This window comes from Ranitomeya variabilis, chromosome 1, assembly GCF_051348905.1.
Source record: "Ranitomeya variabilis isolate aRanVar5 chromosome 1, aRanVar5.hap1, whole genome shotgun sequence".
Lineage (NCBI taxonomy): Eukaryota > Metazoa > Chordata > Amphibia > Anura > Dendrobatidae > Ranitomeya > Ranitomeya variabilis.
In genome coordinates, this window is record NC_135232.1 from 1,090,077,271 (window position 1) to 1,090,201,826 (window position 124,556).

The 124,556-nt window shown below is 43.7% G+C and overlaps 1 protein-coding gene and 1 pseudogene across 2 annotated transcripts; both read left to right on the forward strand.

The window, feature by feature from the left end:
• The first annotated feature begins 955 nt into the window (after positions 1-955).
• LOC143797512 (18S ribosomal RNA) lies at positions 956-1,366 on the forward strand (annotated as a pseudogene).
• A 5,760-nt stretch (positions 1,367-7,126) lies between these two features.
• FAM184B (family with sequence similarity 184 member B) lies at positions 7,127-120,323 on the forward strand. 2 transcript variants are annotated; one of them, XM_077280002.1, is made up of 14 exons: positions 7,127-7,422; positions 68,767-69,531; positions 76,221-76,356; positions 76,446-76,594; positions 80,421-80,612; positions 84,958-85,068; positions 86,574-86,671; positions 88,817-88,895; positions 106,897-107,072; positions 110,429-110,572; positions 111,327-111,441; positions 116,803-116,910; positions 117,637-117,836; positions 120,097-120,323. In XM_077280002.1, exons 1-14 carry the CDS (start codon positions 7,300-7,302, stop codon positions 120,185-120,187), a joined length of 2,487 nt encoding a protein of 828 aa, XP_077136117.1. In that variant the 5' UTR covers positions 7,127-7,299; the 3' UTR covers positions 120,188-120,323. The 2 variants fall into 2 exon arrangements, with proteins under 2 accessions (XP_077136117.1, XP_077136118.1); XM_077280003.1 differs by lacking the exon at positions 117,637-117,836 and having other exon boundaries at positions 120,097-120,321.
• The last annotated feature ends 4,233 nt before the right edge of the window (positions 120,324-124,556 follow it).

The window sequence follows — 124,556 nt, forward strand, 5'->3', positions numbered from 1 at the left end:
GTACTTTTCCATCATGTTGTTAAAATGCTGCCTCTTGTTAACAAGGACCATATTAGATGTTGGTGCCGGAAGTTTTGGTGTGCTAAGGAAGGCTTTCCGCATTTCAGCCATGCTAACTCTCCCTTCCGAGGTGGTGCCAGTACCCCAGCTGCGTTTGTGACTTCCTCCTCCAACTCTGCCTTGTGCTTTCACTAAGCCCTCACTGTCAGGTGGAAACCCATCCGTAGTGCATCTACCAGCTTGTACTTGTATTCCCGAATTAACAATCCTGCTCCAGTGATGGAAGTAAGGATAGTACTTTGTCCTTGTAGCAGGGATCCAGCAGGGTGGCCACCCAGTAATCAGCATTGGTAAAATTCAGGCTACTTGGCGGTCGTTGCTCAGGCACAGCAGCATGTTTTGGCTCATGTGTGCCAGGCTGCCCAGAAGCAAGAACAAGCTGTCCTAGATGTATCGTCTGGGTCCTCTGTTTTCCTCTTGCCACGCTTATGATGCTCGTGAGCTGCTTTGAGTTCCACCCTGCTGTGAATATGTTTCCTCCTCATCCTTGAAAACTGTTCCCTGGCTGTTGGTACAGGAACCCACCCATGTGTGGACGACTAGCCTGATAATGATGTGAATGGTCCCTATTCCTCCTCTTCCTTCTGTGCCACCACCTCATCCATCATCACTTGAAGGTTTTTTTTCAAAGAAGCATAGAATTAGGATAGTAACAGTGATAATGGGTGTTATCAGCGCTTGCCATGTCCGTGGAGTCCTCAAAGCTGCGCAGCACGGCACACACGTCAATACTGGTAGGACATGCTCCAAAATGCTTTCCACATCAGGCCCAGCTGCTACTACATGCCCCCTTTCCCAGTCCTGAGCCTGTCCGCTGGTGGGTTGAGGACCCCCCATGGAGGAGGCAGATCTAAGTCTGACAGAGGCACTGCATAGACCCCCACACCCTCACCCCTCTCTCGAGCCACCCTGTGCATCGCCTTGGGTGCAGTAGATGATGAGGCAGGGCTGCTGAGGTGTCTTCTGGAGGCCAGTCACTTCACCTCACCATGCAAGGGGTGTTTTCCATACGCCCGCTGCTTCGGGACCTGCCTGTACACCGGCTCACTTCCATGGTGATCATGAGTAACGGAGAATCAGGTTTTTATTCCAGAGAGGGAGCCTGAGAAACGGCTACCACATCCAAGGAAGGCAGCAGTCGCGCAAATTAACCACTCCTGAGCAGATGATGTAGCAAGAGGAAATAACCATCCATGACTCTTTGTAGGCTCTGTAATTGGAATGAGTACTTTAAATCCTTTAACGACAATACAGTATATTGGAGGGCAAATATGGTGCCAGCAGCCGCGATTATTCCAGCTCCAGTCATACACTAAAGTCTCACATGGCTACCACGTTCACACTATTTGCCTTTTATGGTTCGGTTTTACTGTACATTTTAATAAATTTTGATTTCATATTTTCTGTTTGCCTGTTTACGAAGTTTTTCTTTTTGGTGTTTCCAGACTGTACCGTTAAACTGCACCAGGCTGTATTACGGGCACACTACACCAGTAGCACCACATCTACATCCGCCATTTGATGTTCTCCTTATTTTTAAAGTGGTTTTTAGGCACATTACTCCCACAGACACAGATGCAAATTAGAAAAAAATGTTTTTACGCACACTACTCCCACAGACACAGTTGCCGAGTATAAAAGTTTTTTCTTTACACACAGTACTATCACAGACACGGGAGCTGAGTAGAAAAATTTGTTTTTATGCACATTACTCCCACAGACATGGATGCAGATTAGAAAAATTTGTTTGAACACACAGTGCTATCACAGACAAAGGTGCACAGTTGAAAATATTGTTTTTACTCGAAGAACTATCACAGATGTGGTTGCAGATTAGAAACATTTTTTTACGCACAGTACTATCACAGACACCGGTGCATAGTAGAAAAACTTGTTTTCATGCACATTACTCCCACGGACATGGGAGCATATTATAATTTTTTTTATGCACACTAATCCCACAGACACAGAGTAGAAAGAATTGGGTAGGGACTACTCCCACAGACAAGGGTGCAGAGTACACACAGGCTTTTTTTAAAACTGCACACACAAAACCTAATACTTTCGCTCACTCCATCTGCATCCTGTCCCTACGATAAACAGAGCAGAATGGCGGCGATACCTGTGATCCCACATTTAACCAGTCAGAGTCAATGTCAATACTTGACATAGCTGTCATGGTGCCAGAAGTGCCCACAGCTTAAAAGCTTGTTGATTAGCGGCGCTACAGTCTTTCAAGAAACCTTATTCAGCAACACCAGTTATCCGGTACGAACCCCGAACTTTACCGTTTGAGTTCGCTCATCTCTAAATACCAACACTCAAATGAGTCTTGAGACTTAGCCATGAGCTGAACAAGCATTCATCTGACAGATATCTTAGATTGTGAAGCACAAGTTGCCCCAATAATAGAGCAAAAGTGCCCATAATGACAACAGCTGATAACAACTCAAAGGGTCCATTTCAATGATCCAAGGGGCAGCACTCAATGAATGCCAATCGGTAAATGTTTACTGACCTGTAGTGGCTTATTGGCCAGTTTAAACAGGCAGATAATGATGAACTATGAGCACTGAAAAATCTATAATAAATTGTTCCGTACTCTTAAAGGAAACCTGTCAGTGGGATCAACCCTCTTATTCTGTATATATGGGCATGCAGGTTTTAGGAAGCTGAATGAAATGATACCTTGACATCTGAGGCCTGATGTCTTACTCCAGAGAAATCCACATTTATCTTATATGTAAATGAGCTGTTAAGATCTATCGGCTGGACAAAGACTTTCTTGAGAATCGGCCGCCAGAGAGTATTTTAAATAAAAGAGTTACCAATGTGATAAATAATGGCCGCTCCTCTGATCTCACTGCAGAGCTGTGTGTGATTATAACTGACACATCTGCAGATTCCTCTCAGGACTTCAGCTTCTATCTTAGAGGCAGACAGTGGTGCAATACAGCAGAGCTGGGAGAGCTGCAGAAAATGTGTTTGTCATGAGACAAAGGTCAATTCTACATGTCTCATACTGGTTACTAATTCTCTCATTTAAAATGATCTTTGGAGGCAGATTCTCTTGCAGATCAGTGTCCAGCGTATAAATCTTAACAGCTCATTAACATATAAGAAAAGCATGGATTTCTCTGGAGTAAGACATCGGATCACAGATATCAAGGAATCATTTTATACAGCTTCTTATGACCTGTGACCTGCATGCCCATATAGATGGCTAAAGAGGGTTGGTCCTACTGATTCATTCTCTTTTATGCTACTCTTTGTCCCTATGTTCTATTATGTTTGCCTATTGCAGGGACTTTTTAACACATTGGTTGGCTTTAAGTAAAGAAGCCATAAAGCAATTCTACTGTGAAGATCATGTAGTAAGCAAACAAAAACTAGGTTTTATGTGTATCATACAAATTATTCTCATTGCCTTTTTTGTAACATAACAATTCTTTAATAGAGTGTAAAAGCCTGAAATGCCATAAGCATGCCTCAGCTTCAGATTTCCCTAGATTTAGAACCAGAGATGTGCTTGCCAGAGAAGTCTCCAGACATTTCTAAAGATGCTATTGATATGAATTTCTCACCAGATGTCAGTAACAACCTATCCAATCCACACCGACAAAGAAATCAAACCATAGATGTCCATAAATAAGGTTCTGTGTAATAATGAGAAATCACACAGGGAAAAAGTATTGAATATGCATATTTAATTCTGTTTAACCCCGTACTCCCCAAGCCTGTTTTCACCTTCATGGCGAGGCCAAATTTTACATCTCTGACAAGTGTCACTTTATGAGGTAATAACTCTGGAACGCTTCAATGGATCCCACTGATGCTGCGATTGTTTTTTCGTGACATATTATAGTCCATGATAGTGGTAACAATTATTCGATAAGACTTGAGTTTATTTGAGAAAATGTCAGAAATCTGGCAAAAATATGAAACATTTTGCAATTTTCAAACTTTTCATTCTTATGCCCTTAAACCAGAGAGTTAGGCTAGGTTCACATTGCGTTAATGGGTGTCCGCTAGCGGACTCCGTTACATGGCGCAATTGTCGCAATTAACGCTATGTAACGGGTCCGTTAGCGCACCCATTGACCGCAATGTGCTAACGGGTTGCTAACGCATCGCTGATGCATGCCATTTTTGGCATGCGCTAGCGATGTCCCGTTATTTTCGAACGGACCTCGAAAGCTGCTTGCAGCGTCCGAGGTCCGTTCCTCGCTAGCGCAGATCGGGCATCGGGATTGCCAAACGCGATCCCTTTTGGGACATTGCGTTAGCGCAATCCACTAGCGCATGCGCTAAACGGATTGCCCTAACGCAATGTGAACCTAGCCTTATGTCAGACAAAATAATTAATAAATAACATTTCCCACATGTCTTCTTTACAGATTCTGCCCACGATTATAGGGCCCACTGGCATTGAACTGTAGTGAAGTTCAATGTCGGACGGGCCCAGGGGCCGGATAAATGTCCTTGGTGGGCCGCATGTGGCCCGCGGGTCGCAGTTTGAGAACTCCTGGTCTAAACAGTGGAAATCCCCCACAAGTGAATGCATTTTGGAAACTAGACCCCACTATGAATGTATCTACTTGTGTGGTGAGCACATTGAACCTCCAGGAGCAACACAGGGCCAAAAAAAAGGGCCATGAAAATGAAAAATCTAATTTTTCCCACAAAAATGTACTTTTAGCTCCAATTTTTTATTTTCACAGGAGTAGCAGGAGAAATTGGAACCCAAAATTTGTTGTGCAATTTCTCTTGAGTACGCAGATAATCCATATGTGGAGAAAAACTACTGTTTGGGTGCACGGCAGAAAGGAAGGAGTGACGTTTTATAACGCAGACTTTGGTGGAATGGTCTGCGGGTGTCATCTCTTGTTTGGAGAGCCCCTCATATGCCTAAATAATGGAAACCCTCCCCACACGTGACCCTGTTTTGGGAACTAGGCCTATCATGGATTTTATCTAGACATGTGGTTAGCATCTTGAACCCACAGGTGCGTCATAGAATTTGACAACGTTGATCTGTGAAAATGCAAAAAACTAATTCCCATATAAATGTTCTGTTAGACCAAATTTTGTCATTTTCACAAGGGTAGCAGGAGAAAATGGACATGAAGGTTGAGAGCATTACTTATAGTTATCTTTGAAACAATTATGCCTGCTGATTCCAAGGCTTTCTGTAGACTTCCACAGATGGTCCTTGGCTCTTGGACAACTTTTCTGACAATTCTTTTCCATCATATGTCTGAAATCTTGTGTAGAGCACCTGGTCATTGTCGTTTTAAGGTGAAGTGATGTTCTTTCCATTTCTGGATTATTATCCTAACAGTGCTCACTGGGACCTTCAGTAGTTTACAAATTCTTTTCTAAGCAATGCCATCTGTATGTTTTGCAACAGCATGGCTTTGAAAGTCTTAAGGCATATCACTGGTTTTACGCATCATGAATTGTTTCTTGTGTGGCACCTTGGTAATGAGACACCTTTTTATAGGCCATTATTTTTCACAAAGTGGCAGGATTGCTTTCTAATAACTGATAGATTTTAGCTGGTGTCATGACTTTCAATGGTTTTTGCATCTCACTTTCTTCATGTGTTCAATACTTTTTCCTTGTGTCATTTCTCATTATTACACTTAACTTAACTTATGGACATCTATGGATTGATTCCTTTGCCTGTGTGGATTGGATGGGTTGTTACCGATATCTGGTGAGAATTTTATGCCAGTAGCCCCTTTAGAAATATATTTAATTAGAAAATTGGTGACGTGTTCAATACTTATTTCACCAGGTGTATGTACCCCCATACAACGACCCTGCTCAATTCTTCAGTAGACTTCTTTAACTATATTTTAGGCCTCATTCAGATGTCTGTTTTTATCATGTTTGAATATTTGGATCAGATCTTTATCAGCATTGTATCGGACTTTGATCAAAAAGAACGTTTCTCTACCTTCTCCTTTTGACAGTTAGTGAAAATCGGACCGCACTGGTGTTATTGGGAAATTTGATGTGCAATGGATTTTTTCTTTATACTCTTCAAGTTCAATGTCCTTTATTATGCTCTGGGGTCTATCTAGACCCCAGAGCATAATAAACATAAAATGGTGAAAAATAGAAAACAACTCCCTGCTGAACGATGTCCACCGTTCGGTCTTTGGTGCCTCTTTCTAATGCTGTTGGGGGCTGAAACCTTTGGCTTTTTCAGACTAGTCCAGGACAATGTTACTATCTACGCACATGCGCAAGGATGTCCCAGGCCTGGTGCCAGACTAGTACCGCATGTGGTGACCTTACGGCGAGACGTCCCAAGCCTGGTCACAACCGGGGTTTCAGCATCTGGTGGTGGTATGTTTTTGATTTTTTTCATACGTTTTGCCAGCCCTCTACGATTCAGCAAAATTGTGACCACTGCTGAATTCATATTGAGCAAATTACAAGAAGTTCGTATTCTGAAAAATACAAATTTTGGCAAAATTAGAGTAGAACTCATTTCCTCTTGAGTAAATTCTCCCTTCTCTAGTGATTACGATAATAATTCTACATTGGTGAATAATTAATTAAGCAAGGTATTAGTGGCCTATGGTAGAAAAAATTACATTGAATTCCTCAGTTGCAGAATTGAAAAAAAAAATGTTTGCTCTTAGATCCTGAGAAGAGCTGTGGGTACAATATATTTTAAGAATTAAATTATTGTGCAATAAATAGGAAAATGGTTTGGAGCTGTTCTGTATATCAAATCACTGTGGAATCAGATCAAATCAAATCAAATCTGGGTTACAAATATTAATAAAAAAATGAGAAAATCATGCTTTAAAATAACCTTGCTAAGGGATCATTGATCCATCAAGGGAAAAAGTCTCAGAGGCTGAATGTGGGGTTAATATTCTATGTGTTTTGGGTGAGGATATTCCTGTCTCCAGCTCTGTTCTTGCTTCTGTCTGCTAGTCTCCTGAAATGCATGCTAAAAAGAATTCCCGGCATCTCCCCGTCAGCTTTTAGTCCAATAAGGAAGCCACAGATATACAGCACATGCTGCAGCTTCTCCAGCCTGGCTGCTTTCTGAAGGATCAGGACATCTGCAGTTACAGGAGAAGCGTGTGCGGGGGGCCTTGGCCGCCTCTTCTCCGCAGCCACTGTTAGCGTTTACAAAAGCCTCGTCAATGTGTGCGTAGTCCGAAATCCACTTGCTGATCTGTGTTAAAATAAAAAAGAGGCAAGAACAGAAGAATGGCCTCGGGAAAAAATCAGCATGGCATGTATAATGGATCCAAAGCAAGCCCTCTGCTATCGCAGGAATACACTCATGACCTGCACGTCAAGATGTGCAAGAAAATTGCTCAACTAACTAAGGTAAGATACCGAGCATCCCATCCGTCATGCCACCTAACGTGACCAAAATCCATGAAATCGGCATCAGACAGGGGTCCGATATGCTACCCCGGTCGTATATCATACCCCTCTCCATCCACTTGTATTTTGCTATTATCGTTACTTAGGATGCTTTTTTTGGATACACTTGAATACTTCATTTAACGTCCTTGAAGAGGTCTCAGACTTCTGTCTGCATTTCTTTGTTTTTCAGAGTAGTAAATTATATACTACAGGTATTTACCCAAGAGGATACATTGCCAATGAAACCTGTTTTCCTCTTGTAATTTGTCCTTTATTGGATTATCAAGGGTGTACAGGTGTTTCATGTGAATTTTGGGAGTAAAAATATCCCATGCTAATGTATTATCCATATTTAAAATGGTGCAGTGGCAGTGCAGTAGGTGATAAAATAATAGCCTGCCAAAGTCATTATATGTCATTTACGTGATCGAAGAGTGGCATAAACGGATGTGGGCTGATATAAAAATGTCACTTGTAGAGACATAAGATTCAGGAAAATGATTCAATATTAGCAGAAACATATTTATCCAAATACTATAATGTTTTTTTATGCATTTTAGATCTATTTATATTCCGCTGTGTATTAACTGGACTGGTACAATAAATCCGAGGGCTGAACATCTCCGGTCATACGTCAACTGATTCAATATCTGCAGAAGATTTATGGATTTCATAACGCTTTGCATTTTGTATAGAGTTGAGAATCTCTCCATCATATTGACATATATAGGAAAGGACATAGATTGTGTTCATTTTCTAGGAATATTGAACACACACTTGATGGACATTGCCCCGCGTGAGTCATAGATGGTCGTAGTATATAATCATTGCGCACAGGATTTTATAAATGCCCTTCAGAAATGTTTAAAGCTCAGTTTTCATATATCTAAATGATTTGAAGATTATTTTCTAACGTTACTTGAAAAGTAATATAACACTTATTTTTATTCTGGAATCACCAAATACTCCGGAAGTTTCAGGGTCCAAATTCAGAAGTAATAATAGTCGAGCCATCAGGTCGGTCGTCAGAAACATCATAAATCACATAGGTACTAAAACCATAAAATCTACATTTTCATGTTCTTTTCTCAGCATGCAAAGTATTTTCTTTTTTATAGATCAGCAGTTTGTGCTCTGGAGTGGGGCGTCTCTTCTTTCTTGGACGTGTGGGCTGCCATTATGGATGGTATGGATGGCTGTCACTGGTCACCCAGCACACATGCAAGCAATATACCCTCATCATACTCCTAGAGCCTAGGTTGGGCATATGGCCAGGGATGCTCCTGATATGCAGGCCAAGCACCCATAGGGCTTCTTTTACCCCACAGTTGCCAACCGAGTCATTTCGGCTTCATCGACATACCTGTTTTGGTGGCTGGAAGCACGAAGTTAGAGTACACCTGATAGACAGTAATAAAAATATATTATTATTTTTTTATCATTGGAACACAACCCTTTTCCCTAAAATTTCCTGTTAAAGTTGTGATCCTCAATGGCATTTTGTAATGATCAAGTGAATGGGACAGAAGTTGCCATGCTAAGCACAGTCGGTAAAGTACGGTGCAGTGCCGCGTTTTGCTGTATAGAGGGGCAAAAGAGGTCTGCCCCTTCAAACAACTAATCATTGGGGGTGATTGCAGATCCAGTCTAGGTATTGTTGATCAGTTTTTAACCCCTTAGTGACGGAGCCAAATTTTTAACCCCTTTACCCCCAAGGGTGGTTTGCACGTTAATGACCGGGCCAATTTTTACAATTCTGACCACTGTCCCTTTATGAGGTTATAACTCTGGAACGCTTCAATGGATCCCGGTGATTCTGACATTGTTTTCTCCTGACATATTGTACTTCATCATGATAGTGGTAAAATTTCTTTGATATTACCTGCGTTTATTTGTGAAAAAAACGGAAATTTGGCGAAAATTTTGAAAATTTTGCAATTTTCCAAATTTGAATTTTTATGCAATTAAATCACAGAGATATGTCACACAAAATACTTAATAAGTATCATTTCCCACATGTCTACTTTACATCAGCACAATTTTGGAACCAACATTTTTTTTTGTTAGGGAGTTATAAGGGTTAAAAGTTGACCAGCAATTTCTCATTTTTACAACACCATTTTTTTTTAGGGACCACATCTCATTTGAAGTCATTTTGAGGGGTCTATATGATAGAAAATACCCAAGTGTGACACCATTCTAAAAACTGCACCCCTCAAGGTGCTCAAAATCACATTCAAGAAGTTTATTAACCCTTCAGGTGTTCCACAGGAATTTTTGGAATGTTTAAATAAAAATGAACATTTAACTTTTTTTCACAAAAAATTTATTTCAGCTCCAATTTGTTTTATTTTACCAAGGGTAACAGGAGAAAATAGACCCCAAATGTTGTTGTACAATTTGTCCTGAGTGCGCCGATACCCCATATGTGGGGGTAAACCACTGTTTGGGCGCATGGCAGAGCTCGGAAGGGAAGGAGTGCCGTTTGACTTTTCAATGCAAAATTGACAGGAATTGAGATGGGACGCCATGTTGCGTTTGGAGAGCCACTGATGTGCCTAAACATTGAAACCCCCCACAAGTGACACCATTTTGGAAAGTAGACCCCCTAAGGAACTTATCTAGATGTGTGGTGAGCACTTTGACCCACCAAGGGCTTCACAGAAGTTTATAATGCAGAGCCGTAAAAATAAAACAAACATTTTTTCCCACAAAAATTATATTTTAGCCCCCAGTTTTGTATTTTTCCAAGGGTAACAGGAGAAATTGGACCTCCAAAGTTGTTGTCCAATTTGTCCTGAGTACGCTGATACCCCATATGTGGGGGTAAACCACTGTTTGGGCGCATGGCAGAGCTCGGAAGGGAAGGAGTGCCGTTTGACTTTTCAATGCAAAATTGACAGGAATTGAGATGGGACGCCATGTTGCGTTTGGAGAGCCACTGATGTGCCTAAACATTGAAACCCCCCACAAGTGACACCATTTTGGAAAGTAGACCCCCTAAGGAACTTATCTAGATGTGTGGTGAGCACTTTGACCCACCAAGGGCTTCACAGAAGTTTATAATGCAGAGCCGTAAAAATAAAACAAACATTTTTTCCCACAAAAATTATATTTTAGCCCCCAGTTTTGTATTTTTCCGAGGGTAACAGGAGAAATTCGACCCCCAAAGTTGTTGTCCAATTTGTCCTGAGTGCGCTGATACCCCATATGTGGGGGGGAACCACCGTTTGGGCGCATGGGAGGGCTCGGAAGGGAAGGAGTGCCATTTGGAATGCAGACTTAGATGGAATGGTCTGCAGGCCTCACATTGCGTTTGCAGAGCCCCTAATGTACCTAAACAGTAGAAACCCCCCACAAGTGACACCATTTTGGAAAGTAGACCCCCTAAGGAACTCATCTAGATGTGTTGTGAGAGCTTTGAACCCCCAAGTGTTTCACTACAGTTTATAACGCAGAGCCGTGCAAATAAAAAAAAAATTTTTTTCCACAAAAATTATTTTTTAGCCCCAGTTTTGTATTTTTCCAAGGGTAACAGGAGAAATTGGACCCTAAATATTGTTGTCCAATTTGTCCTGAGTACGCTGATACCTGATATGTGGGGGGGAACCACCGTTTGAGCGCATGGCAGAGCTCGAAAGGGAAGGAGCATCATTTGGAATGCAGACTTAGATGGATTGGTCTGCAGGTGTCGCATTGGGTTTGCAGAGCCCCTAATGTACCTAAACAGTAGAAACCCCCCACAAGTGACCCCATATTGGAAACTAGACCCCCCAAGGAACTTATCTAGATGTGTTGTGAGAACCTTGAGCCCCCAAGTGTTTCACTACAGTTTATAACGCAGAGCCGTGAAAATAAAAAATCCTTTTTTTTCCCACAAAAATTATTTTTTAGCCCCCAGTTTTGTATTTTCCCAAGGCTAACAGGAGAAATTGGACCCCAAAAGTTGTTGTCCAATTTGTCCTGAGTATGCTGATACCCCATATGTTGGGGTAAACCCCTGTGTGGGCACACGGGAGAGCTCGGAAGGGAAGGAGCACTGTTTTACTTTTTCAACGCAGAATTGGCTGGAATTGAGATCGGACGCCATGTCGCGTTTGGAGAGCCCCTGATGTGCCTAAACAGTGTAAAACCCCCCAATTATAACTGAAACCCTAATGCAAACACACCCCTAACCCTAATCCCAACGGTAACCCTAACCACACCTCTAACCCAGACACACCCCTAACCCTAATCCCAACCAGATTCCCAACCATAAATGTAATCCAAACCCTAACTTTAGCCCCAACCCTAACCCTAACTTTAGCCCCAACCCTAACTTTAGCCCCAACCCTAACTGTAGCCTTAACCCTAGCCCCAACCCTAACCCTAACCCTAGCCCTAGCCCTAGCCCTAACCCTAGCCCTAACCCTAGCCCTAACCCTAATCCTAACCCTAGCCCTAACCCTAGCCCTAACCCTAGCCCTAGCCCTAACCCTAACCCTAGCCCTAACCCTAGCCCTAACCCTAACCCTAATCCTAACCCTAGCCCTAACCCTAGCCCTAACCCTAGCCCTAACCCTAACCCTAACCCTAGCCCTAACCCTAGCCCTAACCCTAGCCCTAACCCTAACCCTAGCCCTAATCCTAGCCCTAACCCTAACCCTAGCCCTAATGGGAAAATGGAAATAAATACGTTTTTTTAATTTTTTACCTAACTAAGGGGGTGATGAAGGGGGGTTTGATTTACTTTTATAGCGGGTTTTTTAGCGGATTTTTATGATTGGCAGCCGTCACACACTGAAAGACGCATTTTATTGCAAAAAATATTTTTTGCATTACCACATTTTGAGAGCTATAATTTTTCCATATTTGAGACCACAGAGTCATGTGAGGTCTTGTTTTTTGCGGGACGAGTTCACGTTTTTATTGGTAACATTTTCGGGCACGTGACATTTTTTGATCGCTTTTTATTCCGATTTTTGTGAGGCAGAATGACCAAAAACCAGCTATTCATGAATTTCTTTTGGGGGAGGGGTTTATACCGTTCCGCGTTTGGTAAAATTGATAAAGCAGTTTTATTTTTCAGGTCAGTACGATTACAGCGATATCTCATTTATATAATTTTTTTATGTTTTGGCGCTTTTATACGATAAAAACTATTTTATAGAAAAAATAATTATTTTGGCATCGCTTTATTCTGAGGACTATAACTTTTTTATTTTTTTGCTGATGATGCTGTATCGTGGCTCTTTTTTTGCGGGACAAAATGCCGCTTTCAGAGGTACCATGGTTATTTATATCTGTCTTTTTGATCGCGTTTTATTCCACTTTTTATTCGGCGGTATGATAATAAAGCGTTGTTTTTTGCCTCGTTTTTTTTTTTTTCTTACGGTGTTTACTGAAGGGGTTAACTAGTGGGACAGTTTTATAGGTTGGGTCGTTACGGACGCGGCGATACTAAATATGTGTACTTGTATGTTTTGTTTTTTTTATTTAGATAAAGAAATGTATTTATGGGAATAATATTTTTTTTTTCTTTATTTAGGAATTTTTTTTTTTTATTTTTTTTTTACACATGTGGAATTTTTTTTTTTAACTTTTTTACTTTGTCCCAGGGGGGAACATCACAGATCGGTGATCTGACAGTTTGCACAGCACTCTGTCAGATCACCGATCTGACTTAGAGCACTGCAGGCTTACCAAGCGCCTGCTCTGAGCAGGCACTCGGTTAACCACCTCCCTCCCTGCAGGACCCGGATGCCGCGGCCATCTTGGATCCGGGACCTGCAGCGAGGAAGGAGGTAGGAGACCCTCGGAGCAACGCGATCACATCGCGTTGCTGTGGGGGTCTCAGGGAAGCCCGCAGGGAGCTCCCTCCCTGCGCGATGCTTCCCTATACTGCCGGCACACCGCGATCATGTTTGATCGCGGTGTGTCGGGGGTTAATGTGCCGGGGGCGGTCCGTGACCGCTCCTGGCACATAGCGCCGGATGTCAGCTGCGATAGGCAGCTGACACCCGGCCGCGATCGGCCGCGCTCCCCCCGTGAGTGCGGCCGATCGCGCTGGACGTACTATTCCGTCCTTGGGAAGTAGGGCCCACCCCACATGGACGGAAGAGTACGTCCAATGACAGAAAGGGGTTAAAATCTGACCAGTGTCACTTTATGTGGTAACAACTCTGCAACGCTTCAACAAATCCCAGTGATTTTGTTTTTTCGTGACACATTATACTTTATGATAATGGTAAATTTAGCTCAATATGTTTTGTGTTTATTTATAAAAAATATCAACAATTTGAGAAAAATGTTAAAAAATTAGCAATTTTCAAAATTTTTATGATTATCCCTTTAATCCAGATGGCCATACCACAGCAAACCATTAATAAATAACATTTCCCACATGTCGGCTTTACATCAGCACCATTTGTAAAATGTTATTTTATTTTGCTAGCATTTTAGGAGGATTAAAAATGTATCAGCAATTTTTCATTTTTTCAAGGAAATCTACAAAATTTATTTTTTTAGAGACTTATCCATGTTTGAAGTGACTTTAGGGGTCTCATATATTGGGAAACCCCCAAATGTGATACCATTTTTAAATCACACCCCCTGACGTATTGAAAACTGCAGTCAGGTAGTTTATTAACTCTTCAGGTGCTTTATAGGAATTAATGCAAAGTGGCATGACTGAAATGAAAATGTGTATTTTTATCACCAAAATGCCTCTAACTTCTGAACAGATTACTACTGCCGTTAGATTCTTAGGCCACTATTTGGTTGTGAATTGCCATGACAAACATCAGGACCACAAAATCATGATCTGAGGGCACCAATTTGGATAAAGAGGAAGCCCTCACACTCTGTTAACCATTTATAATGATGTAGTCACTATTAACAGCAGCATCTAAGGGTTTAAACAGATATGGACGGTGCAAACACTTATCGTGGCTGATGCAGCAAGTTGTGAGCTATAGTGGACAGCCGACAGCTGCTGGATTGTCTCCTGTATGGGGAGGCTATTCTCTTATATCTCAGGTCAGTTAAAAGACGTATTGGCTGTCATTAAGGGGTTAAAGAACTGGATCATCCCTTTAAGATTGCATTTCAGGGGTAGGTGGGGTTTAAAGTACCACTCATTTTTCTTTTTTATTTCACCACTGGATAGGTATCAGTAATTTATGTTCCCTGTGTGTAATAAAATACTTACCGATGAAGGCCTTCTACTGTTTCCAGCGCTGTGCTGGTCCGTCTCCGCCATCTTGTGACTGCAGCTCTGTCTGGCCAGAAGTGGCTGCTAATGGTCACTTTCTCTCTTAGTGTAAGTCTATGGGAGCCGTGTCCTGGCCTCATTCTGAGTCTCACAGACTTACAATGAGAAGTGACTTCCGGATCACCCAGCAAACACTAGAGATATCCAGCAGGTCACAATTCCCTCACAATTCCGGTCACATTGAGTAGAAGAGAACCAGAGCGGCACTGGGTACACATTGCAGATTTGTTGTCATGTTTTTGATTTTGCAGAATTCCTGTACTTATCATGTAAAGTAGGTTACTTGTGTTTTTTTATTGCGTTTCTGGCGCTGCATTTTTTTGTCTCTTTTTGCTATGTCATGCTTTAAATAAAACTATTTTGTTCTTGATACTTCCCGCTTTTTGCTTTGACAAAACTTTATTGCTATGCTTAGGTGCGGATTACATGCGATTCTGATGCCGCCAAAATGCACATAAAACTCATGTGCATTTTTTACCTGCGGATTTTCCACATTTAATGTAACTCTATGGGGAAATTCCGCCAGAAAGCTCAGCGTACCCGCAAGAGAAATTCACATGTTGCGGATTTGAAACCCGCACCGCAGGTCAGATTGAAAAAGAAGCACTGTGGGCAAGAGATCTCTATAAATCCCTTCCACTTTGGTAGAACTGTAAGACGCCAGAGGCGTCCCTGCACGCATGGTGGAGATGGGATTTCATGAAATCCCCTCCACTAACCTGTAACATCTGGCCGCTGCATGGTGGACGCTGTATGGAGCATCCAACCCGCAGCGTTTCCTGACCGTGGAAACATACCTTCAACCTTCAGGTGCTTCACAGGAATTAATGGAAGTTGGAGGGAAAAAAATGAACATTTGACTTTTTTTCACAAAAACTATGCTTTAGACCCAAACTTTTTTTTTTGCAAGGGTAAGAGGAAAAAATGGACCAAAAATGTGTTGGGTATCCCATATGTGGGGGAAAACCACTGTTTGAGCACAGCAGAGCTCAGAAGGGAAGGAGCGCAATTTGACTTTTTGAATGCAAAATTTGCTGGAATCATTAGCAGATGCCATGTTGCGTTTAGAGAGACCCTGATGTGCCTAAACAGTGTACACCCCCCACAAGTGACACCATTTTGGAAACTAGACCTTTCAAGGAATTTATCTAGATGGATGGTGAGCACCTTGAACACCAAGGTGCTTCACAGAAGTTTATTATATTGAGCCGTGAAAATAATAAATGTGTAACGTGGAAGCCCCCTATATTTTTGTTAATAGATGGTAGTGCTGAGCGGGGACTTGCTTTTTTTGTGCATTGATTTGTAGGGAACATTTTACATAATATTTGGGATCACATTTATCCTACGCTCTACATTGAGCACTTACGTTGGGGTTTCCATCAAAGGGCAGAGAGAGACTGCCGTACTTCTTTGCGAGAATCGCATCACACTGGCCTGGCACCTCTTCTGACCTGAGCAGGACGGTATGATGTATTTCTATGCAGCTGTCAAGCTCAGGTCAAGAGAGCTGACAGCCAGTACAAGGTTAATGATGCGATTTTTGCACGAGAAATACAGCAGTCTGTCTCTGCCCTAAATCTCTCAGTGACGTGATTCAGATGAAACCCCCGAGGGATCCATTCACTATAATGCCTCTGTTCAGTAATGTCCATCTTTTCAGAGGTGCACAAAACTGTGGCGGACCTTGGTTTTGAACACCTCTGGATCATAGGCAGCCTCACAACATCCACAGTGCCTCCTTCTGCCTCATTATAGGGAACCTTCTGCCAGTGTTTCTGTCTGAATCACATTTTTCAGAGATTTACACAGAAACCCCGGTGTAATCGCTTAAGGTAGAGCGCAGGATAAATGTGAGAGGAGCCTCACTGCGATCTATGGGAGGCAGAATGAAAAAATCAAGAGCAGGTGAAGAGTTGGTTTTATTTATTTTTTTACATCATTCCTCATGCGGTATAAGTGATTAGATGACTGTCAGTTTGAATACAGCGATACCAGATTTATAGCATTTTCAATGTTTGGCTCTGCTGTCACACACTAAACAATGCTTTTTATTGAAAAAATGTGTTTGATAGCTATAATTTTTCCATATTTGGACTGACAGTAAGGTGTTTAGGGCTTGTTTTTTGCGGGTCGAATTGGTACCAATTTTGGGCACATGACTTTTTTTAATTGCTTTCTATTCTATTTCTATTCCGATTTTTGGGAGGCAGAATGAACAAAAAACAGCAATTCAGGAATTATTTTGTAGGGTTTTTTTTAATGCCATTCCGAGTGCACTAAATTTGATAAGGCAGCTTTATTCTTCAGGTCAGCACGATTACAACAATACCAAATTGATTTTTTTATTATTTTTGGTGCTTTTACACAATAAAAACTATTTTATAGAAAATAGATGCTATTATTATTTACATTCTTTTTTTTATCATTTTTTTGTTCTTTTTGTTTTGCAGTATGATGATAAAGCATAGTTTTTTGCCTTCTTTTTTAATCGGTTTTCACTGAAGGGCTTAACTAGTGGGACAGTTTTATAGGTCTGGTTGTTTCGGATGTGCTGATACCAAATATGTGTACTTTTTTTTACATAAATAAATGTATATATTGGATTAATATTATTCCTTTTTTGTTTATTCTTTATTTTGTGATTTTTAAAAAAACATTTTTACAATTTTTATTAACTTTTGTTTTACTTTTTTTTACATTGTCCAAAGATGGGACATCAACTTCAAACTGGCAGGTCGTTGATTGTACTGTGCAGTGCTTATGCATTGCAGAGCATTAGAGCAGGGTCAGACATGCAGGGAGGAGGTTTGTCAGCTCATGCTCTGAACATGAGCTGACAGGCCACCGTCCCTGGGTGATCCCATGGCCATCTTTTGTCCCTGGGTCACCATGGAGACCATCTACACAATACGTTTGCATCCCGTTGTGCCGATGGGAGCACAGAGGCAGCTTCCTCCCTCTGCAATGCCCCATGATGTCGCTGTCACTATTGATAGCTTTATCACAGGGGTTAAATGCCTGCAATCGGTGCCTGAACCCATTGTGGGCATCTGTAAGAGCTGACACCCGCACTCGATCGTGGCGGCGCTCAGCGTCAGCCTGCACGATCACAGCGCTGTATATTTATACTGCACTTTGCTGTAACGCAGCTCCCTTGGTACCGTATGCCATACATACTCCGCCTGTTGGGAAGGAGTTAACCATTTACAAAACCATTTACAGTTTCCTATGTTACAGGATTTCAATGTATCCGTAAAAATCAGATGTTATACTGTTGCTCCGTTTGTCATCCGATTTTTTTCTGGCACCCATAGACTTGAATGGATGAGTCTCATCCGATGTACAGGAGGAACTAGTGCATGCTGCAATCTTTTCACTTGCAGATTTGGTCAGTGACAAAAATCATTCATTTGCACTGCCCCAATGAATAACATTGGTCCGAGAAGATGCAGTTGTGTGAACAAACACTTTATACAAGGCTCGGTTCTATCGTATCATTTGGCCAAGGTGAGACTGCTACTCATGGTCTTAATAAATGTTACCTTTCTGCCATTTCATTAGAAATTCATTACAAATGCTTAGTTTATTGTCTCATAATTTACGCAAATCTGTACAGCCATTAGCAATAAGCTATTGAATTGAAATTTCTATTAATACCGGGTAGAAACACAGCAACCGTTGATCCCATCTTTAAAGCGGTTGTCCGATCTAAAATGATAAGTCTGCATTCACTCTGTGCAGACTTATGAATCCCCCCCAGCAGAGGCTCTGTGCTCTGCAAGGATTCGCTGATTTGTGAGCCGAGACTGGCGGATACGTGTGCATACTCCTGGGCGGAGCCCAACTAGTGGGTGCGGCCTCCCGCCATACACTTGTATAGAAAGAGGCCGCGCCGACTGGACAACTATGTCACTAAACGGCCACGCCCCCGCTCAATACAAGTGTATGGCTAAAGGCTGCGCCCACTAGACGTGTTCTGGCCAGGAGTATGCATAACGCATACCTCCCAACCATCCCGGATCCAGCGGGACTGTCCCGATTTTGACAGTCAGCCCCGCGATCCCGGGCGGGACATTAGTTGTCCCGCACTGGTTGGAAGGTGTGTATACCACCCGGTCAGCTCCCTGAACCCCTGCACCCACACAGCAGCATATTGGCTGCTCTGTGCACACAGGGCCTGTGATGAAGTCACAGGATGGGAGGAGTCAGGGGGTCACATGATCGGGAGGGCCTCCCGCCTCTGTGTACAGGACTCTGCTGGTTGTCATGGCGCTGGAGGAAGGTAAGTGTATGTGTGAGGTCAGGAGGTGTTTGCAGTGTGGATGTTGTAGCAGAGCCATGTGTGTACGAGGTGTATGGATCGGAGCAGCGTGTGAAAGGTGTATGGAGCGGAGTCGTGTGTGTACGAGGTGTACGGAGCGGAGCAGCGTGTGAAAGGTGTATGGAGCGGAGTCGTGTGTGTACGAGGTGTACGGAGCGGAGCAACGTGTGAAAGGTGTATGGAGCTGAGTCGTGTGTGTAAGACGTGTACGGAGCGGAGCCACGTGTGTACGAGGTGTACAGAGCAGAGCCGTGTGTGTACAAGGTATACGGAGTGGAGCAGCGTGTGCAATGTGTATGGAGCGGAGCCATGTGTGTACGAGGTGTATGGAGAGGAGCCATGTGTGTATGAGGTGTACGGAGCAGAGCCGTGTGTGTACGAGGTGTATGGAGCGGAGCCGTGTGTGTACGAGATATATGGAGAGGAGCCGTGTGTGTATGAGGTGTACGGAGCAGAGCCGTGTGTGTACGAGGTATATGGGGAGGACCCGTGTGTGTATGAGGTGTACAGAGCGGAGCCGTGTGTGTGCAAGGTAAACGGAGCGGAGCAGCGTCTGCAATGTGTATGGAGCGGAGCTGTGTGTGTATGAGGTGTACGGAGTGGAGCCATGTGTGTATGAAGTGTGCAGAGCGGAGCCGTGTCTGTATAAGGTGTATGGAGCGGAGCCATGTGTGTACGAGGTGTATGGAGTGGTGCCGTGTGTGTACGAGATGTATGGAGAGGAGCCGTATGTGTATGAGGTGTACGGAGCAGAGCCGTGTATGTACGAGGTGTACGGAGCGGAGCAGCGTGTGAAAGGTGTATGGAGCAGAGTCGTGTGTGTAAGACGTGTATGGAGCGGAGCCACGTGTGTACGAGCTGTACAGAGCAGAGCCATGTGTGTACAAGGTATACGGAGTGGAGCAGCATGTGCAGTGTGTATGGAGCGGAGCCGTGTGTGTATAAGGTGTATGGAGCGGAGCCATGTGTGTATGGAGTGGTGCCGTGTGTGTACGAGATGTATGGAGAGGAGTCGTATGTGTATGAGGTGTACGGAGCGGAGCCATGTGTGTGCAAGGTATACTGAGCGGAGCAGCGTGTGCAATGTGTATGGAGCGGAGCCGTGAGTGTACGAGGTGTACGGACTGGTGCCGTGTGTGTACGAGATGTATGGAGCGGAGCCGTGTGTGCAAGGTATACGGAGCGGAGCAGCGTGTGCAATGTGTATGGAGCGGAGCTGTGTGTGTACGAGGTGTATGGAGTGGAGCAATTTGTGTACGAGATGTATGGAGAGGAGCCGTATGTGTATGAGGTGTATGGAGCAGAGCCATGTGTGCAAGGTATAAGGAGCGGAGCAGCGTGTGCAATGTGTATGGAGCGGAGCCGTGAGTGTACGAGGTGTACGGAGTGGTGCCATGTGTGTACGAGATGTATGGAGCAGATCCATGTGTGTATGAGGTGTACGGAGCGGAGCCGTGTGTGCAAGGTATACGGAGCGGAGCAGCGTGTGCAATGTGTATGGAGCGGAGCTGTGTGTGTACGAGGTGTACGGAGTGGAGCCGTGTGTGTGCGAGGTGTACGGAGTGGAGCCGTGTGTGTATGAGGTGTATGGAGTGGAGCCATGTGTGTATTAGGTGTACGGAGCGGAGCAGCGTGTGCAATGTGTACGGAGTGGAGCCGTGTGTGTACGAGGTGTACGGAGTGGAGCTGTGTGTGTGCAAGGTGTCCGGAGTGGAGCCGTGTGTGTATGAAGTGTACGGAGTGGAGCCGTGTGTGTATGAGGTGTACGGAGTGGAGCCGTGTGTGTATGAGGTGTACGGAGCGGAGCTGTGTGTTTACGAGGTGTACGGAGCGGAGCCACATGTGCAAGGTGTATGGAGCGCAGTCGTGTGTGTACGAGGTGCATGGAGTGGAACCATGTGTGTACGAAGTGTACGGAGTGGAGCCGTGTGTACGAGATGTATGGAGAGGAGCCGTGTGTGTAATGAGGTGTACGGAGCGGAGCCGTGTGTGTATAAGGTGTATGGAGCGGAGCTGTGTGTGTACGAAGTGTATGGAGTGGAGCCATGTGTGTACGAAGTGTATGGGGAGGAGCTGTGTGTGTATGAGGTGTACGGAGCGTAGCCGTGTGTGTACGAGGTGTACGGAGCGGAGCCGCATGTGCAAGGTGTATGGAGCGGAGTCGTGTGTGTACGAGGTGTATGGAGCGGAGTCGCATGTGTACGAGGTGTACGGAGAGGACGCTGGCTGTCGGATCGGAGCAGATATTGCTCCTCGCTCTGACACTGACTGGCACAGGAGACACAGGAGGTCTTTATCAGTGGCGTATCACAGCTGCAGCGACGTGAGCAGTCAGTGGCACAGCTGGATGACACCATTCAGCGCCGTGGGAGTGGAAGCTGCCGGCTGCTGCGAGGGAGCGCGGTGAAAGGTGTGTGTGTGTGTAGTGATGGAGAAGGCAATGATGGGGGTGGGGTAACCATGTATGGCCATTATACTGCACCCAGCATTGTGTGGGGCCATTATACTGTATGGAGCATCGTGAGGGGCCATTATACTGTACCCAGCATTATGTGTGGCCATTATACTGTACTCAGCATTGTGTGGGGCCACTATACTGTATGGAGCATCGTGTGGGGCCATTATACTGTACAAAGCATCATGTGGGGCCATTATACTGTATGGACCATCACGTGGGGCAAGTATACTGTACGCAGCATCATGTGGGGCCATTATACAGTATGGAGCATAATGTGGCCATTATACAGTATGGAGCATTATGTGTGGCCATTATACAGTATGGGGCACTGTGTGGCCATTATACAGTATGGAACATCATGTGGAGCCATTATACAGTAAGGAGCATCATGTGTGGCCATTATACAGTATGGAGCATCATGTGTGGCCATTATACAGTACGCAGCATCATGTGTGGCCATTATACAGTACGAAGCATCATGTGGGGCTATTATACAGTATGGAGCATAATGTGGCCAATGGCCATTATACAGTATGGAGCATCATGTGTGGCCATTATACAGTATGGAGCACTGTGTGGCTATTATACAGTATGGAGCACTGTGTGACCAATATACAGCATGGAGCATCATGTGGAGCCATTATACAGTATGGAGCATCATGTGTGGCCATTATACAGTATGCAGCATCATGTGGGCCCATTATACTGTATGGAGCATCACGTGGGGCCAGTACACTGTACGCAGCATCATTTGGGGCCATTATACAGTATGGAGCATCATGTGTGGCCATTATACAGTATGGAGCATAATGTGGCCATTATACAGTATGGAGCGTCATGTGTGGACATTATACAGTATGGAGCATCATGTGTGGCCATTATTCAGTATGGAGCATCATGTGTGGCCATTATACAGTATGCAGCATCATGTGGGCCCATTATACTGTATGGAGCATCACGTGAGGCCAGTACACTGTACACAGCATCATTTGAGGCCATTATACAGTATGGAGCGTCATGTGTGGCCATTATACAGTATGGAGCATCATGTGTGGCCATTATACAGTATGGAGCGTCATGTGTGGCCATATTTTTTTTGTTTATAATTATTGTTTACGAAAGATTGTGATCAGAAGTGCTAAATGGGTGTGGTTAGGGTGTGACTAGTTGTGAAATGGGTGTGGTCAGAGGTGTGGCCTAAAATTTGCCGCAGCACGCTGCGCGCGCCACTGACTTTGTTCCTCTTTCCCTTCCTCGAAAGTTGGGAGGTATGCATACGTACCCGCCCGTTCCAGGCTAGCTTTTCTAAGCTTTATAATTAGAAATTGGAAGCTGCCCCACAAGGCAATGTGTTTAGGTTAGCTCGTCATTTTGCCCTGACAGATGCTCTTAAACATTTTATTCCTTTTTTGCCAAGATGGAAACCTCTCTACTTGTTTCTAGTGCAGAACTTTTTCAATGTCACCTATTCATTCTTTGGAAAAGATCTGTGAAATGCAGACAAATTCCCAATTTATCTGAGTGTGATATATAAAGAATACTAATGTGAAAATGTTACATGTCATTGTATTGAAAATGAATTTGATTTCAAAACACTGTTTTGACAGAACTATAAATTTTTCTCGGAAGATAGAAGTGCACAGAATGACAAACAGCTGAGTCACAATGAGCAATTATCTTATTATTCCTCCTCGGTGGACAGAGCCCCTTCATGTATTTTTTAGATTCCAAATTACTGCTGGATGAGGTATAGTAGAAATAATTTTTACCATCCAGTATGTAGATTTGTTTTTGCAAATACAGTATGAATTTAAAGGGAACCTGTCACCCCCAAAATCGATGATGAGGTAAGCCCACTGTCATCAGGGGCTTATCTACAGCATTCTGTAATGCTGTAGATAAGCCCCCCGATGGTACCTGAAAGAGGAGAAAAAGAGGATAGCTTATACTCACCCAGGGGCGTTCCCAGTGCGGTCCGGTCCGATGGGCATCTCAGGTCAGCTTCGACCCCTCCTATCTTCATTCCTTGACGTCCTCTTCTGGTCTTCATGCCGCGGCTCCGGCGCAGGCATACTTTGAGGGCAGAGCAAAGTACTACAGTGCGCAGGCGCCAGGAAAGGTCAGAGAGGCCCGGCGCCTGTGCACTGCAGTACATTGCTCTGCCCTCAACAGGTCAGACAAAATGCACCTGCGCTGGAGCCGCGGCGTGAAGACCAGAAGAGGACGTCATGGAATGAAGATGGGAGGCCTGGACCGGACCTGCGATGCCCATCGGAGCGGGACTGCCCCTGGGTGAGTATAATCTAATGTCTATTTCTCCTCTTTCAGGTAACATCGGGGGATTATCTATAGCATTACAGAATGCTGTAGATAAGCCCCTGATGACGGTGAGCTTACCTCACCATCGATTTTGGGGGTGACATGTTCCCTTTAAATAGAAGTCTGATTCTAGGGAACAAAACAAAAATCGCTATAGAAGGCTACAGTGATTTGCAGGGGTTGTACACATTAGGGAATGTGCACACCAGGTGTTTTTCTGGTGGGTCTGCTCTGAAAGCTGCCTGATAAAGTGCTATGAAAATTATCTAAATAATGAACATATAGTGGCATGTCAAACTTTGGGCACCTCTGGTCAAAATTACTGTTATTGTGAACAGTTAAGCTTGTTATTCTTGAGGCAAATATTACACCATCTATAAAAAAGCTGAAGTTGAATAGAGAATGGCTTCTACAAATGAATAATGATCCTAAACACACCTCAAAATCCAGAATAGACTACCTCAAAAGGCACAAGCTGAAGGTTTTACAATGGCCCTCACTGTCCCCAGATCTGAACATCATTGAAAATCTGGGGCTTGACCTCAAAATAGCAGTGCATGTGAGACAACCCAGGAATCTCACAGAACTGGAAGAATTTTCCAAGGGAAAAATGGAGGAAAATTCTTTATTCATCACACAAGGATTGAAAGACTGTTGACTGGCTACAAAAAGCATTTACAAGCTGTGATATTTTCAAAAGGGGATGCTAATAGGTACTAATCCTGCAGGGTGGCCAAACTATTGCATCTGCCATTTTTCTAATTTTTAAAATGTAAAAGCTGAAAATACAAACACGCCAAGTGGCTAATTGAAGTGACCTTGTTACTCACCTGTCCCGGGTATCCCGGGCTCTACTTCCTTGGTCCACTGCCATCTGCTGTGCTCCATGTCAGGTTTTGCAGGTTGCCCAGCGTGGCTCAGTGACATCATCTCTCTAATCCCATTTAAAACCCATTAGGACAGACAACAGTGTGTTAGGATTGAGTCTCTAGACATCTGTTTTGTGTACTCCACCTCTGTGCACATTGTGCATTAACTTGCTTCAATCCTTGCTGGGTTCCACATCATCCCACCTGCTTTTACTAATATTACGGAGTATGCCAAGTTCTCGCTTCTCATGTGCCCACCTGGACCTGAGGCATAGAGGATCCATATCACCAGTTGAGGCCAAACATACCTGTCCACGCATCAGGTGTCTTGAGCTCAGAAGATGCTCTGTATTTTACAATACAAGTCAACGAGAAGGTTCAGAAGGCACCTGGGCGTCTTATTGAGCATTTTCCCAGCATTTTTAATAGCTGTTTCTTCATTGTAGAATAGGAAAAAAGAACACACTGAAAAATGCTAGTACAAAAGATGACCAAAAATGCTAATAAAAATGCCAGAGGTGAAAAACAATGAACATGCATTTAGGAAACGACCAATAAGATGCAGGAAAAGGAAAGAAACGTTGACATATCCTAAAGCATTTTTGTTTTTGAAAAACTAAGTGTGTTCACTCTCGTGTTAGAGACATACCCTTAGGCAATCTTTTCTTGAAGGGCCAATCATAGGGTGTTCTGCTGCAGTGATCTCCACAGGTCAGCAGTATGTTGCACTAGAAACAAGTGAGTGTCACGTTCTTCTGCAGTGCCACCACTGGTAAGACGAGGCATTACACAGGGCCCAGTGAAATCAATGGTTTGCCCACGTAACATTCGGACATGCCAGGTCCTCCAGAGTGACAGACACTTTTTGTGGCTGCTATCTTCTGTAACTAATTAGAAAATTTTCATTTATGAACTCAAAATTCCCTAATAAGGTAATTAAATGTGAGTTTCCAGACCAGACAATTTATTTATGTTTGTTTCCTTAGAACTAGAGAAAATTTGGATATTGCAGCCTCACTGACAATAAGGCCGAAGTCAGATGCAATGTATGAAAAATCGGTCAGAATCTCTCACCCGAGAATCGCAGCAATGTTCTCCGTGTGTAATCCGTTTGCAAAACGATGATGTGATTTCCTCGCATCTAAGTATCCATATGACATGTGTATGGTTTTACATTTCTCACTGCTTTTCCCCAATGAATTTAATGGCTCAATGGAGTGAAATGAGAAAAATGTGTGGGTATTTCTCGCAAGCCACACTGATGGTCCGTGTGGTGTCCTATTTTTTCTCGCACCCAAGACTCGGCCAATATACGCATAAAATCACAGCATGCTGTAATATCACTCGCACGTAGAATACGCCTGAGAAAAAAGGGTGATGTGAGCTGCCCCATAGATTAACACAGGTCAGAGTGCTATGCAATGTTTTCTCGCATAGCATTCGTCCGTATTCTACGCTAGTGTGACTCCGGCCTAAAAATCAAATAAGCTAATAATTATAATTATCATAACATGTCGTTAACTCCTTGACAGCATCCACTGTAAATCTACACCTAGCACTGAGATCGTGTATGATCACAAGCAGTAGATGTGGTGCTGATTGACAGCTACCATCCAAGTTTCAGAAATTAACCGCTTAGATGCTGAGGTCAGTTGTGACTGCAGAATATGTGATTAATAGAGATGAGCTGACCAATCCCCAGAAAACTGAATTTGAGTCAAATTTCCTGAAATTCACGGCATTAAGTGAATTCAAACATTTTGCGTTTCAAGTAACAGTTTGCCAAAAAAAGATTGGCACATTGCTGAAACATCAGAGAGCGGGCTAATGTCTTTTTGCATGGCCTCACGGGCCTCATCATAGTGCCCTGCAGCTATGACAGATGATGATCATACTTTGTACAATGGTGGTCAGTACCTGGGACATCACAGGTCAGCAGTGCCCAGTGGCGCACAGTTTGTACGGCTGAGTCGTTTTCTATCTTCAGAGTCCCTGGGTAAGTCTCTCTCTACTGTAGAGTGTTAGCTTTTATGGTCAGCGAGGTTCTCTCTCCTGTAGAGTGTAAGATCTTACGATCAGTGAAGTCCTCTCTCTCCTGTAGAGTGTAATCTCTTATGGTCAACAGGGTTCTCTCTCTCTCCTGTAGAGTGTAAGCTCTTATAGTCAGTGGGGTCCTCTCTCTCCTGTAGAGTGTAAGCTCTTATGGTCAGTGGGGTCCTCTCCTGTAGAGTGTAAGCTCTTATGGCCAGTTGGGTCCTCTCTCTCTCCTGTAGAGTGTAAGCCCTTATGGTCAGTGGGGTCCTCTCTCTCCTGTAGAGTGTAAGCTCTTATGGTCAGTGGGGTCCTCTCTCTCCTGTAGAGTGTAAGCTCTTATGGTCAGCTGGGTTCTCTCTCCTGTAGAGTGTAAGCTCTTATGGTCAGCAGGGTCCTCTCTCTCTCCTGTAGAGTGTAACCTCTTATGGTCAGCGGGGTCCTGTCTCTCCTGTAGAGTGTAAGCTCTTGTGGTCAGCTGTGTTCTCACTCCTGTAGAGTGTAAGCTCTTGTGGTCAGCTGGGTTCTCTCTCCTGTAGAGTGTAAGCTCTTATGGTCAGCAGGGTCCTCTCTCTCTCCTGTAGAGTGTAACCTCTTATGGTCAGCGGGGTCCTCTCTCTCCTGTAGAGTGTAAGCTCTTGTGGTCAGCTGTGTTCTCACTCCTGTAGAGTGTAAGCTCTTGTGGTCAGCTGGGTTCTCTCTCCTGTAGAGTGTAAGCTCTTACGATCAGTGAAGTCCTCTCTCCTGTAGAGTCCCCAGCACCTTTTCTTATTTGTAGCCCCTATCCTTGTGGTGTGACTCATGCATGATGTCTCATCTAGTAATCAGAAGAGGTGTCAGTGATAGTGGCAGATAACCGATCCCGCCGCCACAGAATACTGACTTAGGGTACTGTCTCACAGTGGCACTTTTGTCGCTACGACGGTACGATCCGTGACGTTCCAGCGATATCCATACGATATCGCTGTGTCTGACACGCAGCAGCGATCAGGGACCCTGCTGAGAATCGTACGTCGTAGCAGATCGTTTGGAACTTTCTTTCGTCGCTGGATCTCCCGCTGTCATCGTTGGATCGGTGTGTGTGACACCGATCCAACGATGCGTTCGCTTGTAACCAGGGTAAACATCGGGTTACTAAGCGCAGGGCCGCGCTTAGTAACCCGATGTTTACCCTGGTTACCGTCGTAAAAGTAAAAAAAAACAAACAGTACATACTCACATTCCTGTGTCCGACAGGTCCCTTGCAGTCTGCTTCCCGCTCTGACTGACTCCCGGCCGGAATGTAAGAGCAGAGCACAGCGGTGACGTCACCGCTGTGATCTGCTTTCACTTTACGGCGGCACTCAGTCAGAGTGGGAAGCAGACGGCGAGAGACCTGACGGACACCGGAATGTGAGTATGTACTGTTTGTTTTTTTTTACTTTTACGACGGTAACCAGGGTAAACATCGGGTTACTAAGCGCGGCCCTGCGCTTAGTAACCCGATGTTTACCCTGGTTACCCGGGGCCTTCGGCATCGTTGGTCGCTGGAGAGCGGTCTGTGTGACAGCTCCCCAGCGACCACACAACGACTTTCCAACGATCACGGCCAGGTCGTATCGCTGGTCGTGATCGTTGGAAAGTTGCAGAGTGTGACAGTACCCTTAGCCTCTGGTTCAGGGTCTCATGAATCAATTCATTTATCTCTAAGGCCTTGGGGTAAACTGCTTCCCCTCCCATAGCTGGTTCCCTGCATAAAAATGTATCCTATAGTCCCTAGTCACATTTTTTAAAATTATGTATCTATATTTGTTTCGCATTTAGGATTTTCTTAATATAGAACTGATTATATTCAATGCAGTAGTTGTTTTGGGATGTCCCATTGATTTCTTTATTTGTAGCCATAAAAAGTCAATAAAAAAATAAATAAGGAGATAAATAGAGAGAGAGGCAAAGCTCTCTGTATGCTTTTCTGTATTAAGAGTGTTATAAGGCACCAGCTGTTCCACTGTCATGAACCCACATTCCCTCATGAAGTCATAGAGTGCCTTAAGACATTGAGATTTCTCCCAATAATCTATATACAATTTGTTTATGGCCCATACATACGGGCTAATGCAAACTGTATAGGAACAGGACTATAGGAGGGAGAATCGATTTGCAGGACTCCGGTCTATCAGCCAGGTCAGTAATCTGTGACTGCTGGACAGGAGACCTGTGATTTTCCTCTTACCTCCCAACATTTCTGGCTATTCTTTTTCTGGTGCAGCATTATCTGGTGCAGCATCATCATCATCAACTTCAGGTTTTCTGTCCAATGTCGCGGTCTGGTCTGATGGGCTTCGCTGGTCTTGATCCGGCCCCTCCTCTCTTTTTACAATCTCCGTCCTCCTTCTTCCTTCATGTGGATGACACATACTACAGCATCCACACAGTGTTCTCCATCATCCACACAGTGTCCTCCATCATCCACACAGTGTCCTCCACCATCCATACAGTTTCCTCTATCATCCACACAATGTCCTCCATCATCCATACAGTGTCCTCCATCATCCACACAGTGTCCTCCATCATCCATACAGTGTCCTCCATCATCCACACAGTGTCCTCCATCATGCAGGTGTCTCTCAACCCTGTCGAGGGCAAAGTAAAGTACTGTAGTGCGCATGCACGGAGAAAGGCCAAAGAACACCGGTGCATGCGCACTACAATACTCTCGGCAGCGCAGAGAGTAGTATGCCTGCGCAGAAGCGAGATGCAGCACACTGTGTGGATGACACAGGACACGTCATCCCCCTGACGCAAGTAGGGGCAAGGTGATCACAAGAAGAGAAGAAGCGCCGGATCAAGGCCAGCAACGCCCATCAGACCAGACCACGGCATAGGTAAAAGTTCCTTTTAATTCTGTATTTCTGTCCCCACATTGGGCGATGTGCTGCCAACAAGCAGAATTTAATGGCCCATATAAATAATTAAATCTGACATTAAATCATTGATAAAAAAAAACCCCAGGACATGTACAGAAATAAAAAGGGACAAAAAGGAAAAATATATTATAAAATGCCTTTATTAAAGTGAATGGCAGATTAATATAAAATGCAAGCGTGTCCGCGCTAAAAGTAATCAATAAGAAAAACACCATGAACAAAAAAAGATCAAAAAATGAAGCAGGGACCGCCACAAAAAATCATGACATAATCACATGAAAATATATATAAAGATGAATAGAGTATTAATGTTGGAAAAAACGTATAAGATATGTAGATAAAAATGAATCACAACAATAAATCCACTAGATCGATAATGCAGTGCCGCAAGTCAATCTCAATACATCTGTATAATACAATCCCAATACATGAGTATAATACACAAATAAAATAAATCCAAATATAGAAATAGAATCATATATTTTAGTCTATCTCTAAAATAGAAAAAATGTGTAATAATAAATATCCGTATTCAGGAGAACATATGAGGCAAACACTGCCCACAGCAAACAGCGTAATTGAAAACACCGCTCACGATCATGAGGAAGGTAATGTAGGAGATTGAAAAGATAATACCTGGTGGTAGTGGAATGGCGGTCTCCGATGCATGGTGTAGTGCGGAGCACACCCCGACGCGCGTTTCGGAACTGCGTCCTTCATCATATTCTATTCATCTTTACATATATTTTCATGTGATTATGTCATGATTTTCTGTGGCTTCATTTTTTTATCTTTTTTTGTTCATGGTGTTTTTCTTATTGATTATTTTTAGTGCGGACACTCTTGCATTTTATATTAATCTGCCATTCACTTTAATAAATATAAAAACAAAGAGAGAGATGTTGTGAAATTGGATTTTGGGCTCCCCCGGTGGCCACTGGTGGAATTGAACTTGTGTGCATCATCCCCTCTGTTCACCTGTTCCCATCAGGATGTGGGAGTCGCTATTTAACCTTGCTCCTCTGTCACTTCCATGCCGGTCAACATTGTAATCAGAAGCCTTTCTGTGCATGTTCCTGCTTCTAGACAACTCCTAAGTGGACTTTTGTCCTTGTTTGTTTTTTGCATTTTGTTCCAGTTCACAGCTGCAGTTTCGTTTCTGTGTCTGGAAAGCTCTTGTGATCTGAAATTGCCACTCTGATGTTATGAGTTAATACTAGAGTCTTAAAGTAATTTCAGGATGTGTTTTGATAGGGTTTTCAGCTGACCATGAAAGTGCCCTTTCTGTCTTCCTGCTATCTAGTAAGCGGACCTCGATTTTGCTAAACCTATTTTCATACTACGTTTGTCATTTTCATCTAAAATCACCGCCAATATATGTGGGGGCCTCTGTCTGCCTTTCGGGGAAATTTCTCTAGAGGTGAGCCAGGACTGTATTTTCCTCTGCCAGGATTAGTTAGTCCTCCGGCCGGCGCTGGGCGTCTAGGGATAAAACGCAGGCTACGCTACCCGGCTACTGTTAGTTGTGCGGCAGGTTTAGTTCATGGTCAGTTTAGTTTCCATCCTTCCAAGAGCTAGTTCGTATGTTTGCTGGGCTATGTTCTCTTGCCATTGGGAACCATAACAGTTTGACCGGCCCGCAAAGGGTTAAATTAATTGGCAGAGAAAGGAGAGAAAAAAGAAGTCTGCTGAAGATTTTTTTTTTTTTTTTTTTTTCCTTCAGTTCTGAGTGTGCTTCCAATTGAATCACTTGCAAGTCTGCCTATATTGCAGCCTTCCTCTCTCTCTCTCCTTCTAATCCTGGAATGGCTCTGTGTTCACCTGTTTAAAATGGATATTCAGAGTTTAGCTGCAGGTTTGAATAATCTCACCACGAAAGTTCAAAATTTACAAGACTGTGTTGTTCATGTTCCTATATCTGAACCTAGAATTCCTTTGCCTGAATTTTTCTCGGGGAATAGATCTTGCTTTCAAAATTTCAAAAATAATTGCAAGTTGTTTTTGTCCCTGAAATCTCGCTCTGCTGGAGATCCTGCTCAGCAGGTCAGGATTGTGATTTCTTTGCTCCGGGGCGACCCTCAAGATTGGGCTTTTGCATTGGCTCCAGGGGATCCTGCGTTGCTCAATGTGGATGCGTTTTTTCTGGCCTTGGGGTTGCTTTATGAGGAACCTCATTTAGAGCTTCAGGCGGAAAGAGCCTTGATGTCCCTATCTCAGGGGCAAGATGAAGTTGAATTATATTGCCAAAAATTCCGTAAATGGTCTGTGCTTACTCAGTGGAATGAGTGCGCCCTGGCGGCGAATTTCAGAGAGGGTCTCTCTGATGCCATTAAGGATGTTATGGTGGGGTTCCCTGTGCCTGCGGGTCTGAATGAGTCCATGACAATGGCTATCCAGATCGATAGACGTCTGCGGGAGCGCAAACCTGTGCACCAGTTGGCGGTGTCTACTGAGAAGACGCCAGAGAATATGCAATGTGATAGAATTCTGTCCAGAAGCGAACGGCAGAATTTTAGACGAAAAAATGGGTTGTGCTTTTATTGTGGTGATTCAACTCATGTTATATCAGCATGCTCTAAGCGTACTAAGAAGCTTGATAAGTCAGTTTCAATTGGCACTTTTCAGTCTAAGTTTATTCTATCTGTGACCCTGATTTGTTCTTTATCATCTATTACCGCGGACGCCTATGTCGACTCTGGCGCCGCTTTGAGTCTTATGGATTGGTCCTTTGCCAAACGCTGTGGGTATGATTTAGAGCCTCTTGAAACTCCTATACCTCTGAAGGGGATTGACTCCACCCCATTGGCTAGTAATAAACCACAATACTGGACACAAGTAACTATGCGGATTAATCCGGATCATCAGGAGATTATTCGCTTTCTTGTGCTGTATAATCTACATGATGTGTTGGTGCTTGGATTGCCATGGCTGCAATCTCATAACCCAGTCCTCGACTGGAAAGCTATGTCTGTGTTAAGCTGGGGATGTAAGGGGATGCATGGGGACGTACCTTTGGTTTCCATTTCATCATCTATTCCCTCTGAGATTCCTGAATTCTTGTCTGACTATCGTGATGTTTTTGAAGAACCTAAGCTTGGTTCATTACCTCCGCACCGGGAGTGCGATTGTGCCATAGATTTGATTCCGGGTAGTAAATACCCTAAGGGTCGTTTATTTAATCTGTCTGTGCCTGAACATGCTGCTATGCGAGAATATATAAAGGAGTCCTTGGAAAAGGGACATATTCGTCCTTCGTCATCTCCCTTAGGAGCCGGTTTTTTCTTTGTGTCTAAGAAAGATGGCTCTTTGAGGCCGTGTATTGATTATCGGCTTTTGAATAAAATCACGGTTAAATATCAATATCCGTTGCCACTGCTGACTGATTTGTTTGCTCGCATAGAGGGGGCCAAGTGGTTCTCTAAGATAGATCTCCGTGGGGCGTATAATTTGGTGCGAATTAAGCAGGGGGATGAGTGGAAAACCGCATTTAATACGCCCGAGGGCCACTTTGAGTATTTGGTGATGCCTTTTGGCCTTTCAAATGCCCCTTCAGTCTTTCGGTCCTTTATGCATGACATTTTCCGTGATTATTTGGATAAATTTATGATTGTGTATCTGGATGATATTCTGATTTTTTCGGATGACTGGGACTCTCATGTCCAGCAGGTCAGGAGGGTTTTTCAGGTTTTGCGGTCTAATTCCTTGTGTGTGAAGGGTTCTAAGTGCGTTTTTGGGGTGCAAAAGATTTCCTTCTTGGGATACATTTTTTCCCCCTCTTCCATCGAGATGGATCCTGTCAAGGTTCAGGCTATTTGTGATTGGACGCAACCCTCTTCTCTTAAGAGTCTTCAGAAATTTTTGGGCTTTGCTAAATTTTATCGTCGATTTATTGCTGGTTTTTCTGATGTTGTTAAACCATTGACTGATTTGACTAAGAAGGGTGCTGATGTTGCTGATTGGTCCCCTGCTGCTGTGGAGGCCTTTCGGGAGCTTAAGCGCCGCTTTTCTTCCGCCCCTGTGTTGCGTCAGCCTGATGTTGCTCTTCCTTTTCAGGTTGAGGTCAACGCTTCTGAAATCGGAGCTGGGGCGGTTTTGTCGCAGAGAAGTTCCGACTGCTCCGTGATGAAACCTTGTGCTTTTTTTTCTCGTAAATTTTCGCCCGCCGAGCGGAATTATGATATTGGGAATCGGGAGCTTTTGGCCATGAAGTGGGCTTTTGAGGAGTGGCGTCATTGGCTTGAGGGGGCTAGACATCAGGTGGTGGTATTGACCGACCACAAAAATTTAATTTATCTTGAGTCCGCCAGACGCCTGAATCCTAGACAGGCGCGCTGGTCGTTGTTTTTCTCTCGGTTTAATTTTGTGGTGTCATACCTACCGGGTTCTAAGAATGTTAAGGCGGATGCCCTTTCTAGGAGTTTTGAGCCTGACTCCCCTGGTAATTCTGAGCCCACAGGTATCCTTAAAGATGGAGTGATATTGTCTGCCGTTTCTCCAGACCTGCGGCGGGCCTTGCAGGAGTTTCAGGCGGATAGACCTGATCGTTGCCCACCTGGTAGACTGTTTGTTCCTGATGATTGGACCAGTAAAGTCATTTCTGAGGTTCATTCTTCTGCGTTGGCAGGTCATCCTGGAATCTTTGGTACCAGGGATTTGGTGGCAAGGTCCTTCTGGTGGCCTTCCCTGTCACGAGATGTACGAGGCTTTGTGCAGTCTTGTGACGTTTGTGCTCGGGCCAAGCCTTGTTGTTCTCGGGCTAGTGGATTGTTGTTGCCCTTGCCTATCCCGAAGAGGCCTTGGACGCACATCTCGATGGATTTTATTTCAGATCTTCCTGTTTCTCAGAAGATGTCTGTCATCTGGGTGGTGTGCGACCGTTTCTCTAAGATGGTCCATTTGGTTCCCCTGCCTAAGTTGCCCTCTTCTTCTGAGTTGGTTCCTCTGTTTTTTCAAAATGTGGTTCGTTTGCATGGTATTCCGGAGAATATCGTTTCTGACAGAGGAACCCAATTCGTGTCTAGATTTTGGCGGGCATTCTGTGCTAGGATGGGCATAGATTTGTCTTTCTCGTCTGCTTTCCATCCTCAGACTAATGGCCAGACCGAGCGGACGAATCAGACCTTGGAGACATATTTGAGGTGTTTTGTGTCTGCGGATCAGGATGATTGGGTTGCTTTTTTGCCTTTAGCGGAGTTTGCCCTCAATAATCGGGCCAGCTCTGCCACCTTGGTGTCTCCTTTTTTCTGTAATTCGGGGTTTCATCCTCGATTTTCCTCCGGTCAGGTGGAATCTTCGGATTGTCCTGGAGTGGATGCTGTGGTGGAGAGGTTGCATCAGATTTGGGGGCAGGTGGTGGACAATTTGAAGTTGTCCCAGGAGAGGACTCAGCTTTTTGCCAACCGCCGGCGTCGGGTTGGTCCTCGGCTTTGTGTCGGGGACTTGGTGTGGTTGTCTTCTCGTTTTGTCCCTATGAGGGTTTCTTCTCCTAAGTTTAAGCCTCGGTTCATCGGCCCGTACAAGATATTGGAGATTCTTAACCCTGTGTCCTTCCGTTTGGACCTCCCTGCATCTTTTTCTATTCATAATGTTTTTCATCGGTCATTATTGCGCAGGTATGAGGTACCGGTTGTGCCTTCCGTTGAGCCTCCTGCTCCGGTGTTGGTTGAGGGTGAGTTGGAGTACGTTGTGGAAAAGATCTTGGACTCCCGTGTTTCCAGACGGAAACTCCAGTATCTGGTCAAATGGAAGGGATACGGTCAGGAGGATAATTCTTGGGTGACTGCCTCTGATGTTCATGCCTCCGATCTGGTCCGTGCCTTTCATAGGGCTCATCCTGATCGCCCTGGTGGTTCTGGTGAGGGTTCGGTGCCCCCTCCTTGAGGGGGGGGTACTGTTGTGAAATTGGATTTTGGGCTCCCCCGGTGGCCACTGGTGGAATTGAACTTGTGTGCATCATCCCCTCTGTTCACCTGTTCCCATCAGGATGTGGGAGTCGCTATTTAACCTTGCTCCTCTGTCACTTCCATGCCGGTCAACATTGTAATCAGAAGCCTTTCTGTGCATGTTCCTGCTTCTAGACAACTCCCAGCTAAGTGGACTTTTGTCCTTGTTTGTTTTTTGCATTTTGTTCCAGTTCACAGCTGCAGTTTCGTTTCTGTGTCTGGAAAGCTCTTGTGATCTGAAATTGCCACTCTGATGTTATGAGTTAATACTAGAGTCTTAAAGTAATTTCAGGATGTGTTTTGATAGGGTTTTCAGCTGACCATGAAAGTGCCCTTTCTGTCTTCCTGCTATCTAGTAAGCGGACCTCGATTTTGCTAAACCTATTTTCATACTACGTTTGTCATTTTCATCTAAAATCACCGCCAATATATGTGGGGGCCTCTGTCTGCCTTTCGGGGAAATTTCTCTAGAGGTGAGCCAGGACTGTATTTTCCTCTGCCAGGATTAGTTAGTCCTCCGGCCGGCGCTGGGCGTCTAGGGATAAAACGCAGGCTACGCTACCCGGCTACTGTTAGTTGTGCGGCAGGTTTAGTTCATGGTCAGTTTAGTTTCCATCCTTCCAAGAGCTAGTTCGTATGTTTGCTGGGCTATGTTCTCTTGCCATTGGGAACCATAACAGAGAGAGGAGCGCACATGAATGGTATCAGCCAGGAAAAGAATGTAGAAAGGTCATAGACCTACTCACCGCAGTTATGCTAGACAAGCATAACAATGTGGAATGGCTCAGAAGGATTCCCAGTCCTGTCCGACAGACGAACGGCAGCTCCCAGACCTCCACATGGAAGGCGCAGGGCAATGATAGACAGTTGAAGTCCGGAGATGTGCCGGCGTGCAGGAGACTCCGAGTACTGCGTCCCACGTGATCAATGACCTGCCGGTCACGTGGTGGAAGGTCCTGGAGCAGTGAAGGGCAATTTGGCTTGTCAACTGCAGCTCCCACCGCGGTCCCTCGAGGAGGGAGCAGTAATGCAAATAAAAAGAGTATAGCGGTCTTGATGGAGCGCTGATGACAGAGGCCACCGGAACACAGATTTAGGGGTTTAAAATCTTTAATCACAACGCGTTTCAACAGCCAATCGCTGTCTTCTTCAGGTGGCAATAAAATAAAAAAAAAAAAAGAAGAAGACAGCGATTGGCTGTTGAAACGCGTTGTGATTAAAGATTTTAAACCCCTAAATCTGTGTTCCGGTGGCCTCAGGCATTTTATAATTTATTTTTTCCTTTTTATCCCTTTTCATTTCTGCTCGTCTTGTTTTGTTTTTTTGTTTTTTTCCCTCTGGTCTTCATTCCAAATGGTTTGCCATTCAAATCTTTAGACCTAGACATCTACATTATCATTAAGTGTATTCTTTTAGAAGTTAATTTCAGTCATTTTAAGTTGTTACTTCTAATTTCTGTTTGATTAAATCATTGATGTCAGAAGCACATTGTCCAAGTAAAAAGGGGATGTGCTGCCGACGATTACTTGAATGGCTGGCATAAGTGATCCAATCATCGTTTTGCTCGGTCATTGACTGATCGTTTACTGATGTTTGAAAAATAGGGTTTTTAAGAGCTCTCTTATTTGCCGATTTTCAGCTCATAAAATCGGCCTATATGGCTCTGTGTATATTTCTCATAATAGGAGGCATTTGTGGGTTAAGTGATATAGTTATATCTAGATTATTGTATAATAAGCCCATGTCAGTCTGTTTTCTTACTGCTCACTTTTGTCAGGTATTGAGGTCTGAATGTGATTTTATCCTCTGCAACCCTTTGGTTCTGGTTTCCCGCCCCCACAGCCATAGTGATTTCTGTGTATGACATGATTATAACCTCAGTATTCATTCTTGTCAAGAGCTCGATGTATGCCGAACATAATAGATATTTGTGATTTCTGTGCTTCCAGCCCTGCCTCTATTCCAGACTGCCCTACTTATGTTGACTTGTTTTCCTTCTGATCAAAAAACGTATACACCATTTAATTTAACGCTATACATTCCGGACTTCAAATAACCCAGTACTGTTACTTACAGAATTTAGAAATTCACAAAAAAGAGCCCAATGTTGTCTACATTAAAGGAAACTGTCAACACATTTTTACTTATGGAAGTAATGGTATAGTTATGTAGACTCTTGTCTTCTAGTAAAAATAATACCTTTCTGTAGAGAGGTACCATTCATGAGAAATCTACTGTGCAAGTGAGATGCAAATCATGGCATTTGGAAGAAGTAGTCTAAGTACCCTAAGTCCACTTCCTGCTAGATTTGGTTTTGGCTTCTACAGTAGATTTCTGGCAAGTCAGATCTCTAAATAAAAGAGTTGAGCTAAAAAAATTGTAGGACCGTGGTCCAGAGGGCACATCAGTAGTCTGTGGCCTCTAGATCAAGAACCTTGTGAACCTCCTCCTACCTATGGCATCTCCAGTGCCTTTTTTAATTAGTAGACCCAGTGTAATGTCATCATTGCCATGTGATGACCCTTTGATAACGTTGTTCTGTTCCTGCTAATCACGAAAACCATCAGGGATGCTGGCTGGTAAGAGGAGGTTCTCATGCTGTGACCTGGTGGCTGTCAACATGTCCCCAAGTCCATAGTCCTGCTAATCTTTATGTTCAGGTCTACAAAAAAACATCATTTTTAGGAGGGGACAACCATACCACTACTTCCATATGTACATGCAGACAGGTTTCCTTTAGTACTGCTCTCCAAATTACTCACAGTACTCTATATTGTAGATTTAGTGCCTCCAGTTTAGCCAAATTTCTTTCCCTTTTCGAATGCAAAGTCCTGCCCGTACCCAAAGACACAGGAAGGGCACTGTTCCTCCACAAAGCATAATCATAAAATACATCCTTAATATAACACACAATTACCTCTTGAAAGCTTTCAGGCACCGGATCACATATTGATTTTCATTCAGAGCACAAATAATGTATCTCTAAAGTAATGACAGTATAATGTACGGGTGTCCTTGGGTTTGGGCAGTTCTTCGAACATTGCAGATCTGAAGAGAAGGTCTTTTTTTGAAGTTTGATATCTTATAAAACCGCTCAAGGCTGACTCATCCCTCGCTGAAGTGTGTGCAGAAGAAAGCAGCTTTGACTCTTCTTTCTTGTAAATTAGGTATTCCTTAATACACTGACATTAAGCAGAGGTAGTTTGACCTTTTATGACCTTCATACTTAAATTGCTTATTTCGATTCTTTTCTGTGTCATTTGTAATGGAAATGGTTCTCAGAATTGATGCTGCTGTTGGCTCATGTATACAGCGTGTAAGCCACTAATGAAGATGATAGATCATAATGGACCGATGCTATTCAGCTATAATATCATGCCACTTACCCAGGGGAGAGCACTGGTATGCTGCTGGAGGGACTGCACATCGTAGATTAGCAACGCACGTGCACTAGACAGCATACATTACTATTCAGCCCTATTCTGAGCAGTTCTGTCATATTACTGTATATGACATTTTCTGGCAGAATACTATAGCTACAGGTTCCAAATCACATTCACTCTATTTGTAAAATAAGACCTTTAGTATGGTTTTGCAAAGGCAATAGTTTTAGAATGTACACTGTGTGCAGAATTATTAGGCAAGTTGTATTTTGATCACATGATACTTTTTATACATGTTGTCCTACTCCAAGCTGTTCAGGCTTGAGAGCCAACTACCAATTAAGTAAATCAGGTGACGTGCATCTCTGTAATGAGGAGGGGTGTTGTCTAATGACATCCAAACCCTATATAAGGTGTGCTTAATTATTAGGCAACTTCCTTTCCTTTGGCAAAATGGGTCAGAAGAGAGATTTGACTTGCTCTGAAAAGTCCAAAATTGTGAGATGTCTTGCAGAGGGATGCAGCAGTCTTGAAATTGGCAAACTTTTGAAGCGTGATCACCGAACAATCAAGCGTTTCATGGCAAATAGCCAACAGTGTCGCAAGAAGCATGTTAGGCAAAAAAGGCGTAAAATAACTGCCCATGAATTCAGGAAAATCAAGCATGAAGCTGCCAAGATGCCATTTGCCACCAGTTTTGCCATATTTCAGAGCTTCAACGTTACTGGAGTAACAAAAAGCACAAGGTGTGCGATACTCAGGGACATGGCCAAGGTAAGGAAGGCTGAAAAACGACCACCTTTGAACAAGAAACATAAGATAAAACGTCAAGACTGGGCCAAGAAATATCCCAAGACTGACTTTTCAAAGGTTTTATGGACTGATGAAATGAGAGTGACTCTTGATGGGCCAGATGGATGGGCCAGAGGCTGGATCAGTAAAAGGCAGAGAGCTCCACTCTGACTCAGACGACAGGAAGGTGGAGGCGGGGTACTGGTATGGGCTGGTATCATCAAAGGTAAACTTGTGGGACCTGTTCGGGTTGAGGATGGAGTGAAGCTCAACTCCCAGACCTACTGCCAGTTTCTGGAAGACAACTTCTTCAAGCAGTGGTACAAGGAAGAAGTAGGTATCGTTCAAGAAAAACATTATTTTCATGCAGGACAATGCTCCATCACATGCCTCCAACTACTCCACAGCGTGGCTGGCCAGTAAAGGTCTCAAAGAAGAATAAATAATGACATGGCCCCCTCGACAGACCCACTTTAAAGCTTGGCCTTTCCCATATCTTCCATGAGGAACTGGACACACAGTGTAATAATGGCTGCAGAGTGGAATAAAACATTTTATTTTTTTAATTTTGCCTCTCTGTTATAGAAATATTGTATTGGTACCTAATGAGTTAACATTTCTTAAGTACAAGGGAGTGTTATCAGATAGTTTTCACTGGGGGCGGGTCATTTTTCCTCCTGTATGAATGCAGAAGCATACTAGAAAAATGAACATGCCCCACAATAGCTAAGAGCACGTTTCCCAGTGTGTGAGATGTAATTACACTTATGCCTGTTGTGCTCAAGCAACTTGTACTCCCTCTGCAGTGAGATCAGGGCTGTTATTATATCTCACACAGGAGTAATCTCTCTGTTCTTAGCTACTCCTGTGTGAGATGCAAGAACAGTCTGCTCTAATCTCACTGCAGAGAGTCCAAATTGAGCAAACCAGACACACGTGTGAATACTAATGCATCTCAGTGTGGGAGAGGGGCAGTACAGCTGATTTGACAGTGCTAGGAGAGAAGGAAAGCTGATAGAAGGGTTTGTAATTTGACCCAGCTAAACTCAGCTATGCTGCCCATATGCCCACAGGGCATTATAGCGGAAAGGTATTAGTCATCTGTGCTTTCTAATCAGGATGTCTTTCATACATCTCACACACTGAGAAACCTGCTCTAAGCAATGATGGGGGCGTGTTCTTCTTTCTCCAGTGTGTTGCTGCCTGTTCATCATTGGTCAGAATCATACAGGGGAAGAAGTACATGCCCCCAGTGAAATCTACCTGATAATAACAACTTGTATAACAAATATTAACACATTAGGGGCCAAATACTTTGATTGCTAATATCTCCACAACAGGGAAGGGAAATTGAAAAAAAAAATTTTATATTCATCTGCAGTCCAATTCAACATGAAAAATTTGGTGAGAGGTCCTCTTTAAAGGGAATGTGTCATCAGAAAATTATCCTTTGTTGAAATAAGCTTTTTTTGCTAAATGTATTTTTAAAATTTTGCAATTTTTTTTTTTTTTTATATCAAAATCTTTATTAACACACTGGCCACTGGGACTTTTAGACTCTAACTTCCTGTTGTTTCAGGAAACAATACAAGTACATTAGCAGAAGTGATCAGACTTTATGCTTTATATTGAAGCATCAAATCATCGTATGCAAAGGTCATTGGTAAACTGGTCCTGTCATCGCATAAAAAATGGCAAGATTTTGCTTTTATTTTATTTCCTCTGTTCCCGTGAATATTTTTTTTAAATGTGCCTTTCCAGAGATATGTGCTTTTTTAAGTGCTATTGTTTATGGTTTTTAAAAAAGTACTGGTGCGGATAATATTCTTCGGTTGGTGTGACTTTAGGCTGCTCTGCATTATTACCCTGAGAGTCATGCCCCATTGTAAAGAACCAAAAAACTACTGAATAAAACAGGTCATATCTCTGAGACTGTAGGGTAGGTTTAAAAAAACAAAACGCAAACACAGGGAAGTTACGGGAGTTAAATAAGTGCAAATACTCCGCTATTGACCAACAGGTTCTCTTTAAGTGAGAGGGAGCAGGGTCAGCTGTGACCACCTATTGAGAATGGTGGATCCTGTGTTATCAGCTATGTACAGTATAGAGATGTTACCGGTCAGGATAATCCTGCCTCTGATGATAAGAAGCCTTGCTGAAAACTCTTCATGAAAGGTCAAAGTGTAAAAAACACCAGTGGCCACTGTGAAATTTCAAAATTACAGGGTTTTTTTTTTTTACAAAGAAATACATGTAATACAAAAACCTGATTTAAACAATAGGTTATTTTTGAGGATAGCTTTCATTTAAAGGGAATCTGCAGGGTCTTTGTTCACGTGATCTGACCACAGCATTATGTACGGGCAGAGACCCTGATTCCAGGGATGTATCACTTGATTTACTGGGTGTCGCAGTTGTGATGTTATCACAGTTTTCTCTGCTGCAGATCTAGCAGAGCTCGAATGCTAAGCCCTGTATAACCCCGCCGCCCACACCCTTGATTGACAGTTTTTTGTGCGCATTGTATAGTGGCAGAAAGCTGCTAATCAGTGCAGGGGGCGAGGTTGGACTAGGACAAGGCATATTGTCCTCTATTGATAATCTACTGCTGTTAAAAAGATTGAATTTATTGAAACAAAGGCTCAGCCCAGTAAGTGACACATGACAGGAATCAGGGTCTCTGCCCCTACATGATGGTGCTTTCCGATAACATAGGAAAAACCTGCTGACAGATCTTTAATCAGCATGCTCCATGAGAATTTGTTTGTATGATTGCAAGAAAATCTGTTATAGCTCCATTATCAATAGAAGCTATTGCGAACAGAGCCCTAGTGGTGCTCATCGTGTGATAATGAATTTCCATAAATGCAATTTTTTGGGGGGGATTTGTGCTCTGTAATTAATTCTCTGTTCGCTGTCTGGAACATAGTAGGTCGCCCTGGATGATTTATTTTTTACATTGCACCTGACATACATTGGCTTATCTGCAGTTTTATTCAGCCCTGGAGTGTTCATTACCAGTAACAATAAATATGTGACAGTGTATCTGCAGGAAATCTTGGTTTCTGAATTGAGCCTAGAAGCCGTGGTGCCTGGAAGGCAGCTTTCCTTGTAAGCTTTGTATAACTGATGTAAATATGTGCATATTATTACTCCGCTCATTGACTACAATATGATTCATGTAGCTTTTTCTAGATGCAGATGGTATAAAAATTGTTTGGAAAGTGAAGTTGGTTTACAAATAAATGATTGCATTATACAGCAAAATACAATACCCTAGTTCACACAATCGTGTAAGGCACATGTCCACCCAGCTCATCCAGTTCTGCAGTGTTGATCAAGAAGAAACCAAAAAATCCCCCCCACCCATTATACCAAAGCTCATTCAACTCATCTTAGGAAAGAAATTCTATGTAGCAATCAGAATAAACCCCTGGTTAACAGCCCCTCCAGAAATATAGCAAATGCAACTATTAATATTGCACTCGAGAAAAGTATCTGACCTTGATCGTCCTTATTTTGTGAACTCACCACAACACTTCCTCTGCCATAGAGTTCTATAGTGTCTCTGCTTTTACAGTAAAGAATACTCATCATGTGTAAATAGGAGATGTGCTGCTGAGAATGATGGTGCCCTATATCAGGGGTGACCTCTTCTCCAGCCGCTGGGCAGATTCCCGGGGACTGCAGTGCTCAGGCTGGTGACTGCGTTTTGCAAACCACCAGCCCTTTAATTCCTTCATTCACTGCAAGCATACACACGCAGCGCTCACTATTAGGCTACTTTCACACTAGCGTTAACTGCATTACGTCGCAAATGCGTCGTTTTGCCGAAAAAACGCATCCTGCAAAAGTGCTTGCAGGATGCGTTTTTCTGCATTGACTAACATTTGCAACGCAATGACACACGTCGCAACCGTCCTGCGACGGTTGCGCCGTGCTGTGGCGGACCGTCGGGAGCAAAAAACGTTACATGTAACGTTTTTTGCTCCCGACGGTCCGCTTTTTCCGACCGCGCATGCGCGGCCGGAACTCCGCACCCACCTCCCCGCACTTCCCCGCACCTCACAATGGGGCAGCGGATGCGCTGGAAAAATGCATCCGCTGCCCCCGTTGTGCGGCGGGGACAACGCTAGCGTCGGGGACCTCGGCCCGACGCACGGCGACGGGCCGAGCCCGACGCTAGTGTGAAAGTAGCCTTAGCCATTGGCAGTGTCTGAATGTATTTTGTTGGCGGAGTTAGCACTCGTTGCACTCCCTTCCCACAGGTGAGCACAACAGCAGCTCCTGTGTCTCTCATATTTACATGCTCCTTCCCACATATCTCATGTGATGTATATGCTCCAGCCCCACTGTCTCTTGTGATGTATATACTCCAGCCCCAAAGTCTCCTATTGTACATGCTGCAGTCCCAATGTCCTCTATGTGATGTATATGCTCCAGCCCAAGTGTTTCCTATGTGATGTATAATCTTCAACCTCAGTGTCTCCTATGTGATGTATAATCTTCAGCCTCAGTGTCTCCTATGTGATGTATAAGCTCCAGCCCAGTGTCTCCCATATGATGTATATTCTACAGCTCCAGTGTCTCCTATGAGATGTATATGCTCCAGCCCCAATGTCTACTATTGTATATGCTGCAGTCCCAATGTCCTCTATGTGATGTATATACTCCAGCCCAAGTGTTTCCTATGTGATGTATAATCTTCAGCCTCAGTGTCTCCTATGTGATGTATATGCTCCAGCCCAGTGTCTCCTATGTGGTGTATATGATTCAGCCCCAGTGTCTCCTATGTGATGTATATACTGTACACCTTCATCTGCTTGGATTCTATAGATTTAATGTGAGCAGTGATGAATTTCCCACCGTGAGGAGACATGAAGTATAATATACATCTGTGTTTGGTACGATTTACTGCTGCGATTTCTCCACAAAAATTATCATCACAAAGAGTCAACTGCGCTCCAGACCGAAGCAAACCTGGAAATGCAGTTGAGAGTAGCAACAGGATCAATACCTCATAATATCACTCATCTCACCAAAGTTAAGCAGTTCAAGCCGTCAGATTAGTAATTGTTTGTCCAAATACAGAAAGATGATTTTCAAGCTGATAATTTTATGTGGTCCTCAAATGATGATATAAATATCCAAATGGCCCTTGGCAGAAAACGGTTCCCCGACCCCTGGTCAATATACACAGAACGAGCCTATTAACGATCGTTCTGTGTACACAAAATTGCAGTCAGGCTATCTGAACAAGTTATTAATTGACAGATCGGCTTACATGAAGCTGTTTGAGGGCCATGATTGGCCAGTGTAAAAGCACTTTCAGATTTTACCACTACCAGGATTTCAATAAAACGTAAAAGGGTTTTTAATGTTTTCGACATATTTACAGAATAAGCCATAAGCAGAGGGACCATTGCTAGAATTTCCACTTCTGTGGAGACTGGTTGTTTCATGCTTTCCTCCAGAAACAAAATGTACACAATACACAGGGTAAGGTGGTTACCGGACACATAGTTGATGAGATTTATATATCACAGAGATGGTTGTCCTCTGTGATGTAAATCTGGAGTATTGCTCTAGTGCACATAATACAAAAGGCTTCTTTTTTTGCAGAGCTGCGGAGTTAGTAAGCTAAACATCTGACTCTGACTCTTCAATTTTCCTGACTCTGTACTCTGACTCCACGACTCCAACCCCACAGCACTGGTCACTACAGAGCATGTACATAAAGTGCAGCACAGATTCATCTCATCTCTGACTCCACAGCACTGCCTCACTACTGAGCATGTACATAAAGTGCAGCACAGATTCATCTCATCTCTGACTCCACAGCACTGCCTCACTACTGAGCATGTACATAAAGTGCAGCACAGATTCATCTCATCTCTGACTCCACAGTACTGGTCACTACTGAGCATGTACATAAAGTGCAGCACAGATTTATCTAATCTCCAACCACACAGCACTGGTCACTACTGAGCATGTACATAAAGTGCAGCACAGATTCATCTCATCTCTGACTCCACAGCACTGCCTCACTACTGAGCATGTACATAAAGTGCAGCACAGATTCATCTCATCTCTGACTCCACAGTACTGGTCACTACTGAGCATGTACATAAAGTGGAGCACAGATTCATCTCACCTCCGACTCCACAGCACTAGTCACTACTGAGCATGTACATAAAGTGCAGCACAGATTCATGTCATCTCCAACCCCACAGCGCTGGTCACTACTGAGCATGTACAGTATATAAAGTGCAGCACAGATTCATCTCATCTCCGACCCCACAGCGCTGGTCACTACTGAGCATGTACATAAAGTGCAGCACAGATTCATCTCACCTCCGACTCCACAGCACTGGTCACTACTGAGCATGTACATAATGTGCAGCACAGATTCATCTCATCTCCAACCCCACAGCACTGGTCACTACAGAGCATGTACATAAAGTGCAGCACAGATTCATCTCATCTCTGACTCCACAGTACTGGTCACTACAGAGCATGTACATAAAGTGCAGCACAGATTCATCTCATCTCTGACTCCACAGTACTGGTCACTACTGAGCATGTACATAAAGTGGAGCACAGATTCATCTCACCTCCGACTCCACAGCACTGGTCACTACTGAGCATGTACATAAAGTGCAGCACAGATTCATGTCATCTCCAACCCCACAGCGCTGGTCACTACTGAGCATGTACAGTATATAAAGTGCAGCACAGATTCATCTCATCTCCGACCCCACAGCGCTGGTCACTACTGAGCATGTACATAAAGTGCAGCACAGATTCATCTCACCTCCGACTCCACAGCACTGGTCACTACTGAGCATGTACATAATGTGCAGCACAGATTCATCTCATCTCCAACCCCACAGCGCTGGTCACTACTGAGCATGTACATAAAGTGCAGCACTGATTCATCTCATCTCCGACTCCACAGCACTGGTCACTACTGAGCATGTGCATAAAGTGCAGCACAGATTCATCTCATTTCCGACCCCACAGCACTGGTCACTACTGAGCATGTACATAAAGTGCAGCCCAGATTCATCTCAACTAAAAGCAGAGATCCTTAGATCAGGAACAGAACAGACATTTATAGGACATTTTTATAACTTTCCCAAATTCTTATGAAAACATTTACAGCACATCCTGCATTGTACTACTGTACCCAATTTATTATATATTTTAGGAGTCTGTCCATTTTTATACCGACTCTGACTCCATCAAAATGGACTGTCTGTTTGTTTGACACACTGTTTGTGTGGAGGTAAGGCCAAGTTCACATTAGCGTTCTGGGGCTTTCCGGAGGGCTGCGTAAGTCCTCCGTTAAGTTCCGCCCACTTCCGCATTCTTCTGCATGCGTCCTGCGTACCTTTGCATACCTATCTTTAGAATTGGGTACGCTGGACATGCGGATGTATACGGATGCGTTGTTTTGACGCGCCCGCCGTCCGTACAAAACGCAACTTCCCGTGTGGTTGGTGGGCACATCAAAACAACGCATCCGCATACATCCCCATGTCCTGCGTACCCAATGTTAAAGATAGGTACGCAGGACGCATGCAGAAGTATGCAGAAGTAGGCGGGTCTTAACGGAGGACGTACGCAGCCCTCTGCAAAGCCCCCGAACGCTAATGTGAGCTTAGCCTAAGAGGGGTTCCTGTGTGTTATCTCCAGACTGAGCCGGTATACTGGATGCTATCCAGCCGATGAGTCCTGGACTGTCTCTAAAGTGACTTTGTTAAGAAATGTTTACTTTGTTTTACCTGCACTGTAAGGCCATTTATTTTCCTCTGCTTGTTGCATGATTTATGAAGCACCAATAAACCAGCATGGACATTTAACTGGAAACGATTCCTGTGTTACTTCCCCACGCACCCTGGTGAGAAGCATTCCCACAACAGGCATATGTATGGGTCTCTTGTCCTTGCATTTATCATTCCCTTCTTCGACTCCTGACCCAGTTGCACCCTCCTCCCCCTAAGCAATTGTAAGTACACAGTGCTATATAATATGATGACTGCAATATATTAATAGGATAAAAGCTTTGATGAGAGGAGGAGGAGGAGGAGGGCTTCTTTAAGGGATTCTACCTTGTTATAATTATAGTCCAGTGTATAAGGAGATCTATTTATTGACCGTTGTTATACATAGTTATTTGGTCACTTCCCAAATGTCTTTTTTCTATATTGTTCCTAATTTTGCTGGTCATTCTGGGTACTGTAGTCCATTCTTTCCTTTTGTTACATTAGCTGCCTTTTGCTACAGCTTTATTATGTCTTCCTTATACATTGATGCCCTAAACTTTGAGCCTCTGTCTCTTTTAATGCATCTCATGATTTCTTTTTTTTTTGCCTTGGCAACAACTGTCTGACATTAGTTTACTCTAAATTAAATTCTTACGTCCCTTTCCATGTCAGCTTTAGCAAGTGTTTTCCATTCAGTATGTAGCATATACCCCAAGATCAGACAACAGAGCAGGTGGAGGCGTTGGTCTGCTCCTTTCACCCAAATGTACCTTCCAAGTTATCCCCCAAGTACCCTCACTTGTATTCCCTTCCTTTGAGGTCCATGCTGTCAGACTCTACGTCCCCTTCTCCATGCGAGTGGCGGTGGTGTATCGTCCTCCCGGCCCCTCTCACCAGTTCCTGGATCATTTTGCCACCTGGCTTCCACACTTTCTCTCTTATGACACCCCCACCCTCATCATGGGTGATTTCAATATCCCAATTGCTTCTCCCCTCTCCCCATCTGCTTCTCACCTTTTATCTCTAACCTCCTCTTTCGGCCTCTCGCAGCATACTAACTCTCCAACACATGATGATGGAAACTCCCTTGATTTGGTCTTCTCCCGGCTTTGCTCACTGGATGATTTCACAAACTCCCCTCTCCCGCTCTCTGACCACAACCTTCTTTCATTCTCTATCAAGAACTGCCATCCCGCTCAGGTCACCCCCACTTTCCACACTTATAGAAACATACAGGCCATTAACACCCAGAAACTTATGAAGAACTTGCAGTCTTCATTGGCCCCAATCTCCTCCATCTCTTGTCCTGATTCTGCTCTGAAGCATTACAATGAAACCATGCAAAGTGCCCTGGAAGAAGCTGCACCTCCTATACATAGAACAACTCGGCACAGACGGCGACAACCGTGGCACACGCTGCAAACACGTTTCCTGCAGCGGTGCTCCAGGTGCGCCGAACGTCTGTGGAGAAAATCTAATCTGCCCGAAGATTTCATCCATTATAAGTTCATGTTAAAAACATACAACTCTGCCCTTCACCTCTCCAAACAAACCTATTTCAACACCCTCATCACCTCGCTGTCCAATAACCCTAAACGTCTCTTCGACACCTTCCAGTCCCTACTCAACCCAAGAGAGCAGGCCCCAACCACAGATCTCCGCGCTGACGATCTGGCCAATTACTTCAAAGAAAAAATTGACCACATTCGACAGGAAATCATTTCCCAATCTCTTCATACCAAGCACTGTCCTCCCTCCCCCACTGCATCTAGTTCACTCTCTGACTTTGAACCAGTTACAGAAGAAGAAGTAAGCAGGCTCCTTGCATCTTCTCGCCCGACCACTTGCACCAGCGACCCCATTCCGTCGCATCTCCTCCAGTCCCTTTCCCCGGCTGTCACCTCTCACCTAACAAAAATATTCAACCTTTCCCTCACTTCCGGTATTTTTCCCTCCTCATTTAAGCATGCCATCATACATCCACTACTTAAAAAGCCCTCCCTCGATCAAAATTGTGCCGCTAATTATAGACCTGTCTCTAATCTTCCCTTCATCTCTAAACTCCTGGAACGCCTGGTCCACTCCCGTCTTACCCGCTATCTCTCAGATAATTCTCTTCTCGACCCTCTTCAATCTGGTTTCCGCTCTTTACACTCTACTGAAACTGCCCTCACTAAAGTCTCTAATGACCTACTAACAGCTAAATCTAATGGTCACTATTCCATGCTAATTCTCTTGGATCTCTCCGCAGCATTCGACACTGTGGATCATCAGCTCCTCCTCACTATGCTCCGCTCCATCGGCCTCAAGGACACCGTTCTCTCTTGGTTCTCCTCCTATCTCTCTGGCCGATCCTTCACTGTTTGTTTTGCTGGTTCCTCCTCCTCTCACCTTCCCCTTACTGTTGGGGTTCCTCAAGGATCAGTCCTAGGCCCCCTCCTCTTCTCTTTGTATACTGCCCCTATTGGACAAACAATCAGTAGATTTGGTTTCCAGTACCATCTCTATGCTGACGACACCCAATTATATACCTCTTCTCCTGTTATCACGCCGACCTTTTTAGAAAACACCAGTGATTGTCTTACCGCTGTCTCTAACATCATGTCCTCCCTCTATCTGAAACTGAACCTGTCAAAAACTGAACTCCTCGTGTTCTCTCCCTCTACAAACCTACCTTTGCCTGACATTGCCATCTCTGTGTGCGGTTCCACCATTACTCCAAAGCAACATGCCCGCTGCCTTGGAGTCATCCTTGATTCCGAGCTTTCATTCACCCCCCACATCCGATCACTGGCTCGCTCTTCTTATCTGCATCTCAAAAACATTTCCAGAATTCGCCCTTTTCTTACTTTCAACTCTGCAAAAACTCTTACTGTCTCACTTATTCATTCTCGTCTGGACTATTGTAACTCTCTACTAATTGGCCTCCCTCTTACCAAACTCTCCCCACTCCAATCTGTCCTGAATGCTGCTGCCAGAATCATACTCCTCGCCAACCGTTACACCGATGCCTCTACCTTGTGCCAGTCATTACACTGGCTACCCATCCAATCCAGAATCCAGTACAAAACTACTACCCTCATCCACAAAGCACTCCATGGCTCAGCACCACCCTACATCTCCTCTCTGGTCTCAGTCTACCAACCTACCCGTGCCCTCCGCTCTGCTAATGACCTCAGGTTAGCATCCTCAATAATCAGAACCTCCCACTCCCGTCTCCAAGACTTTACACGTGCGGCGCCGATTCTTTGGAATGCACTACCTAGGTTAATACAATTAATCCCCAATCCCCACAGTTTTAAGCGTGCCCTAAAAACTCATTTGTTCAGATTGGCCTACCGCCTCAACGCATTAACCTAACTATCCCTGTGTGGCCTATTAATAAAAAAACAACAACATAATCACGTTCCTCCATCATGTTCTCATACACTTTATGCAGTTAATAGCCTCTGTGTCTGTACTGTTACATACTTAGGCAGTTAACTGGTTCATGCAGCTTTACATGAACACCCGAGCCTTACACTATGGCTGGTCCAAACAACTAAAGCAATTGTTACCATCCACCTCTCGTGTCTCCCCTTTTCCTCATAGATTGTAAGCTTGTGAGCAGGGCCCTCATTCCTACTGGTATCTGTTTTGAACTGTGATTTCTGTTATGCTGTAATGTCTATTGTCTGTATAAGTCCCCTCTATAAGTTGTAAAGCGCTGCGGAATATGTTGGCGCTATATAAATAAAATTATTATTATTATTATTATTATAGCATGTGTTTCCTTCCCTCGAGCACTATTCTCATCATAACTCCATTTGTAGCATTATATTGTCTTCTTTGCTTTTACTTTACATAGCTTAATATCATGTGCAAAAAATGGATATTGTACTGCACACATCCATATTAATACTGTCTGCATTATGGAGCCTTATAAAATATGCACATACTTTAAAAATCAGTGCACGCTGCTCATAACCATCTTGCAATCACAAACTGCCCACTGAAGTCGGTGGAGAGTGTTACAAGTGTGGATGAATTCTTATTGCATCTGTGTTACAGACCAAAAACATCTGAAGTTAGGACCTTTCACCTGTCCTGAAATGTCTCTTAAATACTTGCATCTTCAAGAAATAATGATTCTGGAGCTTCTTCTCTTTTCGTTTTGCTTTGTGCCATTCCTCCATTATTCAGCCTAGAAATGATAATTAAACAGCTGGGTATTATCATGTCTAGAAAGGCCGTACTGGGCCCCTGGCAATTAGGGGAGGCCGCCATGACAGGGGAACGTGCGACGTAAGTGAGTGTACTAGGACTGCTGGGGGTGACAAGGTTAAAGGAACTGAGGGGAGGGGAAGAGTTTTTTGAATTTGAAAGGGGAGGAGGGGTTATGGGAAGGGGGGGGGGACCTTATAAAAAGGGGTGGCCACGTGAGTGGGGCAACCATTTTGGGTACTCACCGGCCACAGACGAAAGCTCCAGAGTACTCATCACGATGGACGTGGAGGCCTTACTGCAGCAGTTGAGGGACGCAGCGGGCACTCAGGGCGCAGATTGGCTGCAGGCTTCGGTTTCCAGCCTGCTCCAGGGGTCAGTAGCCGGAGCCTCCATCGCTCCTCCAGCAGGACGCCGGCCGCGGAGGTCCCGCCCTCCGGCGCGCTTAAGCCCTGAGGCTACCCCCCGGGTCCGGCGCCGCATTAGGAGCCCCTCCAGGGACCCTCCAGCCAGGGCCGGCGGGCGCACTCCCCCTGCCCCTCGCCCACAGGCTGGGAGGAATCCTTCTACTAGGCGGGACCCACAACAGGGGCCGGGTTCCCACCCCCCCGCGGCACAGAGGCGTCGGGAGTCAGGACCGGGAGCGGAAGGTGCTAGCGTCCCGGCTGGCCCTGCTCGGCGGGGAGGAACGCGAGGAGCCAGGGGACGGGCCCCCATGAGGAGGAGATCCAGCGGCCGGCAGTCGGCCGGCTTCTCTGCAAGTGCGCCAGGGAGAGTGGCGCAGGACGGGCAGCAGGGACGAGACACAGCGAGAGCGGCTCCGGTGAGAGGCGGGCAGCAGTCGGCTGCCTCAGTCAGCAGCGCTGCGGTGTCACCACACGGCCGGAGTCTCAGGCAAGATGGCGCCGCAGCAGGGAGCTCAGCGTCACGTGATCCAGTTCTTCCACAAGATGGCGCTGCATCCTGGGGCTCTACACCTGTAATCCAGGATCCAGGACCTCCCCAAGATGGCGGCGCCCTGCGGACAGCGGCGGCAGCTCCGAGGGGCCCTGCCACTATCACCGGTTTGCCTGCTTCTGGCGGTGGGCAGCTGGTGAGGCAGGTTGACCCGGGAGCTGCGGAGCCAGCGGTATCCGGACCCAGCGTGGAACCAGTACTTCTTCATCAGGATCCAGGATCTGCGGCTGCTGGGTTCACAGCACCCAGGCAGCCAGGTGAGAGCCAGCATTTCCCTATATTTAACCCCTACTTAGCTCCTACTGAGGTTAGGGATCGGGAGGCAGTTATGGGGGGGGCTAGTGGGGGGATGAGTTTAATTTTGCATGGCCTCAGAGATTTGGCTAGAATATGGTACGGGGGTCCTTTTGGGGTAGGGTCGCCCACAGCGGCGTGGCTAGGGGGTGCAGAAAGGGCGACGGGTGTGGGTATGCTATCGGACGCTGAAGTACTTTCGCAGTGTGGAGGTCGGGGTATGGCAGGGTCAGCTGCGTCGAGGGGAGGCAGCAACGATGCAGAAAGGGGGTCTGGGTCAGCCGATTTGGGAAGCGGGGCCCAGAGCACAGGGGCTAGCAAAGAAAAAGAAAACGAGGAGGCAGTGCGTTTGGACGATTCAGCAAGAAGCGAGGTATACGTGTGCTTTGAGGGGCCGTTGGGGTCACATTTAAAGGGGGAGGTGAAAGAGAAGATTTGGAAAGGGGACTATGTGGATATCTTTTCATTGTTACCGTTAGAGAGATTTAATCTTGATAGGTTACGGAGAGACGATTCAAAAAAAGAGGATGAGGAAAAGAAGAGGTATCGTCTGATCCCTCGTTCTTTTTCGAATTGGTTGCAAGCTTTTGCGATATTGGCGAGCATCATAGGGGAAAAGGCACCGGAAAATTGTTCCGGTCTCTTCTGCTATATGGATGCAATTGGTGAGGCTTACAGGGTGTATGGAGGGCAAGGCTGGCTGCGATATGACGAACAGTTCAGGCAGCGTAAAGCAGTCCGCTCGAGCATACGGTGGGATCATAAGGACATTGCGCTATGGATGAGGGTCATACAGCGGTGGACACCGCGGAATCAGCCACCTACAAGGCTGTATCAGGATACTCTCATATAATTGGCTCTGCAATCAGGAAACTATCGGCAGCACATATAGCCACTAGCATTTATCTCCATCCCAATTCTTGCTACTGACGAAGGTCTTATGTATGACCGAAACGTTTGCATTGGGATATAATAAATCATCCGTTTTTTTCTTCTTACAACAAAGTTGAGTGCTGGGTTTTGTTATTACTTGGTCAGAAGGTTTGGGAACCTACCCTTGCACCACTCTATAGGTTGTGCACACGCTGATTTATCACATGGATGAGGGTCATGGCGCCGGCCAGAGCAAACCAAGGGAATCAGCCATTTCATGGGGGCGCCGGGAGTTCAGGGCAGTCGGGACATTCGGTCGCAATGCAGAAAGGACTGTGTTTTTCCTTTAATGAGGGGACCTGTAGGTTTGGGACCAAGTGTAAGTTTAAGCACGAATGCTCTACTTGTGGGGGCACACACAGGGCAACAAGATGTTTCAGAGGGGGGAAAGCAAGAGGCGGGGAAGTTGCTGAAAAAAGGGGAGACGCCGGTGCGGCTGGACGCGATGGAGGCGTATCTAAATAGATACCCTGATAGAGCTGCAGCGTCACTGTTGAAGGAGGGTTTTGGTTATGGCTTCAAAATTCCGTTTATTGAGCAAGATGTTTGTTTGTTAAAAAAGAATTTAAAGTCGGCATTGCAGTTTCCTGATGTAGTTTCTGAAAAGTTAAAAAAAGAAGTTGAGTTAGGACGGATGGCAGGACCTTTTGCATTGGCTCCGTTCAGTAATCTGAGAGTGTCACCGCTCGGAGTGGTTCCTAAAAAGGAACCTAACAAATTCAGGCTTATTCATCACTTGTCATTCCCGAAAGGTCTGTCAGTGAATGATGAGATCGACCCTCAACTGTGTGCGGTTTCTTACATGTCGTTCGACACGGCAATGAATTTGGTACGACTATGTGGTAAGGGGGCTCTGATGGCGAAGACGGATATTGAAGCGGCTTTCCGCCTGTTGCCAGTACACCCGGAGAGTATGCATTTGTTGGGGTGTTTTTGGGACGGAGGTTTCTTCATTGATCGGTGTCTTCCCATGGGTTGTTCGCTATCATGTGCTTACTTCGAGGCTTTTAGTACCTTCTTAGAATGGGTCGTTAAGGATGTATCTGCTTTGAGTTATTGCTTACATTACCTCGATGATTTCTTGTTTGTGGGCCCTCCGCAGTCTGCAATTTGTTCGGTTTTGTTACATACGATGGAGAGGGTAGCCCGGGCATTCGGAGTTCCTTTGGCGGCGGACAAGACTGTCGGGCCTATGACCACGCTGAGTTTTCTAGGCATAGAAATCGACACCATAGCGATGGAATGCAGATTGCCTGAAGACAAGGTAGTTGCTTTTCGGGAGGAAGTTCAGAAAGCGTGTACACGGCGTAAGATAACGCTGCATGATTTACAGTCTTTGCTGGGCAAGCTGAACTTTGCATGCAGGATTATGCCAATGGGCCGTCCATTTTGTAGGCGTTTGTCTTTGGCTACGGTGGGAGTGAAATCTCCGCTGCACTTCATCAGATTGACGAGGGATTTGAAGCAGGACTTGAGGATATGGGCCTTGTTCTTGGAGGACTATAATGGCAGATCCATCTGGATTCAAACAGTGGAGAATGCAGTGGATTTAGGTTTTTGCATTAACGTGAGCGAAACGTGTGGTTTCAATGTGCAATATTGCGGTCAGAGCGTTGTGGCGGAGTGGCCACCTAGGTGGCGTGAGCAAGGTTTGTTGCAAAATCAGGTTTTGTTACAGTTGTTTCCTCGTGTAGTGGCATTGTCAGTTTGGGGGGGTATGGTGATGAACAAAAAAATCCGCTTTTCCTGTGAACATTTGGGCGTTGTGGACGCCATCAATACGCTATCCGCAGCATCTACGGAAGTGGTCAGGGTACTGCAGCATCTGGTGTTCCTGGGCCTCAAGTTTAATTTGTGGATAGTGGCAGATGGCAAGACAACTATGCCTACTAACGCTGATAATGTCTTTTTCCATCCACAGCGGCATCAGTCTCAAGGGCCGGGACTTTGCTTGGATTCGGCAGGCCAGGATTGTCCAGCGGAACTGTGGAACCTGCCCTTCGGGCTGTAGGGGAATTGTTTGCTAGATCACTTTCGGATAGGTCTTGGTTGCAGTATAATCAAGCTTGGAGCACATGGGAGAATTGGAAGGGGTCGTATGGGGCTGGTATGGATGATGAGTATAAGCTGTTATTGTTGGTAGGACATGTATGGGAGTCGGGTTGGTCGGTGTCCAAGATGAGTAAGTTCCTAGCTGGTCTAACGTTTGGCTTCAAGGCCAGAGGTTTACGGGATGAGACGAAATCCTTTTTGGTTGCACAGTTAGTGAAAGGTTGGAAAAAAGGGCAGAAGTCGTTGGACGACAGACGTCCGGTTTCATTCGAGGTGTTGTTAGTAATTGGTGGACATCTGAGTTCTGTTTGTTTCTCAGAATGGGAAGTAACGTTGTTTCATGCGGCCTTTTCGTTAGCCTTTTTCGGAGCACTTCGTTTGGGGGAGTTGGTTAGCCCTTCCAGATACAAGGGAGGTGGTTTGAGGAGAGAAGACGTTGATGTTACGTCCAATAGGGTGGTGGTGTTTATTCGGTCATCAAAGACGGACGTTACCGGTAAAGGTTGTAAAATAGTGTTATTTGAAGTTCCGAGTTGTCCGTTGTGCCCGGTAAGCTGTGTGAGTAACTTACTGAGAAGAGAAGGGGTTCTATCCGACCCATTGTTGGTTCATGCGGATGGTTCTTTCTTATCTCGTTTCCAGTTTGTTTCGATATTTCGGAAGTGTTTAGAATTGGGGGGAATTTCACCGGAGAAGTACAGCGGGCATTCATTTCGCATTGGGGCTGCGACGGAGGCGGCTAGGAGAGGTGTAGGGGATGAGGTGGTTAAACGAATCGGGCGGTGGGAATCGGAGAGATTCCGGTCTTATGTTCGCCCGGGTTTGTTATGACCGCATGGTTTCAATATTTGGGGGTATCTTTGTATTGAGTTTGATAAATGTTCTCCTTTATTCTCTTACAGACCACGGCAAAAGGCTAGTGTGGATTATGGGACATTCATTCGTGTTTTGGGTGGCAGAGAGGGCAGCGGTTCGTCCTGATGGTCGGCAGTTGGGTTTTTCACGGGACGTGGCAACCTTACGATGGATTGGAAAAAGGGGAATGACGTGGAGCCAATTTTTACCTGAGTTTCACCGTTTTGTGCGTTGGGATCAGTTCCCGCAAATTTTGGTTATTCATTTGGGAGGAAATGACTTGGGGAAGAGGCCATGTAGAGAACTTATAAAGGACATTAAGTTCGATATGTTAAGGTTGTGGGCAATGTTTCCTAAAGTTTTGGTAGTGTGGTCCGACATCGTCCCGAGGAAGGTTTGGCGGGGGGCTAGGTCATTGGAGGGGATAAACAAAGCACGGATTAAGGTGAACAAAGCTGTTTCGCGTTTCATGGCAAGGAACGGGGCAGTAGTGGTGCGGCACGTCAACTTGGAGTCTGGTACGGGAGGTTATTGGAGATTGGATGGGGTGCATCTGAACGCGGTTGGTACCGATATGTGGTGTTTGGCGATACAGGAGGGCATCGAAACAGCTTTGAAGGTTTGGCGGGACATAAATACCTAAGGTTTTAGGGCATTTATGTTTGTGGCGTGGGGTGGTGATCCTCGAAGTTGGTGGAAGTGGAAAATGGCGGTTGGATGGGGGGGGGGGATCTCAATAGGTCCTGGACTCCCCGGGGTGATTTTAAATTGGTTAAAGGGGGACAGATAATCCCAGGAAGGGATTAGTAGGGGAACAAAAAACAGGTGTACGGGTTTGGCCTGGCGGGCGGAGTTTGCCTCTGAGCTGGTGCATAGCGGCTGGGGGTAAGGCGGATATAAGGCCAAAATAGGCGGGACGTTTGGCGGAAAAATGTTGGACATATGTTTCGGGCTTCGAGGGTCATCCACTTCCGGGGTTTATTGTTTCATGATTTTGTATGTTTAAATGTTAATAAACGGCTGCTGTGGCCAATTAATCCAACCCAATTGTCTGTGTTTTAATGGCGTTTTTGTTTCTTCTTAGACAAAAGGGGGTGGCGGCTGTTTGGTCAGGGGGAGTATGAGGTAAGGTAAAGGTTTTTTAATACTAGAAGCTCACAGGAGTCACGGATACCCATTGTCATATAGATTGCATGTCTTATAAGTTTCTCCAAATTGGCGCTCTACGCATGGAGACATTTTACCCATTAAACTACCTGTCAGAGGCCTCTCACCCAGCCAAACCAGCTCTCCTGCTTTGCCCTGATGAGGGGAAAACACCCCGAAACATGTGTTTGTAATTGGGTTGATATTGACCCTTAGATTGTTATTTTTAATAGGTGGCACTAGAGTTCCTGTCTTTTTCCTATCTGAAGATGCTAATTACATCTTACGTTGCCCAATCAAAGCAGCCAGTATCTGTAGAGGAATAATAGTTGTCAATTTATTTATAATTATTCAAGAGGAAAAAAAAGAGTTCTAAGAAAAAATGATTATTGAGAATTGTTATTTTATGTAATTACTATAAACGACATGTTAGGAATTGTACAAGCTGTCCTTAAAGGGAACCTCTCACCATGAAAATGAAGTCCAATCTGCTGGCACCATGTTATAAAGCAGGGGGAGCGGAGTAGATAGATATATAGTTCAGTGAGAAAAGATTGAGAATAACCTGTGTTTAGTCATGTAATCCTCTGCTCTTTCTCTGATTTTCAGTCCTATCAGTGACTGACAGCCATCTGTATGCACGCTTATAGAAAGAAATCTGCCAATCACTGATAGGACCGCCCACTGGACCAAAAATATCAGAAAGAGCAGAGGATTAAATTATGAAAACCCAGGCTATATTGAATGTTTCTTCCTCACAAAATTATTTACCAGTCTCCTTAGTTCCTCCTTCTCTATAACATGATGCATGCAGAGTGGACGGCATTATTATGATGACAGGTTCCCTTTAAAAACTGTGCCCTTCAATTAACATAATTTTTCATTTCTCCTAAAAATTCTAACAATAGAAATGAAGCAACTCTAGAAATATTCTTGATATCTTTAATATTCTACCTCTTTTTGTGTATACAGCTCCTGTGTTTCCATAGTGACAGACTACAAACAATTCCTTTGTAGTCTGTTCTGTAGTCACACTCCGTTCCATCTGTCCACTTCTTGCTTACCTACCTACCTACCTACCGAATTTATGCAAGTAACAAGTATCGTATCTATTGAAGAAAGGATGACTGCAGAATCAGACTACTCAGTAGTTGTTTGTAGTCTGGTGTCATGGTGAGGCTGGTTTCACACTTGCGTTGTGATCTGCAGCGTTTTAAAAAAAAACGCATGTGGTGAAAAAACACATGAAAACGCATGCAAACGGTGCGTTCTTTTGGCGCATGCGTTTTTGCGCCCAAAAAAAAATTTGCGGCAAAACGCGGCGTTTTCCCGCATTTACATGCGTTTTTTCCCCGCGTTTGCATTTTTGAAACGCATGCTGAGAAGTGTGTGACAGCTGCCAAACATCAAAATCAACTAGAAAACACACTATTAATAGAATTAGCTAGGGTTAGGGTTAGGATCCCTAGGGTTAGGGGTAGCTTTTTATTAGAATGTCCTGGTCACCAGGTCACTGATAAGCCACCCCCCACCATCAAGGTGATAAAGGGATCCAAACCCTACCCCTAACCCTACCCCTAACCCTAACCATAACCCTTGGGATCCTAACCCTAACCCTACTCCTACCCCTAACCATAACCCTAACCATAGGGATCCAAACAATAACCCTAACCCTACCCCTAACCCTACCCCTAACCATAACCCTAACCCTACCCCTAACCCTACCCCTAACCCTACCCCTAACCATAACCCTATCCCTAACCATAACCCTAACCCTACCCCTAACCATAGGGATCCAAACCCTAACCATAACCCTAACCATAGGGATCCAAACCCTAACCATAACCATAACCCTAACCATAACCCTTGGGATCCTAACCCTACCCCTAACCATAACCCTAACCATAGGGATCCAAACCCTAACCCTAACCCTAAGGGTTAGGATCCTAACCCTAACCCTAAGGGTTAGGATCCTAACCCTAACCCTAAGGGTTAGGGTTAGGATCCCTAGGGTTAGGGTTGGGGTTAGGGTTAGGATCCCTAGGGTTAGGGTTAGGGTTAGGATCCCTAGGGTTACTAGGGATCCTAACCTTAGGGTTAGGGTTAGGGTTTGGATCCCTATGGTTAGGGTTAGGGTTTTCTTGTTTTTTTGTGTGTTTTCTTGTGTTTTTCTATAAAAACGCATGCGTTTTAATGCAAACAAACGCATGTGCTTAAAAACGCATGCGTTTACATAGACAGCAATGCATTTTTTTGCCGCGAAAAAACGCATGCGTTTTTAATGTTAAGTATAGGAAAAAACGCATGCGTTTTTTTGCGTTTTTTAGCGCTAAAACGCAGCTTACAAATACGCAAGTGTGAAACCAGCCTAACATAGGTACGCATAGGAACTGTATATACAAAACAATACGCCTTCATTTTTGAGATTTGAGGTGCAAGCAAAAGAATAAATGGACATTAACGTAAATATTTCTTGCGCTTTGCTATTACATTTTTTATCACAGTAAATGTGCTGACCGTCCTGTTGAACATTACACTGGTGAGATGTTGAAAACGATTTCTTAAGAAAGAATGCCAAGTATGTTCTAATGATAGTTGTGGTTGAAGCAAAGTGTCTGTTACTTTCCAGTATGCATAATATATTTTAAAGATGCATTTTTGTTGATTTATATCGAAACAGCGAGTGCAAAAATGTACATTTCTTTGATCTTTTACCTCTTTTCTGAGTTATTTTTTATGTAGGTGTATATATAATAGATAGTGTTATTGCTAGTACATGAATTATAGCTCAGGAATCCACTTCATGTGTCAGAAAGAAACCTTTTATAAAAGCAATTACAAAATAGAAAGTACTCTGTATGCATGTGTTATGGGGAAATATAAAAATTCCACATAAAAGAAGATTCTTTTTATTGTTCCTTGGTATTTCTTTATATTATAACATCACAATTTGGAGCAGGATGTTCTGGTTGTTGTTCCAGATGTGGTCCACGTGGTGTTTGGCCCATTCCTTGGAACAATGCAGATGATTGCAGTGTTTGAAGGGAACCTGTCATCTGATTTGCTAAACTGCTTCCACCGCTTTCTCCTAACTTTAAACAGCTTCATCGCCGAATGCAAATGATATCCACGTAGTCTGATAGATGGGACTGGATGGTCCTTAGCCCCTAATCTGAATTTCAGAATGCAGAGAATGCAGCTCATTGCCTCTAACTGATGTGGATGACACCCACTGTGTCCACTGTGGTCCATTCCAAGAGGGCTTACCATGAGTAAGACCTAACTGGTCGAAAACGCGTCGGTAGATTACCAGGGACCCTACAAGCTGTACAAGCCTGAGACTATGTTTTTAAAAATGTTCTAAATAAAAGTGAAGCTTTAATCATATGAATATCTGGAGACAGCCTTTTTTTATGCTTGCAATTCCATGGGGCTGTAATTTAAGGATCACGTCCATTGTTGATTCAGACTGAAGGCAGCAAAACCACAATGAGACATATGGAAACAAGGAATAATTGTGTGTGAACCAAACCAGAATATGTGTTAAACCTTAGGTTCCTCAAAGTACCAGCTGTGAGGGGTTGACTCACTCAGCTGTTTCCTAAGGTAGACACAGGAACGCTTCTTGTGCTAAGTCACCTGCTGCTTTATTGTGGAACAGCATAAACCATAGCAGGGTTCAGCATAGTAAAGAGAGCTGTTCTGGCATAACGACAAAACAAAAAGATAATGTATACTAAAGTCCATATGTCTGGGGGATTCGCCGCTCAGACCACCATGTGTCTTCAGTTCCTCCTGGAACCACCGTCTGGAGACTCTCTTGTCCAAACCACAACATACAGACTGCCTCTCTAGTCCAGCAATTTAAACCCAAACCATGTGACTGATCCCATGACTGTGACATCACAGTGACCTGTCAGGTCACGGCGTTGCCAGGCTCTGCAGGTGGAGATAAGGTGGACATCTTCCCACCCACTCTCCACTCTATAGGTGTTCACATAAAATCAGCCCATGTATGCAATTTTAACTTAACCCTCACAACACGTAGTGTGCTGGTGGAAAAATACTCTGGTTTCACATCACTGACGCCATTAAGCACAGTGACACACATCTTCCCTCATATGACATATCACACTGCCTTCTACTCTGATGACAGCTTTACACCCTTGGAATATTCTCAGCGAATTATGGGGCATTTTAACACACAACAGTAATATGCTGCTGCATGTTGAGTTGGTATGACGACTAATATTCTCCTACACTTTTTGTGCATATTTTGATGGATTTTTGAATCATAAAAAAAGTCAATTTCATTATTTTGCTGTGAAATTCTTGGTTTTCTGTAGGTGTGATGTTCTGCCACAGCTAAACCATACAGCTAGATTTATAAGCTTTGAACCCTGCCGATATAGTTTATCTATTAGCAGGTTATGAAAGACACTGTGTAATACATATGGATACCCCAGAGTGAAAGGCGATGCTTGTGTTGGAGGGGCTTCCTCAGCTGACATCCAAACAACCTTTGATATTTTGGGGGGAAACGAAATCATAGATGACAATCTATATGGCTGGAATTCCTGTTGTCACATTTGCAAGAAATGGTTGTAGCCTCCCTCCAGAGTGCTTAAGAAGTAGATTTCTTTGCGAACGTCCCCTAGGTATGAGGAGATCCTTCCTCAATGTCTAAACTTGCAAGGTTCAACATCCTGGGCCAAGTTCTATTTAAAAGCTCCATGTTGTATTAGGAGAGCAGCTGTTACCAGAATTCAGGCAGCCAAAATACACGGCGAAGTATGGGACTTACTGTAATATTATCCTGTAAACAATAACTAGTTATTTAGTTGTGACACGTCCACGACAAGTACTCAAGCGTCTCCCCGCTGCAAAGAATTCTCCCAGTCCGCATGTCTAAGAATGTATCTTGAAGGGGTTGTCCAAACATGATGGGTTTTTTTTCTGGAAATAGCTTTGAAGTTATAGTCACCAAACAGATCCTCCTCTTTGCCAGTTCTGATTCTTTTTGATCCTCTGTCGACCTCCATACTTCCTGCTCCGGAGATGTCTCTCTGAGACTAAGACCTGACCACTAGCATGTGAGAGGGGCTGAACACTTCATAGGAGGAAGATGCACTCAGGGATGGTGGAAGGATGCAGGCGTACACAGATATAAATTCTACTTCATTCACAAGGAGGCAATGAGCTTAATAGTCTCACATAAGACAACAGGATGACTTGAACAGAGGCGAACAGTGAGCACGTACGACAATTAGTTGAGATTTTTGAAAGGCCCCATTTTCATTTTGCATGAGGTTCATGATCTCAGCAGCTCAGCTTCTGCTCTGTGTGTGGGTCACAATACCTCTTACAGTCATTTCTCAATGGCAGCAATAACCTGCAGTAGCCGGTCTGGTCACTTTGCACACATTTGTAGTCTTCTCTTCACAGTCACCGCACCACAAACCCTAACACGGACACAACAGTTGTGGTATTTGACATTGCCTTCTATACTGCTTTGGTGTCTCCTTGCTCCTCTCTAGCAGCAATCACCTCACCCATTAGAGGTAGATGCTCTCTTGATAAACAGGAATAAGCCTTACTGCTCCCATCTCCCCTCTGTTGTGACAATCATCATCTTCTAATGGTGGCCTCTCTCTTACAAAGTGGGGATGTCCTCCATCTTGGACAAACTGCACGCTTTGCGACTCAAACTAGAATTTCATTGCACCTCTGTGACCATTTCTAAGCCCTAGGTTGATTACTCCTTAATAGTGAGTGCCTACTCGCCTGATGTTCTCTCAGTACCTCATCCTTCAGTGCCAGTCTGCGCTGTCTGTTTGTGACGCTATAAAGATGGGAGGACGCACATCAGGCTGATTCCACATTGACCCATGACCCACTTGATTCACCTGCGGATTAGTGCGCATTTAACTTTTAGGACAAGACCCCACATCTGGCGATACCTCAGACGCTTTGACCCACTACCAAGCAACATACTGCATGAGGTGTTTCTAGACCCGTGTGGGTATCTCCCTTGCTAATGTTGTCGCTCATTCACATTTTTCATTGAGGCCTAACAGGGCTGTAATGGTGCCTGCCTAGCAATAGTTCACTGCTTGCAGTTTTCAGCACAATATTGCATAGTCACTTTACGTGACAACGACAGAACCTTGGTAACCAGCAGGTTCATAACTATCAGATGTTGCAGGCGTACCCAGGCCTCGGAGCCTAGAATGGGCCGTGATACTTGAGGGAAACATCTGGGGATTTTGCATTGGGCCCATGAGCTTGAAGTTACGCCACTCGAAACCAGAGTGTACTTCTCTTCCACTGCAACAATGTCAACATTATCTCGTAGAAATTATTAAAAGATATTAGACCTTAAGAGGTTGGCTTTTCAACCTTCTTAGGGTGCATCCAAATGCTACAGATGACTTCCACCCACAGTGCGTCAATGGCTTCAAAATAATTATTCACGTATGAGCGGTCTTTGGTTTTCCACAAATAATTTTGGCCATGCAGCTAAGGAGCATGTGGGTACTCTCTTAAAAGCAATCTGTCACAAATTTTTTTCCACCTAATCTAAGAGCACCTTATTGTAGAGACAGAGGTACAGAGGTCTTGATTCCAGTGATATGTCACTTACTTGGCCGTTTCATGTTTGTTTTGATAAAAATCACTGTTTTATCAGCAGGAGATTATCGATAGAGGATTATTAACTCTACTGCCGAGTACTCCTCTATATTAAATAACACTGTATAAGTCCGCCCCCACCACTAATGAACAGCTTTCTGCCTATGCACAGTGTACACAGAAACCTGCCAATCAGTGGTATGGGTGGGGTCATACAGAGCTCAGCATTCAGAGAGCTGGTGCATCTGCAGCAGATTAATCAAAACTGTAGCAAGCAGTAAAATAAGTGACGTACCGCTGGAATTAGAGTCTCTGCCACTACATCATGCTTGTCTTAAATGGGAGGACAAACACCTGGTGATGGATTCCTCTTAAATCCAGACAATAACTGACTGTATGTAGGTTGAATAAATAGAAAAATAGTAATATTATTAATAAAGGAAATATCCCCATCATGTTTGATTTATATCCCCATCATGTTTGATTTACTATTTTTTTTTTATATCAAATTTACATTTTGAATGAAAATCCGCTTCAGGGTAAAATGTAAATGAATAAGTTATTTGCAGTGGGACAATTTTGCTTAGAAGGAATCACATACAGTATGTCAATATTAGTTTCTATTATTCCATCCACAGTCTATGTATACAGTGCACACTGTACGTGCGGTGAATGCTGGTATGGAGCTATTGTCTGGAATGTTTCACCAGACTGCAAATAAAAGTCCAGACAAGAAAAAAATCCACGTGCTAACTTTATGCCCAGAATGTACACACAAGCGATGCGTGCCAGCTATTTCTGTCTGTTTAGAAAGTACAATGTAATATTAAGCAAAGTGCACTGGTCGTGGCAGGAGAATTATGGTACACAAGTTACAGTTACAATAGAGGATAGGCTGATTTAGAGCAATTTGCACTCTGATCCTCATTAGCTGCTACTAATTTATTAAGAATGCAGTATGTAGCGGTATAATAGGCCCTAAGAAGGACTTCCTGTGGAGACACGGGGTCAGTGGGTACTCTTGTCTTTGGAAAGACCACATGGACCAGGTCTCACCCCACTGCACGCCCAATCTCTTTTCCCATGGGCCGAATGCAACTCAGACAACACAGGGTGATGGTAAAACAATGTGGCAATGCTTTATTGTACCACCAACAGACAATAACATATATTACAGCCCCAGCAAATACACAAGATGGTGCAAATTACTGAGTCTCACCCTTCCGCTGGCTTGCTGAGAATGAGGTAGCTGCAACTTCGGGGCTTCCAGGGCCAATTACCCCAACCAGTGCCACACTGCTTTGGGTGGGCACCCACAGAGAGGAGGTAGCAGAAGGCTTAGGAAGCTGACAGTTCATTAAGGTATGTGGCCAGGTGACCTGACTGTCCCAACCTGGGTGCTCCAAACATCTCCTTGGGCTCAGTGATGGGCAGTGGATCAAATCTGTATTTCTCTGGCTGGAGCAGTGGTGCCTGGCTGTTGTTCTGTCAAGCTTCACTGGAAACATAGGCAGATCCCCCTTGTATAGTTCACAGCTCTTATTCAGGCATTTTACACACAGGATTGGGGGACGGTGGCAGGAGCTCATCTCTCATTGAGGGTTCATAGTCTTTTATTGTCTGGAGGACAACAAGCTGCATAGACTGTTAAAATGGGTAATCTACTTGGCATATTCCCTCATATGTTGGGCTGTTCACAAACATTTAACTGCATCCTAAATTATTTCTATATTTTACACACTATTAGGCCCGCCACTGTCTATCTGCCCTGTTTTTCCTAGCTATTACTACCTAAATCCTAGCCTATATTCTATACTTTCCCTACCTCTTAGCTGAGTGTACCAGAGTTATCTTAGGCATTACCCTCCAGTACCCACACAGCAGCATCAGTACTTATCACACTTTGCGTTAGTTACAACACACTCTATACATGTTACATGTCATCATAAAACACAATAAAACCGCATGGCAATATTCACACTACACATTTTGTTGTCTTCAGCGGCAGGTACACAAGAGTCTCTGACAAACCCTTACACATATACAACAAATCTTCTTTATTTTGTGCAGGTGAAATAAAAAAATGAGGCTTCTTTACAAATTTTCTTGATTAAAAATAAAATCCACCACTGTAGCTCCTATGTAGATATGTGTCTGTATTGTTATATGCTGCATATAAAGCATGTGCACAGCGTGAAGCATCCAATGTGATGTGTGTTATATGTGCAGAGGTACTTGTTATGAAGACTGACTACAACTCTGAATTGTAAGTATCTAACACTCCATAATCATAGCTCCTACTAAATACTTGGCTAGATGTATTCTAAAAAGAGTCGAACATGAATTTTGATGTAACTAGAGATGTGCCGCCTGGTACAAAGCCAACACTACGCAGCTAGTGCAGGGCACAGAGGTAGAATTTAGTAAGTCTGGATATTTATTTCATGGTCAAGCATGTTACGGCGTTGGATAAGAATAGAGTTGGAGCACATCGACTAGCAAGAGACACTGTGATGCTGACAACTCATGGACAAGCCATGATTTAGGGTAGTCAAGGAGTCTGAGGTCAAGAGCCAGGAGGGTATGTTCTAAACAGAGGGAAGTCAAAGGTGTAGTCAGGTCATAGTCCGAATTCCAAGGTTAGAGTGCATCAAGGCAAAAGGAGTAATTAAAATGGGAAGTCAGTAGGCAAATCCAGGGTCTGGCAACAAAAGATCAGAATATCTGAGTTCAAAGCACAAAACAGAGAAAACACTATGACTGGAAGCCATCTGGGACTGACAGCTTTGTAAAGTATCAGTGAAATCACTAAGAACAGGGAACACCTGAAGGAAGCTCAGCACCTCCCAGTTTCAGAGTGGACGATTGCGCTATCAATCAAAATACTGTCAGCTTAGTACGTTTCTGCACTAGATTGGACAACTGAGCTGTCTATCAAAATACTAACACTCAGCATGCCCTTGCATTAGATTGGAAGACTGAGCAGTCAGTCACTGCATCCAAGACACACTGAGCGTTGGAATCGTGACACCCAGTCAAGTCGCCAGGTCATGGAGTCCTGAGAGCCCCCTCCTACCTCCTGGCATCCCCATCCTTCTTTTGATTAGCCAGCCTGGCACAATGTCATTTTTGGGGGTAAGTGCATGTGTGATGTTGCACCAGGTTGGTTAATCAAAAGCAGAACTACAAATGCGGGGAGGTAGGAGACGGTTCTACGTTCTCTCATTCAGCAGTCACAGACTACAGATTTCTGTGTTTCGTGAATTTTTTTAAAAATTCAGGCTGTTTTCCTATCATGATCTCATCAGAGATAGAATTACAATTACCGATAATACCTCTATACAGGGCTTATAACACAGGATTCTCAAATTGCCATTGGTGAGATCACAGCTGACCCAGCGCCCCCTTCTTTCACACTGACATTTTGCACACGCTAATTAGATGCTTCAATATTAAAGATAGGGTCTGAGTCAGTCTATTGCTGCTAATGTCCATCTGAATTTCCAGAAACATTAGGAAGCAGGAGACTAAAAAAGAGCAGTGGCCGGTGTGAAAATTGCAAGATTTCTATTTTTTTATATATATTTTATTTTTAATTCAGGTTATGATATGAGAAAAAAACTTTTTGATTTTTTTTAAATGCATTTTAAGGGAACCTGTCACCAGGTTTTCTCAATATAAAGGTACAATAAAAGGTCATTCTTGGAATCTGCTGAGGGGGTTGGGGACATAGCTACAGCTTACTAAAATGCTGTAAAAGAGGACTTAAAGGCGATGGCTGTAATTTATATTAGGAAATCCTGGTGACAGGTTTCCCTTTACATAAAATCCTAAAAAAAATTAATTTTCTGATGATACATTTCCTTTAAAAAGTTGCTTAAAATTTATCATTAAGCAACATTTAAAAAATACAGAGTATTGGAAATAAAGAGTTGGCGAAAAATATGCTATTTTGGATGAATATCGACCATTGTTTGGTCTGATTGTAGAGGTAGTAAGTCACCAATCGGTACCAGTGCTGGGTTGGGCTGACATTGGGCACTCTACCATACAGGTATAGTGCCTCGATATGAAGAAGAGTAGCATTTTGCATGCCGTATTATACCGAAAGGATCAGGATGTAGTTGCACCATATTTATCTTAATAATGAATGAATTCAGTCTCTATCCTTTATTCTTTTTCTGTAGGTAATTTATTCTTTGAATCTCAAGATTGATGAATATGAAGTGAATATTCTCACGCTAAAAGAAACCCATCAGCATGAGATTGACCTCATTTCGAGTGATAAAAAGGAAAAACTTCTCCAATATGAGAACTTGATAGAAGAGGAGAGGATCCTGAGACTACAGATGCAGGACCTTGAGGAGGCTCTGGAGAAAAATAACGTGACAAAAGAACAAAGCGTAGCCGATCTTGCCATCTACAAAAAGCAGTCAGAAGAAAGGGAGCTTAAGACCCAGTGTGAGCAAGCTGAAAGGATGGCCGCCTTGTCCAAGGAAATGTTCTCCATGAAGACTGACTTTGAGAACCGTCTGCAGCAGCTCACAGAAGAGGCCAACGCTCTAAGAAAGGAACGTGCCTCCAATGACCAAGAGAAGTCAGTGGAAAAACTGAATGAGAAACTTAAAAAGGAAATCCAGGTGCTAAGCAAAGAAATAGAGAATCTAAAGACGCAGAACCGCAAATTAACAGAAGACTATACGCTGAAGACCAGCAAGCTCCACAGCAGCTACGTCAAAGAGAAGGAAAACTTGAGAAAAGCTCTGCAGCAGTCTGTGACAGAAATGATAAAACAGCTTCAGCAGAAGGAGCAGGAGCAGAGGAAGGGTAGTCAGGCGAAGGAAGCGGCTACGCTACAGGAACTCCAACAGCTGAAGGAAGATCTGGAGGCAAAGGAGCTGGAAATCCTGGAAGCCAAACAGCATTCTCATAAAATGAAAGACATGGTGCAGGTAAAAGCGGAGAGAATACTGGCACTGTCCAACCATTCCTCCCTGCTGACTACAACTTAACCAGTTTGGATCCAGGCCATTTTCCGGCCTTTTGGACCAAACACATTTTTGAGTTTTATCATACATGTTCTTTTTACAGCTCTAAAAAAATCTTTCCATTTAGAAATACAAATATTTTCTGCCTCTTCCTTAGCTATACATGGGGCTTAATTTTTATTATTTTGCTGATTTGGGGGGAAAATGTAAAAATAGCAAATAGGTGTCTATTTTTCTAATATATATATATATACAGTTAGGTCCATATATATTTGGACAGAGACAACATTTTTCTAATTTTGGTTATAGAAATTACCACAATGAATTTTAAACAAAACAATTCAGATGCAGTTGAAGTTCAGACTTTCAGCTTTCATTTGAGGGTATCCACATTAAAATTGGATGAAGGGTTTAGGAGTTTCAGCTCCTTAACATGTGCCACCCTGCTTTTAAAGGGACCAAAAGTAATTGGACAAATGACTCCAAGGCTATTTCATGGACAGGTGTGGGAAATCCCTTAGTTATGTCATTCTCAATTAAGCAGATAAAAGGCCTGGAGTTGATTTGAGGTGTGGTGCTTGCATTTGGAAGGTTTTGCTGTGAAGTAAACATGCGGTCAAAGGAGCTCTCCATGCAGGTGAAACAAGCCATCCTTAAGCTGCGAAAACAGAAAAAACCCATCTGAGAAATTGCTACAATATTAGGAGTGGCAAAATCTACAGTTTGGTACATCCTGAGAAAGAAAGAAAGCACTGGGGAACTCATCAATGCAAAAAGACCTGGGCGCCCACAGAAGACAACAGTGGGGGATGATGGCAGAACAATCTCCATGGTGAATAGAAACCCCTTCACAACAGCCAACCAAGTGAACAACACTCTCCAGGAGGTCGGCGTATCAATATCCAAATCTATCATAAAGAGAAGACTGCATGAAAGTAAATACAGAGGGTTCACTGCACGGTGCAAGCCACTAATAAGCATCAAGAATCAAAGGGCTAGACTGGACTTTGCTAAAAAACATCTAAAAAAGCCAGCACAGTTCTGGAAGAACATTCTTTGGACAGATGAAACCAAGATCAACCTCTACCAGAATGATGGAAAGAGAAAAGTATGGTGAAGGCTTGGTACAGCTCATGATCCAAAGCATACCACATCATCTGTAAAACACGGCGGAGGCAGTGTGATGGCTTGGGCATGCATGGCTGCCAGTGGCACTGGGTCACTAGTGTTTATTGATGATGTGACACAGGACAGAAGCAGCCGAATGAATTCTGAGGTATTCAGAGACATACTGTGTGCTCAGATCCAGCCAAATGCAGCCAAACTGATTGGTCGTCGTTTCATACTACAGATGGACAATGACCCAAAACATAAAGCCAAAGCAACCCAGGGGTTTATTAAAGCAAAGGAGTGGAATATTCTTGAATGGCCAAGTCAGTCACCTGATCTCAACCCAATTGAGCATGCATTTCACTTGTTAAAGACTAAACTTCAGACAGAAAGGCCCACAAACAAACAGCAACTGAAAACCACCGCAGTGAAGACCTGGCAGAGCATCAAAAAGGAGGAAACACAGCGTCTGGTGATGTTCATGAGTTCAAGACTTCAGGCAGTCATTGCCAACAAAGGGTTTTCAGCCAAGTACTGAAAATGAACATTTTATTTAAAATTATTGAATCTGTCCAATTACTTTTGGTCCCTTTAAAAACAGGGTGGCACATGTTAAGGAGCTGAAACTCCTAAACCCTTCATCCAATTTTAATGTGGATAACCTCAAATGAAAGCTGAAAGTCTGAACTTCAACTACATCTGAATTGTTTTGTTTAAAATTTATTGTGGTAATGTCTGTAACCAAAATTAGAAAAATGTTGTCTCTGTCCAAATATATATGGACCTAACTGTATATATATATATATATATATATATATATATATATATATATATATATATATATATACATATATACAGTATATATATATACAGTACAGACCAAAAGTTTGGCCACACCTTCTCATTTAAAGATTTTTACTGTATTTTCATGACTGTGATAATTGTACATTCACACTGAAGGCAGCAAAACTATGAATTAACACATGTGGAATTATATACTTAACAAAAAAGTGTGAAACAACTGAAATTATGTCATATATTCTAGGTTCTTCAAAGTAGCCACCTTTTGTTTTGATGACTGCTTTGCACACTCTTGGCATTCTCTTGATGAGCTTCAAGAGGTAGTCACCGGGAATGGTTTTCACTTCACGGGTGTGCCCTGTCAGGTTTAGTAAGTGGGATTTCTTGCCTTATAAATGGATTTGGGACCATCAGTTGTGTTGTGCAGAAGTCTGGTGGATACACGGCTGATAGTCCTACTGAATAGACTGTTAGAATTTGTATTATGGCATGAAAAAAGCAGCTAAGTAAAGAAATACGAGTGGCCATCATTACTTTAAGAAATGAAGGTCAGTCAGTCCGAAAAATTGGGAAAACTTTGACAGTGTCCCCAAGTGCAGTGGCAAAAACCATCAAGCGCTACAAAGAAACTGGCTCACATGAGGACCGCCCCAGGAAAGGAAGACCAAGAGTCACCTCTGCTTCTGAGGATAAGTTTATCCGAGTCACCAGCCTCAGAAATCGCAGGTTAACAGCAGCTCAGATTAGAGACCAGGTCAATGCCACACAGAGTTCTAGCAGCAGACACATCTCTACAACAACTGTTAGGAGGAGACTTTATGCAGCAGGCCTTCATGGTAAAATAGCTGCTAGGAAACCACTGCTAAGGACAGGCAACAAGCAGAAGAGACTTGTTTGGACTAAAGAACCCAAGGAATGGACATTAGACCAGTGGAAATCTGTGCTTTGGTCTGATGAGTCCAAATTTGAGATCTTTGGTTCCAATCACCGTGTCTTTGTGCGACACAGAAAAGGTGAACACATGGACTCTACATGCCTGGTTCCCACCGTGAAGCATGGAGGAGGAGGTGTGATGGTGTGGGGGTGCTTTGCTGGTGACACTGTTGGGGATTAATTCAAAATTGAAGGCATACTGAACTAGCATGGCTACCACAGCATCTTGCAGAGGCATGCTATTCCATCCAGTTTGCGTTTAGTTGGACCATCATTTATTTTTCAACAGGACAATGATCCCAAACACACCTCCAGGCTGTGTAAGGGCTATTTGACCAAGAAGAAAAGTGATGGGGTGCTACGCCAGATGACCTGGCCTCCACAGTCACCAGACCTGAACCCAATCGAGATTGTTTGGGGTCAGCTAGACCGCAGAGTGAAGGCAAAAAGGCCAACAAGTGCTAAGCATCTCTGGGAACTCCTTCAAGATTGTTGGAAGACCATTCCCGGTGACTACCTCTTGAAGCTCATCAAGAGAATGCCAAGAGTGTGCAAAGCAGTCATCAAAGCAAAAGGTGGCTACTTTGAAGAACCTAGAATATAAGACATATTTTCAGTTGTTTCACACTTTTTTGTTAAGTATATAATTCCACATGTGTTAATTCATAGTTTTGATGCCTTCAGTGTGAATGTACAATTTTCATAGTCATGAAAATACAGAAAAATCTTTAAATGAGAAGGTGTGTCCAAACTTTTGGTCTGTACTATACATTGGACATGTTTTTTCAATGGGGACAGGGCAATAATTGACAATTTGAACTGCCAGTATTTTTTTTTAGTTTAATTTGTTTATTTATTTTTTTCATTTATATAAAACACTGTGCCCCCCCCCCATTTGAGGGTATTATTTTTGTTGCTGATTTCAGCCTCCTAGCTGCATTAGCTGCTGATTATGTCTCCTAGGATGCTGCTCCCCACAGTTCCTGATCCTTCACATGATCACTTGGTCTGGAGGATGACGCAACATTATTGCTTCCTAATCTGTATACACAGCGATTGTTCAGCTTTGTGTGTGGAGCGCCCCCATAGGACAATGGGGTACTCGGTACCGGGTCCTTCGGTTCTCAAGGGGGATGTCACGGTGGCTGACCCGGTCCGTGGCCCTAGGGACATCCGTTGTAAATGGGGAAAGGTCTTTAAAGGGATAGAGTTTATGTGACGCCACCTGTGGTATTCGGTAAGGGTGACCAACGCTGCTTAGGGGTGCGCTGGGGTGATGTTATGGCAGCTAGATGGTATACCTTCCTACAGGTGAAGTATGTCCCCAGGGCTTCCCAGAGTGTAGATGGTGAATGGTGAGAGGCGCAGTAAAGAACGAGGACACAAGGTTGCAGTCTCTTTACCTTTACTGAAGGCTTCAGCATCCACAGTCCAGGGTACAGACCACAGGGTAGGCAGAGTCCGGCCGGTCTGAAGGCAAAGCCAGAGTCCCCTTATCCAGGTGGAAATCAGTAGGCTTCCTCTAGCCCCTGGGTGTTGTAGTACCTCCCTGCTGAGCATCTCGGTAAGGTCCTCACAACTGATGTTGATGTCTTAGATGTTATGTCTCTCTCTCTGTCCCCCTGATGGATAGGATAGGACAAACCCGTATGACTGGTGGCCTGAGGCTTTTTACAGGGACTCTAGCTCGCCCCAGCCCCCACAAGTTGCCACCGTGCCTCCTGGGTATGGGTCGGGCAGCTAATATGGAATTAACTGTCCTGTCAGTCTCTGAAGCAAGGCTTGGAGACGATTACTCCCTCGGTGTTACGGCTACCGGATCCTGCGCCTCAGAAAGGAGGCAGCCTTTTGCAGGGCAGAACTCCTTCTGGCTTCCTCTCCTTTTGCTATGACTTAATTTTTCACCTTCTACAACACAATCCGCTTTTCGTGTCTCTTTCTTAGGATGCTGCCGCACGCTGGGCCGACGCAGCTCCGTGGCCTTCTGTCTAGGCCTCTGACAGGATCCCACCCTTGTCAGGGACCAACTACCTGAGCCGAGCTCAGATAGCAGCTCACTGGGTGAAGCCCAGTCAGCTTCTGCCTAACTTCCTATCCAGACCACCAGTTTTACCTAATTGTGAAGAGTGCCCTAATAAATAGGAGCATAGCTGGACTGGAGTGTGAAGTGTGACGTATGGTTTGTGATACCTTGTAAAGAGATCTCCTTTATTGCCTTCAGACGTAACATCACTCCCCCTGGTGGAAGAGCGACATTACTGCAACGACCAGAACCCTGGGGCGCTGCATGTGCACAGCGATCAGGAAGGCAGACATAATCATTAATCACATCTGCCTTGTCTGTGTGGTGTCTGGCTGTGTCTGACAGCCGGCTTCCTGTTCCCACACACTATCAAGATTTGATAATCTGCAGTCACATAGGGGTGCATGGAGCAACCATAATCACCACTCAGTACACAGTGAGCGGCGACTGTAAGTATGGCGCAACACTTCGATTTACAGCTCGCTTTACAGCGCATTTGTTCAAAGTGATTAAAGAGCCGGAGCTTGCTTACAGTATAGTGAGCAGTGACTGAAGCCGCTCTATGCACGCCTCTATGACTGAAAGCCAGCGACCCCCGGGAAGAAAAAAGATCATTCTCTCACGGTGGCCACACTTTCTGTAAAATATCCACACGGCATTTTAACAATATAAATCTCCAGATTAACTCTATATCTGCAGCTAAATAGTGTTTGGGGACATGACAGGTTGCTTTTAACCCCTTCGTGACCGATAACATTTATGTACGTCATTGGCCATGTTCCTCCCACGCTGAGCCCACTTCTTTCTTTAATCAGCCATCAAGTGCCTCTGACAGCGACATTTAACACATTGATCCCGCCAATCGATGCATCTGTCATGTGATCACGGGGTGACGATGGGTTGTCATGACAGCTGGGGGTCTGCTGATTTTTGCTATACATAGCAATGCTGAAGCACTGCTATACATAGCCCAAGTGATCGGATGAGTACAGGTTCAAGTCCCCTAAGGAGACTATTAAATACAGTGAAAAGTTAAAAAAAAACACAGAAGTTCAAATCACCCCCTTTTGCCCCATTAAAAATAAAGCAAGAAAATTAAAAATACACATATTTGGTATTGCCACGTTGAGAAATGTCCGATCTATCAAAATATAAAATAAATTAATCCGATCGGTAAACGGTGTAACGAGAAAAAAAAAATAAAAACTCCAAAATTACGTTTTTTTTGGTCGCTGCAACATTGAAATAAAATGCAATAAGAGGCAATCAAAATATCTTCTTTACACCAAAATGATATCAATAAAATGTCAGCTCGGCATGCAAAAAATAAGCCTTCGCCCAGCCCCAGATCCTGAACAATGAGAACATTTTGGGTCTTGTAAAAGGGCAACAAAAGGAAAAAAAATGTAAATGAAAAATATATATACATGTTTGGTATCTGCGTACTTGTACTGACCTGGGGAATTATTTTGCCAGATCAGTTTCACTCTATATTGAAAATGGTAAATAAAAAAAATCCAAAAATCTATTGTGGATTTGCCCCTTTTTTTTGCATTTTCTCCACATTTAGAATTTTTTTCCCATTTTCCAGTACACTTTGTGGCAGAATTAATAGTATAATTTAAAAGTACAACTCATCCTGCAAAAAATAAGCCCCCATACTGCTATATGGCTGGAAAATAAAAAGAAATTATGGCTCTTGGAAGAAGCGGAGGAAAAAATTAAAAACGGAAAATCGCACAGAGGTTAAACTGTAATGATAAAGATAACACGTTTTTTCCCCTAGGATTTGGAAGCCCAGCTGAGACAGAAAGAAGAGGAGCTAGCCGAATCCAGGAGCGTTCAGAGAAATGTAGCAGAGGAGCTTTCAGTAGCAAAACAGAGATTATTACAGCAAGAGAGTGAGATCCAGAAGCAGACAGGTAGTACTCGTTAGCCCTTCGTGCTGGCCTCTGGATCTTCTGCCGGCTGCAATGTGGTAAATCAATAATGCATTGCTTTGTTTTGACAGAACAGATGAAGAGTATCTCGAGTGCACATAAAGCAGCTGTCACTGAAATCGCGGAATTAAAAAGTCAAATAGATCAACCTCAGCAGAAACCGGCGCGGAAAACTCCTGCCAGTAAGAGAGACGTCGGCGACGTTGTGAATTCTAAACAGGTAAGCCGGTAATGTACCGAGAGCAAGGATACAAATCCAAGAACTTTTTGTCAGATCATGAAGAACATAATATGAGACATCTGTATTTATCATGAATGGGAGAATCTAAACTCAAGATTAGCAAGGAATAAGACTGGAATAATCTCACTAGACTTTTCTTTTTCTGCTCATCCCTATAGCAGACATGATAATATTAGAATTTTGAATACAAATACCAAAAAGCCTCTAATTGCATGGAAAAGACGTGTAACATTCGGAGGTCTCCTAGGACATTGCACACATGACAGACACATTAGTTAAAGGGGTATTCTCAAGTTATTAAATTGCTTTAGTTAGACAGGATAAAATAAGCATGTTTGCAATTTACTTGTTTTTTCTATCTGCTGTCATTCTCCTGCAATGACAGCTATTATCTTTTATGGTGTACAGCTGGTTTCCATGGAGTTTGGCCTCCAAACCCTGGCAGAGAGTGCAGAGTTGTTACATTCCAGGAGAGGGTTAGCTCTTAACATTCCAGTCACCTCTCTGTAGCCCATTGACTTTTATACAGCAGTTAGCTGCTCACCTCCATCATCTTCTGAGGAGCTGCAGTTATAAATCACCAGCTTGGCAGCTTAGCTTTTAGAGCAGGTGCACTAATCTCGGCTCTCTGGTCTTGCTGTCTGGAGCTATGTGCTTGTTCAAATGCCCTATTATAGCTACAGTTAGGTCCATATATATTTGGACAGAGACGACATTTTTCTAATTTTGGTTCTAGACATTACCACAATGAATTTTAAACAAAACAATTCAGATGCAGTTGAAGTTCAGACTTTCAGCTTTCATTTGAGGGTATCCACATTAAAATTGGATGAAGGGTTTAGTAGTTTCAGCTCCTTAACATGTGCCACCCTGTTTTTAAAGGGACCAAAAGTAATTGGACAATTGACTCCAAGGCTATTTCATGGACAGGTGTGGGCAATCCCTTCGTTATGTCATTCTCACTTGAGCAGATAAAAGGTCTGGAGTTGATTTGAGGTGTGGTGCTTGTATTTGGAAGGTTTTGCTGTGAAGTAAACATGCGGTCAAAGGAGCTCTCCATGCAGGTAAAGCAAGCCATCCTTAAGCTGCGAAAACAGAAAAAACCCATCCGAGAATTTGCTACAATATTAGGAGTGGCAAAATCTACAGTTTGGTACATCCTGAGAAAGAAAGAAAGCACTGGTGAACTCATCAATGCAAAAAGACCTGGGCGCCCACGGAAGACAACAGTGGTGGATGATCGCAGAATAATCTTCATGGTGAAGAGAAACCCCTTCACAACAGCCAACCAAGTGAACAACACTCTCCAGGAGGTCGGCGTATCAATATCCAAATCTACCATAAAGAGAAGACTGCATGAAAGTAAATACAGAGGGTTCACTGCACGGTGCAAGCCACTCATAAGCATCAAGAATGAAAAGGCTAGACTGGACTTTGCTAAAAAACATCTAAAAAAGCCAGCACAGTTCTGGAAGAACATTCTTTGGACAGATGAAACCAAGATCAACCTCTACCAGAATGATGGAAAGAAAAAAGTATGGTGCAAGCGTGGTACAGCTCATGATCCAAAGCATACCACCTCATCTGTAAAACACGGCGGAGGTAGTGTGATGGCTTGGGCATGCATGGCTGCCAGTGGTACTGGGCCACTAGTGTTTATTGATGATGTGACACAGGACAGAAGCAGCCAAATTAATTCTGAGGTCTTCAGAGCCACACTGTGCGCTCAGATCCAGCCAAATGCAGCCAAACTGATTGGTCGTCGTTTCATACTACAGATGGACAATGACCCAAAACATAAAGCCAAAGCAACCCAGGAGTTTATTAAAGCAAAGAAGTGGAATATTCTTGAATGGCCAAGTCAGTCACCTGATCTCAACCCAATTGAGCATGCATTTCACTTGTTAAAGACTAAACTTCAGACAGAAAGGCCCACAAACAAACAGCAACTGAAAACCACCGCAGTGAAGGCCTGGCAGAGCATCAAAAAGGAGGAAACACAGCGTCTGGTGATGTCCATGAGTTCAAGACTTCAGGCAGTCATTGCCAACAAAGGGTTTTCAGCCAAGTACTAGAAATTAACATTTTATTTAAAATTATTTAATCTGTCCAATTACTTTTGGTCCCTTTAAAAACAGGGTGGCACATGTTAAGGAGCTGAAACTCCTAAACCCTTCATCCAATTTTAATGTGGATACCCGCAATTGAAAGCTGAAAGTCTGAACTTCAACTGCATCTGAATTGTTTTGTTTAAAATTCATTGTGGTAATGTCTATACCCAAAATTAGAAAAATGTTGTCTCTGTCCAAATATATATGGACTTAACTGTATGTATAAATACAGTGATAACAGTGTAGACTCATAACAAACCACTGATAGCTGAATGTGTTACAGCAGAACTTGTGCTGAGATTTATAGTTCTAATAATACTACAGTTCTGCTACTCACCAGAGTTATCACTCAAGGAGGACAGCCTGCCCTCCCAAAAACCAAAAAGTAAGGAAACTTTTGGGACACTGCAGAGATTCTGAGACGCTCAAGAGAGAACATGAGATTACTTTTTTAAGACATCATCATAAATATATAAGCTCCTGACGAAAACACGTTGGTGCAGTGAAACGTGCGTAGAGGTGGCTTTTCAACCACATGCAGGAAAACTTGTCTAAAAATATCTATGGAGTTTTGACCTTGCTTTAAGATATGTAAATTTGGTGATTAGATTATGTAAACTAACGCTTTGCATTCTATGAATCCTAGGCTTATGATCTTTTTGTGAGGCAATTCACCGGAATATGATAACTGGCCGTTGGCCACCTATGATCTATATGGCTATGTTTTGGACTAATTATTTTCAATAATAAATTAGTATATACTCACTGTCATATATTGGGGGTGTATATTTATGATGATTTTTTAACTATCGTGCCTATGTTTGTAATATGTTTACTGTGTCTTAGGTGGCAGCTGTCAGATCTTTTTAGGGCCCACCTTCCTTTCTTTAACTATATTTAAACCCTGAAAGTAAGTTGGAAATTAATTAATGGTTCGCAGGCTTGCTGCGTGCTGTAAGAATGCATGAGAAAATTAAGTTTGATTTTGGAGCAAGTGCTTTCTGGGCAGTTCGTAAGTGTCGTAAAGTGTTCACAGTTCTAAAGGGGTTGTGCCATCTTTTTAACGGGAGCACATCTTTCTCCAGCTTCCCCGCTCCTTCTTGCCAGAGGGTGGTGTTCTCCTGATTGATGAACAGTTGGTGTGTTAGTGGCATTTTTGTATCACAGACCCAAACTGTGCGCTTTCTGATGCTGCAGGACATCCCTGGCGCATGGTATAAGCGCAAGTTGGCCCGATCAGGATCAGGATCATCGTGCTCCAATGATTGTGCCAGCTTCAGAGCAGTGATTACAAGCTCAATAGAAAAGAGCCTGTAAGCACTTTACTTCTTGCCTAAGACATCTAGACAATGGGCAATAAACAATAAAACTGAACATCCTTCTTTTCATGAAAATGGAGACTGTGAACCCAGTCTTAGGGACCACCATCGGAGAACTTACAAGGCTGATGCACCTGAATTATTCTTCATTTTCATAACTCTTCGTTGCTTTTACATTTTGCTGCTAGAACTGTAGACAAAAGTATGTTTTAACACCTCCACATATCTCCTATCTCCCGCTGTCGGCAGTTTTGCAAGGTCAGCACAGACTGCCTTTATTACACTCGCTAATGTACTGTCAGATGCCTCGCTAAGATGAACAACATGTCCGTTTCACCGCTCTACATGTCTGTCCATTATCTTTTCATATACTAGTACTCGAGAGAACACGCTGTTCTGAAGCAGCACAAAGAGGACATCGGTAAAACAAAACGGCAGAAAGAGACAGAGACAAAGCATCTAAGAGAGCAGCACTCCAAGAGCCGAGAAGACATAACGAAAATACATGTGGCTGAGATCAAATCCATCCGGACCTCCATGGAGGAAGAGAAGAGGCGGCTGCAGAAAGTACTGTAGGATCTTCAACCATGTTCTGCCTTTTTAGAGAATGAAAAGGGTTATGTGGCCTTAGTGTACAAGTCTGCAGTTACTTTATGCGACTGTACACTTGTGAATCCTCACAGCATGTGCACTACGCGCTGAGAGGATTCCTTGGTGCTGACGGCCATGTAACCACAAGTATGTGATTTACATACTTTTGGACACATTCCGACTAGATGTGTCTGGCCTTGCTCACTACACTTGCATTGAGCGAGGCGCACACGTCTAGTCGGCATGTGATCGTATGTATGCCAATCACATACTTGCAATCACACGCCCGCTGTTCCGCAAACTATGAGTGATCGCAAGTCTACAGTAACAAAGAGGGACGGCAGACTTGTACCTTAAGGCTGGACAAGCTCTTTAAAATGTTTCTGTTTTAGTAACAGTTTAGATGATCCAATATACACTATTATATTCTTAACGAGGACCTGTCACCAAGTCAGAAGTGGGCATTTTTAGCTAATTTCCTGCTTCTCCCATGATTATACTGTTTTTTTTTTACATGTGCCTCATGGTTCGTGTTTTCTTCTTATCCAATGGGGCATGGCTCTCAGCTGTTTTTGTGGGCATTTCTCTCTGCTTCTTGGTGACAGAGGAAGATGTCAGGAATTAAATGAGCTAAAATGTTTACTCGGTGACAGGTTCTCTTTAAAGGGGGTGCCCCATGGGTTGGATTAAAACATAACACATTATTATTGGATTTATTTAATTTTTTTTAAAAGGATTTCAAGAGTAATCATCACTTTCATATTTTTTCATAAATCAGTAGTGCACGTAATAATAAAATTGTTGTAATATGTCCTTTTTAGAGAAATACGTTTTTTTTTTCCTCCTGAACTGATATTTCATTCTCACATTTCTCAGTTCACGGGTATAAAGTGTCTTTAGTGAATGCAGACTTTCCCATTACAAGGATAGGAGATGACAGTTGGTGCGCATAAGATTCTATGGAACTTGTAGTAGAATGTGTCAGCCTGTGCTCCATAGGATTCTAAGAACACCAACTGTCATCTCCTATCTCAGTAATGGGAAAATCTGTCTTCACTGCATACAGATTGTACCCATGAGCTGAGAGTTAAAGATTAATGTAAAGGGTAGCAAAGCAAATTTCTCTAATGAGACATATTATAAAGTTTCTTATTTTTATGTGTACTATTCATTTGTTAAATAAGAATGAAAACATGGTTACTTCTGAAATATTGTTATTATATACTGTTATGGCTCTGGAGCGCCCCCAGACGCAGGGCCGCGGGGTACTCGGCACCGGGCCTCTCTGTCTCAGTTCTGGGGTTGTCATGGTGGCTAGACCCGCTCCGTGACCCTGCTAAGGGGCATCCAATGAAAGATGTGATGGGGATGCGTGGTGCAAGTCGCAATGAATAACGAGGACACAAGGTTGCAGTCTCTTTACCTCTTTACTGAAGGCTTCGGCATCCACAATCCAGAGCACTGCTAACAGGGCTGGCTGAGACCGGCCGGTCCGAAGGCACCTCCAGAGTTCCCTTTGCAGGTGGAAATCAGTGCCTACCTTCTATCGCCTGTGTGTTGTAGTACCTCCCTGCTGAGCACCACGGGATAGTCCTCACAACTATTGTGTCTGTTTCTGATGTTCTCTCTCTCTCCGTCCCCCAGATGATATGGATAGGACGCACCCGTATGACGGGGTAGGCCTGGAGTTATTCTGGGACCCTAGAGACGCCCGTCTCCCACAATTGCCTCCTTTGTCTTCGTTAGGTGATTTAGGTGAGACAGCCAACCTATAGTCAACTGTCCTGCCGCTGTTTGAAGTAGTACGTAGAGTCTCTTACTTCCTCGGTGCTCCGGCCACCGGCTACGCGCCTCAGAAGGATGTTGCCACGGTCTTAAGGGCACGACTCCTTCTGGTTCTATCTCCTCTGCGCTGTGATCTCGCTTCTCACGTCTCCGCAATATACTCCGCTTTCGTATCCTCTCTAAGGAGCCTGCCGCTATACCTTACAGGCACAGCTCCGTAACGATCTGTCCTTTTCACTAGGCCGCTGTCAGGATCCACCCCTGACAGGTCCTCTCCCGAACTCTCCCGGGCTCTTTCTCTCTAACTTCCTGTCCCACCCCCAGTTTTATCAGAGTGTGAGGAGTGGCCTAATAGATAGAAGCACCCCCCCTGGTGGCCGGAGTGTGGAGTGTAGTGTGTGTCTGTGATACCTGGTCAGGTGAACTCCTTTAGTGCAATAAGACGTAACATCACTCCCCTTAGTGGCAGAGCGACATTACTGCAATGACCAGGACTCTGGGGCGCTGCAGCTCCCTCTATTCTTTAGAATATGCCCAGTGCTGATAAGAAGAAACCTTTGGGCAAATTCATCGATGCTTTTACACCAAAATACAGGCATAAAATGCTTTTGAAAAGTTACAAAAAGTTTGTGCAATGCGGAGTTATGCAAACATTTTGTGACTTTAGTTTTTTTTCCCCCAGTTTGAAGCAGTTACACAAAAATGGGAGGATGTAGAGAGGAGCCAGGATGGGGTACAGCTATGTCAAATTCACTAAAAATATAGTTTTTTTTATGCCAGAATTGCTAGTCCAGTTCCTGACTGGTGAGAGCCATCAAGGCGCATGTGGAGTGCCCGCTAGGACCGTGGGGTACTTGGTACTGGGCCGGTTCTATTCTTAAACGGGTGGTCACGGTGGCAGTGAACCCGGTCTGTGGCCCTGGGCGTCCAGTAAAAGGGGAGTAATGAAAATGGGAATAAAGTCTAGTGTAGTAGTGTTCGTGATGCCACCTGTGGTACTCGGCCAGGGATTGCCGACGCTGCTTAAAGGGGTCCCCTGGAGATGATGGTATTGCAGCGGAGCTGGTATAGTTCCCCACAGGTAGAACTTAGTCCCCAGGGCTCCCAGTGTAGTTGGAAAGGATGATAGATGGTGAAGCGCAGGAAAGAATTGGAGGACACAAGGTTGCACTCTCTTTACCTTTTACTGGTGCAGTTCAGGTACCCCGATTACAGGTGGTCTTTGGAATCCGGGCAGCCTGGAAGCAATTCAGAATCCCCCTAGCCAGGTGGGGTTGGAAGCCTTCCTTACTGCGCTGTGTTTTAAGATCCTTGCTGTCTGGGACTTCACACAAGGTCCTCTCTTTCTCTCTGTCCCTGTTAGGTGGACACCACCCGCATGGCAGGCAACTCGAGCTTTTTTACAGGCGTCCCTTCCTCGTGGTGACTCCAGTCTCTAATCTGCTGCTGTGCCTTCGGATGTAATTGTGGCCAGGAGACTTGGAATCTCCTGCCCTCCAGTTTCTGCTGTGGGGCATAAAGTTACCCCCACAACCTCGGAATCACGGCCTCCGGTTTCTGCGCTTGATCCTGGAGTGAGCCCAATTGCAGCTCCACTCCAGTTTCTCTCTCCTCCTTTGCTCGTTCTCCTCTCACAGTCTCCTACAGACTGCTATGTCAGGAGCTGCAGAACCAGACGTCTGCTCAGCTCCATCTCTCCTCTTGACCGACTAGCTAACTCCTCCTCCAGCCAGAATATATATAGGGAAAGCTCCCCTGAAACCGGGTTCAGAGCTCCCCCTTCTGGCCTGGAGCCAGAACAGTATTGTATGTACATGTTAACTGTTAAAGGGATCCTTGTTGCTTCCAAGAATGGCATCACCCCCCCCCCCCCCCCCGTGAGGAAGGCAATACCACTGTAACAACCGGCTTCCTGGGGTGTGACACATGCCACTGAGAAGATGCGCCTAATTCAGTAAGTGGCTTGCACCTCTTAGGCTACGTTCTCACAATTGGTTTTTGTTGAGTTTTTTACACTGCGTATTTTCGAAAAAAAATGCAAGGGTTCTAAGAAGTAACGTTTCTCCTTGTAAACACTGACAAGCCAGGCCTGGCATGTTAAGTAAAGTAAATAACGACATAAATAACCAAGTAAAATACATTAATGTTTACTTGTAGGACCAGCTCTTAATTCAGGAGTTAAAATTAATGTTTCATAGTATTTAAAAATGTATTTTTGATTTCTTATTTTGAAGCCACCTCCCTTTAACAATGGGTCTTTTGAATGAAGTGGTCCAGCATCCACTTGGCAACTTTCCTTGGTGACTGCTATCTCTGTACATATAACCTACAGACTTATTTTAGGTCTTCATGTACGTGCAACAAAGGAATCTGTAGAAAATAAGCTAAGTGTGTACTGGGGTTAACACCAGCAGTTTAATAATATTGAAATGTGATTTTCTCATTTTTTGTGATTTTGTCTCTAAATTTAATTTAGCCTTGTATCTAATTGCACCGAGGTTCCAACGTTGGCTCTGCGTGCTTTACATCATTACAGGTTCATGATATGCACATAGACGAACTGAAAAAGAAGAATGAATATGAGAGAAAACTTTTGGTAGAAGAAAGAGATGCACTTTATGGTAAACTTCAGGACTCCATCTGTAAGGTAAGTCAGGGGCCGTTCATGTAATTGGGTGACGACTAATAAAACCACCATTACAGCTACTTCAGAAAATGTCACTCTTTGTTTATAGGGTGTAACATTTAATAGTGATGACTGATCCAAGCCGACAATGTTTCATTGGTGGAGTTCTGACCGATAGGGGGGCTGACGATCAGCCGAATGGAGAGATCCTAGTGCTCCACTGATGCGCCTTTATTTTTTACACTAGTACAAAACTGCAGGTGTGAATGGGGCCAAGCTAAACTGCCAGGCTACTTTATTCTATAGAGCATGGGCAGACCCAGGGTTAGGCCACACTTATAAAGTATTGATATCGTAATGTCTAATTTAACATCTTAAGGACTGCACTATTTTGGGCTTTTAACACTGAATATTTGTTCATCAACACCTTCCAAGAGCCATAGACCCCCAAGTCATCGAACAGTTTTTGCCATAATTTTTGCACCACTCAAAGCCAACTTTGACATTGTTTTGAAAAGTGTGTGCATGGCCGTGCTCAGCTCACAAAATCCTCATCATTTCAGCCACAAAAGTGGCTTCCATCAAAATGGAAGTGTTCTGATTGGATTACATTTCTGTCTATTGCGCATTCCGGTGAAATTCATGAAGAGGAACACATGTCTTAATGAATTTGGTGCTTCTTACTCCAGCGCACCCTTAAGTAAGACTGGCTTGTCTTGACGAATTGGGGTCATAGTTTTTGTAGCCACTATTTTATGGAATAAATTTGATGTACTCAAGTAACTAAGTAGTTAGCAGTGTTGGGACACAGCTCGTGATCATTGTCATTAGTCATGCAGTCCCATTGCCTTGGCTGGTGGTAAAGAGCTCACTGATACCTGCGTGGGGTAACAAGTCCACTCATGATATTTCTTCCCTCCTAAATCTTCCCTCGTCATCGATATATCACTAAGCCTAATGCAAAGTGTTGGATGGAGTGATGTGAAGCTGCCACCACTGGACTCTGTAGCAGTGGAAACATTTTCTAGGGAGTGCTGAATCTATCTGGCAGGTGCGATAATATAGTGTACCTACAGAATTGTTAAAATAAAGATAAAGTGGACGATCACATTAAAGCTAAGTTCTTGGGTCGTATATCTAAACTCATATGACAGGTAACCTGCACATAAATTTTAAAATTAAAAAAGATATCGAGGTGGAACATTTTTCTTTTAAATATTCTGTCTAAATAATAATAAAGCTAATAATTGAAATATTCCGTACCAATCAAAATTTTCACAAATGACTTTAAACATGGGTTACGTAATTAATATTCATAGATTAAAGTCAAGCTCCTGAGTCTCAGAGTCAAATCTGTGATAGGGCCCCTTCGCACCAAGCGTCTTTAAAAATACAGATATCATCATATGTGGCAGATGGGCTTTCACCAGGGTCCGCACCTCCTATGGCTGCACCTGTGCTGAGATTATAGATTTATATCATGCATTGATCGGCACGTATATAATGTTTTCTGTGAATGTTTCCAGCAGAATAAGGCGATTCTTCAGCAATGCGAATCCTCCAGTGGTGGAAGTAAAGACAAGGAGAGCTTGTCCTCTGAATCAAGAAATATGGAAAGGCAGAGGTAGAACGCATAATGTATTTGTCTTATTCCAGCTACTTGCCTGAGCAAATATCTCATGAAATGTGTAATGAAATTACTTTTCATTTGTGTCACCACCGTCCAGCCTGATACAATCTGTACCATATGGGAGATGTATTCTTTAGATAGGGCTTCAATATCTGGTCCGACATCCGGCATCCCACCTATCTGTCATTTGCAGCTCCAGCGCCGGATGGATGTAAAGAGTGGATGGAAACACCCATCACAGAAATAGAGAGATGAGATTATGTAAAGGGGCTGTTCACAACTTGGACAATGCCTTCTTGATCTAAATGTTTGGCCCCCATACAATAAAAAAGCCTATACTCACCTCCTTTGCTGACGCCATTCCAGTGGTGTCAGCACTTGCTCTCCCTGGGGCTCTTGTGTGGTTGTTCTGACATGTGACCTCAGCGCCCAATCAACGCTGGCGTTACTGTCCCCGCCTTTGGACAAATCGAACGTTAACAGGAAGTCCGGGCTGCAGCTGATCTCTCATTTCCTCTTCATGTTCAATTCGACAGGAAGTGGGGACAGTGATGCCAGTGCTGATTGGGCGCCGGGGTCACGTGTCACAACAACAAAACTAGAGCCCCGGGGAGAGAGAGTGCTAACATTAGGGAAACAGTGCCCTCACGGGAGGCTTTTTTATTAGGTAAAAGCATGGGGAATGAGAAGTTGTCCGAGTAGGGGACATCTTCAATACGCACCAGAAAATGACTCGTTCCACAATATTTAGGTACTTATATGTGTGCAGGCAGCCTCTATATTGCTCTTCACCGTCCCTCTCTGTGTAATATTATCAATGACTAACGAGCTCTAACTACTTTTATGACTCATAGCGGTCAAGATTTTTCAATGAGCACACGGGTTTTGTGCAATTAGAGAGAGAGCAATGCCAGAAAAAGAGAAGTCCAATTAGTCTATGTTCATATAACCTTTAACTCCTCGCTTTATACTCCATCAGGGTTTTCTATTTGAAGCCGCAAAAAATTATATTTTGACTTAAAGGGGTTGTCCGGTTCAAATCAATATGTCTACAGTTACTCTGTGTGACTGCAGACTTATGAATCGCACCAGCTCACGCACACTGGATGGCCACATCCCTAGTCGGGGCACAGCCTCACGCAATAAAAGTGTATGGAGTGAAGCCTGGAAAACTGGATGAGAGTATGTATAAGGCATACGTACCCGCCAGACCCGGCTTAGAAACAGGTGAATCCCCGCAGCGCACAGTGCATGTACTGGGGGATTCATAAGTCTGCAGTCTCACAGAATGACTGTAGACTTATCGATTTAGACTGGACAACCTCTTTAACCTCCAACAGAGCCTTTACCACGTTTTTGTGTATTCCTAATTAAGATGGACACTGCTAAAACAGTGACCAGACAGAATAAAGGATGACTTTGGCTACCTCAGTATAGTGAATGGCTTCCTCAGGAGTTCCATCCAAATTATGTGTTTTATAAGGAAACCGCTAATGGAATCTCGAATGTGGTGTCAAACATAATGTTAACGTAGCCTCAGTGGGGAAAGGCATTTTTCTTAAATAAAATAAAAAAATATATTAAAGTTTAAATATATTTCCATACATTATCAATGAATAGAAAAAAATCTATAAAAAATGTGTATGCTTTAAGGCTAGAGAAGCAATGTTATATTGAGGAGCCAACATTTTCAGCTGAGCTACCCAGCTCTCCTGAAATGTTAGTTTTAGTAAATCCACAGAATCCCGGTAATATACCAATTCTGGCATTTTTTTCGTAAATTTCTGCCTTGACTTCTAGAAATGTATGAGTAAGTTGACAACTGGGCTTTGTCAGTTGGGAGCTGGTCCATATATACTGTCAAGTCAGTGTTGACTTTGTAGGGACATACCACTCTGAAAAGCAGCAAGGGAACACCCAGTTGTCAGTTAATCTATACATTTATATAAGGAATAATATGATAACAGCACAATGCCTAGTTATAAGGAATTATGATGAAGATTAAGAACAATTTTTTAAAGGGTAATTAAAATATTAGTAAAGTTGAGAGATCTTCTTTAATCTATTCTGTTTAGTGGTAATAACATGGTTTGTGGATTGTGATAATTAACACAGGTTTATTACTTCTGTCCTTTCCAGATGTGAATGTGACTGTCATTCCTACCTAGTTACATCTTCAGAAACACAGGAGTTTTTAGAAAATCCATCTGGACAACAGGTAGTTTATTTTACTGTTATTGCTCTGACTGTGGTATAATAGGACCACAATGTTTAGGTGATGTGTTTTTATCAATAATTTTACTATCACTGAACTTCAAACAATTCTTAGCCGGAAGAATTATTAGTCAACTTTTTAACCTCAAAAGATTTAATTCTCTTGAGGTGGAAAAAAACAGCATTATAAATACCATCCAGTTTGACTTCTAGGGATTTTCTCAAATTGTCTCTTGAGCAGCTCCGAGCTATGCAGTTTCTTTACTTCCTGGTTTCTGGCAGGGTGGACTCTCCTCCTTGAGTGACAGTTCTGGGGAAGAGCTGAGTACTAGTAGAACTAAAAAGCTCAGCACACGTTCTCCTATAATACATTCACATATCAGTGGTTCATTCTGGAGTGTGCACTGCTAGCACTGTATTTATACATAGTGATAGCAAGGCATTTGAACAAGCACACATCTCCGGTCCAGCAAGACCAGAGAGCCGAGCGAGATTAGCAGATCTGCTGTGAAATCTGAGGGGCTGGTGATTCATAACTTCAGAAGATGAGAAGGAGTGGTGGGGTGAGCTGATAACTGATGCATAGAAATCAATGGGCTGCAGAGAGGTGACTGGTATGTTAACAATAATATAATAAATAATAATGCTTTAAACTAGTATGTCAAGAGTTACTCCTATGGAATGTAACTGTGGCACCCCAGGAATCCGGATGCCACAGTGGTATTGCCTGCCTCCCGAGGAGGGTGATGTCATGCCTGGAAGCGAGGAGTCCCCTTAGCAGTTAACACTAGCATACAACACTTTCCTGACTCCAGGCCAGAATGGGGAGCTCTAGACCCGGTTTCAGGGTAGCTTCCCTATAAATTCTGGTCTGGAGCAGGAGTTAGAGTCAGTCTGTGTGAGACAGTGAAGGGAGAAGAAGCAAGGGAGAGAGAAACTGGGAGTGGAGTTGCGATTGAGCTCACCTCCAGGATTGAGCGCCGGAAATCGGACATCGGAGTCCGAGGTTGTGTGGGAGCTGTAAGTCTCCTGGCCACAACTGACACCTGAAGGCACAGCAGCAGACTAGAGCCCGTAGTCACCACGAGAGAGGGACACCTGAAAAAGGCTTGAGCTGCCTGTCATGTGGGTAGTGTTCCACCTGAGGGACAGATTGAGAGAAGGTCTTGAGGAAAGCTAATGCATCAAGAACCCAGAATTCAGCGCAGAAAGGAAGGCTGCCAACCTCATCTGGCTAGGGGGAATCTGAACCGCTTCCAGGCTGCCCGGATTTCAAAGATCACCTGTAACCTGTGCCCTGGACTGCATTGGCAATTAAAAGGTAAAGAGACTGCAAATCCTGTGTCCTCCAATTGTTTCCTGCACCCCAACATCTACAACCCCTCATAGACTGTCCTGGTAGCCCTGGGGCCTCCGCTCCACTTGTGGGGAGCAAAACCATCTAAGCTGCATCACCATAGGCCCCAGCAGATCCCTTTAAGCAGCGTCGGTCATCCCTGGCCAAGTACCACAGGTGGCGTCACGAATATTAGACTTTATTTTCCACCACACTTCATTCCCTTTAATTGGACGCCCATGACCACCCCTTTAAGTACCGCTGGACCCAGCTCGAGTACCCCACGGTCCTGGCGGGCGCTCCATAACTACTGTGCGCTCTCGGCCAGGATGTGTAGGCTGAGCTAATTATTTTAAAAATATAAATCTGAAAATTGTGATGTGCACTTGTATACAGCCCCCTAGAGTCTGGTACACCTAAATAAAATCTTGAGTGACCAACTGTCTGCAGAAGTCACATAATTAGTAATCCACCTGTGTGTAATCTATTCTCAGTATAATTACAGCTGATCTGTGAAGGCCTCAGAGGTTTGTTAGAGAACATTATAGATCAAACAGCATCATGAAAACCAATGAACACAGCAGACGGGTCGGGGATAAAACTGTGGAGAAGAGTAAAGCAGGGTTAGGTTATAAAAAAATAGCCCAAGCTCTGAACATCTCACTGAAAACAGTTTAATCCATCATCCAAAATTGAAAGGAGTATGGCACAACTGCAAACTTACCAAGACATAGTCGTCCACCTAAACTGACATTCCAAGCAAGGAGATCACTAATTAGATTGGCAGCCAAAAGGCCCATGGTCACTTTGGAGGAGCTGCAGAGTTCCACAGCCCAGGTGGGAGAGTCTGTTCACACTACAACTATTAGTGCTGTGTTGTGGCAGAAAACCAGCACTGCATTTCACCCTGAAAACACCATACCTGCCATTAAACGTGGTGGAAGCATCATGTTGTGGGGATGCTTTTCTCCAGCAGGGAAAGGGAAGCTGATGGGAAGATGTATGGAGCTAACTACAGATAAATCCTGAAGGAAAACCTGTTAGAGGCTTCAGAAGACTTTAGACTCGTGCATAGATTCACCTTCCAACAGGACAACAACCCTAAACATACTGCCAGAGCTACAATGGATGGTTTAGATCAAAGCGTATTCATGTGATTGAATGGCCCAGTCACAGTCCGGACCTAAATCCCATTGAGAAATTGTGGCAAGATTTGAAAATTGCTATTCACAGACGTTCAAAGTTAAATGTTAAAATCTGGTAGTGACGTATCCTAAAAGACTTACTGCATGTAGTTTCAGTAAAAAATGGTCTTGATCGGCTGAATTCAAAGGCGTGTCACAATTTTAAGATTTAAATTTTTAAAATATTCAAAAAGCCATGTGTCATTTCCTTTACACTTCACAAATTTCTTTGTACTTATCTTTGTGTTGCTAGATCACATATAATAAAAAAAACACAAACATTTACGTTTGCAGGTGCAATGGGAAAACTTTTGGAAAAGTTCATGGGGTGCGAATACTTTTTTTAGGCACTGTACCATCACTTTATGATATTGTAGTCTGAACCTAATATTTCACAGATCCTAAGAATTAATGGGTTTCAAAACAGATATAGCACTACCTCACCTTTACTGTTTTTCCATGCACAGTGGTACCCTGGCCACCTGATATTGGGTACTGTGTAGTCAAGAGCACAAGTAAATCAGGCCGGTTCCTGATCCTTGCAAAACTGGTTGGGTGGCCACCTGTGCACGAAAAATAAAAATGGGTTTTCCAGGAACATAGAGTATTAAGGCATTATAAAACCTATTAAAAATGAAAAAACTTAAACATTTTGCTCTGTTCCTTAGCTGTCACATTCGGTGATGTGACCAGCAGCTCCTTACTACAGTGGCATGTAAAAATTTGGGCACTGATCAAAATTACTGTTATTGAGAACAGTTAAGCAAGTTGAAGATGAAATGATCTCTAGAATTCCTAAAATTAAAGATGACACATTTCCTTCGTATTTTATGCAAAAAAATATACTACAAATTATGCCATTTTATAAATTGCAAAAAGGAAAATGGGCTGTAGTGTGGCTAATGGTCGTGGAGCGCCCCCCAGACGCAGGGCGCGATGAATAACGAGGACACAGGGTCGCAGTCTATTTACCTCTTTACTGAAGTCTTCAGGATCCGCAATCTAGAGCACTGCTTAACAGGGCTGGCTGAGACCGGCCGGTCCGATGGCACCTCCAGAGTTCCCTTCACAGGTGGAAATCTGTGCCTACCTTCTAGCGCCTGTGTGTTGTAGTACCTCCCTGCTGAGCACCACGGGATAGTCCTCACAACTGTTGTGTCTGTTTCTGATGTTCTTTCTCACAACTCATATCTGTTCTGATGTTCTTTTCCATCCCCCAGATGATATGGCTAAGACGCACCCGTATGACGGGTAGGCCTGGAGTTCTTCCGGGACCGTAGTGTCGCCCCTCTCCCACAATTGCCTCCTAAGTCTGCTTAGGTGATTTAGGTGAGGCAGCCAACCTATATTTAACTGTCCTGCCGCTGTTTGAAGTAATGCTTGAAGCCCAATAATTCCTCGGCGTTCCGGCCACCGGCTACGCGCCTCAGTAGAATGTTGCCACGATCTTAAGGCACGACTCCTACTGGTTTTATCTCCTTTTTGCTTTGATCTCGTTTCTCACTTCTCCACAGTAAACCTCGCTTCTTATCCTTTCTTAAGATACCGCCGCAATGAAGTGCAGGCGCGGTTCCGTAACGTTCTGTTCTGTTCGCTAGGCCACTGTCAGGGTCCCACCCCTGACAGAGACCCCCCTGAATCTTCCCCCCGCAACACCCTCTGCCACAGGATGTTGCCTGGATCCAACCCAGTCAGCTTCTCACTAACTTCCTATCCAGCCCCCAGTTTTACCAGATTGTGAGGAGTGGCCTAATACATAGAAACCTTTGCTCCCCCTGGTGGCCAGAGTGTGACGTGTAATGTGTGACTGTGATACCTGGTCAGGTGAACTCCTTAAGTGCCATCAGACGTACCATCTCTCCCCTTAGCGGCGGAGCGTCAGTGCTGCAACGACCAGGACTCTGGGGCGCTGCACTCGCATAGTCAATAGGAGGTATGTGTTGCAGAGATGGCTTGTCTCTGTGATGTAACCCGGAGTATTTTCTCTAGTGCATGAAAGCACTAAGAGGTTCGTTAGTTGCACCTGGGACCAGGTTATGGGTAGCTGTGAGAGATGGGCCGGTCTAACTACCCACATACCTCCCCTCTCGGTGTGGTTAACAGCCTACAGAATGGAGGCTGCTTGGTACATGGTCTGTGTGTTGGGAGAGAGAAGGCCTCTTGTGTGTGTTAGCCTCCAGACCGAGCCTGAATACTGGACACTACCCCAGCCTGTGTGCCCACAGGCCTGGCGGAGCAGAGCCCTGCTGTGGACATGTTGTATTTAGTTTGCCTGATCTAAAGGCTATTTGTTTTCTGTTTTTACTTCTGTGTTTATGAAACAATAAACCCACATGAACATTTAAAGGAACCTGCCTCCTGTTTTCCTCCCATCGCTAGGTGCTAAACTTACAGGCAGTGTTTCCAGCAGAGAAGTGCGACTGCTACAGGAAGGACTGCATGTCCTGGGTTAAGTCTGTCACAAGCCAGCAAGCATCACCAGACAAAATGGACGACCTGCTGAAACACCTGGTCCAGTTGCAGCAGCAACAGCAAGAGACCAGCAGGCTGTTGTTACAGCAGATTCAGCAGAGCCAGCATGAACAATGGCAGCAGATGCAGCTTCTTGCAACTGCATTCCAGGGCAGGACGAGTGCCCCAAAACCAAGTCCGGCTGATGACGCCCACGTTCAGAAGGTGGTATGATGGGCTTTGCAGAAAATTACCCCCAGGGATGATGTTGAGACCTTCCTGACGGTGTTTGAAAGTGTCACCGAAAGAGATAAACTCCCACCAGAGCAGTGGGCAGAGATACTGGCTCCATACATGATGGGAGAACCCCAGAAGGCGTACTATGATTTAGCTTTCCAGGACGCCAAAGAGGATGAGAAGCTAAAAACTGAGATTCTCATGCTCTTGGGGTGACAATGACTATCAAGGCACAGCAAGTTCACTGCTGGACGTATCACCAGGACAAACCACCTCACCCCCAAATGTTTGACCTGTTGCACCTGGTCCAGAAGTGGCTGCAACCAGAGTCCTCTATGCCTGCACAGATGGTAGAAGGGGATTGTGTGGACCGGTTTGTGCACTCCCTGCCAAGGCCCATACCGACTTGGGTTGCCCAGGGTAATCCCCGGAATGCCTATGAACTGGTTGGACTGGTCAAGAGATACCAGGGGATTAAAGGCTGCTTGGGAAGGCAGCCCACTCCATACTGAGGTTCCCAACAGGGGGCGAATGACCCAAAAGGGGGTGGGGCATCCAAGGTCCAAAGTGTTGAGGGAGGTAGTGCCCAAGGTTCCTATGGGTTGCCGCTTGTTGTCCCCTGACCCCAGAGCAGATGGACTGCAGCATAGGATGCCAATGTTCATATTATGCGTTTCAGGCCTGTAGTGTGAACTGTCAGCCCAATGAATGGCCTCAAGCGTGTCCCATGAAGGTGAACAGGAGGAATGTAATGGTACTGCTAGATTCTGGGAGTTTAGTGACCTTTGTGAGGGCCACCCTTACTCTCCAACTGATTCCAGGGAAAAACGTCGGTGTTCAGTGCTTATATGGTGATGATAAGGGGACATTGAAATGGCCCACGGTACTGTGTCCCATGAGGTCGGCGTCATTCGGGACCAGTGAGAATTTTGGGTCTGCCAAACATAGGAACCAAACTTTGAAAGAAGCCTTTAACAATGTCACCTACATAATGGGGTTGCTGTTGTGAATTTGCTTTTTGCTCCCTCTAGTGGTTACTAGTTTTTTGACTCTGGTTTTTCTGTCATTCCTTTTATCCGCACCTGGGTCGTTAGTTAGGGGTGTTGCTATATAAGCTCCCTGGACCTTCAGTTCAATGCCTGGCAACGTAGTTATCAGAGCTAGTCTGCTGTGCTCTTGTCTACTGATCCTGGTTCCAGTTATTTCAGCTAAGTCTGCCTTTTGCTTTTTGCTATTTGTTTTGGTTTTGTATTTTTGTCCAGCTTGTTCCTAATCTATATCCTGACCTTTGCTGGAAGCTCTAGGGGGGCTGGTGTTCTCCCCCCGGACCGTTAGACGGTTCGGGGGTTCTTGAATTTCCAGTGTGGATTTTGATAGGGTTTTTGTTGACCATATAAGTTACCTTTCTTTATTCTGCTATCAGTAAGCGGGCCTCTCTGTGCTAAACCTGGTTCATTTCTGTGTTTGTCATTTCCTCTTACCTCACCGTCATTATTTGTGGGGGGCTTCTATCCAGCTTTGGGGTCCCCTTCTCTGGAGGCAAGAAAGGTCTTTGTTTTCCTCTACTAGGGGTAGCTAGATTCTCCGGCTGGCGCGTGTCATCTAGAATCAACGTAGGAATGATCCCCGGCTACTTCTAGTGTTGGCGTTAGGAGTAGATATATGGTCAACCCAGTTACCACTGCCCTATGAGCTGGATTTTTGTATTCTGCAGACTTCCACGTTCCTCTGAGACCCTCGCCATTGGGGTCATAACAGTTTGCCAGGCCAGTATTAAATGTTTAATGCATTGCAGAAGAGGGATTATAAGAAAGAAGATTCTGAGTTTTTTTTTTCTCCTTCCCCTTTACCTCAGAGTGGCTATGCTTGCTGCAGACATGAATGTCCAGACCTTGATTACAAGTGTGGACCAGCTGGCTACTCGTGTGCAGGGCATACAAGACTATGTTATCAGAAATCCTATGTCAGAACCTAAAATACCGATTCCTGAACTGTTTTCCGGAGACAGGTTTAAGTTTAGGAATTTCGTGAATAATTGTAAATTGTTTTTGTCCCTGAGACCCTGTTCTTCTGGAGATTCTGCTCAGCAAGTAAAAATTGTTATTTCGTTCTTACGGGGCGACCCTCAGGATTGGGCTTTTTCGCTGGCGCCAGGAGATCCGGCATTGGCTGATCTTGATGCGTTTTTTCTGGCGCTCGGTTTACTTTATGAGGAACCCAATCTTGAGATTCAGGCAGAAAAGGCCTTGCTGGCTATGTCTCAGGGGCAGGACGAGGCTGAAGTGTATTGCCAAAAATTTCGGAAATGGTCCGTGCTGACACATTGGAACGAGTGTGCACTGGCCGCTAATTTTAGAAATGGCCTTTCTGAAGCCATTAAGAATGTTATGGTGGGTTTTCCCATTCCCACAGGTCTGAATGATACTATGGCACTGGCTATTCAAATTGACCGGTGGTTGCGGGAGCGCAAAACCGCAAATTCCCTCATGGTGTTGTCTGAACAGACACCTGATTTAATGCAATGTGATAGAATCCTGACTAGAAATGAGCGGAAAATTCATAGACGCCAGAATGGCTTGTGCTACTACTGTGGTGATTCTACACATGTTATCTCAGCATGCTCTAAACGTATAGCTAAGGTTGTTAGTCCTGTCACCGTTGGTAATTTGCAACCTAAATTTATTCTGTCTGTAACTTTGATTTGCTCACTGTCATCTTATCCTGTCATGGCGTTTGTAGATTCAGGTGCTGCCCTGAGTCTCATGGATCTCTCATTTGCTAAGCGCTGTGGTTTTACTCTTGAACCATTAGAAAATCCTATTCCTCTTAGGGGTATTGATGCTACACCATTGGCAGCAAATAAACCGCAGTATTGGACACAGGTTACCATGTGCATGACTCCTGAACACCGCGAGGTGATACGTTTCCTGGTTTTACATAAAATGCATGATTTGGTTGTTTTAGGGCTGCCATGGTTACAGACCCATAATCCAGTCCTGGACTGGAAGGCTATGTCAGTCTCAAGTTGGGGCTGTCGTGGTATTCATGGGGATTCCCTGCCTGTGTCTATTGCTTCTTCTACGCCTTCGGAAGTTCCGGAGTATTTGTCTGATTATCAGGATGTCTTCAGTGAGTCTGAGTCCAGTGCACTGCCTCCTCATAGGGACTGTGACTGTGCTATAGATTTGATCCCGGGCAGTAAGTTTCCTAAGGGAAGACTGTTTAATCTGTCGGTACCTGAACATACCGCTATGCGTTCATATATCAAGGAGTCTCTGGAGAAGGGACATATTCGTCCGTCTTCTTCCCCTCTTGGTGCGGGATTCTTTTTTGTGGCAAAAAAGGACGGATCTTTGAGACCTTGTATTGATTATCGGCTTTTGAATAAGATCACTGTCAAATTTCAGTATCCTTTGCCGCTGTTGTCTGACTTGTTTGCCCGGATTAAGGGTGCCAAGTGGTTCACCAAGATAGACCTTCGTGGTGCGTACAACCTTGTGCGCATTAAGCAAGGTGATGAATGGAAAACCGCATTCAATACGCCCGAAGGTCATTTTGAGTACTTAGTGATGCCTTTTGGGCTCTCCAATGCGCCTTCAGTTTTTCAGTCCTTTATGCATGACATTTTCCGGAAGTATCTGGATAAATTTTTGATTGTTTATCTGGATGATATTTTGGTTTTTTCTGATAATTGGGATTCGCATGTGGAGCAGGTCAGGTTGGTCTTTAAAATTTTGCGTGAAAATTCTTTGTTTGTCAAGGGCTCAAAGTGTCTCTTTGGTGTACAGAAGGTTCCCTTTTTGGGGTTCATTTTTTCCCCTTCTGCTGTGGAGATGGACCCAGTCAAGGTCCGAGCTATTCTTGATTGGACTCAGCCCTCGTCAGTTAAGAGTCTTCAGAAGTTCTTGGGCTTCGCTAACTTCTACCGTCGTTTTATCGCTAATTTTTCTAGCATTGTGAAACCTTTGACGGATATGACCAAGAAGGGCTCCGATGTAGCTAACTGGGCTCCTGCTGCCGTGGAGGCTTTCCAGGAGTTGAAACGCCGGTTTACTTCGGCGCCTGTTTTGTGCCAGCCTGACGTCTCACTTCCCTTTCAGGTTGAGGTGGATGCTTCGGAAATTGGGGCAGGGGCCGTTTTGTCGCAGAGAGGCCCTGGTTGCTCTGTTATGAAACCTTGTGCCTTTTTCTCTAGGAAGTTTTCGCCTGCCGAGCGAAATTATGATGTGGGCAATCGGGAGTTGTTGGCCATGAAATGGGCATTTGAGGAGTGGCGTCATTGGCTCGAGGGTGCTAAGCATCGTGTGGTGGTCTTGACTGATCACAAAAATCTGATGTATCTCGAGTCTGCTAAACGCCTTAATCCGAGACAGGCCCGCTGGTCATTGTTTTTCTCCCGCTTTGATTTTGTTGTCTCGTATTTACCAGGTTCAAAGAATGTGAAGGCCGATGCTCTTTCCAGGAGCTTTGTGCCTGATGCTCCTGGAGTCACTGATCCTGTTGGTATTCTTAAAGATGGAGTTATCTTGTCAGCTATTTCTCCGGATCTGCGACGTGTGTTGCAGAGATTTCAGGCTGATAGGCCTGAGTCTTGTCCACCAGACAGACTGTTTGTCCCGGATAAGTGGACCAGCAGAGTCATTTCCGAGGTTCATTCCTCGGTGTTGGCAGGTCACCCGGGAATTTTTGGCACCAGAGATCTGGTGGCCAGGTCCTTTTGGTGGCCTTCCTTGTCAAGGGATGTGCGGTCATTTGTGCAGTCCTGTGGGACTTGTGCTCGAGCTAAGCCTTGCTGTTCTCGTGCCAGCGGTTTGCTCTTGCCCTTGCCTGTCCCGAAGAGACCTTGGACACATATCTCCATGGATTTCATTTCTGATCTTCCGCTATCTCAGGGCATGTCCGTTATCTGGGTGATATGTGATCGCTTCTCCAAGATGGTCCATTTGGTTCCTTTGCCTAAGCTGCCTTCCTCTTCCGATCTGGTTCCTGTGTTTTTCCAGAACGTGGTTCGTTTGCACGGCATCCCTGAGAATATTGTGTCAGACAGAGGATCCCAGTTCGTTTCCAGGTTCTGGCGATCCTTTTGTAGTAGGATGGGCATTGATTTGTCGTTTTCGTCTGCTTTCCATCCTCAGACTAATGGACAGACGGAGCGAACCAATCAGACTTTGGAGGCTTATTTGAGGTGTTTTGTCTCTGCTGATCAGGACGATTGGGTGACATTCTTGCCATTGGCTGAGTTTGCCCTTAATAATCGGGCTAGTTCCGCCACCTTGGTTTCGCCTTTTTTCTGCAACTCTGGTTTCCATCCTCGCTTTTCTTCGGGTCATGTGGAGCCTTCTGACTGTCCTGGGGTGGATTCTGTGGTGGATAGGTTGCAGCAGATCTGGAATCATGTGGTGGACAACTTGAAGTTGTCACAGGAGAAGGCTCAGCGCTTTGCCAACCGCCGTCGCGGTGTGGGTCCCCGACTACGCGTTGGGGATTTGGTATGGCTTTCTTCCCGCTTTGTTCCTATGAAGGTCTCCTCTCCCAAATTTAAACCTCGTTTTATTGGGCCTTACAAGATATTGGAAATCCTTAATCCTGTATCTTTTCGTCTGGATCTTCCTGTGTCGTTTGCTATTCACAATGTATTTCATAGGTCCTTGTTGCGGCGGTACATTGTGCCTGTAGTTCCTTCTGCTGAGCCTCCTGCTCCGGTGTTGGTTGAGGGCGAGTTGGAGTACGTGGTGGAGAAGATCTTGGATTCTCGCCTCTCCAGGCGGAGGCTTCAGTACCTGGTCAAGTGGAAGGGCTATGGTCAGGAGGATAATTCCTGGGTGGTCGCCTCTGATGTTCATGCGGCCGATTTAGTTCGTGCCTTTCATGCCGCTCATCCTGATCGCCCTGGTGGTCGTGGTGAGGGTTCGGTGACCCCTCACTAAGGGGGGGGTACTGTTGTGAATTTGCTTTTTGCTCCCTCTAGTGGTTACTAGTTTTTTGACTCTGGTTTTTCTGTCATTCCTTTTATCCGCACCTGGGTCGTTAGTTAGGGGTGTTGCTATATAAGCTCCCTGGACCTTCAGTTCAATGCCTGGCAACGTAGTTATCAGAGCTAGTCTGCTGTGCTCTTGTCTACTGATCCTGGTTCCAGTTATTTCAGCTAAGTCTGCCTTTTGCTTTTTGCTATTTGTTTTGGTTTTGTATTTTTGTCCAGCTTGTTCCTAATCTATATCCTGACCTTTGCTGGAAGCTCTAGGGGGGCTGGTGTTCTCCCCCCGGACCGTTAGACGGTTCGGGGGTTCTTGAATTTCCAGTGTGGATTTTGATAGGGTTTTTGTTGACCATATAAGTTACCTTTCTTTATTCTGCTATCAGTAAGCGGGCCTCTCTGTGCTAAACCTGGTTCATTTCTGTGTTTGTCATTTCCTCTTACCTCACCGTCATTATTTGTGGGGGGCTTCTATCCAGCTTTGGGGTCCCCTTCTCTGGAGGCAAGAAAGGTCTTTGTTTTCCTCTACTAGGGGTAGCTAGATTCTCCGGCTGGCGCGTGTCATCTAGAATCAACGTAGGAATGATCCCCGGCTACTTCTAGTGTTGGCGTTAGGAGTAGATATATGGTCAACCCAGTTACCACTGCCCTATGAGCTGGATTTTTGTATTCTGCAGACTTCCACGTTCCTCTGAGACCCTCGCCATTGGGGTCATAACAGGTTGCACAGGAGCAGGGGGCTGACACAAGGTTTCCCTATTTTATGATGAGTGAGGAGTTGTTCTATTGGGTCACAAAAGTGAGGGTGGAGCTGGTGGAATAGTTAGTAGTGGTGGGCCCCTATAGACAGATGGTGTTGGACATGGCCCATTCACACATCTTTGGGACTCATCTGAGAGTGGAAAAAACGCTGGAACGGATCGTGCAGAAGTTGTATTGGCTCGGGTGTCATAGGGAAATATTAAACTATTGCATGTCCTGCCCTACGTGTCAGTTATTCGCCCCCACCTCTCACTTTCAAAGTCCCCTAATGCCATTGCCCATTGTTGAAGTGCCATTTGAGAGAATTGCTCGGCCCCCTGGTTAAATCTGCTTGTGGGCATCAATACATTTTGGTCATCCTAGACTATGCCACATGCTATCCTGAAGCAATTCCCCTGAGAAACTCCTCCGCAAAAAGTATAGCCAGCGAATTGGTCCATGTCTTTTCCTGGACAGCTTTATCAAAGGAGATCCTGACCAACCAGGGAACACTTTTTATGAGTAAGGTGATGAGGGAGTTATGCAAGGTCCTGCAAATCTCCCAGTTGAGGACTTTAGTGTACCATCCTCAGACAGATAGCCTTGTCGAAAGGTTTAACAAAACACTAAAGAGCATGCTGAGCAAAGCCATAGAAAAGGATGGTAGAGACTAGGACTGTCTCTTACCGTATCTGTTGTTCTCCATTTGTGAGGTTCCACAGGCCTCTATGGGGTTCTCGCCATTTGAACTTTTGTATAGCCGACATCAGCGAGGTCTCATGGATATAGCCAAGGAAACCAGGGAAGCCAAAGTCACTCCCCACAGAAGACTCATTGAGCACGTGGCACTGATGCAGCAGAGGATTGCAAAGGTGATGCCCATCTCCTCCAGGCACAAGAAGCTAAGGCCAGGGTCTACAGCCAGTTAGCCAGAGTGAGGCAGTTCAATCTGGGAGAACGAGTTTTTGTGCTAATTCCTAATGTGGAGAGCAAGTTCTTAGCCAAATGGCAAGGGCTGTATGAGGTGGTGGAGAAGCTTGGTGATATAAATTATAAGATTCATCAACCAGGAAGAGAGAAACCATATGAGTTCTACCATGTTAATCTCATCAAGCCATGGCAATACAGAGAGCTGGCTGAAACTTTGTGCTTGCTAGGCCAGCCAGAAGGCAAGGTTGGAGGTGTTGCCATAGCAGAGACACTGTCGAACGCCAGAATCAGCAGTGCTGGGAGTTGCTCCAGAAAAACAGGGACCTGTTCTCCGAATTGCCGGGGTACATGAAGTTCGTAGAATACAAAGTTCTGTTGGAGCCACATGTGCGCTTAAACGTGAAGCCTTATCGGATTCCAGAGGCCCGTTGAGAAGTAATCTCCAAGGAGGTGGAGCGCATGTTAAAACTCGGGGTCATTGAGGAATCGAAGAGCAGTTGGTTATGCCTGATTGTCCTGGTCCCAAAGCCCGATGGTGAGTGGAGGTTCTGCAACGGCTATCGGAAGTTGAATGAGGTCTCCAAGTTTGACGCATATCCAATGCCACACGTCGATGAACTCCTCGAGAGACTTGGGCCCGCAAGGTATATAACCACCTTGGATTTGATGAAGGGATACTGGCAGATTCCCATGGCACAGGAAGCCAAGGAGAAGACTGCGTTTTGTATGCCGGATGGATGCTTTCAATATGTCTGGATGATGTTTGGACTGCAGGGGGCTTCCAGAGAGCTAAGGATAGAATCCTTGCACCCCATAAGCAGTACACTGTGACATACCTGGACAATATTGTTATCTTCACCCCGGACTGGGAGAATCATCTTTAAAAGGTCCAGGCGGTGTTTGATGCTCTAAGGAAGGTGGGGTTTTCAATAAATCCAAAGAAATGTGCCTTGGGGAAAGTAGAAGCCAAATACCTGGGATCTGTAGTGGGTAGAGGCAAGATCAAGCCCCAAATCAGGAAAGTGGAGGCAATTCAAACATGGCCGAGACCCCTGTGAAAAAATCAAGTTAGAGCCTTCGTTAGGCAAGGCCAGGTGATGCAAATTTCCCAGCTTTTTGGAAACCCAGCCTCCTCTAACCTTGTGCCAAAAAACAGCAGCTATTGGTTCTTCTAAGCAGCTGCCTAGCACTCTGAAAATGGTGGAGGCCCACAAAGCAAGAGAAGGCTATAAGAAGGTAGCAAAGCGTTTTCAAGTTGCCCTTTCCTCAGTTTGAAATGTAATTAAGAAATGAGAGTTAACAGGAACAGTGGAGGTCAAGATAAGGTCTGGAAGTCAAGCAAAATTTCAGTGACAGCTGCTCCTAGGATTGCTAGGGAGGCAAATCAGAACCCCTGCTTGACTGCAAAAGACCTACAGAAAGATTTATCAGACTCTGAAGTTGTGGTACATTGTTTTACGTTCAGAGACATCTTTACAAATATGACCTTCATGGGAAGAGTCATCAGGCGAAAACCTCTCCTGCGTCCTCACCATAAAATTCAGCATCAGAAGTATGCAAAAGAGTATCTAAACAAGCCTGATACATTTTGGAAACAAGTCCTGTGGACCGACGAGTTTAAAATAGGACTCTTTGTCCACAATGATCAAAGGTATGTGTGGAGAGAAAGGGACACAGAATTTCAGGAAAAGAACATCTCGGCAACCATTAAGCATTGGGGTGGATCAACCATGCTTTGGGTTTGTGTTGCAGACAGTGGCATGGGGAACACTTCACAGGTAGAATGCTGTGCTATTCTGGATCTAAGCAGTGATAGAACTGAGGACAACCCAAAATTGTAGTGTGAACATAGGCAAGGCATTGTTTTTCTTAGAACTTTACATTATATGGATATTTTTAGACACCTATTATAGTTAATGTTAAAAGCAATTTAAACATGTCTAACAATGTAGCTAGCCCCCAAAATGACTTGTGCTGCATAAGTTCTCTGCATATAATACATCGCAGATAGTCAAAGAATTTACTGACATCCATAACTGGGGTAATTGAAAAGGTTACGAATTCCTGCTGTCACCAGGCTCACTGCGCCACTCTGTGAACATTGTGACATTAAATTATAATTGCCAATCAGATTTAATATACAGAGACTTGCAGTGATATTTACACACATCCCTGGAACATTCTGTTCTCAGAAATAGAACTGTTTTCAATTAGAGGAACTAACTAATAGCCATTACTATTCTATGAAATGTCATATGTTTCTTTGGCTTTCATTACTCTTTCACATTTAAATTTCTCAAAATGCTTAGCATTTTGGATAAATTTAAAAATGTGGTTATGGATATTTTCAGTATTTGTATTAAATTTAAAGCAATGTAGAAATAGCTAATATTTTTCTAGGATTAAACACAAGTGACAACCACCAGGTGGCGGTTGTGAGCTTTCTATTTAAGTAAATTCAGCTCCGTTCATATTGTTTGGGGGGGTTTCTCTTTTTTTTTTTTTTTTTTTTAATTACTTCTGTACAATTAATCAAAACTGATTTTTAGACCGTGAAAGTAAATATTATCTTGGCTGGATTGATAAAAAAGGAAACTATGCCATAAAACATAATGTTGTTGTAATAAGGTAATTATAATAAAGTCTGTAAAGTTCTGTGGAATTAATGGCGTTATATAAGCAAGTAAAATAATTAAATAAAAAATAAATAATAATACATGTCATAAAGTTATTTCATTACACCTGCGAGACAACATGGAGTGGCCAAGGAAACCATCAGTATGGCGATCGGTGCAAATTAATTAAAGTTATTAGTCACTATAATATACAACAGTGTGAAGAATTTAGATGTATTTAAATAGATTTTGAAGTTTGTTTTTTTTACATTGTCATTCCCAGGAAGAAAATGTTGCTTTCGTGAACTTATTTTCCATCTAGATTACTCAAATATAATTCAAAAATAAAGACAATAAAATTGATGGTATGGAAACCATAACCCTAATTTTGGATATATATATAAAAAATCTATAAATTGATATTCTCAGTGTAGTGCATATAGAACAATGCAGCATTTACCAGAGACGACCACTAGGCGGCGATCATGAGCTTTGTATGTAAGTAATTTGAGCTTGGTTAGTATTTAGGGTCCGGGTTTAGACAGAGTGGGGTCCTGGGCAGAATTAAAAGTAGGGCCCCAAATGCAAACTTGTTTCACCATCACACAGAAACCTTCCTGGTGCTTTTAAACTGCTGAATTCAGACCTTTAAATGATTTTTATGCTGGCATAGACGATTCAGTCACCCAACAATCAAGGATTTAGCTTGTTAATTAGGTGATTCACATGTTCCCATTAATCAGGAGCATGTATTCCCTCAAACACTCATCTGTTTTGCCGGCATTTTTAAATGTGTATGTTGTAGGCAGCTTCTTCACCCTGTTGAAAGCTATACATCCCACCAAGGACAAGATCTGCAAGGAGTTTGTATGTTCTCTCCGTGTTTGCGTGGGTTTCCTCCGGGTACTCCGGTTTCCTCCCACATTCCAAAGACATACTGATAGGAAATGTAGATTGTGAGTCCCAATGGGGACAGCGATGATGATGTCTGTAAAGCGCAGAGGAATTAATGATGCTATATAAGCCATGCATAATAATAATAAATATATCATAGGGTGATTATGGAGCTCCATTTAAAACTGGTTAAATGGGTTGTGCCACAAACAAAAGTTTGTATAATTTCCACAATTGGATGAGTTTAAATAAAATGTTCCTGTGCTGAGATAATCTTATAAATGTGCCCCTGCTGTGTAATGGCTGTGTCTGACTGTGCAGGAACATGGTCTGATCATACCACAGTGCGGTGAAATTGCAAAATAAATGTAATTCCACAATTGTTTGGGGTTTTTTTTCCTCACGCTCACTAAATGGTAAAACTGACCTGCCATTATGATTCTCCAAGGCATTACGTGTAGCAAAAATTCTCATCTGCAATGAATGTTGGCCACTGGGCAGCGCTCATAGCAGATCGGCTATGACAACCACAGGGGTCTCCTGTAGACCCCAGGTTATCATGTGATGGGGCACTGACAGACAGGTCTTATGACCATGTTAAATCGTCATGTTACATGCCGCTGTCAGAGATTGACAGCTGAATTTAATATGTTAACAGCCGTGGGTGGATTGCAATGTCAGCCATGTCAGCTGATCAGATCAGATGTGCCTGAAAGCATGCGGGCTAGGCGCCAGAGTCCGCATGGAGTGCAGGGACCAGACCTATGACGTATATATACGTTATAGGTCATGAAGGGGTTAATATACCTTAATTTTATTTATTATATTTATAGAATGAAAAAATGATTTACTCAAGGCAAAAAATAACAGTGGACAAAAGAAAAAACTAGATAAAAAAATGCAATGCCACTCATGACTAAAAGAGTATAAGTTATGGCACATGACTAATGATTAGTGGTGGGTGAACCTGAATCCGTGGTCCGTGCATGGACCCCAAACATGGACTTCTCACTGAAGTCTGTGTTACTGTTCGGGTTCAGCAGCCCAAATAAAGCTTATTGAAAGGCTGCAGCCCTCAGCTGTCTGCTTTATCTTAGCTGGTTATCAAAAATCGAGGGGCTCCCATGCCATCTAAAAAAAAATTATTTAAATAAATAAGTTTTAAAAACTGCGTGGGATGCCCCCTATGTTCGATAATGAGCCAAGCTAAAGCAGACAGTTGGGGACTGGTATGTTCATGGTGGGAAGGTCCATGGATATTCGGTCCTCCCCAGCCTAAAAATAGCAGCCTGCAGCCGACCCAGGAAAGGAGCATCCATTAGACAGTAGCAGTCATCAGCCAACCTTTTCACTGCCGGTCACAGACTTCAGTAAGGTTACTGCCATATGAATGGGGTTCGGGATCTAGTTCGGGTACTGTTCTAGTACTCCAATCAATTTTTTTTCTGACGGAGACGAATATCCACGCATCTGCCTATCCCTACTACTAATGATTAATTGCCGACATGACTTCACTGTTCATCAAATTTCTCATGATGTCATTAAACGTAACACTCAACACACCATTCCATCACACCTTATCTGACAAAAAGGAGTGAGCGGCACAGTTTTTAACTTTTTGTATTTGCTTTTGTCATCTGTAGGTAGAAAATTCCCACAACCAGTGCAAAAAATTAAGTACTAAATTGGAAAAGTTTGAAAAGGAGATGTCCAGACTGGAACAGGAAAATGCAGTCTTAAGGGGATCAGTAGAACTTCTTAGCAAAGAAGTTACCATATCGCAACAAGAAGCTTTGGAGCTGAATGAAGAGCAAACCAGGTGCATTAAAACAACACTAAGAGTATAAGCAATGTTAGTACTTATGGTGCCTATATGTCACCTAATGTTCTGAAGGAAAAGTCATCACATCAGGACAGTACAGAAAGTTCCCAAGAGAGGTGGCGCGCTGAGCACCGCACAGCAGCGTGCAACATGACACAGGCAGTGTACAGACTACTGTAAGGAGGTAGAGAGATGATTTGTTGACAATAGTCTTATATTATCTGCAGGAAACAGAAAAGCTGGAGGATATTCACTGACAACATCAAAGTATGGGACTAAGCTGATCTCAGGCACTCTACTAAACTGCATTTTTCTTTAGTTGAGAAACTCTAAAGTTTGAACCCAAGAGGAACCGCTTTTTTGGGAATCACACCTACAAAAAAATATATGTCAACTTCTGTCAATAGACAGTGATTCAGCTTGAAGATGTTTCTAAGAGAGGTCTCTGATTTGGTGACGCAACTTGAAGGCCACGTATTGCTTGAAGGCCATTGGGCATCACTAAATTTCACCTGCAGTAGAAATGTGCAGGTGCCTCAGTATTTTCATAATGCTGGCTGTGAGAGAGTTCAGAAGACCCCATTCTTAAGTGGTGCTAAAAAAACTACTTCACAAGCAGCAAATAATGCGGCTAATCCACTTGTCGCTGGGTATCCCTGAGGAAAGGAAACCATTGTTTCCGAAACGTGTTGCTCGGAAGTTTGGCCTGTTCTGTGATCCCTATTGTAAATTTGACGTCACACTACGCCTCGCTCCAACAGCAGAACACAGTCACCGCTGCTCGCTCATTAGCTCTCCCTCCGTGTGCGCTATTATTAAAATGATAATGTATAAGGTTAATAAGTTACCGTAATAACCTGTCTATTTCCATTAGTGCAAATATAGATTTTTGCCTTTATGTTTGGAAGTTATCTCCTATCTATAAGATAAGGGATAACTTCTTGATTACTGGGGCACAATCGCTGGGACCCCACTAATCCTGAGAATCAGAGCCCCGTGTGAATGGAGCAGTGGTCAATCATGTGCACCTCCGTTTTATTCATTTTTTATTGGAGTGTGAATTCCAGCCGCACTTTGTGCTCAGCTATCTCCAGCGCTCCCATAAATAAAGCGAAGATGCGCATGATTGGCTACCGCTCCATTCTGGTTCTTGGAAATAGGGGGGATTCATCAAAAAGTTATTCCCTATCCAGTTGATAGGAGCTAACTTCCAAACTTGGTACAACACCTTTAATCAAATTGCAGTCTTCAAATGTAATTCTTTCATTTATTTGCATTCTCAGTTTGCTGCCTGATTAAAGTTTCAAATGTTCTTCTTGTGGGATTGTCTCTTCCAGTAATATAGGCTGGATGTGAGGTCTGTATATTCAGGGTTGCTGCTGCCTTCATTAGTTCATGTACCTGCCCAACTCTAATACTAATAATAATTTATTTTCCTCTATATGTGCTTTACTCCTCAACTATCATTTTTTTTCTGCTCTCCTTGATACATAGAATTCACAGGGCCCAATTACAAAAGTTCTAATTGGGCCTCCCACTCAATCCCCTCTCTACCCTCATAAAAATATTCGGTGTAGTAGACAGGGTCATAGCACACATTATAATGCCACCAGAGTGCCCCCAAAACAGTAAGACAGTATGATGCCCCACAGTGTCCCCTACACAATATGATGTCCCCAAAGTTCCTTCACACACATTATGAGAACCTCACAATGACCCTTGCCCCATAGTATGATGTCCCCCCAACTCCCCCTTGCAGTATGAGTCTTGCCACAGTCTAATAGTCGCCACAGTCCTCCCCCATACACAGACAGTATTATGACCTTCACAGTATGATGGGTCCACAACCTCCCCGCACATTGTATTATGCACCCCGCAATCCCTCCTAACCCACAGGTTCCCCACATACAGCTTGATGACCCCACAGCCCTCCTACATGTACTAATTTATAAAATAAAAAGGAAAGCCTCTTTACCTAGCCCCATTCCCCGATGCATTGCTTTTGTCTCTGGTCTGAGGCTCCACGCAGCAGGTGTAGTCTAATGTCCATATCTTGCTTGCTGTGCTGAGACTCAGATGCACAGGCTCCATGGTGGAGCAGGGAGCTAATGGCTACTTGTTTCATCACTGCATTCAAGTATATCTGCACCTAGCGGATGCAGATAGTATTGAAATTGTGACTCCATGTGCATGTGAGTGGTGGTGGGGAGTGAGGCAGCATCGGTCCCCCACAGACTTCTGTACCTCATAACAACCAGTGGTCTATTCCTATCAGCGGTACGCCTGATTTCTTCTCTCTCCACAAGGTGTAGACCTTCCCTTCCGTGTTGCTTCTATCTCTAAGGCCACATTCACATGTTGAGTAATTGGTCAGTTTTTTACCTCAGTATTTGTAGCCAAAACCAGGAGAAGAAAAATGAGAGCAAAAGTATAACAGAAACACGTCACCGCTTCTGTATTTATCACCCACTCTTGGTTTTGGCTTACAAATACTGATGTGTAGACATGGCCTAACTGTGAGATAAGGCAGGGAGAGAGCACAGAGTGAGCCGACATGTCCAGGAGCAGGAGCTAAGGTCGATTTGTAAAACTTCTGCAGAGAAATCAACTAACTAAAGGACACTCGGCAGCAGCAAAATGGCCGATTTCAGGAGATTTTGTCCTGACACTACCCCATGGAGAAAAAGTGAAGGAGCATATGTAGCACAGTAGTACAATTCTAATGTCCCCCAGTTGTCAAATTGGATTTTTTTTTTTACCCAAATTCACAATGGCAATACTTCTATTCCTGTATCCAGATTAACTATGTCATATCACCGTCTGCTTCACCAGCCACATTAGTTTACAAATTCTAATAATCATGTTAATTATCACGTGGGCTTAGATGTTTTAGTGATATTGGTCTTATTCCTCTTTGGGAAAGCTGGCCTTTAGGACATAGGGCAGGGTGTGTTGTCATGGGAACATGAGTCTTGAGGCAAATTCTCCACCATTCTCTTCCTGCCCAGTCATCAGTGATTGACAGGTTGATTTGTATCTGCATGTATTAATGACAGGCATCAATTAAGCTTCATGTTTCCATGACAACACATCCTTCCTATATTCTCAGATAGCTGCTATTAGCCATACAGCACAATATTTTTTTTTCGTGCTGTTTGGGCTAATACTGAACCAGATCTGCCCCATATCAGGCAGCACAGTGTGACAACAGATCTACTTTACAGTTCAATAAAGGGTTCGATCTCCGTCAGTTTATGTCAAATTGTATTGGGGAAATGGCATAAACAATTTAAGGTATATGAATAATTTTGTATTTCATTTTTTTTCTTGTGAATGTTTTTTTATTTGCAAAGACATCAGGAAGAAATTAAACTGAAGCAAAAAATAGAACTGGAGATTCTGAGGCAAAGTCACCAAAAGGAGATCCAAGCCATGGTGTCCAAGTTCAGCAATGCCCAGTCTTTTCTTCAGGCGAAGGTTGTTGCGTTAGAAGCTGAGTGAGTTGGTCAACATTCATAAGGCTCGAGTTACCATTCTTGCCTCCTGCCCTTAGGGTACGGCCAGACGGTTCGTCCCATGGCCCTGCCCACCTGAGGTAGTCAATGGCCACAGAGCTGTAAAACAAAATTGGGCGGCTATGGTCCATCGCAGTTGCCAGTTTCAGCAGTATGCGGACAGCTGAACCGTACTGCCATAACCTTATTATTTATCTATCTAGCACTTTTTTATTGCTTCCCCTAGCACTATCAAGGTATGTTCCTACAATACATAATATTTGTCTCACATTCTGTATGCACATACTCTTAAAATAAGAAAAAGTTTCAAGTCTCAGAAAACGTCAATACTGCTATTTTTTTTAAAAATGTCCTATCTTTTTAATACCAAAAAAACTCTCTAGTCACCGGGGCAATTTTATCTCACAATGAGGCATGTAAAATGTCCGAAAAACAACGGTGGAAATGCATTTTGTTCACAATTTCACTGCACATTTGATTTTTTTCTCAGTACATTATGTGATAAAATGAATGGTGCTACATACGTCAGAAAAAATAGAGCAAAAATGAAAATTGCCTTGATGGGAAAGGGATAAGCATCCATTTGAAATGATCAGAAAAGAATTGTTAAAACTGGTTCTTATAGCGGCTGTGTCTTAATTCTTTTATGGTGTCTATCCATAAACTTGAATGGGTTTTAAGTTAAATGAAAACTGTGACTCTGATTACAAGCTGATTGCATTTTTCTAACTTACAGGCTCAGAGATGTAGAAGAAAAGGGAAATGAACTGCCCCGTCCGGAGGATTTACATCTCATAAACTGCTTGCAGGATAAACTGACTGATAAAGATCAGATAATTAAACATTTATTGGTAAGAAGACTTTTATTCTAAGTTTTTAAAATTTTTAACATTGTGGATTATCATGCAGTCAGAACTCACTGATAGAGTCTATAATAAATCCTAATCAATACATTTTATAAAGCTGAAAGTGAAATTCAGAGATTGGTGAATCATGGTCCAAGTATGGAGCATGAAGTCCAGACCAGTCTAGAGTCTCCTAACCAGAACTCAAAAGCCTCGCAGACATACGGTATATGAGACTGTTAAGTTTCGGGGTTAAAAAAACCATGACTGGTCCAGACCAGTCTGGACTATGTTTCTCAGACTTCTGAATTTGGCCTAATAAGAGGGAAAGTTATTGGTGTATTGTTCCAGCAGCTTCCGTCCTTTGCGGAGCTTGCAATCTAATTTTCTTATGGCAACCATACACAAGCGCCAAACTTTTAGATATGTGCTTGAAATGAAAGAGGAAAGCAGAGTACATGGAAGAAACAGAAAGAAAACACGTAAGCTCTAATTTTTTTAGGATCATAGTCAGATGTATGAGTAGCCAATTATACCAAGCATTTGATAATGATTTTCATTTTCATATGTAGGTCGTAGCACATTCTTCAACAGAAACAGCTGTGTAAAATGTTTAAGGCTGAGTGAGCAACAGCCAAACTCTGCTACAACAGTGAGGTTGTAGTTTCAGATCACCATGATCAGACTGAGCACATCATCAAGACACAAGGTATATTCAGTGGTAGGACAAAGAAATAAAGGGAGCCTGTCATCTGTTTTGGCTATAAGATGCGACCACTGCCTTTCAGGGCTTATGTACAGCATTCTATAATTATTATTATTATTATTATTTATTATAATAGCGCCATTTATTCCATGGCGCTTTACATGTGAGGAGGGGTATACATAATAAAAAACAGGTACATTAATCTTAATTAATACAAGTCACGACTGGTACAGGAGGAGAGAGGACCCTGCCCGCGAGGGCTCACAATCTACAAGGGATGGGTGAGGATACAGTAGGTGAGGTCAGAGCTGGTCGTGTAGCGGTTTGGTGGATCGGTGGTTACTAGAGGTTGTAGGCTTGTCGGAAGAGGTAGGTCTTCAGGTTCCTTTTGAAGGTTTCCTGTTGTGAATTCCGTTCTGGAGCTCCCTCCTGTGGTTGCTAATGGTATTTTTGTGAGTTCTGCCCTTGGGCTCCCTCTGGTGGTTTCGAGTGGAACTGCTGCTCTTTTAGGTAGCTGTAGCAGCTGCCTTCACTAATCGCCTTGCCTGGGTTTGTTATTTAAACCTGCTCTGGGCTTTAGTTCATGCCAGCTGTCATTGTTCTTGGTTGGATTTGGTTCTCTCCTTGGATTTTTCATATGGCCTGTCCTTGTCAGCAAAAGATAAGTTTTTGCTAGTTCTTGTTTGTCCATTTGCTTGGACTCTATTGCTCTGCAAATATGTCTCTTTTTGTCCAGCTTGTCACTATGTCATATTCAGGCTAGCTGGAAGCTCTGGGAAAGCAGATTTGCCCCTCCAAACCGTGAGTCGGTGTGGAGTTCATTTTTGTAAACTCTGCGTGGATTTTGTAGTTTTTAATACTGACCGCACAGTATCCTTTTTCTCTGTCTATCAAGTTTAGTATTGGCCTCCTTTGCTGAAATCTGATTTCATTTCTGTGTACGTCATTTCCCTCACCATTCACAGTCAATATTTGTGGGGGGCTGTCTTTCCTTTTGGGGTTTTCTCTGAGGCAAGATAGCTTTCTATTTCCTTCTTTAAGGGTAGTTAGTTCTTAGGCTGTGACGAGGTGTCTAGGGAGAGTCAGGAACATCCCACGTCTATTACTAGTGTTGTTGTTAGGATTAGGAACTGCGGTCAGTAGAGATACCACCTTCTCAGAGCTCGTTCCATGTTGCGTTTTACCCACCAGGTCATATCAGTGTGGCCTCTTAACCACCAGGTCATAACAGTTTCCACAGTAGGCGAGAGTCTGATATGTTGGGGTAGAGAGTTCCAGAGGAGGGGGGATGCCCAGGAGAAATCTTGTATGCGATTGTGGGAAGAAGAGAAAAGAGGGGAGTAGAGAAGGAGATCTTGTGTTTTCTATTTTTAAATCATAATGACAACCCAAAACATCCTAATGACCCTGATCAAAATTGACATACCCTGGTGATTTTGACTTGATAACATGCACAGAAGTTGACACAAATGGGTTTGAATGGCTACTATACGTAACATCCTCACCTGTGAGCTGTGACAAATGGCAGGAAAATTATTCGGGATGCAAAGAAATAGCCACAAGAAACATCAGCTGAAATAGTGGACTCTTGTTATGGACCTGGTGGTTAGGAGCACCCAAAATGACCTGATGGTTAAAACAGAAAACCTGGGACAAGCTCTGAGGAGGTGGTAACTCTACTGACCGCAATCCCTAATCCTATCACACACACTAGAAATAGCCGTGGAGCGTACCTAACTCTCCCTAGACGCCTCTTCACAGCCTAAGAGCTAACTACCCCTAAAGATAGAAATAGCCGCCTAACTTGCCTCAGAGAAATTCCCCAAAGTAAAGGTAGCCCCCCACAAATATTGACTGTGAGTTAAGAGGAAAGTAACAAACACAGGAATGAAACAGATTTAAGCAAAGGAGGCCGAAACTTCTCTATATAGACAGAGGAAAGGAAAGGGAACTATGCGGTCAGTATTAAAAACTACAAATACCACGCAGAGTGTGCAAAAAGAGTGTGCAGCTCTGCACCCCCAGAGCTTCCAGCTAGCAAGGAAATATCATAATAGCAAGCTGGACTAGAAAAATAGCATGTACTGAGAAATATATTCAAAAACCAATGAACAGCAAATGAACTAGCAGGGACTTAGCTTCTGCTGGAGTAGACAGGTCATCTGAGAAGTCCAAGAGAGATCTGAACCAGTACTGAGACATTGACAGCTGGCATCCACTAACGACCTGGGCAGAGTTAAATAGTGAAGCCAGCAGAAGCAATAAACGAGGGCAGCTGAGAAAGCCAACCTCAAAGATCAGCAGTTCAACTCAAAGCCACCAGAGAGTGTCCAAGGACAGAACTCACCACAGTACCATTCACGACCACAGGAGGGAGCCCGAGAACGGAATTCACAACAGACTCTCTGAAAACTAGTGGTGTGGCTGTTTCAAGATGCACAATAAGGAAGCACTTGAAGAAAAATGGGCTCCATGGTCAAGTGGCCAGAAGAAAGCCAAATGACGCTGATCAAAAGTTCACACACCCCATTTCTTAATACTGTGTATTGTCCCCTCTAACATCAAGGACAGCGTGAAGTCTTTTGTGGTAGTTGTAGATGAGTTATATACTGTATATACAGTTTGGATAAGTCTGGACAGAAGTTGTCATCATGAAAGAATTTCTGCCAAAACCATTTGCATCCAGTTGTGTTGGAGGCCTGTAACTGCAAGAAACAACCAAACTCTTCTACAAAAGTGAGGTTGTGGAATGCAATTTCATGTCACAGCTCATACACTGTGGTAAGACCAAGCATAGCAACAGGTCCCAAGGCAAAGATTTCAAAGGAGACTGGGATTTGAAGATGTGCTGTTCAAGCTCTTTTGAAGATGCATCAAGTAATGGGCAACGTTGAGGTTGGTAGATGCCATGATAGGCAAAAAGGCAAAGAAAACTTACTGCAGTAGATGAAAGACACATCATGTTTACTTATCTTCGAAATGAGAATATATCCAGCAGTGCCATAAGCTCAGATCTGGAAACAACCAGTGCTACCCAGCTACACCCACCCAATGTTCAGAGAAGTATGATGAGAGTTGGCTTTATGAAAGAATTTCAGTAAAAAAAACATACCTTCAACATGGAAACAAGGCTAAGTGACTCAGCTATGTGTGAAAATATAGAAACTGCAGTGTAGAAAAATGTCTGTAGGTGCGCTGGAATGAGGACTCACAATGTGAAATATCTAGCAAGCACAGTTTTTCGCCAAAGGGCTGGAGAGCGGTACTATAATGAATTTCTGCACGCAACACTACAGCATGATGGTGGTTACTTGCAAGTTTGTGGGAATTGGTCAAGATTAATGGTGTCCTCTTTGCTGGAAAAAACAGAAAGATACTTAGTCATCATGGAATACCATCATGGAAGCGTCTGATTCCAAAATTATTCTGAACATACAGCCAATGTGTCATTAAGAACTGTATTCAGCATAAAGAAGAACAAAAAGTCCTAGAAGTGGTCTCCACAGAGTCCTGAACTCTACATCATCCAGTCTGATTAGGATTTCATAAATAGAAGCATTTGCACAAGCGACTTACACAAAAGATCTGGTGTTAGCTCTCCAAGATGTTTGGAACAGAGTTCCTTGAGAAGCTTTGTGCAAGTGAGCCTAAAAGAATTGATACTTTAAAGCTGTTGTGAAGGTAAAGCGTGGTCACACCAAATATTGATTTGATTTAGAGTTCTTTTGTTCATTCACTTCGTATTAAAAATAAATTAACACTTTTATTTTTTGAAAGATTGCTTAGCTTGCAGCATTCTTTCCACACCTGCCTAAAACCTTTGCAAAGCACTGTACATATTTGATATATTGCCAAGAAAAGCATGAATATATATTCTGTGTTAAGATCACTTTTACCCTGAGGAATCAGTACCTTCGATACCTTCTGAATCAGGCTGAAGAATACTTTGTAAGTTACTTTGGCCTTTGTAGATTTTCTTTATAAATGTAGTCATATGTGAAAATAAAATTTCAAATTAGATCTGATCTATCCACTTTATATAATTATAGTATCTTAGAATCTAATACAACTATATATACATTGCTTCAAATAGTTTACAATCCAATTTAATAGATATTCTAACACACTAGTCAGGGATATAGCTAAAGTGGGTGTAAGGGTTGCACTCGGACCCCGGCCCTGAGGGACCCCAAAGGTCCTTTTGGCCCATATGAGAAGACCAATACTACTAAAGACCTGTGGTAGTTGGCGATTCTGTATTGTGGCACACTTATGATAATTGATATTTACTGGAATATCCATAATTACAGCATTGATGAGGTTGAATGAAGGAAACCGATCCATCGAGTCCAATCTATTATTCTAAAAACATTTTTGAAAAATCTCAATGTAGAATAAACTATTGGATCAACATCCTATCTCCAAAATTCTAGTACCCATAACTTCAAAAAATTATAGTATTTTATAATATATAGGCCGTTATTGAATTTATAGCCAGCATATCATAGTGTGGAAGAGAGATCCATAGTCTCACTGCTCTTACAGTAAAGAATCCTCTAGACGAAGAGGATGTCCAATTGGTTACAAGTAACATAATGTAATAAATGTTCAAGTGATGATTCAATTTACAGAAATTTATTTTTGCCTTTATTATCTCACAGGAAATTCAAAGCTTTAATGATGATATGATGCCAATTTCTCAAGAAACGCATAGAAGTCAGTCTTTCTCTTGCAACCCAAATGGAGGAAGCCTGACACCCACACTAAAGGTATGAATCCACTAAATCTTTAAAGTAGCCAATTTAATAATTAGTTCATTATTTTAGGATAACTCCTAAGTCAAATTGCAAGGCTTGTTAAAAAGTCGATATTGACTTTTAGGATCGCTGCTTCCAATAGTTTGTTCTGGAGTTCTAGTTCTCTTCCTCTCTGAAGAGACAATTTGCATATTTAATTTCCCAGAGAACCATTGCATGGCATATAAGTCTCCTTACTCTGATATGCCAGGCTTGGCTTGTCACTCTCCACAAAAAAGAAACTTTACCCCTTATACCCCAGGGTAACTGACTGATAGACTTTATCCAATTCTGTGTCTTTGGAGATTTTCTCCTATGGAAATGTAGCAGCACCCCCATTCTTCTTAAAGTGTCTAATGTATTGCAAAAAAACCCCTTAATTATGTTTGTGTTGCTGCAGCTGCTAGACAGCCTGAACACATGCAGGGGTTGCCTGTTTGTTAGGGAATCCCCACATGTATTCAGGCTGTCTAGCAGCCACAAATCATTCAGCTGCATTGACACAAACTAAATCTCCGAGCACGCCGAAATACTCGGTGATCACCCGAGCATGCTCGGGAAATCTCGAGTAACGAGCACACTCGCTCATCACTAGTACTAATCTAATGGCAATTGCTTCATAATCAATACAAATCAGAAATAATAACATAAACGTTTAGGGAAAGTGTACTGTATTTGTCAAATTTTTCTGTCTTACAGAAAAAGAAAATTGGTGAGATCCCAACCCGCGTTATCAGTGTTCCTAATTTAGCAGCTTATGAAAAAAGCTTAAGTAATAAGGTTACCACCAAAAATGCAGCGAATCCCATGCGGAATTCTCCTAGTTTAGACCACACGGTCAAGCCTGGATATCCTTTTAGACCTCCAGCACAGCTCCTAGATATCATACGTCCTAACAGGTAAATGAGCCTATAATCTAAGTTTTTGATTGCCTTAAAGGGAGTGTGCCAGCCCAAATTGATAGTATAAACTAAGCACATAGCCTTGTACAAAATATTGCTCCTAAATAAATTGCACTGATCTAATTGCTGCTTCCTTACTGAAGAAACTATAGTTTAGTCAAACATACCAATTAGGTGCTCGGTGAACCCTTGGTGGGGCCATGCTGCCCACTGGTTTTTCATGTCCCCACCTCCTGGTGATTGACACCGTCAGCTATCCTGAGCTGTCTCTGCAGACTGTGCTGGCTCCAGGCAAGTCAGTGCTGTTACTCACCAGTGAAGGAGGTGGGATATGTAAAACCAGTGGGCAGAATGGCGCACCGAGCCTCTTGGCCACACCAAGGGTGCACCAACCACACTAATTAAGATATTTAGTTTCTGCAGGACAGAGACAGCAAACAGAACACTAAAGATGCCATTTTTATAGAAGGTATATCCTCCCCAACAAGGCTATGTGCTTAGTTCATACTGTCAGTTTGGGCTGACACACTCCCTTTAAATGTTCTGTACATCAGACTGTGATGCATTTGGCGGCTTCTTACCTGTCTACATCACATCCAAAGCAATGCTTCTAATCTCTGCACATCGTGTCATACAATACAATGCAACCTCCGGAGTTCAGCAGAAATACACCCACCCACATTATATACACACATGCACACTAACAGAACATTTTCACACGTCCCTTTTCAGTGATGACAGGGCTGCCCATGATGAAGACACCAGCAGTGTCCTCTATTATACCGGCCACTGTACCACTGTTTGGTTACTTTTCTAAGATCTGAAAAGTTTAAAAAGTGTTTTCTCATCATTTAGTATCAATTCTTTTATAAATTGTGCCGCTCTCTCGAGCTCTTCGATGTTGCGAGCCGAGACAGCTTTGCCTCTAGTATTAAAGCAGCGCGGGGCATTGAAGCTGGCTGGATCCAGAAATCTGCTCAGCTTCAGAGCAGCCCTACCAAGCTGTATAACAAAGAGCTTGTAAGAGCTGCACTAGGAGGTTAGCCATTTCTGAAGGACAGCAACGGTTTCCAGTAATCTAGGCAATGAGCAGTAAACAAAACATATTAAAAATCTTCAACGTTCTAAAGAACAAAAAGCATATTCCAATTTTAATGCTACTTGACATATAGCTATCATGAGTGCATCTCTTTGTGCTCTATGGCAGACATGTACAGTACTTTACCAGCTTTTGCACCGTTGGATCAGCTGCGGGAGCCCGACTGATATACACAGCCAGGCCTGTAACTTCAAGGACCAGTGTTCTTGCTGATCCCAGCAGTTTATATGTCACTGTCAATAGTGACATGAGGAGTTGGACAGAGGAGGAGCTATCCCTCTTTCAGCCCATCGTCACCCTTACAATCTCTGTTGTTAGCGGCAGATGATGTCTGTATAAGGCAGCCAGCATCTGACAGGTGTGGTGCGGGTTCAGTTCCCGAGCCTGCTTCATACATCCACATCTGGCATATGATGTATCGTACATGTATGTTACATTTCAGAAAAGGAGAATCTCTCACCAGGTAGTACCCCATCTGGGAGAAGCATAATGTAGGAGTAGGGACTCTGTTTCCAGCAATGTATCACTTACTTTACTGGATACTGCAGTTTGGACCACAAACTATTTTATCTGCTGCAGATCTAGCAGTTCTCTGAATCCTGAGCTCTGTATAACTCCACCAACACCACTGATTGGCAGCTTTCTGTGCTGTGTGCACTGTGTATAGGCAGAAGGCTGGAAATCATTGGTGGGAGCGTGGTTATACTGAGCTCATGAATATTAAGGACTACATGGCAGCAGGTTTACTAGTCCTCTAGTGATAATCTATTGCTGATATAAGTGATTTCATCAAAACTACAGCAAGCAGCCCAGTAAATAACACATCTTTGGAATTTTATTATTATTTATCTGGTTCTTTACTTCGACATCACACTGCTCTCAGATTAGGTGGCAAAAACCTGGTGACAAATTCCCTTAAATAAGTACGTGATCTTCATGAAATAACACATTGGGAGCATTTTTCATTAGAACTTTGATTAGTCATGTTCTTCTGTATGAATGCATTGAAAACTCGACCAATTCATTTGGCTCTTACCATTTGTCTTGTCAAATTAGTTAAACCATGAGACATTTGCCTTCTGTTCTGTAAATGAACTTTTCTTTTTGAATATTTCACTTATATATTGACATTTTATTTTGTTTTATTTTGTTTTCAAGGCGTAACCCCTGCAATGTGTCCTCAAAGACAGACACAAAAGATCAAGAGACCAAGCGCCCGGAATGGTTCACTAAGTATTTTTCATTTTGAAAAAGGAAAGACGCTGGGAAATATCCAGTGACTGTAATACGTCGCTGCATCATGATTGCACTTCTGACCATATAATATTAGCTTTGCTGTAAAGTTTAATTTTATGAATAAAATATTATTTGAAATTTTTCATTATATAAAATGAAATAATTTATTCCTAACAAATAATGAAAATCTATTGTAAAAGCAGATGAGCATCCGGTATGCAGCGCAAATATACTGAGCTACTATTTTATTAATAGGTTATCCTGGGGTATGAAAGCGAGCATTGCTCTGCTAATTCACCATACTGCAAGGAGTGACGCAATCACTTGAGAGAGAATGCTTCATCCTTGGGTAGTCATCGCTTGGCTGTCCCAGGTAGTCTGTTGCTTGGCTGACCCAGGTAGTCTGGCATAAAGAAGCTGGGGGAAAGTGTGGATTGTGGTGGAGAGGAGTCAGTGTAACGATTTAATATGAGTAATAAAGTTGTATGATAGCAGGAACCTGAAGAGGGGGAGAGAAAACAGCGCAGTAAAAAACTTTAAAAGTACAAGGGTGATGCATTTGTATATGCTCATCTGTAGGGGTTATGCAGACAAGGCACAACTCTATGAATGATTTTGTTAAACATCGGATTCCATATTCGTGGCTTGCTGCCCACCCAAATAGGGTGGAGAAGTGTTAGTCCTGTTCCATTCACTCCTCCAAATGGAAATATAGTGGAAAAAGATTTTTCGGAGGCGCTTCCCTCTTGTAGCTGTAATCCCAAAAAGACCTTGATTCTGGAACAACCTTCAGGTGGCGTTCTAGAGTAACAGTATTACACTTGCGTGTTTAAAATTAAATTTATTCTAAAAATATTTTTTATGTGCTCATGCACTAACAACATAAAAAACTTAAAACAAAAAACTAAAAAAACCAATGCCTTTCTGCTCTGAATCAGCCTTCCTTAGGTGTATGAAGTGATGTGGCATATGGGGAGTTTTATATGCAACCGCTTCAGATGTGGATGTGGTTACAATCTTGAAAACTCTTTCCTGTATTATTAAAACAGATTATGGATATATATACACTACTGTTCAAAAGTTTAGGGTCACTTAGAAATTTCCTTATTTTTGGAAGAAAAGCACAGTTTTTTCCAATGAAGCTAACATTTAATGATTCAGAAATACACTATACAATGTTAATGTGGTAAATGACTATTCTAGCTGCAAACGTCTGGTTTGTAATTCAATATCTTCATAGGTGTATAGAGGCCCATTTCCAAGAAGCATCACTCCAGTGTTCTTATGGTACTTTGTGTTTGCTAACTGTGAAAGAAGGCTAATGAATGGTTAGAATACCCTTGAAAACCATTGTGCAAGTATGTTAGCAAAGCTGAAAACAGTTTGGCTGATTAGAGAACCTATAAACCTGACAATCCTTTGAGCTAGTTGAGAATCTGGAGCATTACATTTGTTGGTTCCATTAAACTCTCAAAATGGCCAGAAAAAAAGAAATTTCATGGGAAACTTGGCAGTCTATTCTTGTTCTTAGAAATTAAGGCTATTCCATGTGTGAAGTTGCCAAGAAACTGAAGATTTCCTACAATGGTGTGTACTACCCCCTTCAGAGGAGAGCACAAACAGTCTCTAACCAGAGAAGAAGGAGAAGTGGGAGGCCTCGCTGCACAACTGAGCAACAAGACAAGTACATTAGAGTCTGTACTTTGAGAAATCGATGCCTCACAGGTCCTCAACTGGCAGTTTTATTAAATAGTACAGGCAAAACACCAGTGTCAACGTCTACAATGAAGAGGTGATTCCGGGATGCTGGCCTTCAGGGCAGAGTGGCAAAGAAAAAGCCATATCTGAGACTGGCTAATAAAAGGAAAAGATTAATATGGGCAAAAGAACCCAGACATTGGACAGAGGAAGATTGGAAAAAAGTGTTATGGACAGACAGAAGTTTGAGGTGTTTGGATCACACAGAAGAACATTTGTGAGATGCAGAACAACTGGAAAGATGCTGGAAGAGTGTCTGACGCCATCTGTCAAGCATGGTGGAGGTAATGTGTTGCTCTGGGGTTGCTTTGGTGCTGGTAAAGTGGGAGATTTGTACAAGGTAAAAGTGGTTTTGTATAAAGAAGGCTATCACTCCATTTTGCAGCACCATGCCATACCCTGTGGACAGCGCTTGATTAGAGCCAATTTCATCCTACAACAGGACAATGACCCAAAGCACACCTCCAAATTATGCCAGAACTAGGGTTGAGCGACTTTCATTTTTTAAAGATCGAGTCGGGTTTTGTGAAACCCGACTTTATCCAGAGTCGAGTCGAGTGCAGTCGGACGATTATCGCTAAAAGTCGGGGATCGACCGAAACCCGAAACCCAATGCAAGTCAAAGGGGAAGCATAGTCGGCAGTGAGTGGAGGCCAGGAAAACACCTACAGTGCCCATTTTAATGCCAAAAACATCCATTCTTGTTTCTGAAGCTTGTCAATCTTAATTAACTTTATAATAATAGTTGTTCAATGGAACTTGGGGGTCATTTGGCAAAAGTTGTGGGGGGTAGGGCTGGTTCAAGGTTTTAGTGGGCCCAGGAATCGTGGACTACGTCACGGCGGTGGAGCAGGGAGAGGTAAGTATTTCAACGTTGCAAGTGCTGTGATCCTGAGCAAGCAGGGGGGCACACTTGTTCGCATTGGCACTGGCACAGGGCCCCTCAAAGTACAGCGGTGTGTTTGCACGGCAGGGGCGCCTCCCACCAGCAGTGACACTTTTGCGTACTCTGAGGGGCCCTGTGCCAGTGACGTCGCCAACGAGTATGCCCCCCCCACCTGATGAAGGAACCTGCACTTTCATCTGCACCTTCCTCTTTGTCCCTGTGTAAGGTGGTATAACATGCGGGAAGGGGAACCTTACTTTCAGCAGGGTCAGATTCTGGCTGTGTAGAGTGCAAGGGGAATGTAGTGGTCTAGGTCAATGTACCAGCAGACTCATCTAGCAGTGGCTGGGCAATGGGCAGGATGAGGAGGAAACAGATATAGGGCCAAAGAATAAAGTAGGCTAAATGCAGTTCAAAATTGGTAACAGGACTAAACAGGCGGCATTGCTTTGTTCAGTGGAGTAGCAAACCCAGGAGCAGCAGACTCTGTTTTAAGGGCCCAAACACACTAATAGGCCAAATGCAGTTTAATATCTGATACTTTAGGCCAAAAGCCTAAGACTGAAGCTCAGCTTTATTCAGTTGAGGGCAAACACCAGGGAGGGGCAGACACCGTTAGTAGGCCCTAACCACCAATTTTTAAAAACATAGCACTTAATGAGAGCCAGAAGGTTGAAGCTCAGCTTTATTCAGTTGAGGACAAACACCAGGCAGGGGCAGACACCGTTAGTAGGCCGTAACCAAAGTTGAAGGCCAAATGCAGTTTAATATCTGATACTATAGGCCGAAAGCCAGAAGGTGGAAGCTCAGCTTTATTCAGTTGAGGGCAAACACCAGGGAGGGGCAGACACCGTTAGTAGGCCCTAACCACCAATTTTTAAAAACACAGCACTTAATGAGAGCCAGAAGGTTGAAGCTCAGCTTTATTCAGTTGAGAACAAACACCAGGCAGGGGCAGACACCGTTAGTAGGCCGTAACCAAAGTTGAAGGCCAAATGCAGTTTAATATCTGATACTATAGGCCGAAAGCCAGAAGGTGGAAGCTCAGCTTTATTCAGTTGAGGGCAAACACCAGGGAGGGGCAGACACCGTTAGTAGGCCCTAACCACCAATTTTTAAAAACACAGCACTTAATGAGAGCCAGAAGGTTGAAGCTCAGCTTTATTCAGTTGAGGAAAAACACCAGGCAGGGGCAGACACCGTTAGTAGGCCGTAACCAAAGTTGAAGGCCAAATGCAGTTTAATATCTGATACTATAGGCCGAAAGCCAGAAGGTGGAAGCTCAGCTTTATTCAGTTGAGGGCAAACACCAGGGAAGGGCAGACACCGTTAGTAGGCCCTAACCACCAATTTTTAAAAACACAGCACTTAATGAGAGCCAGAAGGTTGAAGCTCAGCTTTATTCAGTTGAGGACAAACACCAGGCAGGGGCAGACACCGTTAGTAGGCCGTAACCAAAGTTGAAGGCCAAATGCAGTTTAATATCTGATACTATAGGCCGAAAGCCAGAAGGTGGAAGCTCAGCTTTATTCAGTTGAGGGCAAACACCAGGGAAGGGCAGACACCGTTAGTAGGCCCTAACCACCAATTTTTAAAAACACAGCACTTAATGAGAGCCAGAAGGTTGAAGCTCAGCTTTATTCAGTTGAGGACAAACACCAGGCAGGGGCAGACACCGTTAGTAGGCCGTAACCAAAGTTGAAGGCCAAATGCAGTTTAATATCTGATACTATAGGCC

Bases quoted from the DNA above. Each gene is read 5' to 3' on its own strand.
- FAM184B (XM_077280002.1), top strand. From the start codon at position 7,300: ATGGCCTCGGGAAAAAATCAGCATGGCATGTATAATGGATCCAAAGCA. The intron at 7,423-68,766 runs GTAAGATACCGA...CTTTTTCTGTAG, and splicing joins AAATTGCTCAACTAACTAAG to GTAATTTATTCTTTGAATCT. The intron at 107,073-110,428 runs GTGCATTAAAAC...TTATTTGCAAAG, and splicing joins CTGAATGAAGAGCAAACCAG to ACATCAGGAAGAAATTAAAC.